The sequence below is a fragment of the Odontesthes bonariensis genome, chromosome 17, assembly GCF_027942865.1.
Source record: "Odontesthes bonariensis isolate fOdoBon6 chromosome 17, fOdoBon6.hap1, whole genome shotgun sequence".
Classification (NCBI taxonomy): Eukaryota; Metazoa; Chordata; class Actinopteri; order Atheriniformes; family Atherinopsidae; genus Odontesthes; species Odontesthes bonariensis.
The window spans coordinates 13,443,597-13,565,492 of NC_134522.1; the positions used below are offsets into that span (position 1 = coordinate 13,443,597).

The following is a 121,896-nucleotide window of genomic DNA, read 5'->3' on the forward strand; positions in this document are numbered from 1 at the left end:
AGACTCTATCCCACAGTCAGTATTTGCTGGAACTGTTTTCAATTAGTGCTTGCTGACTCTCAGTGACTCTCATTTCAACTAAAAGCAACTATAACTTATAAGCACAATGTTTGCTTTGGTGAGGGGAACTTCATCCTCATCTCCTGTCTCTCGTCTCTTGTCAGTTATAATCCTCAAACATTTGTGCTGTACTTAGCCTTCAGCAGTATCTTTTTGTAAGAAAATGTAGTTCCAAACTCACAAAAAAAAATAAACAGTACTGCATAAGAATATCACAGACCACACAAGTAGAAAAGTATACAAATAAAACTTAAACAAATAACAAAATACAATTAATTTTGCACACATCAGTGCTTTCATGGCAAACGGAAGTCAACTTCATTAGTTTATTAATATCAGAAATACATGTAATCGTAATGTAAGGTTTCTATACCAGAAAAGCCTACTCTTACATTCAGGGTTTATGAAAGGCTGTATCTTAAGCCAAACCATGATCTGTTTCTAACCCTAGCAGAGTCATTTTGCTGCCTAAACCTTACATACTTATAAGGGACTAATCTGCAGTGTCCAGGACCAAACTTAGAGGAAAAACATTTGTCTCTGACACAGGCCTCCAGGACAAAGGATATGTGACTTATACCACCATCACTTCTCCTACCTCCTTTTAGGATCTTTGTTACTGGTTTATACAGGAAACGCTGGAGGGTTAACTCTTTTCTGTCAATATATCGCTGCAGCTGGTGTGTTGCTTAACCAATACTAATGCCTTGTGTGCATTATACGTGGACTTTAGATGTCAAAATGATGTATCTCTGGTTTAAGGGAAACATGAAATAGTAGCTTTTCAGATGAAAACTTGGTTAGACATCAAAGTTTTAATCACTGGAAAAAAGCTTTAGTGAGATTTTAATTCAGCAAGTGCATTTAAGATGCATTAGGCAAATGGCACAAGTGCTTCCAAGCTCAAAGAGCCATTAATGTTCAGAATTTTTTCTCTCTATAAGCACAAATTATATTGTAATTATAATTATATTTTACATACCGTGAGTAAAAGAAATGACCTGCTGCAGCGTATGAGGTGGAGCGTTTTTCTGCGTGTGTGTGCTTAACAGTTATGTTCTGCAGTGAATGTACTGTTATGTAAATTAAGTTCCAATTTCAAAGATTTGATCAAAAAAGAGGAAATGCAAGAGACAAAAAAAAAAGTCTCCGATCAAAGTAAAGCATAATGATTATCTATTTTTTTCATAGCAACAAGTTCAATAAAGAACAGTTCATGTTCAGAGATTTGTCGCTTTCAGAATCAAACTAAATTGTTTTTAACTGTACATTATCAAAAAGGAAAAAAAAAAAATAATAAACCATTTGATTTAATGTTGTTCTAGTTGAATATCATACCTCCTAATGAGATGTATCTTTCAGCAGCACCCCCCCATAAATTGCAGCTTTATTTGGATGCTTGCACAGAGAGATCAGTTCAACCAAAGATGTTCACGTTATAATATGGACGCAATAATAGATTTGGTCCAGTATGATATCCATATCAATGCCAGGATTTTATTCAATTTCCATTTCAACCACGGAGTCGACCCAGAAGATGTTTACATTCGGTTATCCCAACACTCTGTCAATCTGGCTCACAATCCAAGACAGTTTGACCAAGAGCTTTGATCTCGAGATCAGAGTCTCCAAATTGTGCTTTATGCCAGAAATATTTGTATTTTTACTTAGGGTGTGTATATGGACGTGGCACAGAGACACACACGGTCTTAAACAGCTTTCAGGGTACACTGTAAACCAAGAGAAATAAGCAAGAATCTTTCGGGGGCCCAGATGTACAGTGTCCCTGAGGTGATCAGAGCCATGACCTGACACGCCAATGTCCCAGCATGCTCTGCAGATGTGGGTCAACTGACATCTGTTTCTCACTGCAGTGTGGGCTCAGCTCGGCCCAACCAGCTCGGCTGCCATATTCATCCTAATAACCACTCCCATAATCACCAGGGATTATTCTAATATTAGTGAGCGTGCGCGCACACACACACACACACACACACACACACACACACACACACACACACAAACACACAGATGAACACAGACACGGCGATTGCTCTGATTAAGGTATAGTGCTCCATATGGTTTTTTGGAGGGTTTTGGGGAGGATTTGTATGTTTTTAGCCTTTCAGTGAAAAGCCTTGAAAAAGCCAGCTTAGCGAAGACTAAAGAGAGTCCGTGCATAAATAATATTGGAAAATAGCCTGAACAAGGAGGGGTCAGGCCGGGTGAGAGGGGGACTGCCAGCAGAGGTGCTCTAACAATGAGAATGCATCATGAGGCTGCTGCATGGAGATCTGGCCTTGAAGCTATGAAGAGAGAAGGGAGACAGCGGTGTGCTATTCTGTCTCCATAAAGGAGGGATTATGAACCACTGACAGGATGCGTGAATCAAGATGGCACACTCAACACACAACAGGACTAGAAAGAGACCCTGCAGGGGGCTGTCAAGACAGAGCCCGAGTGAGCTGGGAGGATTACCATATAATGATGAAAGATGATGAAGACTGATGAATAGATGGTTGGCGGTTTAGATGATGGTGGGGCAATTTGCTTCTGTGAGGAGCTGGGTTCTTAAAGCCATGAGTTTCATTTTAATGAATAGATCTTATGTGTTTCTTTCATGTAAATAGGCTTTTTTTATTTTCCACATATCCATCACAAGTCTTGTTTTGTGTGAAATAATCTTTCTCCCACCCTTCTCTTGCGTTTTTTTAGTTCTCTAAGAGATCTATTTGTGGAAGTCATGGCCTGCTGGTGTTTATGACTCTCACCGGAGACGTAGTGTGGCTTTTTTTCACACATTCACACTGTTGGTCCATACTGCTGACGCTCAACTTCATTCTTTGCTGCATTTGCATCTGTAGTCTCTACGGAGACCTTGTTTATGACTTTATGACTTATGTCCCCCCTGCTAAAAAAAAACACACACACACAAGCACTATGATAGAGACTTAGAAAGGCTGCATCTCCCTCTTTGTTTGATTTGGTGTTATAGGACCCATCGGATCACAGCCCCCTGCAATCCCAAGCCTATATGCACAAACACACATGCACAGCAGTTGGCCTGGATGCTTGCAACAGCCTCGTACTAAAGACAGAGCCGTAAGCAGCACACCACCTAATCACCTCCAGGCTGGTCGGGATAATGACATTTGTTAAGGCTTTGACTCAACCCGTCTGAGTAAGAAGGCCAGTCTGGCCACCTTTCCTCTCACTCATCACTCGTATAAATTGAGAAACTAACAAACAGCAAACCAAATGATTCAAAGCAGTTGGAGGCTTTACATTAAATTAGCAAGTCTCTGGTGTTTATGTGCATGCACGTCTGTGTGCATAGAGAGGGCGTTAGTGAAAGGCCGTCCTGCTTAGCGGGTGGTGGCATGCAGGCAGGTTTTTCATGAGAGGGGGAATCTGTTATGCAACATGTGAGAGCCTGCTAATCTTGCCAAACAGCCTGCTCCTCCTGGCCACCTCTCGGCCCGCACACACACAAATATGCACCCACGTACACCTCCTGGCCATCATTCTAGCCATGCATGGCTACACACCCAGGTGGCCTTAATGGGTTTAAGAGCAGTCGGAGATCCTACTGCACTTCTGTCCAGACCTGAGCCCTCCTGTCTCTGCATGTGACTGCACAAGAGGACGCGTGAGGAGTCACGGCGCCAAGAAATCACCAAAACATACCAATGTCTCAGCTTGTTTAAAGTGGAAAGGAATGATGATTTAAAGGTATTTGTTCTTTGTTTTTAATTCACTGTTAGTCCAGATGAATTTAAAATGGCTAAAAAGTTGTCTTCTTTGGTTTCCAACCCTTAATGATTGTCCCAGCATCTGGCAGTTGACAATTCTTGATACAGTATGTGCGCTTCATCATTTAAAATCAACATCCGGTGACCTGTCAGGGTCAGGTGGATTCACTCACCAAACTACCTCCAGGCAGTATTACTCAACTTAATGACATATGCTAACAGGCTCCCAACTGAGTAGCTCAATCGGCAACACGTGCACTGAGACACACCTATATGATGCACAGACAGAGGTCCTGTCCAAGAACACCTGCAGGGGATAGACACCCTGCTGTAATTCCCTGATCTCACATGTGCTACTCCACAAGGCTCCCCGGATGAGCAGTGAAGTGCAGCAAGGCTTGAGTTGTTATTATTCCTAAAGTTGGAGAGCGCTATTCCAAGTTCAGCTTAATAATCACTTGCCTATCATTATTCTGCAATGCAACGTTTATTTTCAATTATTGCACCCTTTGAACATGTGAATTAAACTAAACTCGGTCGCTCTGTAAAGTCAGCAACGTGTTAGATGTCTGTGAATATTAACCAGTGGCCTAAACTTGCGGGGCACAATCAACCCTGAGAGAGTTTTTCGAAGTGGCTTATCAGTTACAGTTCTGGCTTATTTAATTTGTGCCCACAGCATTTCTTGCCATTTGTCCCCTGCTCCACATTATGACAGCTTTGATGTGTCACGAAGCTTTAGGCCCTCTCTGCATCCACAACTGCATCACAGAGGCACAATAAATACTTTGATAACAGCTCAATCTGTAACTCGGGCGAAAACAAATAACACAGCGGTCCTTACAAGACTTCTTTTGTCGTGGTTTGGTTCTGGATTCGTGAACCGAACAAAACAATTGGTTCCAGATTGAGTCAGACTTCTGTTCTCCCCAGGGGGATGGTTTAAATATATCAGAGTAGAGAGAAGCAGAAATAACAGTGAAAATGGTGAGAAAGCAATTGAGTGGGGAGGAATGAGTGAAATGGAAAAGAATTCGACCATGGGCAGTGTGGGAACTTTTGGGTTTAATGGGAAAATGGATGCAAGGGATGGACGGTAGATAAAATGTATAAAATAAACCGAATTTTTAAAATAGGAATGAGAAGTTATAGAAACAGCAATTCAAACATAAAGGAGAGTTTAATTTATTTCACACAAAGCAGTCATTAAAGAAGCTTGAACTGGGCACAACTTGAAAAGAACTGAGTTTCAAGTGAGTTGTAAGGTAAACACACAAATGAGTGCTCAACAAATCAACTGGTCAATGTACCAAACTAAACATATTTGTACCACAAAAAGAAAAGAATTTTCTGCAAAATAATTTCCTCCCAGTGCCGATTTTCAATCCTATCTAGACCTTATCATCCTTTTTTCACTTGAAAGTGTATACAGGTTTTTGGGGAAAGTCAGTAAAAAGAAGTGATGTTGATATCAGTGCTTAATCCCAGTGCCTATTAAAAAATGTTGCTACGCTATTACAATTCAAGTCTTTGCATCAACACCAATTTTAAATGAATGCAAAACTGACTGGGGAATCAACCTGCTGTGGCAAAAATTACATTTTGTATTTCTGCAGTAAAAAAATAGAAATAAATACAAAGTGGTAGAGCATTTATGAATTGCATACTCCTGGCTGCTGCATGCCAAGGCCATGTCACTATCTGGAGCCAAGAGCCAAACCTGCGATTAAGGAATGAGTGCAGTACCACATTAGTTGCAGGCGCCAAGATGTTAATCATGTCCTTGTTGGTAATCTTAGGCTTACAATAGGGACAAAACGACACGAAATGGCACACAAAAATCTTCAAATTGGATTTGTAATGTCCCTAAAAGGGACACGCTTTGTTTTGTGAGTTGCATTTTGTCATTTAGGATATGGAGGCTAAACTAAACGCCGCTAATGAAAAGATGCAAATTTATGCTGATGCAAAACTTTTTGTTTTATTGCATTTTATGTTAACATGAAAGACTGTCCCATACAAGATTAAAAGATTCAATTTAATCATGATAATGCAACCAGAGGTTGTATAATGAAAATATACAGTATATATGTCGAAGCATTTGTGCCGCTCACAAAAACAACACAAATTTATGGATTAAGGAATCCATTATCAAGGCAGAACACTATCATTTTTTTCATGGTGGAGTGAGGAAAGAAACTGCCTCAAAGTCTGATGGAAACAGTTTTATGAACTGCATAGAGATATGGTTGTAATAGAGAAAAGTCTGAACGAGCTCAAGTCCTGTGCATGCTACTTAAGGTCAAGTCAAGGCATATCATTTCAAAACAAAACCAATTCATGTCATATTTCTGTCTGCACTGTTTTAGGTATTCATAATCTTATATGGTAATAAGAGAGCTTGCTCTCAATTGACCTCCCTGCATACATAAAGGTTCCTAATGAAGGTTTGTTTGGTGGAACTGCTGAGTTTAGGAGAGTGACGGTTTACGTGTTTCTGAATCTGACAGCCATACAATCTCAGCTACACTTTAATGTTTTTCAACACCAAATTTTAACATCTGAAAAACGTGTTCATGTCATTTACGTATCTGTATGGAGGGGAGACCATCTACATGAGCGTCTGGCAGTGCCCTTCCCCATAATGAAAATAAGACTGTGTGTAGAAACAACAGTGGACCGCTAGCTACCTCATTGGGGTGTGAGTTGTGAATGTACGCTGAAGAAACTGAGATACAACTTTAGAATGTTTTCAAGGCTAACACCCAGATTCACATGACTGATCGCCATCTTGATGGTGTAGATCTTGAAAGGAGTGTAGCGCTCCAGAGGCAAGGATCAATACCTGTACTGAATCATTAACTTTTCAATTTCCCATATTGGAATACAAACAGCTTTACAAAAGATGACACAGCAATGAAACAAAAGTTTGTTGTACATCATTTGAACTTGTCACATTTGTGACAACACGGCTAACTTTAACGAACCTGATAGTTTGGTGAGTTTGGGGGATAGTTTGTGGCAGAGTTCAAGTGAATTATTGGGGTGAAGCAGAGTTCATTTTCAATCTCAGATATGGTTAAATTAAACTTGCTACAAACATTAATTTCTCATCAACAAGCTTCCCATTCCACTTTCAGCATCTAACAAAGCTTACCGTGGCCTCGTCTTGACAGTGCTGTTCAGCATCTTCAAAACTGATCAACACTGTTGCTTGTTTTGCAGCTTACAGGAAAAGAGGAGGTCACATTCAAAGGATTATAAGAATCAATGTTCCCTCTCTCACATGCGCAAACACTCGCAGACGTGCGTGCTTCATTCTTGAGAGGACGAAGCAAAAAGGACCTGGCATGGGTTTGGCTAAGGTCCAGCTGCCTTCACACATACATGCACTCACCAAAACACACACACTTAGTCCCCATCTTGGGTGATTACATAGCCTTTCAAACTCATTTACACACACAAGCAGTCAAGCTGAAAACTAATTTGTTACAACATCCACAAACAAGCACATACTCATGCTCTGACACTCACACCTACTGGCATGGACATAACATCAGTGGGGCATGGATAAGAGTGGTGGTATAATGTAGGATGAAAAAAAAAACAACACAAATTAGCACACATGAATGCTCACACACACAAACCATAACTATGTCCAATTTCAATTCCAAATGGTGATAAGTGACAGCAAATTGACACGACAACCATGAATTGTAACATCAGACAATATGAATCCTGTCACAGAAAGATTTCGGTTTCCACTGGATCTCTCCCTCCTACTTCTCAACCTCAGCGCTGCATCCTCCGTCATTAGGTGAGGCAGTGCCTCTTTGGTCAGCTAATTACTCATCATCAGAGTTTCCACAGGTGTGGTTGTGGACTTTTTCATGTGTGCCGATAAGAGGCAGGGACACACTCTGCAGGAAGGAGGCTGGTGTCAACTGAGCTTCCATGCGGGGCAGTGGGGGAATTTAGACAAACTGCTGCTGTGATGTAAAGATAAAAGTTTTTGGGTGTGCGTGTGGGTGCGTGCGTGCGTGTGTGTGTGGAGGACAAAGACAGTTCTTCAGTTGTTGTGTCCCAGAGATGCATCCCCAGGCCATCTGACACCTCTTCCTGTTTGGACATAAGGCCCCTTAGGACACACACAGCTGTGTGCAAAGCTAGCTGACTCTTCATGTGTCCTCATCCACTCACACGGTCACTCACTCTCATACACACACACACACATACACACATATACATCTCAGTGTTGCCTGTTAGCTTGCATACATCAGCCTTGTTGGTGACACATTCTCCTTTTCATGTGTGACCAGCAGCTCTCGGTCACATGAAGGATCTAACAGCAGCTGTGAGGAGCACACAGAGCAGCATCTGTGTAGAAACATGGGTGTGTGTGGATATGCATGAATGTATGTGTGCCGTTTAGTCTGAGCCAAACAATTTTTTTTCCTGACATCACCTTCTCATCTCTGTTGTATTCAGAAAGTGACTTTGACTTAAGAAAAGAATGCAGCAAATGAATTTAGGACCACAGCTGCATCTTTGTGTAGGATGAGTCAACTATCACAAAGTACAGAGACAAAAAGGATTATACAAGGTCTCATATCAGCTTAGTTTTTAAGTATTTTTTCTTTACCATCAGCATGTTAATATTATATGTGAAAATGACATTCACACAGACTATAAGCCACAATCCTGTCCACACGCTAGATGGTCGCATGGGATCAGGACTTCTAAACAGTACAGCACAAGTCATCTCACTGAAATGATCATGTAAGTCATTATAAGAGGCCACAGAGTTCTCAAAAGGAAGAAGGAGGGAGTTTGATGCAACAGCAAAATGCCCTCTCAACCATGAGCCTCTGTGTGATGTGATAAACATATCCTGAAATTTTACGGGAAGCCCTCTCATCAAGAGGCCACCAGAGCAGCATGTTAATGCTCATGGTTTTGGTGCGATATATCAAAAATGCACATAAGACTATATTGTATTGGAATCCACACAGTGGGCTCTGAACGACATTCATTCAGTCATGTGGGTTATTGACTAACTTGGGTTATATTTGTGGGCAGAATCACAGATTTTAACTAGCTACATTTTAGTGTCCCAGATTCTTATCTCTTTGGCTTATTATAAGTCCAAGATAAGTATTATAAAGTTTGGAACCCGAGTGAATGTCTCCTATCTTATTCATAGTGATAATCATCATTTTGATTATGCCCTCAAAATCATAATCTTAGGAAACAGCATGAGTCCGACACCTTGACTGAGGTAGTTTGGGGCTTTTCTAAATTACCCCTGGTGTGATGGGGGTTTTGTTACACACAAATAAGTAAATAAACAAAACTGATAAAAAAAATAAATAAATACAGTGCCCACTGCTGCTTTAAAAATATGGTATCTAACAGGAGTGATTACATCCCTGGGCATTGTGCAGGTTAATATGTCAGTAAATGACAGTTGATGACAGTAAACTGCATCTCCTACAATTTCAGGATATCCTCTCACAAAAAAACAAATTAAAAAAAATTTTCTTGCCAAAGACTTGTACATCCTGCAAAGTAGAAACTTGGTGTCACAAAAATGAGTACATCTGTGATCTCGAACAAACTGTGAGAAAGCTTGCGATCTTTCAAGCAATTTTGAGTAATCCTTTGACCTTCAGCCATCCACGCTCAATATAGATTGTTACAAAATGACCTGCGAATACCAGAACTTTCACAAGTTAGGACTTGGGCTGTTTGTCTTCGTATGCCATGCTCCACATGCTGAAGAATCACCGGAGGAAATTAAAAGACTGCTTGTGAGTCTTCACAAAGATAAAAGAATACTCGGAAGCTGCAGCAGTGAATTACAGTGGTACCGTGGCTTTCACAAAACTAGCCACAGGATTAATAATAAGAGCAGGAGTGATGCCACGGACAGTGTACTACTGTCATTATTTTGCTCTGAAAAGCAGATGGGTGAGTGATTCAGACCTTCTCGATCTGAACAATTTTTCGTAAGCTCACTCTTTCAACATAAAAGTAATGAACTTATTGAAAGGTGAAACCATTTCAACTCATTTAACATTTCAGCGGTATTAGACAGGTGCATACTCACTGCTTTTGTTAACTGTATTTGAATTAGTCTAAAATTGCCATAGCATTTCCACCTATGTTCTTGTGTCTGCAAGCTTTGCTGCTGTTCTAGCCTTGGGCACTCTCTACCATGGTTTAGCATTTATCCCATCCACACAAACATTGATAAGGGAGAAGACATGGTGCATTAGTGTAGCATCTTAGCCACCAAATGCAAGCACTTCCTGCTTTGATATGAGTGAACCTGAGAAAGACGAAGGGAATATCTTAGCCGGCGTCATCTTAGCTGACAGTGTCATGTCAGCTAGCCTTGATATGGAACTTGACACACAGTATGTGGGAGATAGAGGAAGAGCAGAGAGACCTTTCTCCTCATCTCTTGGAAGCAGGATTAGAATGTTTACTCACTAATGTCTTTAGCCACACTGGGGCAAGAGACACGTGCAAAAATGTACACACTCTGAGACACGTTATATGGATACTGTACATGCAAACACAGACCAAAGAACAGACATGTGGTGTGTATATGTATGATTTCAGTTATATGAATACACGCCTGTATCAATCCAGTACGTTCAGCTGGCCTGGCCTTGTTTTGTGTATTTGTTGGTGCTGAGGTCTGCACCCATCTGCTCCTATGTGTGTGTAATCTGCCTCAGACAGGCTACAGCGCTTAGAGGGGCCAGACTGCAAACACTGCACTGGGATGAGACACCTGCCACAGGGCTAAGACCACAACCCTGACGCACAAACACACACAGATGGAGGGGCCACGGTTACTAGGGACAAACGTGTCCACAGTCACTTAATTATTGCCCAAGAGACGCAACATTCAGGTGTTTTGTGCTGTTTAAAACCCCATTTTTGCGCTGAGAACTGTGCGTTTCCTGCAGTGTGTGGATTTTTCATCCCAACCAACAGTTCTAATTGGTTGGTATTAAACAGAGGTACATTTGACAGTTCTCTGACTACAGTGTTCGTAATGCTCCTGGTGAAGAAGAAGAAAAAAAATCTCCACTTATCCTCGTCTTGAAGTCTAGCTTTGAGCATCTGCTGTCAGGGTGTCACTTCTGAATTTAGCAAATGCCCAGGCACGAGGTGGCTGCGTTCTAAACGCCCAATGCTCAAAGGAGTGTCTGTCGTGCCGCGGCTCTGCGTGCCAAATCAGAGCTGGCTAGGAGCTCCCTATAGGCGAACAGATGGCCATTACTATCATTTATAACTTATTAGGGCCTATAATCCTACCTGCGTCAAACACGTCCCAACGCTTGGGGCTGGCTCTCGAATTTTTCTGTTTTCTGTTTTTTTTCGCCTCATTTAAAACTGTTCCATGTGCCAGAAAACTCCCTGTCACGATTTTCTCAGTTTCTTTTCTATCTCTATCTGTATTTATAATCTGCAAACTGCATGATTGACACATATGTGCAGAGATAATATAATATGGGGTTATCTTTTCGTTAAATCAACATTCAACAGATTGCCCCGTGATGGCGCAGAGCTGGAAACTGATAGTACTGGATGGTAATGCCAGCACAACATGTGGTAGATCATCATTATCACCAACTGTAAAGGAGAATCGTACAGTTTTACTAACATTGCAGTATTTTTCGCTATATACTGTAATCATTGCACTAATAAGCAGATATCTTAAAGTCATAGGTCATGAGCCTGGAATACTGACGGTGTTTATGAAAGTGCATGTCTCTTGACTGAGAATTTTTCCGATATTCATTTCTTATCACAGTGCTGATGGTGTGCCACATTGATATTCTTAATGCTGGCAGAAATCTGTGTCCTAACAAAGTCCTTCCTCCTACTTTGTCAGTCTCTCAGTCTGGCTCCACGAAGGCAATCGTCAGTGATGCCTCACATTCACCACCTAAGCAGGTGTGGGCATTGACGTTTCTACTGTGAACAGGCTGCATCTGTCATGTGGCAAAGAAGAAATAGCTCCAATCAATGTCCCCCTTGGACACACGCACACACTCATACACTAACCACACATGTTACACTTGTGCACAACCCAGGCGCCACTGCAGCAGACAAAGATCTGTGGAACAATCACTGTAAACCGACCCAGCCAACACTGAGGGCGATCGATGAGGCTGTCTTCTATAGAAAGGCAGCATCCTCTCTGAACTTCAACGTAATCACCACCAAGAAAGGCCTGAGACATCCAAACCTTTGACTTAATGTCACACCTCCCATCTGTCACCATGTTGCAGCAGCAGCCACTTTGTTGCAGCCATTTTGTGTTCCCGCCATTTAGCACTCCGTTGAGTTTCAGCTGGGGATGCCAAATGGCGCATGTGAACCTCCCCCTTACATACATACCCAGCCCCATCATTTGTGACCGTTTGGATGACAGACAAATAGATGGGCAGACAAGCAGGCAGACAGAGAGACAGAAGGAAGGCAGATGACTGGCTTTGATGAGCTTTATGGGGATGTGTGCGGAAAGACGGACGGACGAATGTGTGTCGGCAAACAGACAGACAGATAGACAGACAGACGGTATATATACATGTGTGCCTGTGCTTGCGCACGCATGTGTGTGTGAGCGGATGTCATACCAGGTTGTGTATTCCTGCAGTGGCAGAGATGAGAGGGAGAGAACAGGAAACTGCTCTCCTGGAGACAGATGGACTGCCATGCTGTGGACACACACACGCACGTAGTCGCACAAACTCACACACACTCAAAGTGACACACAACAGTGCAGCCAACGAGAGAACATATCAGAGCACGACTGTTGAAAACAGAAAAACACACCAACATGCTAGCCTAAACAGGCATCACGGACACAGATTACACACAACTGAGATAAAACAGATGAGAAACCGAAACTATACGAATTCCCTTCCTTTGAAATTCCCAGAGTCAGCTGCATGGAACTTCTTTGTACTTCTTGGTGTTTGGCAAACTCATTGCAACTTTTTTTTTTTTAAATCGAATGAATGCCTAAAATGCCAAATCCACAATGAATGCAGCGAGATGCTGGTTGACAAACATACATACACTCAAGCTTATAACAGGTGTTAATCCTGCCAGCTTCAGGTATGTGGTGACAACCTTCTCACACCCAACTTGAGAGCTCTGGCGGATCTAGGCTAGGCCAGGTTGTCACACAGGATGTGTCATGTGTACACACACACACACACACACATGCGCACGCGCACACATGTGTTCTGCTTTCTCTCTTCACTTTTTCTGCCTCTCTTTTGAAGAGCGACACATAGGAAAGGAAAGGAACAGGAGAGTGAGGGAGAGAAGATGAGAGAGTCTTCACAGACATCGACTCCAGCGGCGACAACAGCAGAGTCACACCGTGTGTTTGGGTGTTTCTGCGAGTGTGTGAGCGAGCATCTGTATGTGTGTGTGTGTGTGTACCCGAGTGTGTGTTAGGTGTGTTTCACAGGATTGCCAACACATCTCCACGCAGCAAGAGCCCTATAGGAACAGAGACATCTGTGGAGTGAAAGGACGCCAGCTTGCATGGCCGTCTCTGGAGATAGGATGGAGAGGAGAGGAGAGGAGAGGAGGGGAGGGGAGAAAAGAGGAGAGGAGAGAGGATCTCCAAACCATGTCTGTCAGCTGATAATTAGAGGGGAAATATTGTGTACTTTAGACAGAGATGAAATCGTTTAATCTGAAAAAGTTGTATTGAGTTGTGTATTGAGTTCAAGAATAAACCGACTAGTGCCTGTTAATTTGAAATTTGTACCCATTTTGCAGAATCTTTTAGGGAAAAGGACTGAAACAGGCAAACAAACATGAATGCCACACTTTAAATTTGAGAAAGAAAAATCAGGTTTGCTCCTCCCTGCTGATGAGTAAGAGCTGTTGGAGTTATTGTTTGGTAGCAACGTGTACCTTCAGTGACTATCAAATGTTCAAGCGTATAGATTTTGAAAATGTTGGCCTTCTTCAGCAATTCATCCATAACCCTGCAGTCGGGGACTTCCACCGCAAATGGAGCTGATGACAATACAAGCAAATGTTCTCTTTGTGTGTACAAGCAGGCGCACTCAAGCAGATGTGCACCACAGACCTTGGGAGCATGAGCCAGGGAACAGGACACAGGTGCACCTGCTCTGTGCTCTCGATGAAAGGTCAGCCAAACTCAGACAGATGCAACTTTCCAGTACTAGAGTCTGAACTATGATATAACAAGAACTGTTATTATAAATGCATAATCTCATTATGCACTATTAATATACACTAAGTTTTGTTGTGTGCACAACTAGTGCAAAAAGATTTTTTTTCTGCATCTAATCTCCCTCTTGTTCAAGAACCATTTTCCTCACTTTTTTTTTTTTTTTTCTAAATAGCCATCATTGCCACACGTGGCTCCAACTTGGTTGCCAAAGTGCATTTCCAACGATCTGAGCAGGTATACAGGAAAAAACATGTGCAGCCGGACTAGTGCCAGGAGAGACAGAAGGTCCGCAATGATGTTTCACTACATAGATTATGCAGATACCGCGGTCAGAACTAGGAACAGACAGCATGTGGGGAAACAGAGAGTTGGAGAAAGAGAAGACAAGAAGCAGACACAGAGACAGACAATTACAGACAGAAAGAAAAGACAGAGATGGGCGCAAACACAGAAAAAACTAGCAAGTGTACGCATGAGAGGGAGAACATGTGAGACAGGGAGAGGGGAATGAAGCAGAGCGCATGTGTGTGTGTGTGTGTGTGTGTGCAGGCTACAGCTGGCAGAGGGATTCCCAGAGCCAACTGCCAGTGTAGTGGAGCTCCTTAACAACTTCACAGGCCTCTCAGAAAGGAGCTTTAAAGTGGCCACATGGCCTGGCCAGCACAGCAGAGCAGAGCAGCAGGCTTTACTTGGGCTCTGCATACACACACACACACACACACACACACTCATTTGTGCAAAAGCATTCAAACACACACAAGCTCAAACAAGACTGAACCCGCCAGCTGCTGACAGGGACAAGAGTGTCCAGAGCGATAAATCTGTGAGCCTGTGTGCATGTGAGTGCAGAAGGAGGTTAAGCAAGAAATAGCAAAAGAGCAAAAAGCCTCATCTTACTTGAAATGCTACATGAATAATCAAACAGTTTCAAGTAAAATGTTTGAATTTTTTTTTAATAAGAATTTAGCCTGACGTATTCTACTCGAAGCAGCTTTGGTGACGTGTGCCTCACAGGTATCTGCTAACCTTTTCATCTCTTAGAGAGCCACCTCTGTGCACTAAACAGAAAACCCAATTCTGACGACTGCTGTCCTCTTCATCCTCCGAGCAGGAGTGAAAACATGTGGTACATGCTGTTAAGCAAAGCAGCTTTGCTCTTCGTCGTTTGATTCCTCTGATAACAGTAAGCAGTGGCTGATCATCAAATGTTCTCAACGAATTAAGCCTCCTAATTTCAGAATCTCTGCCTGATCCCTTAAATGCTTGGTGCAAAGTAGAAATTGGTTATTTTATCGCTCCATTCATATGCTAGATTATCATTATCCCTCTTTGGAGCTGGACTTTGAGGAAGAGGTTTGGAGACTGTGGAAGAGAGAGGAGGAGGAGGAGGAGGAGGAGGAGGAGGAGGAGGAGGAGGAGGAGGAGGAGGAGGAGGAGGAGGAGGAGGAGGAGGAGGCCGGTGCATGAGATGCCATCACACTGTGGTGAGACAAATATCTCCTTCTCTTGCTTTCTCTTTCTCAGACCTCTACTAGACGCTTGTCTGTCTGGATCAACAGAGTATATTTTCCAGGGGTTGTTCAGTGACAAAGGTTTTTCAGTCAGGATTGCGGTCTTCCCTTTTTTTTTCCCACCATCACTATGCCAGACCACCACTTTACTAATGGTGGGGCATTAGCATTTCAAGGAGCCTCCATTAAGGAGGGCAAGAAAAGCTGCTCTCTGCGGGGGGGAATCCATTTTGTCCCAGGCTCCAACATCTGCTGCAGCCGTCCCAGCCAGAAGGACGCTCGGATAAAGCCGAAGAGCCCTCTGATTTACTGTAATGACAGACAGACAGATAGACAGGCAGAATGGATGACCATATGCGGAAGAGAGGGAGAAAAAGGAAAAGACAAAAACAACTTCTGTCTCACTGTCTGTCATTTTCTGGTGCTTTCTGTGTGCATGTGTCGATAGTGGTGAGGAAGGGGGGGTCATGGGAAAGGCAGGCTGCCAGACTCTGACAGCAGAATCTGCTCGGCAGAATCGTTTATGCCACCAGGGTGGAAAATTATATTTTAAAAAAACACATACACGGATGATAAAATGACATTTTAAGAGAGGTGGGTAAGAGGACATCTGTAGTCATAATGAGAGGGCTCACAAGCTGGTCGTCATCTGGCCCCACATAATGGCTAAAAGACCTGAACCAGAAAGAGAAGACAAGTCAAAGAGAGTGACAGAGGGACACAGGGCCTTGATCCTCGCCCCATCTGTCCTCTTCGTGTAACTCCTTCTATCTCTTTCATCCCTCCCTCCCTCTACAGTGGTCTCCTGTTTGTTTTGGTCTAAACCTACTACAGCGTCACCGTACTAAAGCCGGAACAGCATGGAGGTGAGCCGAATCACACCCTGGCCAGCTGGGAGTTTTTAGAAGAAATACAGAGACAGACAGTGAGACATTTTCAAACTGAGAAACAGAGAAAAGCACCAGCTTCAATTTGTGGTCAAAGCCATAGAAGAATTCCTATTTTATCTTTACTACAGCTCATCTAATATAATGACACCGTATCCTTATAAAGATAAAGCGTATTGCAATTCTGTGACTTTTTCCTTAGCCAGATAGAGTACTTGTGATGTCATGGCGCCACAGTGCCGATATTTTTGTCCATCTGAATAATGCACGATTGATAATGGCACATTCTCAGAGATGAACACCGCATCATCAGGAGCAGACATTTAACAACCAACACGAACCCGCTATGATTGATACTGACTGTTGCCACGCAGCAAAACACGAAACTCACTCCAGAAGATAAACACTGTACTTTTTTTTGTCTATTTATTTATTCTTTATTTTCACAGCAGCATATCTGACTGCTTGGTTGGATAAGTCACGCACGCTCATGTGTCTCTGTTTTGTACCATCTTCAAGAAGTAAAGATACAGACACAAGGTGTCTGCTGGAGTTTAAACAGATGGAGGGCCTCTGCTGGGAAGGCTTTTAAAGGGATTTCTACCAAAAAAGAAAAAGAAATGGAGCGAAAAATGTCTCAGCAAGACTTTTATTCTTATATTCAGTTTTAAAATATTCATTGTTCTGCCTCTAAATGTTTGATTAGAGGATGAGTTGTTTTTCTTCAGAAGAGGTGACATGTCCAAGATATTGTGTTGCATCAGGAAAATCTTGAACCAGTTGGAAACAACTAAACGATCCGCAAATTAGCTTTTGAAAGATTGTTGTCATTTGTCCTGGGGAAAAATACCATTTTAATCTCTCAATATTTGATTTAGTGGCTTAATTAAGATATTTTTCACAGTGTGCACACATGCCCACAAGCTGCTCGGTCAGCCTCAATAAGTCTGTCGAGAGGAAGGAGAAGGGCGATGATGTCATCAAGTCGAGCCAGTGCATCGCATCATCGGCTGACCCCAGTGATGTCGCCTGTGGTGAGCACCTGGCTGCTTTCACCACAAGAGAGCCATTACATGTTAGAGGGGTGTTTAGAGCGCACAGTCATTACACACACAAGCACAACCACACACACGTAGAGCCAGCAGCTGGTATGCAACTCCAACTGGACAAAACAATAAAACTTGGAACACCACAGCTTGTTGGATAGTAGAGAAAAACCTGGCAAATTTGGAGAGATCTCTTTCTGTCGCTGTCTGCCTGCCTGTCTCTTTCTCTCACACACTTTGGTGCCACCCAGCCTTGACAGCACAGCTTTCATGCAGCACCACCCTGAGTAATGCCTTTTTACTCTGTGTGGTCCAGACGTAAGTCATCCAGGCCACTTGCTCTGCTCTGTTTACTGGTGGGTTACCTCTCACACACAGACACCCGTCATCTCTTGCACTGTCTCCGCAGGTCTGGTTCTCAGCTCCATCCCTCCTAACTATCATCTTTGGTGTTAGCTCACAGATCAGGCACCTCAAAGTCTGGAGCTGTTGCAGATGAAGCACATGCTGGCTCAGAGATGTGAGATGTGTTTACAAGAACTGTGTGTGTGTGGGGGGGGGGGGGGGGGGGGGGGTAATAAAGTGTGTGTGTGTGTGTGTGTGTGTGTGTGTGTGTGAGAGAGAAAGAAAATGTGTGAGAAGTAAGAGCAGAAGGCTAGCTTAAAGTGTGCTACAGTCAGCAACACTTTAAAAGGAAGGCTTGTGGCGCTCTTCATGCTACTGGATCACGTCCAGTGTCTATACACACGCGCGCAAACACGCACATACACAGAGCCAGATGGACAGCAGTGCTAAGGCTTAGTTTAATGACAAAAGGACCCTCAATCTGGACATGGATTTATCACTCACTTTAAAGTCCATCTGCGAGAAGTTTGGACTGAAAACACAACTGCCCAATCTCTCTGTTTTTCTTCCGCTTGCATTTCACTCAAACCACACTCGCACACTTTACAACACAATAAGTCCCGTGCCTTCCTCGCCCGCATCTGTAACAAATCTGAATGATACATTTTTGAAGCCAGAGGGGAGCTGCAGGACGCGGATTCTCAGGCTGGTGGCAATATCATAAAGGCATGTAGGCATAGGTCTTTATTTGCCTGGGTTTAGTGGCGTCCGGGGCCTGGCAGCATATGAGGTGGGGGGACGGGGGGTTGAGAGGCAGATAGACAAGTAGAGTGACAGCACGGAGATAGACTAGCTACCTATTTATAGCCCAGGCCATCTGCAGAGCTCCCTCTTGTCTTTGGTCATCCTGTTCACAAAGGCTTGGAGGCAGATTCCAGCAGCCCAGCGCCCAGCCGCTCCATTCACTATTCATTCCAGAGCCGGCAGCACCATATGGATCCGGCCCCACTGCTGGGCCCTGGCCGGCCTGTTTCTCCCTCTCTATCTCTCTCCTCAGATTGACATGGTAATGAAGCCTGGGTGGCTTGCAAAGCGTTCTCCTTTCTTTTTCCGCTCTTTCTCCTTGTGTCTTTCCCCTCTTCTCTCTCAAAGACGCTGTGCTTGAGCATGACCGGACACCCCCTCCTTCTCCTTCCCTCCTGCTCCCTTCCTATTACCCTGCCTCCTCCTCCTTTTGCAGTGCTCTCCTTCTGTCTTTCTTTATAAGCCGCCCAGACACTCTCCCCCCTGTGCCCACTCTCAGACATTCAAATGATCCCATTTGATTCCCTCACACCTGTGAAGAGCTAATGTGACCTTAAGTGGCTAAGATGCGCTCTTGCCAGTTTTACTAAACACAGGAACATCTCCATACCCATCAAGACAGTCGCATATTTAGATAGCAATGAGTCAAAATGTTGTGTTTTTTTAATCACCATTTTTCACATGTTGGGAGGAAGACTGGATACTCCCCAAAACCACATCCTCTTTTTCAGCTCACATCCCCTTTCCAGCTTGACTATCTCACTTCAGTGAGGCATAAGAGGCAATAAAGCGGAAATGGAGTCAGAAAAGGGGATTCCACACAAGGAAAACTGAATGATGCTACAAAGAGCAGCCCCTTGAGGGAAGTTGGATGACTGTGTAACTGAACCCAAACAGACCTTCTGTGAGCCTCACTCTGTCCTGCTTGGTCTTAGTTAACAAAAAAAGTCTTTGATACAAATGTGGCACTTTGATGATGAGTCAGTGTTTTTCTTTCTAAAGATTTTTTTGGATACATTTCCATCAAATCTGCCATCTCTTATGTAAGAAGAGAGCCTGAAGGTCAGCAGTAAAATTATCACACAAACTGTGCAAACTTCCCAATCCAGCTTCGAGCCAATGCATTTGTTGTACTTTTTTGTATTCTGATTTATTCACAGCGTCTTCCAGCGTAAAATGGGATTACCAACAATGGTGTGTTTGTGCTCTCTCGCGCGGTTTTATCTTCTAATAATGTGGCAGCCAATCTGAAAAAATTTCTCGGCTTGTTTACAGCTTCCGGCCACTCATGTCCCAAGTTGATGAGTGCGGTGTTACTACTACTGATACCGAGCAAGAAAAAAATATGTTAAAGCTCTCTCTAAAGAGAGTTTTCTGGGTTTTTGTCCTATCTTCGTGGCAGCAGGGGAAAAGTAACAAACTGAATCTTGTTCTTGGACATGAATGTTCCTTTCTTTCCCGTACACGAAAAACAACACCATAAAAGATATTCCTCCAGTCTGAAAGAGCTTCTTACTCAGGAGACTGCGATTTGTGATCCATGTGGGATCATTACTTTTTTTTAACATGTTTGTTTCAAGAACACGGTTGGGGTTATGATGGACCTCCTCATTACACCTAAGAAACCTCCATGCTGTAGGTTACTGGAGTAACAAGTCCCACCTAATCTAAAAACAACAGTGCAGGCACAAAAGATACTTCTAATTGAAATATGTTCTCTTTTTCCCTATTAATCACAGAGGGGCATGAAACACAACGGTGGCGTCGTGTAGTTGCTGTGGTAATATTTTTAGAGGTTAGATAACATTAAAAGTACATTAGTAGTCAAAGGTATCACTCTTGCTGTGGTGTGGCAGTCACCTTGGGATCCATGAAGCCTGAGGCCTAGGCCAGCCTAGTTAACCATGCATGCTGTGCTAAGCCTAACCTAATTAGGTGCCATCCCAATGTCAACACTGCTGTGTTCAGAGCCTGATAAAAGACAAGCCTTCTCTTCTGCTATTCATACTGTGACAGGGCTACGAAGAGTCGAGTTAGAGAGACCCTACCATCTGCAAGCGCCGTGTGTGTACGTGTAGGTGCGCACACGAGTGCGTGATGCACTCATGCTGTTATTTTGCTTTCAACTCTTAAAACACTTGCTGAGGCCTAAGATAACTATCTCTATGAAAAAAATTACTTTACATCTTACGTACAGCAGCTCCTGACATACTTTTTATATATATATATAGTAATATGAAAAGGAAGGAACACATTTCTATTAGAGTGTTTTAGGTATCCGGACAAGACAGAAAAAGGTTAAAATATATGCTCCTTACCAGGTCTTAAGGTAATGTAAATAAAACCTCAGATGATCAGCAAACAACACATGACACATGCAGAAGTGAGTGAAAAACTACACACATCCTCACTGCTTCCAGAGAGTTACAATAAGTAGCAGCCAAGGAGGAAAGACATCAGCAATTATCTTAAAAAAAAGCAATTGTTGCTGCCCATCAATCTGGAAAGGGTTTGGAGTTCATCAGTCTCCAATGAAAAAAAGATTATTCACAACTGGAAAACATGGAAGACAGCTATCTTGCCAAGAGTTTCCTTATGTAAAGCGTCTTTGAGCATTTGGAAAAGCGCTATATAAAACCTATGTATTATTATTATTATTATAAGAGACGCCCCACAAGTTTACCCCAAGGTCAGACTGCACAATGATCAGTGAAACTGCAAAAACTCAAGAGTTACACCTCAGACTCTACATGCCTCACTATGTCAAATGTTAAAGTTCATGGCAGTACAATTAGAGAATGACTGAACAAGTGTGACTTGTTTGGAAGGGCTGCAAGAGAAAGCATCTTTAGGTTTAGGTTGCATTTGAACAAAACAAAACTTCTGGGAAAATGTCCTTTGGACAGACAAGATCAAAATGGAAACATAAAGCACAGCAGCATTTTTGGAGAAAATCAGACACAGCATATTAGCACAAACACTTCATACCAGCTGTTAAGAACAAGTGGAGGTGGACGGTTGTTGATTTGGGCTCGTTTTGCAGCTACAGCTAAAGGCCAGACCTCAACCTCATTGAAATGCAGTGGTGGGACCTTAAAAGAGCGACGCACCAAAATAATGTTTCAAACCTCAATGAACTAAAGCAGCATTGTTAACAAGAATGGAACAAATGCTTCTGACAACAATGTGAGACACTGACAACATCCATCCAGTTTCTATACCTGCTTAATCTAATTCAGGGTCATGGGGAGGCTGGACCTATGCCAGCTGTCATCGGGCAGGAGGCAGGGTACACCCTGGATGGGTCACCAGTCCATCACAACACAGAGACAAACAACCATTGGCACACACACTCGCTCCTGCGTCAATGAATCACCAATCAACCTAACATGTGGTGTATACAAGAGGTGTGTTTAGTTTTTCACACGCTGCTTTGGTATTCTGTTTTAGTTTTTGTTACACAAATAATTATATGGTGTAATATGACATGTACGATTGTTCATCCGAGGTTGTATTTTCCTCATTTGAAGACCAAGGAGGGACCTGACGATCTTTTTTTTTCACTTTGTCCTGAGACATAAAACCTTAGAATTGACAGAGGGTGTACTTCTTTTTTACCATGACTCTACATACAGCTGTACCTCTCTCAGCTGTGATTTCATGCCATGTGTATTTTGTGATTCCTCTTCAGTCTGTGTGCACTCCGATTTAATTCCAATGCGTTCGTTTATCATTTCTCATTTAACCTCACATCCTGAGCACCATCAAAGCATGGAAACACTTTGCATAGAAATCCCAATTAGGGTCGATCAAATATGGCTCCTCGAACACACACACACACACACACACACACACACACTCAATGCTGCCTTTTTAATGTTTTCCACTAATTCCATTTATACGGATAAAACACTCACAAATAGATTACCTGCTACATACGATCCTCCCTTTCACTGTGAAATGGTGGCAGAGAGCCACATCCTCCCACTGCTTCTTCGTCCATTAAAATACAGATGAGAGCACTTTACAGCGCGGGCCAACAGCAACGCCTCCCAGCTAATCCACTGACAAACACAAACATCAGATGAATTATCTGTAATGGAGAGGGCTCTGTTCTGGCACCGCTGACGGAGAAATGAAACAAAACACGAGTTTATTTTGGTAAATATTTGGATTTAATTTTGATTCTGCTTTTCATGTACGTAATTAGCTGGCAAATATAGATCTGCATGGAAACACTTGCTTTTTCATCGAGGGTGTTGGTGTCTTTAGGTACCCTTCCAGCAGTTCTTTTCACTTCACGTGCTTCATTATTGTCATGGTGAAAGTTTCATTGCTGTCAGCATTTGAAGAGTTTGTCAACTTCAGCTTCTAAAAATGCACTTTCAGAGGGGAAATCCGCTCTCTGAATCCTCCATGCATCCATCTATCCGTGGCCAGCAGCATACTTGACAGTTTCATTGGCTCAGGAGCCAAGCAAACAATGCTGCTCTGACAAGCGAATCTCTCCCGTGTCGGAATCTCATCTACTTAAAGCACTATTTATTCAGCACACATCCTTTTAATGCCGAATCTTGGCAACGGTGCATGAAATTCAGCACCTTAATTCCATTAGCTTGTTACTCCAATAAGTCCCAATAATCTAAGCCTAACTGCAACACATACACTGACTCAGGAAATACACAAAACATAGCTGCTCCCTGAGGGGCATTTTAATAACACTAATAGCTTTTAAAGGTTGATTCATTCTGTTGATATCTAGGTAAATGGCCACATTAACCTGTTGGCTGAGACTAACTGCAGTGAGGTTTATCATATGGAGGACATTAAAAACCGTTGGCAATATGAGACACAGTAGGTTTCGGGGATGTTTGATATAATCGCACTGCTGAAGAAGAGCTGTGATACAAATGCTTTCACTCTCTTGTTTGCAGCTTAGATTCCCACCATCCTGAATGAGCCGCCTTGTGCTTGATCGTAGTCCACAAACAGGTCTGAGGCCATTGTTGATAAGAGACTGAAGCGTCTCTTCAAATGGGGCTTAGCGAGTGTCATTCAAAGGCTCTGCTCTTCATCTCAAAAGTGACTCAGCTTTTGTTAGTCAAGGGGAGAAGAGGGTCCTTTAAGACCCAGATGCCCTTGGTGGGAAAGAACAAATCAACTGGTAAAAGCAAAAGAGACACCTACGGCACAAGACAGATAATCTATGTGGAAAGTGAACAAGAAAGTAATAGGGATATTAGGAGCACGGCAGAGGAGAAAGGCATGAGAGAAAGTGTGTGCTGGTAGGTCTGATCCTATGTGAGCCGATGAGATGGGTGACGGGTAAGGAGGGGTGAGAGATAAGAGCCAAAAGAGGATTAAGGCCGTGAGAACCTTTGTTGTTGTGATCAGTTAAAAGCACTGGCTCTCAATGATCCACCTGACCACTTCAGCGTGCTTACAGCTGCAAATCTGCATGCGAGAGATGACAAGACACCTTCAGCAGCCCATACAAACGCTGCACACCAGGCCACTTCCACAGCAGTTTGGACAGAACTTTGAGAGCTTTGGCTGTTGTTTTGTTCAGGAGTCTGAATATAAAAAATGGCACATCGCAGAAATATTTACCATGTTTGTTGTGTATTCCAACTGTGTCTTGCTCTCCACTCACTCTCCTCTGTGTTAACTCAATGCCTTTACTAGAGGGTGAGAATAAAATAAATGTGGGTGAAAGTTATCACATGACTTGGTTGCTGGGAGGGACCCCTTCCACAAACATAATTTGATTCACTGTTAAGATTTTCAAAAAGTTAAAGATTGAAAACAACCCGAAATGATAAATGACAGATTGGGAGGATTTTCTCCAGCTTGAAAGGAGCTTTGAAACAGCCTTTAGACCTTTGTGTTGGGAAATAAAACCATAATGCCTTATTTCATAACTTCCTGGAAGAATCCTGGCGAGAACAGATTATAGATGTGATTTAGCACAGGGGGGAAATAAAATAGAAACCTCTTAGAGAATTGCTTGTGTTGCGTTCATAAGCAGTTGTTGACTTGTTTTAAAGGATTTCTCGAGTTACGACAATCAAAAGTGAAAACTCTAAATCATCAAAAGATGTGTCTCCTTGGCATTTTATGGGGAGGTCTCTGGGGCATTTTGACCTACGACCTCAGTTTGTTGTCGTCACTGAATTGTCTGTACACTGTGGTGTGTCCTGAGCCAGCGAGTAGGTTGTTAAGTAAATGATTTAGAGAATTTGGACTTGTGCTGCTGCAACACATAGTTTCCACATGCTCTGTAAACAATAAGTAACGCTTCAAAGACAGTCGAAAGCATCTTGGCAGGAGTGTTGTAAAGCTGAAGGCATGCAGGGGAACAGACTTTGTTGTTCTTGTATTGTTTCAGCATCAAGAACAGTGCTTGTAATATTAAAAGAATCAGGAGGGGTTCATTAGTAAAGACATTTGTCGGGTGGCCTGGAAGTGCACAACACACCAACAAAGCCAAACTTGAGTTTGTTTTTTGTTCTTTTAATGCAGTTCTGCTTTATATCTTTACAATGATACTGAGGTGTCATGTACTTTTGTGTGGGTTTCCTATTTTGGTATTGTGCCGTGTGATTTTGTTGTTTGCGCGTCAGAGCCACCATACATTTCTTTAGTGTGACCACATTTGCTAAAAAAGTAGCAAAAATCACTTTAACTTTTTCTGTCATTGCAACTCAATTCAAAAAGCTCCTGAGGAGTGAGCATTACGAACATATTCACACATTAGACTTAAATAAACGTGCCGCTCACAGCCTCCTGGTGCAGCCATAACTCCAAACACCAGACACATAATTTACCCCAGAAGATATAACACGAGTACGGGTGGTCAGAGATGGCACAGGACGCTGCAGTAAATCAGCCAAGACTGGCCTGTTCTCCATTTTCACAGAAACAAGAGTGTTTTCTACATTAACTCTCTCTTCCCTTTGTGCTGTATAAATAGATAAAGATTGAGTAAGAGCAAGAAGACTGTGGTTAGAGGGAAGTGGGCTCTGCTGCAACAAAGAGATACAGCTGAAGGGAAGAGAGCTCTCCTGAAGGTCGAACTCAGTCCGAAGAGTTTTTCCTCTTCCGCTCTGTCTGCACAGATGTACAGCATGAGCTTGAAGTGGTTGTATAAATAGAAAGTAGGAGTAAAAGTTAATGAAATATCACATCGAGTTTCCTCTCTTAATACCACAGTTTGTTAGTTTTGATGAAATATTTCATGATTAATCCGATTGGGTTTGAACGTGAGCAAAACACAAAACATGAGTTTGTTTAACATATATCAAAGACAAAGAGCAAATTTTCACTATCCATCCCAGTGCCTGGGGAGTTTTTGCTCTAGGAGAAGGCCAAAATCTCTTTCTTTTTCCCATTTAAAAGCCTCTTTTATTTTGCTAAAGAAAAGGAACTCCTGCAGCTTGTTTACTGAGCTATTTCAAATTAGAAGACCTCTGAAAGGCTCAGACTGGAAGTTTCTGTAACTGCTGGAGAACATATCCTCTCCTTCTTCTTCTTTTTTTCAATGAGCGTAGGAGTCCACACTGATCGTTGCTCTAAGATTCAAAGTAGACATGACATCCACAATGTAGTATTTCCTTGAACTGCTATGAACTATTTAAGGTTTGAGATGTTTTAGATGGAAAACAATCTTTAAGCTCCCTTCCGATTAGCTTTTGGCTTGGCTAGCCTGTCAGGATTCGTTAACTGACAGCACACATGCAAAAGGAAATATCCCTTTAAGTTTACCCTGTGGGTCAGATTAAGTTTCAGTTGCGCTCGCAAAAGAGTCGTCATTGTGTGTCACAAATGATGTGAAAAATTCCTTTTACTAACACAATGCAAGAAAGGTAGCAGACTTAACATTAAGCAAGTCTAAAATCATCCATGATCTGCTTCCATGTAGTGACCAAATGACTCACACCCCACAGTAGATGTTTCAGTCTTGAATGAAAAATTTTATTTAACTTGTAGCCTCAAAAACTACCGAGGTCAATGATTTATTTCTTGGGTGTTGAGACTTTGTAAGTTACTGTAAGTGGAGAGCTGTTTAGCCAAATGCTAACAACTGCAACAACGTGTATCCAAAGAGGGACAGACAGAAAAATCACAGTTTGTGGAAGATGTTGGCTGATGTTTCTAGGTGCTCACATTGACATTTCTCTGGGCAGCTTGAGGGCTTCTCGTCCACTTTGGTTGAAAAATTCATCATTTGATCCAATCAAAAGCTCTAAATGAAATGGGTCCTGTATTGAAACTGTTCCGTCTGCTATTTCATGGAGGGGAAACACACAACATGAGAAAGAACAACCGAAAGAAAAAAACAAACAATACGGTTTCCAGCGAGGTGTTATGACCATCCACAGAGGATTTTAGTAAAACTGGGCTAAACCTAGTGATGGACAGCATGGCCAGGAGAGAAATTCCCAGAAATTAAACTCAACAACCAACCAAAAGTGGTCTTTTGTCACACCCTTGCACACAACAGTGTTACCACATAATCCAAGAAGCCTGTGGGCTAGGTGGTATTAGAGCCTAGTTTCAGGTCTCATTTATAAATTCTCAATTCCCCTTGGAATAGAGGAACCTGATAAACTGTACCCTGGGATTGAAACAACCCCTGCACCGTCACAGTACTCACTGAAACGTCTGTTAGGGAAGACAAGCACAGACCCACCGACATGACGCTGTTACTGCCTGCACCTGCTGCATCCAAACAGTAACCGACTCGGTGGTCATTAACACAGCAGTGTTAATTTTGATAATTTTTCCCGACACAACTCTGACAGATAAGCCATCCCAGCTTCAAATATACACATAGTCACCGCCTCACATCCCGTCTCCCTGCCTCAGAGAAAACCTGATTTCCACAATCAGCCTCTAACAGTTTGTTCAACTAGTAACCACACTGCCACACACTCACTGTGAGAAAGTGGAGATATGCAGATATCTGATCACGGGGGCTCAGACTGCTCGCTGCAGTGGCAGCTGTGCCGCAGTGATAGGTGGGCTACGCAGCAATGTTAACCTGTGATTGTGTGCCAACGGGCAATATTGCCCAAAACGTTAGACTGCCGCCAACTTTTCCACAATGACAACTGTTTGGCAGTTGGCGTGCCTTCCACAGGATCGGATTTTAGTAACTTTGGATGACTGTTAGCTTGGATTTTTCACATTATGATTGCAGGTTACAACATCACACTGCATCTCTGTGGCTCAGCTGTCCACCTCCATCCTCTAGCCAGGGGTGTAATGCTGGGGGGGGGGGTTTCAGCCACCAGGGGGGTTTGGAGTGGCCACTCCACAGCCAGCCAGGAAGGCACTCCGGCAACCATGGTGCCTTTTGTCTCCCTGTCCAATCTGGCCACCTCCTCCCTTGCATCCACCCAGTGTTTTGTGCCTGCCTGCCTGCCTGCGCTCCTGCTGCTGCCACCTCTGGAGCTGCAGAGCCAGGCCTCAGTGGCTGTTGCTCAGAGAGCGGAGAGAGTCCCATCTGGACAGAAGGAGAAGGTGAAAAGAGGATGAAGGTTGATGGAGACAGAGATATACCAGGTGTGTTTTAGTCAAGGCCAAAAAAGCTGGTTAAAATCAGGACTGTTCTTTAGCTTGCTGTAGTAGCTTCTTTTTTTTTTTTTGAGGAAAAAAAAGGAACTCGCCAATTCATGTTTCATACCACTTTGGCACCTTGCAAATGAGCTTTTTTTTTTAGCACTATTTTGCACCAACTTCTTACACAATCAAGTGCCATCCAGTCAACTAAATAATACAAAGATCAACTGCTAAACTAATCTGATTATCTGGAGGTGGTTAAAGTAATCCGGTTTGTAGAATGCGCTGCAGTCACTCCAGTCCGTTGGTTTTGTTGTCTGCGGTGGTTTTGGACCGAACATGAACGCTGCTGTTTGGGGGTGTATGATAACAAACCCCGCCCCTCAGGGTCGACGCTGCTACAAGAGTCCCCGAGCCACTGTGATGTGTACACTCCTCCACGCGACAGGCGCGTGGCATCCAGATGAAGAGGAGTGGAACACGAGACTCTTCATTTCTCTGGGACCGTGGAAGCAAACTATTAGTTTGACTACTCGGTTGTTATCACGTAGAAGGACTGTAAAAGAAGCGGTATCCAGGGTGTGAGGTGGTTTTATTTTCTATTTCAAAAGCGCGATTTTTTTTCACAGATTTGTAATGTATGGATATATATAGATAGATCTATCTATCTATCTATCTATCTATATCCATCTATATATCCTTCAATTGCGCCGATGTTTCCGCCCTAACTTAATTATCATTTAAAGTTCGGCTACTTTTTTTTGTAATTGAAACTACGCACAAAAGCCTTACTAGTGTCACTTGAGGTCCATGGAGACGTTTTATCTTAACATCATTTTCTGTGTCGGGACTTTCATTTCAGGCGAGGTCACGGAAAAAAAACTTTTCTTTTCTTGCTCTTCCTTTTATTAGGCTCAAATTCGGAATTTTCCGTGACCAAATTAATATAATTTGGTCATGAGGAGAAAATGAGCGAATCAGCCTCATGTCTACCCTGAAATTTAAGTGCAGCTGCAGGGAGGAGAACCAACATGTAGACCGGAGCGCAGACAGTGTGACGCCGGGCTGCAGGGCGCACTGCAGCCGGCTGGCAGCTCCGCTTTGTTCTCCGCACCTTATCTCCTGAACCCAAACTAATAGGCTGGTGACCGAGAAAAGCAGGGGAGGGGGGGATAAAGAGGCTTTTATTTGTTTGCTGGGACTGAGGAATGTCTTTGAGTTTCGGAGGGACATAAGAAACGTTAGGGAGAGTTTGGGAGACTCGTAACTCTGCTTGAGCCTGGGAAAGTTCAGTTGTTTGCATACAAACTTTTCTCCTGGTTCTCGCCTTAGTAAAGCAAGCAGGCCATCATAATATGCATCTTAGTGAATATAAAACACGCATTAAAGACGATCTCCCACTAACAATAAGCTCGTTCAAACTTCAGAAACTTGTGAAATGTCAACCTCTCCTTCCTTGGATCATTTTCCGTCTTTTAAATTGTGCCCAAAGTTGAGTTACTGGCCCCCACAAAGCAGCTACTATGACTGCAGTGAAAGGGAAACAATGATGGATTTCAGTGGAGGAGGTGTTCAGTTCCATTACCCCCATTTACAGTCGCACTTGTGCAAAGTAAAACTTCTTAGATGAGGACATGAAATGTGTCCATACATGCGTTTCATTGCTAACCTATTTAGGCTACTTTTAGTTTTACATTCAAGCTTCTGTTTTTAGATGCAGGTAGAGATCGTTTGAGCCGTTTTACCTGGCCGGTTTAATATCTTAAAAAAACTGCCTTTCATAAATCTAGATCACATTTTGTAAAATCATCTCGTGCTCTTCGAGAGAGCAGAGAATGTGGTGTCAAAAGTAGACAAAGTCAAATATTTTCCCATGAACTCCGGTGGGGTTCAGCAGAATAAGGAGCAGGAAACTGAAATCACCCCACTCTACATTAGCCTATGTGACAAAACTTGGTTACATTCCATTACATTTGTTTGGAGGCTGCGCCGGCCCCCTGAAAGCACCAGCATAAAGACAGTCCCGCGGAGACCCGAAGCCGTCCCGAGTTCTCACTTCCCTGGTTCGGCCCCCGGGTTGATCAGCTGAGAACCACCTCGGACTGACATCCCCGAAACCCCGTATCCATGGAAACCGCCTCAGCGGCGCCGCGAGGGCTTGGCTCCAGGGCTGCTGTGAATGAGATGACGTCACGGCGCCGGCGCCAGAGAGTCTGCTCCAAAAGGCAGAGCGAGACGGAGAGGGGAGGGGAGAGAGAAGGAGGCAAGGAGAAACAGGGAAGAAGAGGAGGAGAGGTTGGGTGAGGCTGCCGCCGGTGGAGCGCTCGGCTTTGCACCGACGTGCTCTTGCGCCAATTCATCACCTGTCTGTGAGGCATCAGTCTGTCAGGGGCGTCGGGCGAAATAGGTACACAGCTGTGGGAGCGAAAGGAAGAAGGGAAGATAATGGAAAATACCTATCGCACCAGATGTGGACACGGACAGCAGGAGTTCCAGATTATGTTAGAAATGCATAAAGCAGCTGAAGGAGAAGCTGCGCGTGAACAGATCCGCGCGTAAAATACAATGGCACAGATGGTGTTTTGCTGGATTTCAAATTGAAAAAAAAACCCCAAAAAAACAAAGAATCCTACAGAACATCTCTGATATTTCCGAGCAGTGTGTCCGGACTCAAAATCACCATTACACTTAAATACAGGGCAAGGACGCGTCGGAGCGACTTCTCTGTCCATGTATGAGCAACCTGCCTCTAATCCTGCTTCTTCTGTTTTACACAATAGCTGCTGGATTATCTTTGACTTTTAGGATAGCTTTCATTCTACCTTTCAGCTCATAGCCTGTGTGAATTAACAGAAAACACGATAATTCAAATATTTCCTCCAAAAGTCTCGGAATTTAAGTGAAATGTATGCAAGTCCCTTCCACTAGAACAAAACAAAACAAAAAAAACATCGATTGATTTCGTCTGAATCAAACATAATCCTCAAAGCCAAAAATCGAGCACATCACAACAGCCTTCACCTGCCCCTAGGGGCAATTACTTAGCGGAGTATCAAACGGCTCCCTCTGTCAACTCCATCTGAAGAATGAAGCGTGAAATTCCTACAAACAAATGGCTCATTCAGAAAACATTAAAATGTCAGTTGTTGTTAATCACGTCTTCACGAACTCGGATATGAAAGCCACATTTTCAGAGTTTTCAGGTGACGACAAGGTGCGCGGGACACTCGCCTGATAACGTTTGCAAAAAAAAAAAAAACACAACTTTCACACACATTAGGCCTTCGATCGTCACGAAAGGGCTGCGTAAAAGCAATCCGCGTGAATGTTGCGCACCATCTCTTAGATTTTCAGAGACTATTGTATGTTTCCAACAATGAATAAAGAAACACGCATCACCTTCTGAGATCATACAGATCCCCTCTGTGTGTTGTGCTCATAGGGTCACGTTTATCCCCCCCCCCCCGTTTCCCCAAGTGGAAGCTGTTTCAATTTTGCCACTTAAACAATTTTCGGACGCAATCTTTCCCAGTTTGGTTATCAGCTTCAGAAAGTGGCCCTCACACCGGTTTGGGCTGTTGTGAATTAAGAGCCATCAAACGCGCCCGATACGTTCCCCTGCTCAACACCTCCAACACCACACGCCGACTGAATGTGTTGGTACATGTAAAAAAAAATGAGCACCAGCTGATTGAGAACATACTACTGTAGCTGTCAACGAGACAGACTTTTGGACTTACGCGCAGATGTTCCTTTTTCCTGACTGTTCCCTTTTGATTTTCAAAACCATCTTTCAAAACAAATCTGCTTGATCTTCATCGCAAAACTATAAGCTCCCATTTACAACGGGCACGCGCGTGCTCAGAGCCTCTCCTTGTCAACTGACATCCATGCGAATCATTAATTTTCTTGATCAGAAACAGGTAAGGGCTTAATTTTCCAAATTGCCCACCGGAGCTGCTGAGGCGCCCTCTGGGTTCCGCCTCCAACATGCGTTGCCACTGGAAACGCGATGGGGAAGAGGCGTGGTTTGAGTGAGAACAGCCAGTAGAAGGCCACTAAGTCGCTGAGTGACACCTTGGCCGCTCCCTATCAGCGCTTTTGACCCGCCCACGTCTCACGCACAAGCTGCTGCCTATATAAACCACACTGACAACAAGGTAATCCAGTCTGATCGCTGATCGTCTGACAAATACCGGACTAACAAGAAGCAAGATATCGACACAGGCAGACCCTCTCGCTAAACTTAACACTGACAAAATGAAAGCAATAAGCCCCGTGCGGTCTTTCCGGAAAACCAACGCGAATTTATCAGAGCACTCCTTGGGAATCTCTCGGAGCAAGACCCCGGTGGATGACCCGCTCAGCCTGCTGTACAACATGAACGACTGCTACTCCAAGCTGAAGGAGCTGGTGCCCAGCATCCCCCAGAACAAGAACGTCAGCAAGATGGAAATCCTGCAGCATGTCATCGACTACATCCTGGACCTGCAGATTGCGCTAGACTCCAGTGTCGCACTAACCAGCCTGCATCACCCCGCGCGGCCGGGGCAGACTCCATCCAGGACCCCTCTGACCACCCTCAACACAGATATCAGCATCTTGTCATTACAGGTAATTACACACGCACCCCGAACGGAAAGCCATATCCCAGTGTGTTGTGAAATAGGTTTAGAGGCTTTTCATTTGCGCGCATAAACAGCGCGCCTCTGTAGCCAATGCGTAACTCGCACAAAATGGCTTGTTGGAAGGGAAAACGGCATGTTTTTCCCCTCTTTTGTTCCGCTTCAGACGAGCAAGATGTTCGACTTGCATCGCGTTGTTGCAAAGCCAGACACCTCAATCGAAAGCTGCGTTAAGACCTAACATTTGGACTGTGTTTGTTTGTTTGTTTTCAGTCCCCGGAGTTGCCATCAGAGCTGATGACAGATGACAGCCGGACTATGCATCGTTAAAGCGGTAAGTAGGCTGTCCTCATGTCTGCTGCTGCATTCTGTCCAGGGCTTTTAGGCTCCGCTACAGCCTGTCTCCCAGTCTGCTGGAGCAGAATGGGCTAGAATTACCACTTACCGATCCATTTGTTCCCCTGCTAATGCCGTCTCACGTTGCTGTAATGGTCCCAGCATGTTTTTTTCTGTGTGTGTGTGTGTGTGTGAGAGAGAGAGAGAGAGAGATAGAGGGAGAGAATGCGCTGCAGCACCGGGGCGTCATTTCTGACACGGCATGGACAGTTGGCTGACTTCAAGCCAGTTTTTGGACACATTAGTCCCGAAACAGAACCATCACATTATTTCATTGGCAGCTTTGGGGCTTGCCTGTGTCAGAAAGGTGACCCAGATTAATCCAATAACTGCGTGACTCGTCAACTGAAGCCAAAAGACGTTTAGTTGGCAGATATTTCGCCTAGGAGTTGGGAGGAATTACATGGAGGATTTTCGCTCCAGGCTGCTTGTTTGACTGTATACAAGTAGCAGTCGTCAGGGTTGTATTATACCCTCTTGTGTCTATAATGAAGAGCATCTGTAACAGGAAAATAATGGCTGTTTGGATTACTGCTACTACGATGTCTGCACATAATTGGTACAAGAAGCGGGTAGGCGCCAGCTGAGCGGCAATTACGCTGATTCTTCCCCAGATTGTAGGCTGAAGTTGTGCGAAAAGTGTGTGCGTGCACGGCGCCCCTATTCCCCATCCCTGTGTGTGTGTACATCTGGAGCGCAGGGTTTGCTTAGTATTGGGAGTGTTTGGTTAAATGTTAAAAACTGCGGCTTCCTCCCTGGCGCCAGTCTGTCCGGATCTCTGCCCTGTTTGCGTTTTCTAAACACGCCTCTCTTTCTCAATCTTTTGCAGGTGTTTGGTCAAGACGCAAGAACACACACACACAGACACACACGGGACCTTGGGAGCAGGACTTTCCCCCCTCCAGCCTCTGTCCTCCAGGCCTGGACTTTTTTTTTTTCTCTCTCTCTCTCTCTTTTTTAAAACCATTTTTTTCTTTTTCTTCTGACGCTGAAATCCAGAGACTTTTGCTTATAATGGGACAATCTTATGTGATGTGTTTTCTGTTTGGACACTTCATTATTATTTAACTTAAGAATTTTTTTTTTTTTTTTTTTTTTTTTTAAGAAAAAAAAATGGAAGTGGAAGGCGCGTTATGTTCCCTGCTGTGGGAGGAAAAATGAGATTATTGTCACAAGGATTATTTCCCCTCCCTCACCCCCCTCACCCCCTCCCTCTCCTTGTTGAACTCTTCGCTTTTTTTGCGGAGGTGGGAACGTGTATAGAACAGACAACTCGGTTAGTTACTGTAAAAAAAAGAAAAAAAAGTTTAGTCTTGTCTTGTCAGAATTGTTGGCACACGAAGGACTGGACGATGTTTAAAGAAAAGAAAAGAAAAAAAATAGAAAACAAACAAAAGAAAAGACAAAAGTTCAAATGAAAGAATGAAATCTTGTGAACTCTCCTCCGGGAGTTTATCTTGTATAGTTGCAGGAATTTGAAACTTCTGCAAAAGTGTAATGTTGTACTTAATTATGCTGAAACTTTTTATAAAAGTAATGTAAATTGTACCGTTTTTATACAAAATAAATCAAAAACACAAGTTGAAAATGTTTCATTTGGGGACATTTCGGAGGTGGGGGAGGGGGACTGTGCGTAAAAAGCAGAAACTGTACGTGCAGCAGTTTTCTGTGTGGGTATGAGCGCCCTGATTGCGCATCTGAGGCACTTGAAAACAAATCACACAAAGTGTCCTTATCAGACCTGCAGTACGTGACCCGTAATGGTCCAAAACATAGCGTCAACACTTCCTCGGGGCAAACACGACCTGCAGGCTCGTGAGCTTGTTTGGAGATTATTTGGGGCGCCACAGACTGATTGACTGCACTTTTACTTTCTCACATGCTATGTAAAGTAAATAGGATTAAGCGGTTTAGCGTGGCAGACTGAGCCTTTTAAGCACTGGGCCGAGGCAATGCCGTTTTTAAAGGTAGACAATTATGGAAATTTAACTTTGGGGGGAAGAGAACGGAGTCTCTGATGCGTTACTGATCCCCATGAATGTTCAACCGATTACTTAGGGCAGTAACTGGTTTAGTTTTCAGAGGAACTTTAAATGGATCAGGCTGCCTTTCACCATATTTTCCAAATTAATCTCTATTAAAACTCCATTTGACGGATCACACGTCTAGAAATGAATAATATATGAGCTTGTCACTCGAGGGGAGGACTGCGGATCCAGTGAAAATGAACAGTCAAAAGATGATGGAATGCGCTGTCAGTCCCAGGTGATACGCTGGGGAACTCTACACCAAAAAAGTCTGATTAAAGTCTTAAATGACTTAATTAAAGGCAGAACACTTTAGAGCTGGTCTAAAAGGCAACTTTGTAGTGGATAGGTTGAAATGGGGGGTTAAGTGGCAGCATTGATCCTCTGGTTAAAAAACAAACAAAAAAACAACTCACCGATACTTTCATACCACCAACCAGCATGCTGACACACACGTGACCTTTACTCCATGGAGTATAAAATGGGATGCGTCTTGCTCAAGAGTAGGCATTTGTGAAATTAGAACCTATAAGATATCAGATTTGGATTAATAGAAACTACAAATTCGATTTATATGAAAGTACCAAAAAAAAAGAAAAAAAAAATCTCCCCTTACATGTCAACACTCAGGTTGAGTCGTGTTGGTCTGTGGTTTGACTTGTCTTCGCCCCAAGTCTGTTACAGGTTTGTAAGGAGAGCGCGCCATCTATCGGACAACAGCCGTCCTGCAAGTGACGAGCCCCCGTTGCCTATCACCCTCTCTGTCTCCTAAAACTGCCTTCCATTAAATATGAAACGGCAAAAAACCATAGTTTTAGATGACGCATTCCGGTTTATTTACGAATTAATCAAGCATACAGCAACTTGATCGTGCAAACGGCTGGATTTCCTGCAAAGAAATGCAGAAAAAGAGAGGACATCGATTCATTTCAAGTGTTTATTGATCTACAACACAACTTGTGCACAAACAAACACTAACTTTGGAGTCTAGCGCATGCATTTCTTCTATCACAGAAAACTGCCAACAATGAAGTTCACTTCTACGTATTTGAAATGTTTCAACTTTACAACACAGCACCGCACAATGCACTCTGGAAGCGAAGGGTTTCAGTAACACCCAAGCTTTTTCAGTCAGGACTACCTTTTCTTTGAACACCGCATTTTGAAAACAAACATTCCTTCACTTGACACAACAATTACCACAAAACAGCACCACATTCACATAGGAGAGAACTCTACACACACAGCAGTACGCTCTTGTAACATCAGAACACATTCAAGAGACCTGAAAGTTTTTTTTTTGGTAACATACAATCCCAAAAGTCATCTCATTGTTTTTTAAACTAAAGGGGATTTTTATTTTCCCACCAAATATTTAAAGCTTCTGGATGCACCACGCTTGATCTGCACCGCCAACACTTTCTCCTAACAACAGAACGGATATCTACTCTAATTCTTTGGAGCACATAACAACATCGAGACTATAATTCTGCTACCCGCAACATCAAGAACGAGCCCCTACACGACCCGTCTCAGAAACAAACACACGCCGCTTCTCAGAGGACACTCTCCCTCTCCTCTCCCAGATTGATGGTGCACAGGTTCTGGTTGTGGTGGATGGTGGCAGCCGTGGTGTTGGCCGTGCTGCTGCCAGGGGTGATGAGGACAGCTGGCGGGATGACCAGGCTGGCAGAGGAGGTGGTGGACTCTGTGCCTGTGATGTTAGTCTGCTGCTGATGGCTGTTGTTGGTGTTGGTGTTGGTGTCGATAGGGCCGCTTGTGTTGTTATTCAGGGTGGTGTTGCTGGCGGTGCGGTTGAGGTTGCTGACCCCGTTGGAAGGCCACCCCTCATCTGGGCTGCTGGCCATTAGGCTCGCTTCTGATGCAGCTTCCGAGCAGATGGACATTCGGGCCACGGCGGCATCCTGCAGGCCGCTGAGGCTGCTGGGGAGCAGGCCTCTCCTCTTCACCAACCCCTCCAGCTCCAGCTCAATTAGACTGGGCCTCAGGGTTTCTCCCTCTCCGTTAGTGTCTCCTTCAGGTTCCTCAATGGAGGGGTCTGAGGAGGGGTCTGAGGAGCTGTCACTGGAGCGCATCCCTGAATCAGAAGAATCTTTCTTATCCAGGAAGATCTCTGTGAGGAGGCCAGGCTTGGTCAGCAGCCCAGGAGTCTGTGAGGCTTTTGCCTCTCTGTGGAGGAGAGGCGTGGTGTTGTCAGATTCTTCTGGGCCTTCTTCTGAGTCCTCCTCATTGGGCAGCCTGTGATAGTATGACCCAGCTCCTTTCTTCTTGGAGCCTGAGGTCCTAGAGGACAAGCTGTTGTCCATCTTCTCGTCCTCTTCACTGATGGGGTCCAGAAGCTGAGCATCGGCACCCGAGGCAAAATCTGTGGCGTCGGTACTTTTGGAGCCTCTCTTGGTGAAGGGCTTGCGGCTGTCTTGGTCCGTTCCTTCCTTGGCCTGAGGGGAAGGAAGATGATTCAGTAAGGAGAACAAAGAAATATACAGTATTCTGTGCTGCTGGTCCCCAAGAGGCCTCAGAGGAGGGGATTCCTGTCTCTCCCTTTAGTGCCAAGAGAAACAGAGTATAAGCCAACAATTAAGAAATACAAGAAGCAGTGATGTCCATTTTCCCAGTCCACACTTGGACTCTTGCCGTTGTGTAGGCCAGAAAAATATAACAATTGAAAACAAAAAGTTTTAGAGCACATAAGCTGACCTCAGAGCTGCATGTGTACAAGTTAATCAAAGTTACCGGCAACATATTCTCTGTAATTGGGGAGTGAGAAGCTCCACTCTAATTTGACTGACATATTTCTACCACTGGTGATGCTAAGACAAAAACAGAGACAGTGTACTTGTGACTGTCCACCCACCCCTTTGTCCTCTGAGCTGGAACCCTGGAGGAACTGTCCGGGGTGGGGCTGCACAGGCCTCTCACCCCCGCTGCCGGACAGTTCTATCTGGGCCATCTGAGCGATGTACTCCCTGTAGGCATCGCGGTACTCAGCCTGCTGCTTGTCTGTCAGCTTGCAGATGTCATTAGAGGATTCCTGAGAGTTGAGGCTGGACATGCTTGAAGTGCGGTTATTTGCCACCTGACAAGACGAGAAAAAGTTGGGTTGGCATGCAGACTCAGTTTGCTGGGGTACATGTTTGTATTAAAGATTCCTGAGCTTCAGTGCTTTACAATTCTGGGCTTTAAACCAAGTCACAAAAATAAAAAAAACATACCATAAATGTGTCACTTACAGTACATGCATTTCTCCAGATTCTAGGCTCCAATTGGCTTTCAACCAATGAAAAATTCAGAATATGAGAATAAAGTGAAAAAGTTGCTGGCACAGAACACAGATGAAGTGGCAATGAAAGCCGTGCTGTGTTTTCAGTGCTGGGATTAAATTTGAAACAATTCACAAAGTGAGACCATTTAAAATAGCAGCAGAGCCAGCTGTCTACGTGTGAACGTTTGCTCGTGTCTCAGAGATTTTGCAAATTGGGAAATAGGGAGAGTGAAAATAACAAACAGGGGGCCCCTTGACACCTTCTTGTGTGCTGCAGTGTGTGTATGTATTTTTAATTCTGTCAAACTCAAGAGCAACACGAGCTCACTCTGCCATGCTCTTGTCTCACTCAAAACCATGATACTTCACAACTATTGAGGTCATCAACACATTGGCTCGGTGCAGCGAACACGTGGCCGTTCGACAGTTTGGGGACGTGACCTTTTCTAATAGCATCTGCAAGTGTTGTACATTCACACAAAAAAAATGATCCTTTTCATCTCTTATGCATGTGTATATCTGCAAATATAAAGCGTGTGCACACAGTGAATGTCTGTCTGATCGCATTCGCTGCTTCAACATGTTTACATAAAGCTCCTGATGGGAGGACTGACCGGCCAGTGGGAGTTGTGGCTGCGTCTCGGAGGCTCCTCCAGCCCCACTCCGCTGAGCTCCTCGAAGCTGAGGTTGAGGCTGAAGGCCGGTGCCTCATGCTGGGCTCCCCCCGAGCGTCTGCTGGGCTCCCCGTGGAGTACACTGCTGCCCTGCTCACTAGCAGCTCGGGACTCATCCTGAAGCGCCGCCTGGTTTTCAGCGTGACGTTGCTCCATCACCTTGAAAATATGCCATGGTTCAATATCTGTGATGAATAAGTCATTTAAATGTGGTTTCGGGATGCTGTTGAGTCGATTCCCGTTTTGGGTACCCTCGGTTTGCCAGTCCCTAAGATTACACAAAGACGACCGCAAATAAATTTTACAAAACTCGGTGGAGAGATGGAGCATGGATAAAAGAAGAGCCCATTAAATTTTAAAATAAACGACAGACTTAAGACACTGGCCCCAGCGGAGGATGTGCCCTCGTAGTTGTCAATGTGTTTTCCCAGAGCATGTGACATACAAAACAAGTATGTTAGACATCAACAACAATAAAAGCATGTGCTTGTGAGAGGAAAATAGTGAGCTGTTCCTTAAGTAGAGCTACTCAGCTGTGCTCTCCTCCCCAACAATAACCTCCCTTCATCTAGATATCAGCCGGCCATCTTGAACCAGATGGCTGTGGTTACAGCATCCTGGCAACACAACACTGTTTTTTTTTTTGTTTTTTTTTTACATGGAGCTGTAAGGCCACTGCACTTTCCAGCTGCTTCTATGTGAGCCCTGCATCCAATCTTCAGCAAAACACGACCAATCCCGGACTCGGCTTTGATATTAGGAGCACAGACTGACAGCTGAGGAAGTGGAGCTGGCTACACGTGTTAGTGATTTCAGCCCCGGCTCAGCCGACTGGACCTCTGGCCGACAGAAGACTGCGCTTCTCGTAACCAGGATTATAAAATCTCCATCCCAATATCTCAAAGCAGAAAAAGATGTCTCATTATGAGATAATGTCTTGCGTCGCTTTTGGAATAAACCAGAGATGACATGAATCAACAGGAGGGCGCTGGCGGGGCTGAGTGTCTGTAAAGTGTCCCAAAGTGAGGGGGACTGAAAATGACCTGTATTTAAAGCCTTCCCTCCAAGAAGCAAAGAGGTGGCTTAAGTTGCTTTTGGTGAAGTGACACTTTCTTTGTCAGTCTTCTCAACAACAAAGATCTTTACTTCAGATCCAAAAAGATGCTCACAACAACATTATCAAAGTAGACCGTGAGATCAACGAAGGAAGGAAATTTATCTCACCGTTCCTCTGAAGAGCTGCCAATCGCCAAAGTTCATCTCCATCTCTTTCTTCAACTCGTCAAGGTTGCAATGAGTAAGCACTCGACCATTTATGTTAGCCTGCAATGGACATATTCAAATTGAAATATTTCAACATGCAAAAACCAACACAATGGATTCTTTAGGAGAAGCACGACAAAAACTAAATAAAAAAAGGGGGGGGGGGCATTACAAAGAGTAATAAAACATAACCAGAGACTCAGAAATGCCAGAACAGAAGTTTTAATGTATACCTTTTTGATGGTAGCTGCGTAATGAGGCAACATGTTGGGGTCAATTCCATCTATCTGTTTGAGACGCTCACACACCGCGTCAGTGCTCAAAGAGCTGAGCAGGACTGCGGGACAGCTCTGCACAATAACACACGGCGACACAGAGTAAAGAACCTTTTCAGGGATTATCAGGGCAAAGTCACACTCTGTTAGAGCAGCTCATCATTCCTAAAACACTGATTAGTGCAAATCGAGCAATGGTTACTGGCAAAGAGACATGCAGGCCTGTAACTGTGAGGCACAGACAGATGCAAAACCACAACCCCACACAGTAATTCTCTCTATCAGTCACACAATTTAAGAGTGTAAAGTGTAAAAGTAAACAAAGCTGCCAGCCCATCCAAATACACCGTTACCTGCTCTTATCCCTTTTCTCAGTGTATATATAAGCGCAATAAGTGTGTGCACAACACTTAAGGGATGGAGTCTGGAAGTCTGTGAGCCACACCGAGCGGCCGCTGCTGTTGAGAGGCTACGAGGCTCGATGTGAGTCATACCAGTTGCCTGTTGATGCTGCCTAAGGCCTCACACACAGCCGGCATGCCAACCGCTGGCACAAAAACCAAACAAACTTCATCCATCCCTCAGCCCTCTCCCTCTGGCTCTGCTCGTCTCTGTGACAAGCAAACTCCTTGGTCCTTCCTTTTCTTTCTTTCTCCCTCCCTCCCTTCCTTCCTTCCTTCCTTCCTCTCACATTCCTTCCTTCTGCTGACCTCCTACTCTCTTTTCCAACACTCTTTCTCTCTCTCCCATCTTTCTCTCCTGCTCCACCCGGCTATTAACACCATTAAGACCCCCCGGCTTTGTCTTTGGTTTCAAGGGAAAGAAGAGCAGGGCTTAGCTGGATTTTGAGTGGTAGTTAAACCAAAAAAAAGAAAAGAAAAACAGCTCATACAACACAGAACACAAAAGTAGGTGCTAACTTTCTCTAATTGTGGGGACGAATGCTTGCACTCAGTACGTTTAACTACTGTTCATGTCCATAATGCATTGGTTTTCTTATTTTAAGAAACTACGTTAGTAAATCTAACAACTATGACAGGATCTTAAGGTGTCTTTAAGTCACTTTCTACGGCATGCTGACTAGTAATGGAACATGTTAAGTGTTAAAGATGAGGTAGAGATGATGTATGGACACGAGGCTGAAATGCAGAGATAACAGAGGCCATGAAACCAAAGGTGTACCTGCTTTAATTTGTAAGGCAGCGACTTTAAATGCTTGATAAGGAGACAAAAAGAAGCAAACAGACGCAGTCAAAACCACAGATAGAGATTCAGAACACTGAGAAACTGAGACTGTACCTGTGAACAAACAAGGCGGAGAGGCAGAAATCAAGACAGAGAAGACAGACAGAGAAACAGGGAGACAGTGGCACACATGTTGAACTCGTCACCAGGGGATATGAAAGCCACAGACAACAGTGTCGACATTTATCCGTCTCACAGCAGGGGACGAGACGGCTTCTTTACAGCAGCCACACAGCCAGCCAGAGCCGTCAGCCTGGAAATGTAGAGGCTATTAGAAGTAGAATTATAAGACAAGAGGATTTTGTTTTTGTTGGAGTCACAATCTTTGCAGACAGAGCAGACTGTGAAAAGGCGCAGAGACAGAAAGAAGCACCCAGCGAAAGGAGGAGGCACATACAAAAAAACAGAAGTTTCATTTCAGGGAAGGCTCCTTGATTTAGACAGCACGCGTGTCTTCTAGGAACACGAGTGAAAGCGTGAATGTCTGTGTGTGTGTGTGTGTGTGTGTGTGTGTGTGTGTGTGTGTGTGTGTGAATCCGCCCAGTGTGTGTGTGTGATAAGACTGTAATTACAGCTGGGCTGAGCTCAGGACTGGGCAGAAAGATGGGGAAGAGGAAACAGAGCTCTGTGAGGGAGGAAGCGTCTTGGTATGGAGATAAGCTCTACCAGCGCTGGGCTCATTGTCAGTGTACAGAATGTGTATGTGTGTGTGTGTGTGTGTGTGTGTGTGTGTGTGTGTGTGTGTTGCCAGCCCCAACAGTTGCTCTGATGATAATCCCAGCAGCCAGAGGAATCCATACTCGCACTTACATCAGCTAGGCAATTACACTCGGCTAGGCCTGCTTACATAGCCAAGGAGTCGCACACAAATACATACACACACATTTGCAGATTTGTAGAAGTATAGGCAGATGAGAACACTACACTACGAGATTAAGCATGAATCTAAGCGGGGATGAAAATATGACAATTTATACGAAGGAAAGAGGCGGAAGATATGAGGAGCAAAAAGTGGTATAAACTTTAAGATACTGATGAAGGTATAAAGGACAGGATTTAAACATTTTTAAAGACACAAAATCCAGACAGATAAGCGGCAGTGAAAAAGAACATTAGACAGTAATCTATATTTAAATCTTACACACAGCCTCTCTCAGTGCTTGCTGGCAGGGCCCTGATAAGTGGCTTTGTGGAGCAGATATCTCCTGAGAAGTGTTATCATTAAATTGTTCTAATAGTAGCTGCTCTCACTGAATATGTGTGAATATCTGGATGCAGAAGTTTGATTCTTTCTCTCCATGCAATATATGAAATAATCAGAAAGAAAGAAAAAAATAAAAAAATCCCACATTCTGTCCACTAATACTTTCTGATTTCAAGAACCCTTTTGAAGTCACGTCTATTTATAAGAGAATTAGAAATTCAACTGTGCCAACGTCAGGAATAACGTCATTCAGAATGTTATCGTTATTATAGTCGAAGCACTCCTTATTATAGCAAGCATGGACTTATAGTCACACCTCATGCGGTCTCGAAGCCAATTGGATATCATCTGTTGACTTAGTCACCAAGAATGTCAACGTTTTAGGGTCTCAGGTTCAGTCAGCAGATTTCTGGGTACTTTAAAAAAAAACACAGCAACAGCTACACTGTCATCAGAAAATAGCCAGTGGCTTTGAGATTCTATTTCAGCCAGCGTGTTCAACATCTTTAGCCTGTTAAATGACTGTTAGCATGCGAGCACACAGAGCCTGCTAAAAATGGGATTTGTCAAAGTAACACAGACTACGACAGAAACCAGAAAGCTTCCTGTCGCTAAATCTGCCAAATTGTGCACGTACATGTGAAGATTTATATACGTGTTGCAGCAAATGCAGCCTTAGTATTTCAACATCCAACCACCAGCGGATTTGATCACCTTTTGTTCTACAGGACTTTCTCAATCAAAGCAACAGAGTACACAGCCTTTCAAATATACAGGTATGCATTTTATGCATGCAACACATCAAATTAAACAGTTTAAAGGATCAGGTCAACAGGCAGATTACAATGGACTACTTCTGTTACACAACTGTGTGTGCATAGGTGCACTATATGTGCTAATGCAACTGCTGATGTTAGTCAGGTTACCATGGTGGGGTCAGAGGGGCTTGAGGGGAGGCCTTCCCTAGCATCCTCTGCAATAACATCCTGATATGGGTGCAGAATGGAAACAAAGTTGTATAAGATGGAAGGTGAGTAAAGGCTGAGTTCATGACCATGCAGTTTATGGTATAACCTTCAACTTTTTTTAATTTAGGGTTTGGCTTTCGAAACAGAAACATCCCCCCCATCAGGGTCACGAGCTTCACCGTAGGCGAGTGCAGGAGCAGTGGAAGCAGGGTGAAAATAAAACCAACAAGAGGCAAAGGAAAAAATGGAACGCTGAAACAAAACGTGATAAAAAGGGAGGAGGGCAGGTAGATGGGAGGAGACAAGTATGTGAGAGAAGAGGATGTGTTCAAAAGAGCAGTAGATCAGACTTCTGTGATTTGCTCATGCAAGTTGATTGACACAATGGACTTGACTGCAGGCTAAACACTTAGCGGTGAGGCTCCGTTTAATCATCTTGATCTATTAATGAGTGAACGATGAGAGCAATGACACCTGCTCAAACTTACAAAAAGAAAATCCTATTAAACATCGTTGATCATCATCAAATGTGAGATGAAAAGACACAAGGAAAAGATCTAGTGCTTCCTCTTTACTTACAAGTCCACTGGCATCTTGGGGTTGACCGGGTGGTTTAAAGGAGGGGCGTGAAGATGAGGGGACATGGTGGGAGTATTGTCTTGGCAGGTGATACACATGATGGGGGAAATAAGGCTACAAGGGGAAAAAGAATGGATATGAGGATGCAGATGGGGAGGGGAGAAGAGGTAAACAAAATAAAATCAGAAAAATCAAGAGGAACTTCAGACAAAAGGATGTGGGGAAAAATATAAATGCAAAATTTGATCTTTCTCATGGTCATATGGTACAATCAACACCCGTTAAGAGCAAAAACAAGATTAACAGCAGAGTGGGTTTGCACAATACTGCATACTGATATTGTGCAAAAGATGAAATGAAAATCGATTACATACAGTGCCGACATTGAACAATACATACAATATTTTGATAAGCAATTCAGGGACATTTTCCATTCCTGCCTCTGTATGGACAAATGACAGATTAGTGCGGAAGGTAGAGGACTGGTTATCGCGTCTCACCCGGTTGTAGAAGGGGTGCTGAGGGCCAGTTATCCCACTGAAGTAGGAGCTATGAGGCTGAGGAGGCAGTGACCCAGCAAAGGAGCCTGTTGGGGAGCAGGCAGCAGAATGCTGGCCGTATCCTGACTGGGGACGGGGCACTGCCTCTTGCAGGGGCAGCGTGGGATAGGTCACTCCTCCCAAGTGCATCTGCTCCCTGGCCGCACGCACATCTAAGAGAGAAGGGAAAAGAACAAAGAAGAAAGAAAAAACAGTTTGATAAAAAAGTGTTTTTCTGTGATGCTGACGATCATGTCTTGGCGATGACTATCAAGACCCTTTAGATCCACCCACACATCACTAGATTAGGTTTATTTTATCTTCTCAGGGGAGTTTTGACATTTGTGAATCCAAAGAAAGTAATACATATCAAACAGTTGATTCACACAAGAGGAACATTTCTGGATGCTCAGAGCACTGCAGGGGGATTACAACAAGAGAAGTGTCCTTGACGTGTTCTCTTTCTCCAAAATAGGAGAAAAATCAAACAACTAAAAGTTAAGAGAAAACGGGACCAGGTTAAAAGAATATTCAGCTGCGTATTCCATTCCCATTTTGATTCCTGTATTAGTCTGTCTGCATGCAAACAGAGGACATCCTGATATTGTGTTTTCCAAATGATATGCCAAGTGATGACTCTGGCGCATGAAGGTCCTTGCTGTCCCTGATCGGAAAAAAGAAATTACCCTAGTAAACCAAGCAGATCATGTGAACTTGAATGCTTTCCCATAAATCTATTTGAATTTGAGAGGACTTGAGTAGGATCTAAGTGGGGAACTTTGATAAAAACCATCCAAATTAAAGTGAAATAAGCCCGAAGACAGAACAGTGTTGCTCTGTGTCGCTGGCAAGAAAGTATGAACCAGAAACAGAAGCAGGCACCAGAATGTCTCCTGGTTATACAAGTGGCTGCTGAATGACACACTGAGTGAGACCCAATCCAGCCTGTGAACACAATGGGGGCCTTATGATGTGAGTCAAGCTCATGGACGGGTATCACTGACAGCACTGCCCACTGGCTGGCCACAGGACACTGGGCACCAAGTACCAACCGGTCATGGAGGAACTAAAGGGAGGCGGGATGACTGGGCAGGAGTATTGGTCACCTTCCGCTCCCCGTGGATGTGTGTGGAGTTGAAAACACCCACACATTCGGCACGCACACAGAAATAAACACATGTTTCATGGATACATACAGTGCACACACCTCAACACTTTTAGTCTGCACTTACAGACTGGACATCTGGTTGCGGAACTTGGTCAGCTGCGCCCTCCATGACTCAATGTTGGCTGAATGAAACAGACTTTCTGTGTGTGCGCGAGTATGTGTTTTCTGTGGTCTCGCAGCAATATGATGCAGCAGCTTCACACTAGACGTCATTGACACTCCTGTACAGCCTTAATGGCCGCTGACGCACGGTGGCACAATTACGGCGCTTTGTGATGCACTTTTATATCACAGAACAACAAGCTGAAATTTGGTGCAGCACTACGGGCAGAATGGTGACAGCGAGTGAGAACATTGTTCTGATTCTACAGCGCAGGAGTGATAACCTGCTCGACACTTGATTGGTTGGAAATGAGAAGCAAGCTGTTGGTTATTGAGAGTCCCTGCAGTGGGTGATTTTAGAGCAACCACTGCCACAATTCTGTGAGTAATGCCCCTGCCAATTGAGCTAGCACTGAACTCAATGCATCAGATAAAAGACAGTTCTCCATTTCTCCATGTTATGGTACAATATATGTTTTTAAAACAACTCAACTATACAACTCAGGAAGGCCACGGCCTGCAATTAAAAGCTGCAGAAGTAGCAGTAGAGTTGGACCGAATATGTTTGTCAAGCTGCCGTTCCAAAGTTCAAGTTTTAAAACTTACTGTGCTCCCTTCACACACAGCAGACAGCAACAACATTATGACATAGCAGATGGCACTTTCCCAAACCATCATCGAAGCACCAAATGTGGAAATTTCTTTAGGAGCAATATCGATCCCTGCTGTAGAGCCCAAAAGACGTGCAGAACCCATGTACAGACCTGCAATGATCTCCCTGAGTTTGGGGTCCAGGTTGACGGTGCAGGGCAGAAACATCTCCACATCTCTAGCTGTAAGGACAGGTGTTCTGGAAGAGAGGAATACCTCAAAGCTACGGATGTCGCCATCGATCTCCAGCAGCGGTTCGATATCCTTGGTGGTGGGGATATTTTTGGAGATTCTTCAGGGAAACATAAAAATAATTTTATTTGAGAGGGAGTTAGTGCACTGATCATTTTTGCTATACACTCATCAAGATATAAAAGAGACAGAATATGGTACTATAAACTGCACAAATAAGTCAACCTGTAAGTTTAAAAAAAAGAAAATCTGACTTGTGCATCCAAAGCGGAAAATGCAAAGTGTTACAAAGTGACAAAAAAGAAGAGGAAATAGCAAGCACTACTGTTAAGATTAAAAAGATATGCCAACGGTCATCATCATCATGAGAGCAGAGAGATAACTGGATTTAGAGAAGGCAAGATAGCAAAAGGGGGGATGTTCAATGACAGATAGAGTGAGGGATGTTATCTTTTCTAAGCAGAGGAGGAAACCTGAGAAGATGACAATCAGAGTCATTTAGCAAGCAGCAGACGGAAGCACGTCATGATGCACTGCTGTGGTTAATATGATGTTTGCTATCGCAGGCTCTAAGTAAACACCATGTTTGGAGATAGCTCCAATACAGCATGATATAGTTTTTTCCAGTCTACACTGCAAGAAAAAGCAAAAAAAAAAAAAAACTTTGTATGATACGTATAATGTCACACACTGTTTAAAATACAGAATATTATGATTTGAATTCATGCAACGTTGCACTGTACGGTGTAAACTGAAGCTTAAACTAGTGGTTCTAAATTGGCAACATTATGTTTGAAATAAAAGTATAAACTCAAGAATATTATGAGATGTAAAGCGGAAGATGGTATCAGTTGAATCAAGGACAGGGTCATAGGGGTCCAAGGATTTAAGGGATGCAATCACTAACAACTCAGATCACATCTCATTGATCCTATCAATCGGACATGAAAATATGAAACTGGGAGAGACTTATGACATTGGCCATTCATCACAAGAGTGAGCAGTTCTTATCAGATGAATGAGTAGACTCCACTCGGGAAGAGACATTTTTCTCATCTCTGCCTCCATTTGTCTTCCAAACCCTTCATCATTTTCTCAGTAACGCTTTTCTCCCTCTACATCCTGCTTAACCTTCCCTCCTTCCAGATCAACCCCAGCTTACCCTACTCTCCATGCATCACGCAGTCTGCCTACTGGAGCGCTCTGCTGAGATGAAAAGCTGGGTTTTTCCCCAAGTCTGATATGTTTTTGAGAGTGAACAGAGGCAGGCCTTTCTGTGCCTTGATTGGATGATTAGTAGCAGTGCTGCAGCACGCTAGCAAAGTCAGGATGAGGTCAGCAACTGGCTAGAGTTCAGCACAGCAGACTGTTAACTAAAGTTATCAGCTAACTTAATCCAGTTAGGCTGGTCAAAATGTTGCCTTGGCCCAGTCAAGTAAGGTTCTCATAACTCAGCAATGAGTGGTCAAAAACAAGACTGAACACACAGTTCCAAGTGACATAACTTCCATTGGCCTATGTTTTGGCTCTCCTGTCCAGACAGCTTCCAGTGAGTGAACAGGTAGGGGTCCAGTCTTCTGCTCAAGGACATTTTGACAGGACAGATGGTCGGTGGTGGATGCATCTGCTGCTGCAGAGCTTACACCTTTGACCTTGTGATCACAGGATGTCTCTGACCAAACGTACAGGTCTGGCAAGGAATACTGGGATAGGGGTGTCTTAATGAGATATTTTGTTAAATTTTTTTATTGGAAAAATGGCATTTTGCTCAACTCCCCCCAAACTGCCAGTAAATCTTTCGGTGGGGTGGTGCTAATTAGACAAATGAACTAAATCTAAAGTTTTGCATCTCTGGGTAATCCTGACCTATCTTTTTAAATCCATACGATTTTAGTAGCAGACATTTACCTCTTCGAACAGTCCAGGTGGGCCACACCAACCCACTGTCACTAGTTCACAGTCAGCACAGACTCACCTACGCTGACAGACAACAGAACAGGCTGCGAGCGAGCAGGACAAAAAGGCTCAGCGGGTTCAAATGCACAAAGCCCTCTCAGTGCTTTTTCAGGTAAAACCTTTAACAGGACCCAAAAGGTTGAGGAAGCTCCATGTTGGCACGCAGATGAACCCTGCTCGTGTAACCTCTGCTGCAGAGGATGAGTGGGCTGGTGATGGGGTAGATTATACAGGCGTGCGGACGCACACAAGAAGCACCAGTGATGGTGACATGACAGCACTACTGCTAATTAAAAGATCACTGACAAAAATAGCTGTAATGTCAACCGCAGACACCTGGGCAGGGTGGATGAGGAACATTAAGTGGTGTAGTGTGTGTGTGTGTGTGTGTGTGTGTGTGTGTGTGTTTGTGTGAGTGTTCCTTTTCTCATGAACTGCTTTAACCCATATACAGACTGAGAGAAGCCTGTGCTTTTCCCCCCCATTTCCTTACTGCTGTTTATTTGTGGGTCTGCAGACACAGACCAAAAGGAGCCAGTGACTCTCACGCTGACAAACACACACATGCACACAGGCCGCTTCCTTTTGCCATACAAAGATCACCCTCCAAAGACTTAAGGAATCTTATGTCTTTTTATAGAACCATCTATCATAACTCTATTATGTTAAATTAAGGAAGTAAAACAATAATGAAACTACACTTAAAATACTTTAAGCCTTTCCTTTCATACATCTGTTAGCGCCTTAAGAGTAATCTCGTTGATACTATAACAGCTAAGAATGTCAATCAATGTCAAGCTTTATGCATATCTAGCTTACCTATGTGTTTCCTCTCGCAAGCTCTATACTCACTGAAAATATACAGTAATACACACAGCTGCGTCTTCCAAAGTCAACCAGAAGAACAAGTCAAGGACATCTCTCACTGAGTTACCCCCGGACAGATGGAAAGAAACAAGAAGACACTGAGAGTCGGAAGTCCATTTCTGATGTTCCCAGCTGAGTTGTCGGACATATTTGCAGCCAGGAAGACACTGCGCAGAGCTCCTACTTAAACTATAGCTCATTAGGTAGTTGTTAAGAGAACAGAGAGCACCAATCAAGAGATTTTGTAAAAGAGAAATAACAAAAATAAGTGTCGGGCCAAATTCAATAGAATAAAAACTAATCAACATAACCCGTCAAATGGCAAAAGCCATTTGAAAATGAGGTTTAATTACTTCAAATGCAGTCGACTAATATTAAGTTGTTGGATTTGGCATTAAATAACTGACACAAATGATTTCAGATTTAGGCATTCTTATCAGCAATCAGTTGCTAAATGACACTATGGCTGTTCAGGTTGGAGCGCTCAGGAAGCCATTGTATTAGTTTCAAGCATGCGAAGGATGAACGTGATAAAGGCCAGCAGGCATCTCAGCAGCAGTTTTCTTACACAAAAAGCCCATTGATAGAGCCCAGCTTATAGCTTCAGCAGAACAGGCGCTTCGGTCCAACTACTCTGTGTGGCAAGGCCACTGAGAGCTTGTCCAAATGCTAATAGGTCCCAAAGCTGACTGGAGCATAGCCTTTCTTCTCCTCTCAACCTCCCACACACTGCAGCTGATGGGAATGAGCCGAATTCATCAATCTACTCCTTGCGTACACTCTTTGGGCACAGAAAGTATGAATGTGCCACTTGACTTTGCTTTACAGCTGCCCTCTGTGCTTACGGACAACATTCGCAAACACACCACAAAGAGGTGGTCTCTCTGCCAAACATTTCCATAAAGGGACCCAAAGACAGTGAGATGCCAGGAGAACAGACGACCGCCTGTGCACATTGTGTTTGAGAAGCTCAAGAGTTTCAATGTCAGACACTGTGTGACCAGTACAACAATGTGTGGGTGAAGAAGTTAACCAGGCCTGGGTCCGGCACATTCCTCTGCCGGTCAGAGTCATGTCAGAGCCGCTGGCAGTGTCTGCCAAGCGCGTGGATGAACACAGCAAGGTCCTCTCAGGGAAAACAGAGGACAGGCAAACTGGCGCGTGGTCTCGCAGCAACAATGCCGATGGAAGTTATTGTTACAGTGGAAGATGCCAAAGCCTCTACCACCCAAAAAGCAGAAAGAGAGAGCAAAAATGTGTTTTCACTTTAAATGACGCCATGTTCTTTGTCTCCTTCAAATTCAGATGCATTTCCTTGATCTGAATCAAATGCTTCAAGTCCTGTGGATCTCAGATTTTCTCTTTCTTCCTCATCTTGGCTGTGCCAACTGACAACTTGCGGCAATGTCTGTTTTCCACATGAATTTGTGGCAAAGTTTAGTTCAGGAATTGAAACTCTCGTGTATTAAATTTGACCTGTGCATCCCCAAGCAAACCACAGAGACAAGCAGGCTAATGGGAAACACACCACGCTGACAGAAACCAAGCAGCTTCGAAATAAGCGGCCTCTCTGCAAGACGGGTTAAGGACTCAGTGGTTCCCTGAAATGATGATTAAACTTAAGTGTAGCGCCAAAATGGAGCCTCCGTGTTTCAGGCCCCTACAACCTAAACTGAACCCTCCACTAAGAGGAACTACGGCCTCATTCTTGCAAGTAGTAAAGTTATAAACCTCAGATTGGTGATTTACGCAGATGAGGGGAGCTTGAAGCATCCTAGGACCACGGCAGGGTTTGCTCATTGTGACATTAATTGCACAATAAAGTTCAAGTCAGCACATGTGGTTGTTTGATAGCTGTAATGACCAGCTGATAGGCCACGTGAAGCTGAATTGTTGAGTGGACGGCTAAAGTGAAGACAGCTTCAGAATATGTTTGGGTTTTTTTGTCACTAAAATGCATACAGTGAGTGATGAATGGGACAAATACAGCTTGGGATGCATCCTTCCCTATGCACTTTTCATCTGACCTATACGATGCTTTCTACACGGTACCGACATAAACAAAACGACAGCTATCACGACCGACAGTCATTCTCAACACAAGCAAACATAACGTGACTTCGGCAGCATATTTTTTGCATCATAACCTTACTCCTGTGTGGTCTATCCAGGTGCCACCCTGAAGTACTTCTTGTTTTGAGAGTGCATCACCGGCAAAGAATCTCCCGCCGTGAAGTGCATTCGTCAACACAAATTGCTATCCAGGCAACATTCTCTGCGCCTTTTTTGGAAAGTGTTCGCTTTTCCACTTCAATATGTGCAAGTGAGAGCCACAGATGACAAGCCTCTCCTGATCATTGAGAATTTTCTTTGAAAGCAGATTACTAGAGGGACCCCAGTGGAAAAATCTGATTATCAACTCTGAGCATTACTGTGGCTGGCAGCGTGACCATACGCCAAATTAAAAGCTGCTTTTAAAGTAGGGTTAGTGGCATTTCATTGTGGTCTACACACACACACACACACACACACTAACTATGAGAGCCTGACCTCTATTGACTTTTGAAGGGCTAAGATTTTAACATCAGTTAAGGGTCAGACGGGTGTGCGTGTGTGTGTGTGTACATCAAGAGTGCCTATGGCTCCCGCTGTGGCTGAGTGGGGAATCTCACTGTCTGTTTAAAGGTCAGCGCAGACCCTCTTGCAACCCTGCACCGCTATTTATAATCAGTGCTCCACCTTCCAGCAGATCCAGCACAAAGAGACAGCAAAGCAGGAGGGAGATGAGTGCTAATGCTCAACACGGCAGAAATTCCAAAGCATCGGACAGATGCCTGCTCTTAAGCCCCTCAGTCTTTTTCTTTCGATCTCAGTATCGCAATCATGTTAATCCAACATTGTCATCACTGATGGATGACTGAGACTGAGCTGAGGTCAACCAGAGGTGTAGTGGAGGCTTTTACAGCATCTGAAATGATAATTTGTGCTTTGCACAAAAAAAAAAAAAAAAAAAAAGAGAGAGAGAGAACAGAGCAGTTCTCTTGTTTCAGACCAATTAGACTAATCTTTCAACCTCGGCTTACAGACAGAAATGAAAGGGGCTTTAGGATTTTCTAATGAAGAATGCTGCATGAAGTTCTTTCCGTCCTCACGTGGTGGCTTCCACATACACACATACACACACCTCCTGTGTCACCTGTACCAAGTGCCTGTGGCTGTTCTTTTTTTTTTTCCTTTTTAACATTTTAAGCAGCTCAGCAGGAGTTGAGTGGTGCTGGAGCTAGCTGAGGCTGATTCATGCATTAGTCACCGCCAGCAAACACCTGAGGGATTGAGGAACGGTAATGCAGGACAAACCAACAGGCATACACACACTAAAAATGAATTCAGCAGAGGACCAGTTTCACCAACACAAACAGTCCTGTGCGACCCAGGGGACATGTGCATGAATCTGTGTGTGTCCACCACCTGGACTATCTCACTTGGAGCAACAGCATCACTTGAGGCTTAAAATACTCCCAGAACGTTAACAACCAATGACAAACGTCTCACGAAAGCAATCCTGCTGGTATCTCGTTCGATCCTCTACGTTCACGCACGTTGATTCCTTTACCTTGTTTTACCTCCTGAGACTGAACTCTCTCCTCTCCCTTTCTCTTAATGCCATTTCTTATCTTTTTTCCACCCCTCTCCCTTTTCCATCTTTATCTCACACAAAGCATACTTTTTTTCTCCCTGTCCCTGTCTGTCTTTATCTGCCATGTGGTCGGTCAACACAGTGTGTAGGTTCAATGCCGCTGCTCTATCAGTGATTCAGCCAAAAGCCTATTGAGACATAGGTGACTTCACACCTGTCTTCACAACTTCACACACATTTTTAGGCCTTGTGGAACTGGGAGGCCAATCGCAATCAAATGACCAGTTTTACTCCAAATTTCAGTAAAACAGCTTATCTACTGGGGGGGATTCAGCAAGAGGAAAATGGTAGACAATAGGACAGAGAGGGGGAAGTATCTATTTAGCGCATTTGCCACACATCTAGAATCTACAACTGGACAAAAAAATGATATACACAAAAGGACCATGTAGCAAAGAACAAAGACTTTTCATTTTAGGGCAAGACAACTTAAGAAGTGTTCATTAAAAGAAAAGAATAGGATTGCACCATATTTGCCAGTTATGAAAGACATAATTAAAGGACACCACATAAAGGGACTCAGAAGCATGAGTTTTGGAATGGCACTTTTAACCCAGCACATAATTGCAAGTAAATTACAATAATTGTGCCAATTAAAGTAATCCAGAATGAAGAAAGTGTCATCTTAATGTTTCGGTACTTGGAATAAGAGTCTCTCTAATTAAGAGTGAATTGCTAGGCTACATATTCACTCAGATTTTGATTGGTAACAAAAAAAAAAAAAAGTGTCCAAGAAGTGCCTGGTTCCACTCTCGTCACGTCACTGAAAGGATGATTGTCTGGTGGATGAATGCAGGGCCAAGCCAGCAAAATGGAGCGCATGAGAGGATTAAGAGATCATAGATGGATGGAAGTGATAAAACTCATAAGCTGTGACCAAACAATTAAAAACTTAAAATGTATCGAGTCTGAGCCTTTTCCACAAACAAATAGAAAGCAAACACGGTGGCACTTAAGTACCAAACACAACAATTTTACCTGAGAACATTTTCCGTGCCGTGTTCTGCTTAATGCACCGTGTATGTGTGTGTGTGTGTGTGTGTGTGTGTTTCTGTGTGTGTGTGCGCGTGTGTGTGTGTGTATTTGTCGAACACAGCCTGCATCTCATGGTCTGATTAATTACACTGATTCTCGGAGGAGTTAGGGGTGACATATGTTCATGCACTGGTGTGAGAGCTAGTTATGTGTGAGTGCAAAAATGTGTGCGTGTTTGAGCAAGTGTTACACAAATCCAATGCATTAGATTTACATACAATTTGATATGTGTGCATGCGCTAGTTCAACTGCAAAGGCTCATAGGGAAAAATGCTGTATTAGTCAGATGCGTTACAACATCTCAGTGTGTATGTACACAGGGGTGTTTTTCGTTGGGTGTGTAGCATGTAAGAGTTTGTGTGTGCGAGTGTGTGGGTGTGTAATGAACAGAAGATTCAGGTGCAGCGCCAGAAACACACTCCTGAGTGCAGCAGGGGCATCCTGGCGCAGACAGGGCACCAGATGTCAGAGCAGCACAGGAACCTGCTCAGTGGACCAGTCACACTTTTTCTAGAGCTGAGAACTGGATCTGCGCATCCAGGAATAAACTCTATGATGGCCTGACTAAACCCGCCCTCGCAGATGATTAGGTCCAAATACTGTATGTGACCCTCATAACCAGAACTACTTCTCTCAACAAAAAAAAAAAAAAAAAAAAATGCACCGTTTTGATTTTGCTAACTTCCTGGCAAGTCAGATTTTCGCAGGACAAAGCCTAATTGTTTTCTTGTTTGTTCAGTTGCTAAGATAGTTTGTTAGTTAGTTTCATCATGCTTTTCTTTTAGGTGCTTTTTTTTTTTGCATTCTGTTAATTAGGGTGTCATTATGCTTGGTTTAACTCGCAGATCATCGAATGCAAGAAGATGTACGTGTAGCCATTGTTGTTAACACCAAACTAGCTAACAAATGGCCAATGATTTCACCATAATTTCACCAAATAATAATGGCCGTCATTCACAAAACACAAGTCCTCTGAGAAGTCTTCAATCCTTCACAATAACAGGAGAGTCCAACAGAAAATCAGCAACAGCCTGAACATGCTCTTGCTAAGTCCCTTAAAGTTCCTTCACAGAACACCCTCGATGAAATTACAGATATGATGAGAGCGACTCAAAATGCATAAAAGAAATACACACTCTAAGCCCATCTAAAAGTCTTTGGAAGGGCTGCTTTAAAGCAATAAAGCAACTACAAAGCAGTATAGAGCAAGGTGTAGTCATTAAATGTTTAATGGCAGCTAAAACAAAGTAAAACTGACCCATTATGATTCGAACTAATCTGAAAGGACAATGACAAAAATAAAGAGTAGTTGCAAAGGTTACAGCAGCTACAAATAGATTTAAGTGTGTTAATTTCATGTTAACAAATAAAAGGACTAACCCAAGGCGACTTGTGTTTTGTTTTTTCTTCACTTTTTTCCCCCCAGTTTACTGGGCAAGCTGTAACGCTGACTCATTGCTTGAAGTGTAATTTTTCTGGGCAGAAGAAGCAACACAAACATTTTAGCTACGCTCTGTCTGAGTGTGTTAAAGCTCGATTACTGTGAGCCACTGTCGTCTACAGTTAGAGCCATTTTTGTTACAGAGTTACCTTACATTAATTTGGGCCGCAACCCCAATGTCTTCCCGTTAATGATGGAAATTTCTGAGCTTATTAACCGATTACACATTCTCCATCAGATTAGAAAGGCTGTACTGACCTGCTGCTGCTCTGGGAATTAGCATTGCACTTGTCTTGCCTCGTCTTACAACGCCACTTCACATTCATTCATGGACACTTGTTATTGCCAAGCAAGTTGCTAAAAACTTGTTTTGAAAGCCCGTCTGCTTCTGAGTGTTTACATCTTTTCTTGAAATCAAGTAACAAGCCGTGGAGATTTGTGGTCACTTTTTTCACTTGATGGCACATTTGAAAGACCTCAAACAAGGATCAAACCATTTTAATTTTGTACAGAGGAAGATTTTATGTTTTATCCATCTAAAGATGTACAATCTTAAAATACAATAAAATGTCTGCTGATCTCTGTACTGCGGCGTATTAAGCTTTGCAAAGAAGAAACGAGAGGAAGAGCTTGTTGCCTCGTGACTGAGATGCAGGGCGACAGTTGACCTATAAGGGGCTGAGTCACCCCCGCGTTCACTTCACCACTAATATATTCACTTAGTTATGCTCAGGGGATGTGCTGTTCTGTTGTGTAAAAATGGCTGAGCACAACAAATTGTACAAATATATATCTAGACCACATAGCAGATGTGAACACTGTTGGTCTTGTGGTAATAAAATGAAACGATGCCAACTATAATAATGCCAACAAAGTGTAGTTGGGAATAGTTAAAGTTAAGCCCTGCAAAAATGTGTACAGTGAGCCAGTGTGCCATAGTGCATGTGTGCATTCATAAACCCTGTTGACAAGGATAGCCAGGAGGAGTAGCGATCCATTTCTAGAGCAGACAAACAGTCAGTAGCAACACCCTGAGGTTCTTTGAGGCCAGTCAAGTGGTTGCCCATCGCTAACGGAAAAAGACAGAACAACTCATCCGGAACAAAAAAAGGGACCTAAAGAGCCTGAGATCACAAGAAAGAGGAAGAGAAGAACAGAGACAGAAAAAGATACGCAGACAGAGGCCTGACTCTTATCAGAGGAAGATTGGTGCTAGAGATAAGGCCTCTAGACAAGGCGTCGTGTTTAGCCTGTTTGAGGCTTCCTGTCATCATCATTAAGGCAGCTTCTTCGATGGCCATTGCAGAACAGAGCAACCATTTGGAAAAAAAACAGCCAGCGAGGAAGAAGATAAAGTAAGACAGCACAGTTAGTTATGCTGGAGTCTTACGGCTGTCTTAGAGAACAAGCATATCATTTCAGTAATATAGGATGTTCCCACAATGATAATTGCAAAAACCCCAACATTACTTCTAGGGTTTTCAAAGAACCAGGACGAAGATATACCACAGAGAGATCCGTTTTCCCGAAAATGTAGAATGTTTAAAAAGGCGATGGTCAACTCCGAAACCCCATTTCCACACAGCGATCATTTGCATTTCACATATTCTGCAACACTTAGTTCAAATTTAATATTCAAGTGCCATAAAAAAGTGAAACACAATACCTTTTGTCCTTTAAGAGCCAAACAGCAAAAAGCAAGTCTAATGAGGCAGCGGTTTGTGTTGGAGATGGGGGATGGAGAGCTGTCTGCTGAATCTAGCTGGCTGAGTAGCTGACAGTAACAGTTTGTGACACTTCCCTGCCGCAGGAGTCGTGGGTGCTAGTGTATTGTGACAGAGTGCAACCTTTAAAGGCCAGCAATTGATGCACAACAGCATCCAGTCCCAGCGACTCAGACTCTGTCGGCCTCCTCCTCTTGTATGCGGTGAGCACGCCTAAAAGCATTCGTGATCTCACAGACACAGGCACGAGTTCTCATACTGTGCATGCACACAGACATGTAATTTTCCCTTTGTTGCTCCACATCTGATCTTAAGTTGTAACTTGTACAGTTTTAAGAGTTCCTTTGTGAATTTTAAGAAGTCCAGGCAGTATTTCAGTCACCAACCGCCTTGAATATTACGAGCAATTACAAAGTCTGTCTGTCAGTTGCCAATTAGTGTCGCACTCACAGCCATTGGCACTAAATGTGTACAGCTGATGTAGCCCCCAAAGAACAGGAAATCCTCTACTGCCACCTGCTGGTTATAGTTACTTCATTAATTTACAAGGAACAGAATTAATTATTATTTACCGACTCCAATTAGAAAATTTGTTCCGACGAGTTAATGTCCTCAGGGAGGTTTAGATGTGCGGCCTTCAGTTGAAAAAGGGGCATAAAAAGTATAAAAGACAGCGAAAGAAAGATGAAAGGAAATGTGAATCAGATAAGTGGTAACACAATGAAATGATGATGGCCTTTGTTTGGGAGTGTATACCTCTCATAAATGGTCTTGAGAGTGACCTGATCAGTCACCCCATCAGCCTCTTCCAGGAAAAGGATGATCCATGACGTCCTGTAGGGCCACTCTTCTGTCAGGTGGATCCACGACGCCAGACGATCCCAGTTGAAGATTATGTGATTGGCCCGCAACAGACGACCTGTCAAAAATGGTGCAGAAGATTAGGGGCCACTGGTCACCCTGTTATTCCCATCTGCATAACAGAACACATTTGTCATGATCACCAGGATGTGATTTGTTTGAGGTCTGATGGTTTTGATCTTGGGGCGTAATCAGAGGCTTCCATTCTAAACTTAGCCAAGAGCTGGTTTCCATCAAACTCTCAGCACTAATACTAACTGCTTCTGGAATGTATTTTCTGTCTTGTTATTGTATTTTTACATCAATTAAGCCATAAATCCCTAAAAAAACAAAACTCTTAAATAACTTTAAAGTTTAAGTAAAAAATTACAACAAATACTACAACATTCAGAGTCCTAAATCATACAGTGACTCTGTCTTTACCTGTGATAGAAACAATGTTGAGTAGCCTCCTCATAGTCTGAGGGCTGATGTCACAGAACCAGTCCTCGGTCACCAGTAAGTTGGTCAGGTCGAAGGACATTTGTCTGGTGATGGTCCTCTGCATCTGACGACGGCGGTATGTGTCCTTAACAGACAAATTAGCATAAAGTTGTTAATTCTTCATGTCTGGATTCAAAATGTTTCAAGGTGGTGAGGCAAGGTTAATGTATCTCCCCAACAACGAATGGTTTGTTTATTAGTTCTTACAGTTTTACTTGCATTATCCAAACAAGGCATCTCATATTAAGTGGCATGGAATGCTAAAAACAGAAATAATTCAGATTCTACTGTAAAAGATTGATATCAGGAATCAGATGCAAAGCCAACAGAGCCACAGGAAGCCCATTTACAGAGCAGAAGTATTAGGTCCTTTCAGTTGTCTGAAGACAAAGCACCAGTGAAACAGAAGCATTAACAGCTGAGCCTAGAATAAATTTGAGTGGGCAATCTCACTGCCCCACACTGTGCATCATAAGACATGTCAGGGTCACCATGGGATCTCAGGTCAAGTCTTCTCATGATTTATGTTTGAAATGACTTAGGAATAAATGCAGATAGGGAGTATGACCTCAAAATCTTATGCTCACAACCCCCTATGCACCCAGGTAACTTAAAGGCAATCCAATTATACATAATAAACTTTGGTAAATCAGTGAGAACGACAACAACAACAAAAACTGCCAACATACTCAAGAATAGATTTGTGCTAGAACCCTTTAAAGTTGTTAACAGAGTCTCTCTTTCTTTATCTCTGAATCTTCCCCATCTCCGAACGGGCAAAACATATGCAGAAGTTACCAAAGAGCCACTGTCCAAAGCTGAAAAGTCATGACACACAGGCGAGCTATTGACACAGATCTACAGGAAAACATCTGTGATGGTATCAGACAGCTGTCATGGTCATGAGCCAACGTGAGGCTTTTGGTTGACTTTGAAGTTGTAACACCAGTCTCATGACCTCTTTCTCAGAGAGAGAGTGAACATATGGCCAGCACTAAGTCAGAACGGAAAAGGTCTAATCATACAGACAACCCTGTGTAGCTAACCTTTCAATGTACACTGACTTGCATAGTAGTCTCAACATATCAATAGATCATTTAGATTTTTGTCTTGGGAGTTTAAAATGACTGAAAAGCTGATTTCAAGCAGAAATTCTTAGTTTCATTCAGTTCCAACAGATCTAATCAAGATGTTGAGGTAATTATGTTATCCGCAATTTAAAAAGCCATATGAAAATGGCATGGATGTAGTTCATTTCCCCCCCCCCGCCCTCATTTTAATCTCCTCTTGCCGAAAGAGGGTTCTCCTGCCAAAATCTAGCGAGCAACAAAAAAGAAAGGATTGTGCCCGATAATAAGAGGACTAACACCAATAATTGAGGGTACTAGATAAACTCGAGGTACAAACAAATGTCAAACAAACAAACAAACAAGCAGGAAGGCAGGAAGAAAGGGGGGGTAGTAGGAAGGTCTCGCAGGAGGGAGGAAGGCATCAGCGACAGCAGCAGAGTCACTTAGCCTCCTGCCAGCAGACCTGGTGCCAGTGTTTTGTCACAGGGACCCACTGCTGCTAGGCCTTGTCATTAGGCTGTGGCAACACAGCAGGAAGGATAAACAGCCATTACATCAATTACACCAGGAACCTTGGCCGCACACTGAGCACCTCTCTGTTTTCAACTATGTGTGTCGCCCTTATTTCCTATGGCCTCTCCAGTGCCTGCCAGTGCAACGCCTGTGCATTTCTTAAGCCAGAGTGAGGGTTTCTAAAACAGTACTTCTCCGCAAACTCAATATTTGCAGATTGTGAGCAGGTTATATTCAAGTTAAAGAAAAACAGAGTATGCTTGTTAGCGCTACACTACTTATATTTCTTATTCTGATAATGTTATTTATTAATGCCACACTTCCACAAAAAAAGTGGTTATCTTTACTCTGCTTAGATAGTTTTTTCCATTTTTAATGCTACAATTCTTTCCTGTCTACAAATTTTAAACTGGGTCAGGAATCACTGATGTGGGTCTGCAAACCCCAACAGAATATCACAGGTATGAGTGGCCTGTAGAAATATGGTTGTATTTGACAGAATTTACCCTTCGATTGAGGGTGTTCTTGCTGCCAAACTTGGCCTGGTCTTGGGCTAGGCTGTTCTGGGACAGCTTCCGGTCCATGTCCTCATGCCATCCTTAAAAAAGGCAGAGAGAAAAGTCAGAATACCACTCAGTTTGACTTTGTAACATTAGAGTTTAGAAACTAAACCATCTTATAGTACACCTGTGTTCATGAAAATGTTTAATCGTTTACCATCAGCAGGCAGACCGTCTCCGTTGGTGGGGGCTGCCATGCAAAGTTTTTTGGCTGTACTGAGTCCTCTGCTGTTAAGGAATACTGGCAGATGGACAATATTCCTCATGTAGTCATGTCCATTGATGTTCGAGTCTCTCAACACACTATTGAGGTTTTGGTTGATAGCTTTGATGATAATATGGGGGTCGCTGGCAAAGATGGATATAAAAGGACCCTTGGAGAAGAGGACCCTCACCTATAATGAGAAAGAAACCGTAAGTAAGTTGGTAAAGAACAGTTCTCACCATATTTTATGATGCAAATAGATGTTTTCTAAACTATGATATATGCCGGATGCACTAATGTTTTCACTATGTTTTTGAAAATGGACTGGAGTTGGTTGAGTCATATGAAACTGTATTCAGCACAGCAAATCTTTTATTGTTGCGTTAACAACTTCAATGTAAAAAAAAGGGTGCTTCACATTCTAATCAGTTCACGACTCAACAGCTTGGGGCAACAGTCAGCTGTAGTGCTTAAACTTAATGACTCCTGTGAGAGCTGACTGTCTGCAGCACATGGGGCTGGGGATTTCCTCTCTGCTAACTAAAGAACATTGTCCAAGTGTCACAGGACATTGATTTGTGCTAGATGTATTCATGGTTTGTAAACCTCGGGCCAACACCCTCAGGCTTATCCCACAGAACAATGAAGACCCGTACCTGCTATAAACACCATCAACTTAGGCGCCATCACATGATGTCTGCAACTTTAATGCATTGGGAGCAAAAGTGCACAGACTGCAGAAAATGTGATTCAATTTGGACAGTGGTAAATAAGTAAGCTACATGAAATGGATTTCTGAGTGGTGTATGAAACATTCCCAACAAAAGACGGTTTCAGAGTGACTGGGAGGTGCTTGCAGAGATTAGAAGATTGCATTAGCACACAGGAGGTTACCATCTTGTCTGGGATTACTTCACCAAATAATAACATTTAGCCAAAGGAAATTATATTACAGCAGCTGCGAGGAAGAATCTAAAGCTGGAGGCAAGCTAAGGCAACTGGGAACACCAAGGCGGCTGCACTGCAACATGGATGTGTAGGCTCTGTGAGGACAGGTCAAAGACCTGATGTAAGTTCGGGTCACATGACAGCTGCTCTACAACGGTTCGACACAAAGTGATCAATTTTCCTGAGTTGCAGGTGTCAAAAAATGCAATTATTCCATTAACTTGTTATCAGTCAAGAGGAAGCTGTTTTCATCTGTTAACTGGAAACAGCCAAGCCCATGTAAACACACACCGTGTCCAGCATCTGCAGCACTTTGTCCTGTTCACAAGCGTCAAGCCCATCGATGATCACAGCCATGCGCGTCTGGTTCTGGGTAAAGCCATCAATAGTTTTGGCCATTTTTGACATCATCTCAACTTCATGCTTCAGAACCTGGTAAGAGACATGGCAAAAACAATGGCTCAAAGCAATTTAATTCAATGTTTACCCACTTAGGAAAATTGATTGTATTGAGAAGTACAACTTCATAACTTCATAAGCAAATGGAATGTCCCATTAGCTGTGACAACAGGATGTCAAGGCTTTCCATTCACAGTTGATTAGGTGCAATTGCTTAAGTATATTATTCTACCTTCATAAATCCCTCACTCTTGAGCTTATGCAAGTTGTTGGCAGCACTGTGCAGACGTTTCCTCTGAGAGTTGAGAACAGAGTCAGCCACCTGCCACCAGGTCTTACAGTTGAGGAGTAAGGCCAGCCCCACCACGCTGGCCATGGCTATCAGTACTGCATTTACTGTCAGATTCTCAGGGTCCACCTAAAGAGAAGAGTAAATCAATTTTAAAAAAAAGCATAACATATTGGCAAAAAACATTAAATGGGCAAGTTTCTTCTTCTGCTGCTTTTTCAGCCCACATCACCCGTCACCCGTCTATAAGCTCTCTTGAAAAATACAAAAAGAAAAATAACAACTACGATTCCACATTGGACAACTCAACACAAACAACTTTGTAAATACAGTTAGTAGGGACAGGACAATGATTGATAGGATTTCTTCATTAAGGGCTAGGAATACCAAAGAAAAGACAAAAGACCACAAGGGCCATTCAATATAACTCTACATCTACAGAGATATGCAGAAACACTTGCTTTAACCCACCTTAAAGATAGCCAGCAGTGCCATGCCAGCGAGCAGGCAGCAAAGTGTCAAGGAAAACAGCACAAAAGAGGGAACGCAGCATGTTTTCTTCCATTTCTGTCCTGTTGGAGGAAGGTAAAACTATAAAACAGATATACAAATGGCACAATCAAATTAGAATTTCCCGTTTCCACTAACTTCATATATGAATACTATTTGAAGAATGATGTCATTAATGAGGAGAGCATTGGCTTGATTGTATATATGTGCATCAGTGCAGGAATAGCTTAAAATGACGATTGTTGTAGATCATTTATATTGGTCTTGTCGTCTCTGTTCACTGACATTTAAACAAGGCCTAAAAAGCTATGGTAATAAATATTCAGTATAAGAGTCAACACTCCTCTTCGTCGTGGATGACTTCTCCAATCCTCTGCACATTATTGCAGAAATTTAGAAGAGCACCTTAAGTAGGATGTATAGTTTAAAAATAAATCCTCTTTAGGAAAGGCCCTGACTCCCCTGATGGTCATTACATATTTGCTTATTGGTGTGGAGTAAGGCTCCCCTTCTGCTGTGGTGGTGTTTATGGCAGCTTTGTCATAACAAAGCATACCCAACAATGTCTTAATTATTAGTAATTCTGCATAGCGGAAAGGAACGGACGGATATGACATGATTATATACCTAATGGGTCCTGGTTTAGAGAGCTCTTCTTTATTTTACTTATTTCACAATCAGTTATTCAGGTCAGCATTTGCAGATTTTCCGTTCTTTATGTACTACCAAACTTTTCAGTGTGATGTCGTGTGCCAATTAAAGAATTATTACACGGCAGACACAAAAGCAAAGACTGCGGCGTTACCTTTGATTTCATCATTCATGAAAACCCTGAAAAGCCTGGTGGCTAGGAAGCCAAACTCCCTCTCACAGGCATCCGACAGTGTGGCAATCATTTCAGCCAAGGAGGTCTCCCCTCCAACACTGGACAGACGGTTATAATCCGTGAACAAGAACCTGTGTAGGATGTAAGAGATGATTTGCTCAGTTACACCACATGCCTGCAGACGAAACTTAAGTATTTACAAACTACGGTAGAAGGACTGTATATTAGTCAACGGGGAATGACTGTGTTCAATTTCAAAAGTCACATTTAGTGTTGCAATCAAAGTCCACTTTTTAATGAATTTTTTTTGGTTAGACATTTTCAAATGGACTGAAACGCTACTAATTTTGCAGACAACTTCATTGACTAAAGCAAGTGTTTCTTCTGCGTATATCACCTGACAGGGAGGGCACGGGTGGTCTGCTCAGGAAGTTCAAGAGGGTTGACAAACATCAGTCTGAGCAGCAGCTCCAAGTAACCGATCTGACGAGCCAGATGGGTGCTAATGACCCACGCCCAGTTCCAGCTTTCCCTCTCACGTCGGCTTCCAAAGTATACCAACACTGGATATGGGAAAACACATGCGTGCTCAAAACAGCCAGAAAAACATATATATAAAAAATAAAAATATATATATATATATATATATATATGTATATATACATACATTTTATCTTCATTTGAGTATTTGTTGTGAGAGTGTTTTTTTGATCCAGGCTCAACTCTTAAAACTCAACAAAAGTTGATAATAGCTGTGTTATGGCACCCTCTAGTGGGCACTGCAACTATAAACGCTTTTGTCTGAAATCTTACCAAAATGACACACAGAACTGCAGGACATTTTGTAAAAAATATGTGCACTTACATCTACTTAATATTCACCATTATGTCGCTTTAGAGAAATTGAAATAAAAGCAGAACCTTCCCAATTATTCAACATGCAATGTCTGGCTCGTTTGCCTGCTCACCAAAAAAGATGTAAAGCAGGGCGAGGAGGCTGAGGGAGACAGCGATCGCCAACTTAGGATCCACAGTAAAGCCTAAGACGACAGCCACTGAGCCGCAGAGCAGCAGGGTGAGGAAGACCACCAGCCAGGAGAATTGGAACAGCGGCTCTATTTGCTGGCCTGCAAACGTCTTCATCTCATCTGATGAAAACGAACAAAACACCATTTTCATTTTCTTACTTACTAAGAAAAAGTCAATTTTCTGTACTTTTTTATCTTCTTTAAAGAGGACCTTCTGATGCAGAAAGATTACTTACCCTCAAGTTTTTTGAGAAGGAAAGACTTGCCACTACCCCACTGAGCGTACAGGCCAACGCAGATAGGGGGCTGCATGGTGGGCTCGCTGAGGATGTCCGCTAGAGCACTGCTATACAGGTCGTAGCCCAACATGTCTCCATCTGACTCAGAGGGAGACAGGTGCTCTAAGAGAGAAAGACAAAGACGTTTGTGGAGGAAAAGTTCAAGTAAAGACATTTAAAATCGTATAGTTTTAAAACGAATCAAACAAATCCACATTCTTATTTTTCAAGAAGAAAACGTAAAGACAGGTCATACTAGCTCCAAATATCTGCGTCAGGATGCTTTTCTGGTGGGTGCAGTCAATGTTGTACGGTGTTTCTCCAGCTTTGTTGGGGCGGTACAACAGGCGGCCATCTTTAGGGTTCCTCAGCAGAAGCTCAGCCAACTTTCGGCTCCGTCCACGAATGGCAATATGGAGGGCCGTGTCTCCTTTCTGAATGAGCAAAAAACACATTGAGAAGAAATGTGAAAACACACTCTAAACAGCCAGGACACTAAAACCACTCAACATGAAAAAAGCATCATGATTAGGTTTTGTGTGTGTTAGACAGTACCCTGTCCACTGCAGACACTTTAGCTCCTTTATCCAGCAACAGTTCCACTATCTCTATGTTCCTCATTTTTGTGCCCTTGATAAGTGGGGTCTCTCCTTCCTAAAACACAAAGAAAACATTTCAATAAATTAGGGCATTACACTGATTTTAACTTAATTTTTGGCCTGTAAATTTCCCCCAAAAAGATATAAAAGTGTAAGAATATAAGGCCCATATAGCTGTTGCTAAAGGTTGTATATAATACAGTTAATAGAAATGTTTTAAGAGTAAAAGAAGAGAAGTCACAATGAAGACTTTCAAAGGATAAGACAGACAGCATTTTAAACATTTACAAATGACTGTGTGTACCTTGGTGCAGCTCTCAGTGTCGGGGTTGCACTGCAGGATGTCTCTCACCATGGTGGCGTTACCTTTCTCCACTGCCCAGTAGAGGGCAGTCTTTCCATCCTGGTGCCAAAAGGGAAAAACAAACACAAGCTTATTTTACTTTAAAAACAATGAGATGTGACAGAGGAATACAAAAAAAAGAACATGAACAAAGATGGATAGCTGGCAACGCAGTGTGCTATTCTGTATGTATAGCATTTTTCATGTATCTTTTTAATTGAATAATATTTGTGCAATTCTAAACCATGGATCAGAGTTCATTTTACCCATAAACAAGAAGGAAAAATAATCGTTATTGAGTGGCAGTGCGATATTTCACATCAGAAAGCCAAAACGGCCTCCTGCCTGCTGTCAAACATCAATAAGGCAGCAGAGACAGCAGCAGAGACAGCGGGAGAGAGGCGCCTACCTGGCCTCTGACGTCAACATCAGCGTATTTGTTCAACAGAGCTCGGACCACCTCCACATGACCTCCTCTCACTGCTCCTATCAGCATCGTTTCCCCACTCTGAAAGAGTTCAGGAATTAGAGAAACAAGAGAAAGTCAGTCACAGTGACATGGTATTTCATGTCATATATCAAATGTTTGTGTGACACAGCAGGCTTGTAATGATGCGACGGTGCACCTCACCCTGTCTGTAATATTCACGTAGGTGCCGGCATCAAGCAAGTCCTGCACAATCTCTGTGTGCCCCTCCTTGGCAGCAATGGCGAGAGCCGTGTTGCCATCCTTATCGGTCATGTTGACATTTGGGTTTCTCTTCAGCAGTTCCTTGACAACCTCAGTGTAGCCACCTTTCACAGCCACGATCAGAGCCGTCATTGAGTTCTGGAAAAGCCAAGAGAGAAATCTTTTTGAGGGTTGCTCAAACCACTTTCTTTCCTCTAAATGTTTGTAGATGTCTTTTTTTCTTCGAAAGTTCAAATAACAAATACTCACAGAACAATAACAATGATTCTGTTTTCTAACATGTTACCTTACCAGCTTTGGGAGACATTTATGTGATAATCTGTTATGGAGACTCAAGGTTCTTAATCACATACAAATGAATGTATCTGCAACATTAACTCCAATAAAACTGTCAGATTATTGATGCTACATGTGGAACAACCACATCATTTAGCTTGTGTCAGCACAGATGCAACACGACTCGAAGGAGCACAGATGCACTGCATCACAGTCGCAATCAATTATTCAATATTATGGCTCACTAATGTGTTTGTGACTCTTACTGGCACTACAATTACCAATTTTCAATATTTTCCTCAAACTTCATTTTTGCAAAAACAATTTTAAATTGCGGTTATTTCAAATGTTTAATCCACATTCTCACGATTACTGGTAAGAGTGACCCGGCTGAAGCTTTTAATAGCCGTCTCACAGTGTCTTGTGGCATGTTTGATAACATGGCAACTTGTGTCGAGCATTAAAGAAGAAGGAAAAAAAGAAGTCCACCCTTATATCCCAACAGGAACAGCAGAATTTCACTCAGATCTGTCACAGACACCAGTTAAGACACATATTCATTTTGAATAAGGTAATTGTGTCCAACATTTTGACTGCTATTCTATAAAATGCACAAACAAACTTAAGCATAGACAAGTCTTCTGATAAATAATAACTTAGACCCAGAAGTGCCTCACCTCAGTGCTCCGAGTAATATTCCACCACTTGTAGAGTTATATATAAACTTCAAAATCAGGTAAAAGTCACCTCAGCATGATAGAGTGCATTGAAAAGTAGTGAAATTGACTGACTGATTAGAGTCATGACAGACATAACGGGGTTCAATTTTCCTGTACTGTAAACTGGATTTCAACTCAATTCCAACTTGCAACTTGAAATAGTTTACTAGTCACACAGAGGCAAGGCAAGGCAAGTTTATTTGTATAGCACAATTCAACAACAAGGTGATTCAAAGTGCTTTACAGAGACATTAAAACAATAAAAATAAAAAGTGTGATTTAAATTTTAAACAAAAAAGAAAGATATAAGAACAATAGATAAAATCTGATAAAATCAGTAGTTGAAATATGATTAAGTTTTGAAACTCAAGCTTCAGATTTGAAGCTTTATTCAAATGCAGCTGAAAACCAGTGTGTCAAATAGGAAGTGTAAACTTTTTTGGTCATAGTGAGGACTCGAGCAGCAGAGTTCTGAATAAGCTGCAGTTGTCCAACTGACTTTTTAGGTAGACCTGTAAAGATGCTGTTACAGTAATCAAGCCTACTAAAAATGAATGCATGGACTAGTTTTTCCAGGTCCTGCTGAGACATCAGATCTTTTAATCTTAACATATTCTTAAGGTGATAGTAGGCCGACTTTGTTATTGCCTTAAAGACATGCTATGCAACTTTTTCATGGTCATAAAATTGCTTGGCAATCATTAGTTTGCTTGGCTGACCCGTTCAGATGAAAACGGTGACATTTCCATCTCCATCTGGTGGCCCTAGCCCGAAACAGCGCTTGCAACTTTGCCTGTGGCGCCGCGTGCTTTGTTTAGCTCTGGAAGTCTCGCGACAAACTAGAGCCGAGAACTACTGCTTCACGGCAGGTCGTAAAGGGCTCTGAGCCGAGCCAGGTAGCCTGAGAGACACACCCCCTCTCCATTAGCTGTCGACGGCTAAATTGAATGCGGTTAGCTTCTAGAGTTGTAATATAGTTTGTAATAGATATCGTGATGGCAGAACCACCGCTACTTGCCCGTCTGACCGCTGAGTCACCCAGAGCCAGCGATTCAGCGGTCAGACGGGCAAGTAGCGGATCCATGCCAACTCGGAGCTTTTTAAGTTTCAATTCTGTCTCGTGACTTGACGAGCGAGCGCCCAGTCGGCAGCTACAGTCGGCAGCTACAGGCTCGGTTAGCGTGGCTTCATGCATCTTGTACAGTCGTTGAAAAATAATCATTTAGTGATATAGGGAGGGCAAGATCATTCCATGTTGTTTACTTGTAGGTCTAAACTCAGCATTGCCTCACCTAATGCTACCACATTTGTCGCTGTGTACAACAATATTACTGGGCATGTATTGTTGTAATGTTTTAAATACTTGAACGCAGTTTTTCTAGAGAAGATAATTGTTTTGTATATGGGAGTATCGTCCATTGACTCTTTTGGGCTTTCACATGCGCGAGCGTACAACTAACCGGTGAGTTACATGCTGTTTATAAAGTTGTTTTGTAACGTCCCCATGCCAGTAATGTGAGAACCATGCATATGGTTTTGATGGTAAGGCTTGTGACTTTATTGTCGGATGGTTTATAAAGTGGTGTGACGTTTCTGCAGTGTGCAAGTTGTTGTTTTACGTGGAAGGGTTAGCGCTTGCCCCTAGCCACCACGTATTAGCCTCGCATGACAGGCTGAGCGAACAGCGCGATCTCCACACAGGGAGCGCAGATTTGCACCTGTCTGTGTCCTACTATCAGTATTTGACAACCTCTAGCAATGGAAATGCGCTTCAAATGCCCCGGAGTTCTCCTTTAAACAGAAGAGGTCCCAGGATGGAACCTTGGGGAACTCCACATGCGATTCTTGTCTGCTCAGATGTAAAGTTACCTATTGACAAATAGGTATTCCTATTCTCTAAGTATGTTTTGAACCAGTTTAGTACAGTTCCGGAAAGACCCGCCCAGTTCTCCAGTCGTTTGAGTAATATATTGTGGTCAACTGTATCAAATGCAGCACTGAGATCCAGTAAAACTAAGACTGACATTTTTCCACCGTCTGTATTCAGACATATGTCATTAAACACTTTGGTCAGTGCAGTCTCAGTGCTGTGGTGCTGTCTAAAACCTGACTGGAAGGTGTCATAGCAGTTATTTTGTGTTAAAATATAATTAAGCTGTTGAAAAACAATGATCTTACTTAAAAATGGGAGATTTGAGATGGGCCTGTAGTCGTTCCTTTGTGTCTTGTCAAGATTGTCCTTTTTCAGCAGAGGTTTGATTACAGCCGTTTTTAGTGACTCTGGAAACCCACCTGACATTAAGGACAAGTTCACGATCAGTAACAGGTCTGACTCCAAAATCTTTGAGACCCTTTTGAAGAAACCTTCTGGCAGGATGTCTAAACAGCAAGAGGAGGAGTTTAGCTGACATAAGATGTCCTCCAGGTCTTTGCTGTTAATGGGTTGGAACTGTGTCATGGTGTTTAAACGGGTTTACATATGCTGAACCTGCTGCTGATGTACCAACTGCTTGTCTAATATTTTGGATTTTGTCTATGAAGAATTTGGCAAAGTCATTGCAGGCCATGGTGGAATGAAGTTCAGTTGCCACTAACACAGGAGGGTTCGTTAGCCTGTCAACTGTAGAAAATAAGGCCCGAGCATTATGACTGTTTTTGGTGATGATGTCAGAGAAATAAGACTTCCTTGCATTCCTCAGTTGTAAATTATAAGAGTGAAGTTTCTCTTTATAGATGTTATAATGAACCTGGAGATTTGTTTTTCTCCATCTGCGCTCAGCTTTCTGACACTCTCTTTTCCCATTTTTTTAACACCTGCCCAGGTGTTAAAGAGAAGATCTGGTTAAAGATCTCACTACTGTTTTCAGTTATACACCGTTTTGAGATCACTGCCGTTGAGACATTTGTGTGCACTGAAATCGTACTCTCAAAGAAAACAAAGGAATGATCAGACAGGCCCACATCAGACACAGTAACCTTTGAAATGCTCAGACCCTTAGAGATCAGTAAGTCTAGAGTGTGCCCCCTATTGTGCGTGGCCTCTGTTACATGCTGAGTTACATGCTGAGTCAGCCCAAAATTGTCCAGAATGTTACTCAGGTCTTTAGTCCCTTTGTTCTGAGGGTTGTCCACATGGATGTTAAAATCACCAACAATAATTACACAGTCAAAATCAACACAGATCATAGACAACAGTTCACTGAGGTCATCAAAAAAGTCTGCCCAGTATTTGGGGGGGCCTGTAAACATTCAGAAACAGGACTCTGGATGAGGCCTTCAGCTGTACAGCCACACATTCAAAGGACTGAAAACTTCCAGGAGATAACTGCTTACATTCAAATTATTCATTAAATAAGACTGCGACCCCTCCTCCTCTCCTGCTCACTCTGGCCTCGCTGATAAAACTGTAGCCAGGAGGGGTCGACTCGATGAGAACAGCAGCACTGTTATTTTGGTCTAACCAAGTTTCAGTTAAAAACATAAAATCCCGGGAGAGCTCAGTGATAAAATCATTGATTAAAAATGTTTTCCCAGCAACCAGAGCATGTGAACGGAGCGGAGCGTGGAGCGGACGGTGGAGCGGAGCGGTGAAATATGGTGAGAGCGGAGAGCGGTTTTCAATTCAAAAGCCGGAGCGAGGATTTCGCTCCGCTCCAGTTCGCTCCGATGAGCTCACAACGTCAATTAAAAATGTTGGATTATAAAATTTGTAAAATAACATTTTTGATTTAATGTAGTCTAGTGTAATAAATTAATAATTAAATAGGAAACGCATGGCAACATGAATGGAGCGAGATGTTACGTTCACAGCTGGGGACAAGCAGCCACGCGGGCCTTGTCACCCGTAGTAAATGAGGAAGTGAGCACTTCAAGTCGAGGGCGCAACGGTGTGTTCTATGTGTGGCGGAGCTAGCATTAGTTGCAGAGAGTGCGGATAATAAACAGGGAAACGCCCGAACTGTAGGGCCTACAAACGCTATCGAGCGTGGATTGTGTATTTCGTCTGGAGTTTTGGGACACGGGAACGCTCGGAACAGGTCAGGTACCGTGAAGACATATTCCCCTTTCTGATTGTCTGAATTAAGCTGACTGCTCAGGTGCTAGTTCTAACCGTGACCCCCGTTTCCTCTGCTTTGCTTCCGTTTCTGTTGATGCTCTCGCGGCCACACACGCACACACACGCACACACACGCATGCCTCTCCCTCCTCTTGCCTAGCCCAGCCTGGGCTCTCTCTTTGCTGTGTCTTGTGATGCATATTTAAGCTGAGTAATCTGGTGGGCTTCGTCCTGACGTGGTAGTTTTCTACCTGGCGCCCAACATTTTCTAAACATTATTTTTTGTATGTCAGAGTGGCGATAATTTAACAGCCAGTTAAATAAGACAATACACCGGTCACATCATTAAATCAAACGCCGTGTGTCCCAGGGCCCTGTCATAATTACATGAAGTAAAATGTCAGAAAATTCCTTCTCCTGAAAATTTGAGCGAGCGTGGAGCGATTTCACCTGAGCAGCAGGAAAATTAAGGTGAGCGCGGAGCGTCCTGGCTCAACTTTGAGCAGGGAGCGAATGAGCGAACATCCTCCTGAGCGGGGAGCGGGAATTGCGCTGCGCTGCGCTGTGCTGCGCTCCGCTCCGTTCACATGCTCTGCCTGCAACAGACCTAACATTTAATAAAGCCAACTTAAGTGTTTTAGAGGTATTATTTGCCCCCTCGTGTTTGGGAGCAGTATGTGGCACACAAGGTATTTTTACTTTATTTAAAGATCTTTTAGAGTGTTTTGACTGGGCCACATTTCTCCTTCTGTCACCTAAAAGTACAGATATTTTAAAACCTTCTAATAAACAGGGTCCCAGCTTGTCCTGGGAAAAGTCACAACTGCCATAATCCTTTCAGTCCGGACCCTCCAGGGTAGAAGTGTTTTTATTTTAAGAACACGTGACAGTGTTAGATATGCTGAATGCTACCGAGAGACTACTTACTGCTCCTTCCTGGTCCACATCAGCTCCATTGGCCAGGAGGTGCATTACACTCTCATAGTGGCCTTTCCTGGCTGCCCAGATCAAAGGAGTGGTGCCATACTGCAAAGGAAAGAGGAAAATATAATAAAAGTGTACGAGACATGGGTGGAAAGAGGTGTTTCAGTTAACATCCCACAAAGTTCTAAATAATTACGAAGGCAGGATAACATATAAAGAAAGAGAGGAGTCAGACTGGGGGAAGCTGGAGGATGGATATGGGCTCCACCCCAACCACTCCCGAGATTATCTATGCGATTTAAGAGAAGTACATGATAAACATCTGTCAGTAGGTAGTTACCTTGTCTGAACAGTTGACCTTGGCTCCATGCAGCAGCAGAAGATGGACAATCTCTGCATGGCCTCGCCCCGCCCCCCAGATAATGGGGTAGACGCTGTACTGTTGGGCCAGAGGACAGCGGTGAAGTCATGCTGACAGTAACTAATGATCAGTGTTAGGCATGCGGTCATACAAATACTTTAAGTCACCTTAAACAGCAGGCTATTTGTGTGTGTGTGGGGGGGGACACTATGTGCTGGTGAAAAGCAGGGTTGTGTGCATGCTTACATTTTTGTATCTTATATTTAAAGCTTATTTAAAACCAGTAAAAACCTTTTTAAAAATACAAACCACAATACAATACACATACATTCTTCATTGCAATGAGCAGGACATAGAAATATGAATGAGACAGATGTTAGTGATGTGATAATGGGGGTTCAGTCTCAACACCTGTCCAGTGGTGTTAGGGTTAGCTCCTTTTTCTAAAAGCAGCTGGGCCACATCTGTCCGACCTTTGTAGGCTGACCACATGAGAGCAGTCCATCCTCCCTGAATAGGAAACAGAAGAGAGATGTTTGTGTGGGGAGTTTAATGGTTGATAAAATTATGTGATTCCACCACATCAAGGAAATGCTCTATACCCAACATACCTAACATTCATAATGCAAGTTTCATTTGATAATGATAAGATCCAAGGGAAAACATCAGTATTAAACCTGAGGCTGACAGAACAGATCAAATCTATGCAGATTTTGTGGTTGGAAAATCTGCTATTTATGGGTGGTATGACACATTTTGCAGTGAGGGAGAAATATTACACAATGTGGTTCGTTATAATCCAATTGCAATGGATGACTGTGACCTCTCCTGAGCAGCTCAGACACACCCTGAACTGCAGTGAGTCACTTCACTTCCTAAATCACTTCGGAACTTTTAGAAACAGTTAGAAAATAACACAGAAATCTTAATCACTACACTCAACGCATTGCTGATTTTTGCTCATTCTAATGATTATCATTTACATTATTATCATTGCATTTGTATCCTATGAGCTATTTAGTCCCAGGAAATTAATACATGTATTCCATCTCATGTGCTTCAATATAATGAATGTGCAGAGAAGCTGGTATAGTTTGGTAATGGATTGGCTCCGAACAGACCTGAACCAAATGACTACATCACATCTCTGCCCAATGCCAAGACAACCAGAGCTCGGTAAATGGGTTCTCTATTAGAGAGGAGCTCTCATACAGAGAGTAATCTAATTTTCTGTCCATTTACAAGTTAATGGATTATCCCGTTCAAGCAGCACTGGAACTGCTGCATAAGACATAGAAAATAAGACATCGCAGTTAAAACTTCTGGGATTTCAGCCTGTCAGGATTCAAGAGAAGACGCCACCTCTGTTCTCTAATCAATGTTAATTGATAAGTCAAATTGGTTCAGATTAGTCATTTTAAGAGCTTGTACTTGATCCAACTTATACAAAACTAATCGTATATTTTGGTTGGAATATTACAGTTATCTGGTAGCAGGTAGTACAGACTGGTAAAAAGTAAGTAGAGAGAGTGAAGTGAATAACACAAAACACAAACTGGTGGCCCGTAAACTAAGGGTGTTCACAAACTATCATTCAACAACGATACAGTTTTTCATACACACACACACACACATATATATATATATATATATATATATATATATATATATATATATATATATATATATATATATATATATGTGTGTGTGTGTGTATAAATGTAAGTGAGAGATTGGCAGATTTTAGACTAAGAAAAACATTCCAGTAATGGTCTTTATTCTCACCATGTCTCTGTGCTCCAAGTTGGCATTATTCTCCAGCAGTTCCCTCACCACCTCGATGTGTCCCTCCTTAGCTGCTGAGATCAATGCTGTCCAGCAGTCCTGCACACAGTGACGGCCTGTTACTCAGCGGACTTCCATTAGACTTTAAATCCAGTTGACAAACCATCAGTCAGAGGAAATACATGGGGTGCCCAGTAATGGGCCAACCACCGTACCTACCAGCTGGTCGTACCAGATGCTCATGGGAACACGGTGTCGCATTGAAAGAAAATGGAGTCAGAGCGTATGAGAGGAAAGACTGACTTGAATAATTTTCCCCTCTTCTTGTGTGAGAGTAAGCACAAGTTTGAGAGCACCATGTGTAATAGTAGGTTAGAAGAACATGAGATGTTAATAAGAGGTGTGTGAACTAAGAGGTGTGCGTGTGCTCAAGTGGGAGGGTGCATATATGTATCAGTGTGTGTGTGTGAGGGCTGGCCTATGAGGATACAAGGTGTTGCCTAGTGAGTAGGTCCCTTCATTTAGTTAAAAGAGTGACAGCAGAGGTGTGTAATAAGGCATCATTATGGCTTATACTGTAATAACTGAGGGCTAAGCCAGAGTGGTGAGTTCAGCAAGACTAAACATCAAGGCCTTTAGTTGCGTCTTCTTTGTTAAGTCGAGGATGCGGTTACAATGGCCACATTGTTTTTCACCTGTGCTTCGACTCAGCGTGACTTCGTGTGTTGGGGTGTGCTCGTATTAGGTAGTTTGAGAGGTTGTGTGTGCATTTGTGAGCTTACAACATCATCCAAGTTGACATTGGCTCCTCTCCTAATGAGCTCTTGCACTATCTCCAGATTGCCCTGCTCTCCTGCCACCATCAGGGGAGTCTGTCCATTCTGAAACAAGGACACAAGGAACCAAGTGAAACGGCAACTTCTAAGATATCAACAAGCCAATTAATTGTACTTCTTTCTGTTTAAGAGCTCAGAGATAAGAAATTACCAATATAAAAAACAATAAATGACCTCAGAGGGCCACATAGACTATAGTCAGCTTCTCTACTGGTCAGATTAAGGGATACGTTGGGTATTATTCTCCATTTTACATTGTGCCAGTAAAATAAGTGTTTGTGTTTCATAGCTATATAACACTGACTTAAATGGGGTTCTATATGTTTTGTTTTATCTTTTTAAACAATAATGATCTCAAAAGATCAACCTAAAAGATATCTGAGGTAATTAAGATAATTATACTTGAAAGCCCAGTCAAAGTCAGTACTTTTTATGAATACTCAACCTACCGCTATATCTAAAATCCCTTTTCCCACAGAACACTTGTTACACAATCCTAAAGAGCCTTTCATTCCTGCATAATCCTCCCCGACCGTCCTGAGCCAGCAGCGAGCTTGTTGTGATATGGCCGACTTACATCGCTCCTGCTGTCCACTTCTCTGAACTTGTCCAAATGAGCCTTGACGGCAGCCAGGTTCTCCTCCTCCACATAGCTGAACAGGCTCTGGACGGCCAGAGAGGTCATCTTCAGGGAGGTGGTGGTGTCCATGGCTGACTGCTAACCACCCGTACACACCTGTGAAGCAAGAGGAAAGAAGATCAGTATTCACAGAAAGCAAAGGGCAGCAACGACGTCTGTTTGGCACACGCAGCTACATGTTGGGCACTGTGAAAAAGACAAACAGAGGAGGTAAATGCGTGGTTAGGACGAAGGTGTGGTGTGTCTTTGAAATAAAATAGCACGGTCAGAACCTGGTTAACACACACACACACAAACCTAGAGAAAGAACGCGTTAAAGCTCAAAAAGTTGTTTCATCTTAATGTAGTAACAGGTGTATATAGACTGAACCACTGTAAGCTTTCCTGTGTTTGTGTGTGTCAATGTGCATCGTTTCCATGCAACAATTTGCCAGTCGTTTACTTGTACCCAGACTCAGCAGCTAGCGTTCCACGGCTGTTTTCTGACCATATTTACGAAACGTAAACAGCAGGATGAGAATGGACATGGTGAAAATTGAGAAAAAGATTAGAGTAATTCCTTAACAAAAGCTTTCTCTCCATAACACACAACATAGCCTCTACCAACCCCCTCTGGTGAAACTACGCAGCCTATATTATTTGCTTTGATCCAGTTATTGGAAAAGTGTCTGGTTTATACTTATATTACATTTTCTTTTTGTGCTTAACAAAATCAAATGGAAATTAAAAATATCCGGCTGAACCAGGGGTCTCTCAAACGTGGGACAACAAACTTCCAAAGAATAAAAAGAAGGAGCTCATTGACTCCATTCGCAGCTTTTAATGATGCAAACAGAATAACACTTTAACAAGAACAAAGTATTACCATCAATCAAGGACGGCATTTATGGTCGGCCTTAAAACAGGCGTGCGTGAGCCACCGGGCACTTTAACCTAGTTACAAGCCCAGTGAGCTCCAGCCCTCCTTAATTCTTTGTAAATAATTCCTGTCAGTTTCACAGAAAGGAGATCGATGCAACACAACCAGGACAAACCCGACAAATATAGCCAATGCCGGTTTGGCAATGGTATTATCCGGGACCTATCCCGGCCCAAACCATCGACCTGGGCTGCTTGGCCCATGAGGAAAATAGTTGTAACTAATTTTTGTCACTTATCTTATTCTTGCATTAATATCAATTCAACTGTAGTCTGCATAAATTCACCATTGCAGCGCAGCCGCCTGCTGCATCACAGCAGATTAAATAGGTTCTACAATGTAAGGGAATTCTCTCCTCCCAAATGTTTCAGATGGTTTGGCCCATGGCTCGTCTTTTAAATAACAATGGCGCGAAACAGAGCGCGTCAGTGATGGAGGGTAGAAAGAGGCCAGGTGGAACAGAGAGGGCTAAGCTCAAAAAAAGACAGGAGGTGGCAGCCAAATGTGCCAAATTGACAGATATCTTCTCAAGACAAGCTGGTAGGTTACTGAGAGATATGGATAATAGGCCTGGTTGTGAATTTGATCAAATAGGCTATAACGTGGCGAACGTTTGCAATGTCAACTCAACTGTCATCTGACAGCTTTTGTTGTTAAATATGTAAAATCTCACAATTTATATGATTTAGAAGTGTATTCCTATATTCAAAGAAGAACCGAACACTTTCTTTACATTCCAGTTCTGATGAATAATTGCTTAACGCTTTGTCACGCTTTATCTCCTCATCAACTGTAGCCTGCATTCCCACAGGCGCGCACATGTGGTTACTAACGCAATATTAAATAGGGGCGATCACATTTGTTGTTTGATATTTGTTATTAAATGCATGTCAAACATGCAATTAAAATAAATATAATTATTTAGAAGGGCTGTATGCAAATATTGTACATGGTTTGCATGCGCAGGGACAGGGGCAGCGCGAGCACGTTCGGGTGTTTAGTTGCCTTTTTTATTTACTGGAGAGTCTGCACGCGCGTTCTATCCGCGGGAATCAGCATCATGTTTCATGTTCAAGCCTTCCCCTCCCATTTATTATAATGTGAGCTGAGCCCGCTCACGCCCGTGCAGGGAATAGACTGTTCTATTTTCAAGTTGCAATGAGCACTTATCCGGACACCGCGCGGGCACGACGCTTTGATGTGAAAGGAAGAATCTGTTTTCTTGTTGATTTCTATCCATTTCGGACTGAACACGAATGCAGATGCAGACCCGTGCTTGCTGTGTGTAAACGAACTGAACACTTGCTTTACATTCCAGTTTTCCATTTTTTGACAAACAGTTTCAAATGTGCTGTCACGCTTATCTCCTCTGCAACTGTAACCTATTTCGTCTCGCCGTCATATCGTGCATTTCCACAGAGGCGCGCACACTGTGGTTATCAACTCACTATTAAATATATTTTTTTTATTGTTATCGATTGTTTTTTGTTTGTTTTATCTTTTTTCATGGACTCAAATTCCTCCTCCATATCAGAGTGGCCTGAATTTGAATTAAATTCCCGGACTGAGAAAATGGCCCACCCCGGCCCTGAATATAGCCACTGCTTAATGTTACCCTTTTTGTCAATAGGCTAACTGCAGTCAACAACCTGAATACATGAATACAGATGTTAGGTCGACCGTGATGTCACAAAAACAGCTCATAAATGACAACTAACAAATACTCAAACGTTAGAACAATTCTTTGTGTGTGTATTTCAGAAAGCTAGGATGTATTTTTCAAACAGCCTGTTAAAGTACGGTTACTGCACTGAGCATGCTTATTAGACGGAAGCTAACAGGGGGCTCCTTGCCCCTTTTTATTCGGTCTGTCTGCTCATGCTGAAATCGTGAACTGAAATTTGTCTTCTAGGTATAATGACGGCAGAGCAATCGCAATGCTCTATTGGAGACATTTAACCAAGTCATCAAATACTAATGAAGTCAAACAACAGCCATTAAACTTTACATTGATGTAACGACGACTCTCAAAATACGTGCACTTGACTGTGTGTTCCAACTCTTTCAAGGCCAATCGGTGCTCCTCCACCTCCACTGAAAGTACACTGGCTATAAAACTGTTCACAATTATTTCTTGTATGGACATCTAATAAGTCTATGCACATATCTCCATTCCAGGATATTCTCTATAATAAGGCTGCACCATTTGAAAGAATTATTAGGAACTTAGACAAAGTCATTTTCTTCTCTTTTCCTCACCACTCTTGTAACTTTTTTTGCAGTGACTTCATCCAGTATCAACAGTTTCCCCAGACCCCAGATTAATCCTACCACCAGACAAGAGAGCCGATCAAACACGATTGCTTTAGCCATATTAGGGAATCAACCAGTCGATAGAAAGAAAAAAAAAAGTCATTAATAATTCATCATATTGGGCTCCTCCATCATGGTCAGACTTACTTCCTGCCAGAGTAACGACATTAATGAGCTGCATTGACTAGGCAATGGGTTTCACATAATAAGTACCAAACATGCTGCTTAATATTTCATCGTAATCCTTGAGGCAAGCTGCTCAGGCTCGGGTCGATAAACACTTAAATGTCACATGCCTGTTGGGCTGTCAGTACAAAGGCCCAACAGCTCAGTCAAATCCAGAGAGGCCAATCAATGCTTATCTACAGTACACAATCTTTTTTTTTTTTTTCCTAAAGTCTGATCCTCTTTCTTCAGTCAAGGATCACCCGTCAACTGCTCCTCCAAATCTCTCCGAGTCAACTATGAATGGAGACAAAAAAAGATTCTTTTGTTTACAGTGACACCAACAGGAGCCTGTTGACACACCCTCCTCGGCTCCCTGTCTCTCAGCACAATGGGTGGATGATTACGCCGTACAAGAGCCAATAAGTAAACATTTGCGTCTCTCTCTAACAACAGTTACGCACACCTATAAAGCACATTTCCAGTAAAAGCCTAATAGATGCAAATCCACTAGCACAATAAAACCTTTGGAAACAAACTACTGACGAGACAAAACTCTGCCGTACAGCCCCCTTGAAACACTAAAGAGGGTAAAGTGAGGAGAGCCTTACCTCGGTGTAGGATTTAAGTCACTGCAAAGTCACCAGTTGAACACGGATACTGATTCCTTACTCAGTCCACAGAGTATCAACAAGCACTGCCAGCTAAAGCTCAGCATCCCCCCCCTTTTACTGAAAGCTGAATATCTGATGAGGGGGCAGGCCTACGCCCATCTCTCCCCCACACAATAGACACACACCACCACATTTCCATTCATTACATGATACGGTTCAGCTCCCACAGATGCAGACAAAAGGATTTTGAGGGCAATTAGGAGGTGACAAATTTGTACAATATTTCCTTTTTTTTAATGCAATGCAACAGATGAACGTTACAGCTGTTATTCTGTTATTGATAATAATGAATTAACCATGACCAGCGTTTAAATGACCGAACTGCTGCTCAATTAGCATCAAAATGTAAGACCGTGTATGAAGTTGCATAAGACACTTATCAACCGTCTGATAATTTATTTTCAACACTGTCTTATTGACATCAATCAAAAATAAACTGAATTTAGGAAAACATCAAAAAGAGTTAGTCGGTGGACATAGTTTTTATTCTAATTAACACCTTTCAAGATTATTAAGTTTTTTATTTAGCAAAGATAGTGAATGCACCCTGTGATGTGAGGATTGGCTGCCGAAGTCCGATTTTCGGTTAAATATCTATAAAGTGCGTTTTGAGCTCTTGGCCACACAAAACAAAAGATTAAGAAGCCGGCTTGGGCTTTTGGAAAACTTTGTGCGTGTTTTTCACAACGATTCTGACATTCAACTGGTCACAGTGACTAAATATTCACAAAAAGTCATCCTGACTGCAGCCTCATTCCACTTTCCCCCCCAATATAGATTAGAAAACAGACATGAAGTTCGTAACAGACCAAGGATCTTTTCTAAAGTTCAATATGGTCCAGCATTTGTGTACAGTAAAAACACAGCCCATTGAACACCATAAAAAAAAGACAGATAAAGTCCTAGTCAGCTGTGCTGTTTGCTGAACAAATTTAAGTGGAGGTGGTGACCTGAGCAGGCAACACTGGATAGGATCTCTAAATTTAACCAGTCAGCTCTTTATGACTAGTCATGTGGGTATGAAACTGCTGAGGATTCAGTTCCCCGGGACATACCAGGGTCAGCTCCAGAAAAACAGGTTAGCTCGACCGTCTGGAAAACTTTAAGAAGTTCGTCTGAAACGACTTTGTTGAGTCTGTGGAAACTCTGCCTCTGCTGAACACTATGTGCACGTCTGAAAAACAGCCAATACACCGTGTCAACTTACAGACAGTGAACATGCTGTGCCCTTTACGCTGTTTCCTGCCTGCATTTGCAACATTAAATTCTGAGGCGAAACACAGCGAGTTATAGCTTATCTGAGGACGCGTCATCAAGATGTCAGAAAGGTAAACATCTGTATGATAAACACACGCACATGCGAAACACACGTATCACGTGGCTGTAAATACATCCAAGCAGAGAAAAGTAAAGAAATAATGTGTTTTTTTTATTTTGTTTTTTACAAAAAAAAAAGGGAAAATGCTACAAGCACAGACTTCCCCTTGTTTTGTTGGAGGAAGCGACAACCAAACGCGAGCTAGCCAAACTCCTAACGGCTAACCTTAGCTCTCCGTCGGCTAACTCCAACAGGTTCGCATACTTTTAACACCTGTAAAAGCGTAAAAAAAGTACAGTTCAAAACTTTACTTCGTCCTACCTAGGTGGGGCTGCACTGTACTCGTCTGGAAAAGGGATTCCGACCCGGAATATCCAGGGGGAAATGTTGTCTTTTCACGCCATAATGTATTGAACACAAGGCGACTGTAACCTGCCCTCACCCTGCTACAGAAATATAATTATAGCTCCGCCCACTGTCGCTGGTTACAGCGGCGGAACATGTGGCAAGAAACAGAAGAGGTCAAAAACCCTCCCACAGTAAAACAATACAGAACCCTGAGAAGAAAAGGTGAAGCAGACAGACAGCATTTAGCTTTGAAACAAATATTTAAAAAACAAACTATTTAAAAGTATTTGCTTTTCTACTGTATTCAACTATATCAATAGAAAATAAACAGCGGCAGACATGAGCGCCAGGCATCAGTGATGATGATAATAAGCCAAAGCCTTTTCTAGGAGTTGTTTTTCTTTTCTTTTCCTTTGCAATATTGCCACATTTCTTCATTGTAAGTTTGTCCGACAACAAATAATAATTTTAAAGGTTTAAAGAGGCTTCTAGGGTGCAAAAACAGTGTCTAGAGGCTGTGACTATAGGCAACAGGTGCTTTTTTTTATAACATCATTATCATAACCATTCATTTTAGTGACTTAAATGCCCCTTTTCCAGCAATTCTTTTTGACTGATTTGAGTAAGCTCACATGTACATTGCAAGGCGGTGGCAGCTACATTTAGCCATCCATAATTTTATCATTTACACGTGATGTTCCTGTTGAGACATGTTAAATGTCCCGTTAAAGGAATCATTTCGGTGCAAGCATGATCGTGTTGACGGATTTGTGTTTTGAAGTAGCTTCTTCCAAAGATAACTGTGAAACAAAGAAAAGAAAGAAAAAAATAAAATAAATGTCCATCAACCTGTAACTGGACCGAAAGCAAGACATTTATAAAACATGTCTGTAGTGTTTAAAAATAATTTCTCTTTATTTTTGCCACGTAAATCAGAATTTTAATGTACTGTTATACAAATCTTTCAATAAATTTCCATCTGACACAAAAATAACCATTATGTTACACAGGCGCACACGCACACGCACACACACGCACAAACCCACGCACACACAGGCACACTTACACACAAAAAACCAACATGCGCCATTTGTGATTTGGCACTTTGGACACATGGAGCAGTTTGCATTGATCTGCTGGTTTGGGTGGCCATGCAGTGCAATAAACGCTATGTTTATAGAATGAGATTCATTTCCCTCCCTCCCCTCCTCTACACACATCCCAGGCTACAAATATGGTTTACTCAAACTGACACTAACATGTACAGATCACATGAATACTGGTGAACACACACAGTTATGGCAGGATTATGCATGTTAGAAAGTCTTGCAGAGAAATAAAAAGGAGGTCCCTACTTCGGCGCTCACCTCTGCTGCTTTGTTATTACTTCACGTAACACAAATGCAACTCAAGTTACGGCCCGATTTTAGAGAAAGGAAGAAAAAAAAAAAAAAACAACTTCGAAGAGTAACCATCATTTGAGCTTAAAATACCAAGATCGTATCTGCTCTAACAGATACTTCAACATTTGTCGTTTTTAATCATTCAAACAACTGTGAGATGCCTTCTCTGCTCCACATTTTCCATCTGATACCAGAAAAAAATAATTAAAAAATGTCACCTTTTGGCAACATTTTGAACTCCTGTGTGTTGTAAAGCGTAAACGGCATGATTTAAAAGGCTTGAGGTGAGCCGTGGACAAAAAAAAACAACATGAGGAACCAGTGTCTCTTACACCATACAGTAAATGCACCCCGAAACATCCCATAATCTAACATTAAGTGCACACAATATGAAATAAGATCATTTACCACAACAGCTGGTCTAGGTCTTTGAATTTTGTACAGTATTATGTCACATACATGGAATATCTGAATCAGATTTCCTCGCAGACAAATGACACAAATCGGTGCCCAAATGTGTGAATCGGTTCACCTGGCTTGTAGCCGTTATGGCTACGAAATCTTTTGAATCTTTCTGTTGCATTTGTAGGATCTAAGACTTTAGTGAGGGTGTAAATAGTTCCGCCTTTCACCGCACCGTTATAGGAACCCTTTGACTTAAATAATCAAAAGGAGCAATTCATTTGAACATGGGGGAAACCTGTGGTGTGACAAATATGAGAAAAAACATAAAACCCAGGTCAAAAATCCTTTAAAAGAAAAAAATCCCTTTGAAACACACATTTATACGATGAGTCATGTTTGCCACGGAAAAGCAGAGGATATGAAAAATATATATATAAAAAAAAAAAAAAAAAGCAGGAATCACTTTACTGACTCAAGTTCCTCCTTTAGACTTCACTCTGCAGGAGATGGCCGACGTCTGAATCCCACTTCCTGGTTCTCTTTGTCTGGTTTTAGTCGATTAATCCCAGAACCAAAACAAAAGCATTAAGAACGCATTTCAAATAGTGTCACAAACATCTAAATACAAAACACGTACAACTTGAATTCTTCTCGAAGAAAGTTTTAAAAAAGACATAGAAATTAGACAATAATTTGAGGATCCTAAGGCCTGTTTGAAATTGGCAGCTGATGATAAAGGTTATGTCTCTTTTACATGTACACATTATTCTCCTCCCACCTAACAGAGGCTTGTATCCAGACAATGACAAAAACCCTCCACATACTGCACGTCTGTCCTGATTGAATAACAATGCCACTATGTTGTGGCTGCATTTATGTTCTTGCAGCCCGCCATCCAATTTCTTTTCACCTGCAGAGTACATAGAGGGTTTAAGGCAGCTTGGAAGTCTTTATTTTTCACTAATGTAAAATAAAGTAACCACTATCGCTTGTTAGTTTACACTGTAGCCATTTGCTTCATCTTGGTCTGTTATCCACGTCAGAAGTGTGATTGCCGTCATCCTTGCTACTGGAAATTTTTGACAGGACTCGTGTTTTCTGTCTGGTAGGATTCTCAGAGGTTTTTGGTTTATTGTCAGGTAAACACACTTCACACACTCCAGCTCTCCGCGTTGTTGCCCTCTGCCGGCGACGGGACTGTGCTTTGCCGTCCCCAGGCCTCATGTGGCCTTGTCTTTCTGGTTGCAGTTGTTGTCTGTGCAGTTGTGATCTGCCTGGTTGTCCTTCTGCGGGTTGTCCTGCAGCTCTTTGGCCTGCCGGCGTCTCTTGACAGGTAGGGCCAGTACCACCAGCAAACAAAGGAGATGTAAGCAGAAGTACCAGGAGCTGCAAAGACATTTGAAAGTGAAAGGATTAGAATGGGAAGTACTGGGAAATTTAAGCAAAATAAACCAAATAAAGAGGGTTCAAATTCCACCGGCGCTGATGACCCGATTACTTCTATTTAGCCACAAATAATTTGACACGTTTTGTGACATTAATAGAAACTCTGATGATTGTTTCATGCCTCATAACGTGCAGTCATCGGGCCAAAAGTTTAATCTGTCCGACTGCTTTATGCTGCCTGTCTGGCAGTCACTTGTTGATTACTGGAAATTACTGGAAATCTTTATGTAATGGCAGCGACTGGGCAGCGTTCGGGCCACACATTTTATTTCCTCACCATCAAATCTCCACATCCTCTTCCCATTAAACTGTCTTGTTAACTGTAAAAGCCTCACAGCGGAGACACGAGCTACTAAAAGTGTTCATTCTTCACAGTGTGAGCAGAGACCTCGTTTGCATTCCTTGTATTACGCAGTGTAAAATGTAGCTAAAGAAAAAAAAGAAAAGAATGTTTCTGATTTGTAGAATGTTGAATGTGAGACATCTTACCGTTTCATGAAAACTATTTGCTCATCTTGAATTTGATGGCAGCAACACGTGTGAGAAGAGTTGGGACAAGGCCGGGTTTAACTCTGTGTCGTATCCCTTCTCTTCGAACAACATGCAAATGTCTGGGAACTGAGTGGAACATTTAATGGACATTTGGGAGAGGAATGTCGTCCAATTCTTGTCCAATATTGAATTCTAGCTGCTCAACAGTTCCGCGTCTTCTTTGTTGCATTTTGCGTTTCATAATGCGTCAAATAATTGCAACTGGTAAAAGGTCTGAACTTCAGGCAGGACGGTTTAGCACTTGAAATACGAGTATAGTTTTCCCACTTTGCCCGAATCCATTTTAAAATCAGCTTTGGTTCTGTAGAAGCAAGCAGGGCTTCTGGATCATGTTTCCATGTGGCTCCTCCTTTGCATGACAGAGCTTTAATCTCCATTTGTGGATGGCACGGCGAACTGTGTTCAGAGACAATGATTTCTGGAAGCGTTCTTGAGCCCATGCAGGGATTTCTCTGTCACAATTTTTAGATGCAGTTGTTTGCAGATTGTTTAACCTCTGTTCATCTTTACTTCTTGCAAGACTCTGCCTCTCTAAGGTGCTCTTTTTATGCCCAGTAATGTTATTGGCCTGTTGCCAATTAATGTAATTACTTGAAACATGTTCCTCCAGCTGTCTCTCTTTACAGCTTCTGACTTTTCCAGCATTTTCTTTCTTCCGTCCCAACTTTCTTGAGATATGTTGCTACCAGCAAAGATCAATCAAGATGAGCTAATATTTTTCATTAAATATCAAAATAAATCACTCAACATTTCCTATGTTTCATATTTTCTACTGTGTACTCTGTAAATCATATTTTTGTTTAATTTTACAGCATCACTACTTTGTTTAAGTTGTGGACGTACAATCATTTTATACAACAGCACTGGCCACAGTTCAATGTACTGCATCAATATGACCACACATACCTGTAAAATTTGAGCGAGGGTCCTACAGTGAGTAGAACAAATGGCACCACTGTGTAACTAATGGCAACCTGTGTGCATACCCACGTGATGACATCATAGATGCACCTGTACGAGTCCGAGACCAAGAAGTATGGTCTGATGTTGTGCCTCACCTGAAAGAAAAACACGTGATAAAACTTTGCATTCCACTCAGTCTACTGTGAAGTCAAGTACACTGGAGCTAAGCAAAATGACCTAGTTTCACAGCGGGCATTACCGCCTGCTTTTGCTTCTTATCTGCCCAGCTCTTTTTCGTGCTGTCACTTTGTGTCTTTTTCCATCTAAGAACTCTTCAGAGAAATCTGCCTGAGCATCTCTGAGTGGCTGTGGCCATTAGTTTTATGCCATAACTGGGTCAGGATCCTCCATGTCCAAAAAAAAAAAAGTATAAAAGAGCCTGCAGGAACTCACCTGTACAACGAACTCCACATTTAAACGGCTCTTTCCTAGTTTATTATCCAACGCTGTACTGCGTTTCTACTCCACTATCTCCACATTAATATCCTCTCGTCTTTCAGTTACTGGAGTGAGAAAGACTGACTTCGTAGAGATTAGTGCTAATGGTACCACATCTTAAACTGGGGTTAAAGTTCTGTACTACCTCATTATCTGTTTAATCTCCATGATGTGATTTAGCTGTGTTATTTTGTAAGTAGTATTCTGTAAGTAGCTGGGGTGAATCTAAATCTGAATCTAAAGAGCTCTTTTACTCCTTTTAGGACATTGGTAAACTTTCTTTATAAATGTATCCATTACATTTCATAGGCTAAAAGAGTTAAATAGACACATTTAGTATTAAGAGTGTCCACATTTGGGCTGTATTTTGCTGGGAAAATCTACTTTGGGAAATGGCCTTAAATGGGAAGTTTTTTTTGTTTTGTTTTTTTAAAACCTGGATCTTATTTCTGGCATAAATTACATTCATCTACTCACCGAAAACAGTTTGGTGAAAGTCTGGGTCCTTCGAAAGATATTTAGATTACTCGAGATCCGCGTATATCCATAACGGGAGAGATCAGGGCGGAGACAATACTGTCTCTAAATAAGGCATTTTCTGTCTTTATTTCACCAATACTTTAAGACGAATGAATGAACGCATACTATTGCACTGTTAGCTCATAGCTTCCGTGTTGTTGTTATTGGGGGCTATCGGGGGGCTTTCTACACACGCATCTACTGGGATGACTTCATCGACTTCTCGAGTGATCTAAATTTGACTTTCACCAAACTGTTTTCAGTGAGTAGATGAACGTATTTTATGCCAGAAATTTTACCAGGTTTTTAAAATAAAAAAATAAAAAAGAACTTCCCCTTTAAACTGTGTGTGTACTCACTGCACGTGCGGCCATGGTCATGCCGATGCCCGTGAAGAAGGTCAGGTAGTAGCCGGGGTAGACCCCGTGCCACATGGCTGACAGCAGGAAGGTAGCAGCTGTGGGGTTAATGGGACAGCGCTCATAGCACACCCTGAGGAAAACGGACGTGGCACACGTTTAGCGCTCAGTCAAAACACGTGCAAACAAATTAAATGAATGAACGGATTTTTATCACTGATTAAACAAAATGGTACATCGGAAAATACTCAGATCTATGTTTTCATGTCGACAATCCTTCGCAGTACGCATACAGAGAGCGTATACGGTATTCAATTCTTCAATACTATCTCAGGTCAGGAGAACGAGACTCCGTGTCTTCATTGAGATTACCTCTATGAGTAAAGTTTATATTAAAAAACAAACAAAGAAAAGAAAAAAGCTTTTACCTTTTGAGCCAGAGAGCTGTTTGAATGTTCCAGTTGTCTAGAAACAGTTTGAAACTGGTGGCAAACTGAAATGAGATCCAGAATGAAATTTTCAAGCTGCAGCTGAAACAGGGCCTTTATCAGAGTAGAAGAAAGCTCATAAAAAGGATTCAAACCTCAATGTCCAGGATTCTGAGATTTGAAATCAGGTCCCACCGCGGGGAGCCATCTTTGTTGTATCCGTTGAAGCCGAATCCTGCAGCGTTGTTGATGGCATCGGCTGCAAGAGAGAGGAGTCTAAGTTTCTGAGAACAACAGAAACAGCAGTAAAAAGTGGCCCCAGATCTGCACCCTTGGAGTACATGTGTCTGTGAAGCAGTCACCAACATCATCATCATGTGGATTCTTTTTAAAACTCAACACTAGATGGCACTGTTATATCAAAAAATGCAGTTAAATAAAAGGACCATGGGAACCACTTACAATAGGGAGCTACATATAAAGGCTGAAACTAGTTTAACCAGAAGAATCCATTTTCTATCCGCAAACATTCAAATGTAAACACACACACACACACAGAATAGACGGAGTAACAACTTTGAAGCGTGTACACCACCGATGGAGTCACACGTCACTCACCGAGAGTCCAGATGAAGTAGTACTTTGGCCTCAGTGCCAGCATTGCCAGGTAAAGATAGATGACCTGGAGATACAAAGGTGTGGACTTGACAAAGTCATCGTCTATGGAGTGGTCCACTGGCAGCAGCTTGTACAGCGACAGATAGATGCCCAGCGAGATGGCGCATGTGCACAGCTTGGAGATGACATCGTTCTGGGCAGATGAGGGTGGAATGCAAAGAAATAATCCAATTACAACCCCGTTCAAATGTATTGTGTGATAAAGAGCGTGAGACATGACGCTTCTTCTTCACAAATTCAGGTCAGCTGAACCGGAGTTAAATTCAAGTCAGCAACACCATTGTTCCTTTGTTTCACTCCGTTTCTGGCTACTATGAGATAAATACAGGTATACACACACACACTTTCATACTGGAGAGTAATTACACTATCAAAGAAATTTGGAATCAAAACGCATAAATGCCATCAAAGTTTAAAATTTTACTGTATCAGATTTACAATAATGTTTCTGAAAAGAGAACCAAATGAATTGTTACCCTTAACACCATAAAACTGTTCTCCTCTCGACCAGCAAACTGTACCCAAACATGCATTAACCAAAAAGGACTAGTTTGAAGTCCAGTTTTATATCAAAACCCCTCAACACAACTCCAAATGTAGCTTAATTTTACCAGTGCTAACCAAACATCACGTTTGGACTTCTATTCATGTGATAACAGCGTGTTTTTTTTTTTTGTTTTTTTAAACTTTCTGATTACTAAGTACATGTTTTGCTAAATGACAGCTACACTACGCCTCCCCCGGGGTGCGTTGTACCTTGGGTGAGGGTTCACTCTGCTTGAACTTTCCGTTCTCCTTGCCGTTGGCGTTCTCCTGGTGGCGCGGCTGATAGCACGTGCCTTCAATGAAGGCCATGTAGTCGTTGTAGGAGCATGTGGGCCCTGCCAGAATGCCCATGAAGTTACAGTTGTAGCTCAGGTACTCCAGTAAGCTGGGCATACGACTTTAGGGTAATTGGGAAGGAAGGGAAGACAAATTGATAATAAAACAAACAGGAGGGGGGGGTCAACTTCAGAAAATATATTCACTCATTAATAGAATTAATAGCACGGTACACATTCACTGAGAAATCTGAAAGGGCTATTCTGTTGAACTGTCCAGGAAACAACAGCGGGTCTGTTAATTCCTCACCCTCCTAGAAGCCATCTTAGAGTTAGCAGATGACTCACAGTGGCCTAGCAAATATTTGTAAAACACATGCTCATATATGGAGCCTTAAAGGTACACTCACTTGTTCAGTCGACCATAATTCTATTTCTAGTCTCTTTCTTTTAATTCCTAACCTCCTTTTGTTTGGGTAAAATTGTCTCACAGACTAAATAAAAAGAAGATGGGTATTACATCTTTTTAAAGAATGAATGTTGTGCTTGAAGTCTGCATTATATTTACTGGCCAGCAGGGGGCGACTTGTAGTTACAAAAAGGAAAAAAAGATGAAGTCTGTGGGAAAATTACTCTGCTTCTCACGTGATCTGACCTCGGTAACCATTTTCCCGATGGGTTCATAGTGTTAGTTACTAGTTTTAATGACTTTTTCAGCAGAGACGACACTCACTATGATGCCCATTTGGTGAATTATGGTCCCATTTAGAGTAAAAGAGACTAAAGGGTATGTTTTAGGGTGGGGCTATATAGTGATTGACAAGCCACTACCATATGGGGTGGGCAAAAATTCAGTATCTCCCCATGCAACAGGCAAAAAGCTCTCAACTCATTATCCCACTTTGGATATGGCTATTATTTTTTTAAACAGGCTATAACTTGTCTGCTTGTGTGTGTTTGTGTGCATATTTATGTTGGTTTAAGTGTAAAATCAGCATTTTTTTTTTACTTTTCTGGCCATTTTTATTAACATTTTTTTTTTCTTTTCTTTTTTCCAGTGTCCATGGGATCCAAAGATATCAAAATCATGGCTAAACCAAGAAGTGACATAATGGTGACGACACCAGTCTTTTATGTTATTTTTCACGTAAGCACTCAAATGAGTTATTCGGTTTATTTTCAGTAATCTGGAGATGCTCTCTTTTCTTTTTTTTAACCCCCGCACCAATCCAGACCTGACAATTCCTGAAAATAAATTACACGCCTTTCAAGACGATGCAAAGACCTTTTAAAATGAAGACGTACCACATCTGATTTCCGTCTTTGTGCGTTTTGCCTTTAAAAAGCACCACCCCTGGGGCGGTCGGTGGCGTAGTGGGTTAAGCAGCCACCCCATGTGCAGAGGCTATAGTCCTCGCCGCAGCTGGCCCCAGGTCGAGTCCCGCACCGAGCGGCCCTTTGCTGCATGTCTCTCTCCAACTGTCCTATCTTTAAAGGCATAAAAAGCCCCCAAAAAATATAAAAAAAAATATATAAAAAAAAAAAAAAAGCACCACCCCAAGCGTTTTCTGCCACATAAATGGAAAAAAAATATCTTGCCATGTCTGCGCTACTTCCAGCTCACTCTCTCCATCTGCACTGTTGCTAAATATTAACTCCCTTTTAAATAAAAATACACTCCCTGCACAAGTCCTACTTATGCATTTTTTGATACAACTTGGCTGCATTACAATTTAAAATAGGGGGGGATTGGAGGATTAAAAAAAAAAAAAAAAAAGGGAAAAAAACAGTTGTAGAGCAGGATGGATAGAGGATTATGGGCATTCCCAAAATATGATTCAATTTTAAAGCCAGTCATTGTGTGGTTTCCTAGATACAGAGTGCCTAACAACAGCTGGACAGCACCAAGAGAGAGACTGAAAGGGACGGAGGGGTGTGATGATTTCCCAGTGCAGAAAGCTATAATGCTTTACGAAAATAAAGACCAGCACGCCTCTCAGGCAGAGCTCATGAATGCAAGATTAAAAGCCTTTCAACTAAGGGGACTCATCAACTGAAGCATTAAAACATACCTGAGTCACATACCTGATAGCTAGGTATTTCTGACTGGGAGTCAGCTGCGCTTCTCGCTTGGTCAAACCTACAGACAGATGCAGAGACACACTTCTGCTGGAACATGGGTTGTTATGCACACATACAGCAGACACATCATGGGTATTCTAACAAATCTCTCAAGTAAAGGTTTACTGGCTTTGTAACTAAACCTACGTCGGATCAGTGGCATTGCAACGTGCAAGCTCAGGGACCGGTAAGGATGTGTGAATGGCCCTGCAATGTAAACAATACTATGAGTGCGAATAATAAAAAATTTAAAAAATTTAAAAAAAAAAAGGGAGGGAGGATACAAAAGAGTAAGCAGGTGGCTGTGTGCATAACCTCATAAGAGGTCACCACCCACCACAGGTTGTTCCGCTGTTCAGCCTGCTCTTTTGTCATGTAGACCTGTGGCTATGCAACTCATTACACCTGATAAGCAAAGAGCTTGACAAACAGAGCTGTGCCTAGTTCAATTTTGTTGCTCCTCTAGCCACTGCTGAAGCCCTGGTTTCTAGAAAAAAAAAAAAAAAGAAAAAAAAGACTCACTGTGTCATTAATGCATGTAGCTGGAATTTGTTGGGTCTGTTCTCTACAACTAAAGAGGGAAGAACTGTGAAGAGAGTGTGTGAAATTTCTCTAGGGTGTGACAGTTCTCCTAAAATGGGGATTACAGCCTTCTCATTAGATGCACAGCTGCAATAAAAAGCAGCGACCTGAGGAGAATTCAAACAACACTGAGCACACAGCCACGCACCAAAGCACTCACACCAACATGTTAACTGTCATTCGACTCCTGATATTTCCCCGTGAAATATCCTGAAGGGATTTAGGATGCCAAGTGGACTCCAAGCTGCTCTGCCTTTAAAGTCAGAGGCTCTGCAGTGTTTCCGTGGCACAGAGCCGACTCGCAACATGTCTTACCTTGATTTAGACATCTTCTAATAAGTGGTCGAGATGTTGCCATCGCAGCTTAACAGTATGCAGCCTGGTTAGATTTAGTTTGGGCTTTATTTCAGGCATGGAAGTTTTATTAAGAGAGACATGGGGATGGAAGGAGTGCACACTTGATCATCGCTCCATTACATAACTATGATCATGCTCTCGTTCTGGTTCACTAGTCCACCGTCAGAGCTGACAACTCGCTCAGAAACGTGGCCATGTGATCTGTTTTTAAACTCCTAAGAGAATTGAAGTGGCATTTTCACTTCTCTCACGTCTGGTACTTTTGTTTCCGGAGAATGCAAACACACACACACACACACAAACACACACACACACACACACAGACGGAAAACACACTCGTCTTACCGTCATGTATTTCGAATACCATGCTGGTAATCTTCTGCGTTATAACCATCATGGGCCTAACAAAGAAGAAAGAGATGAAAACGTACAGCGCACCGAACTCACGTGCCATATTTATTGCAACACCCGACACACTTCAGTTAAAACTTTTTACAACCTCGCCTCTAAAGTAAAGCAGACATGCAGTGTAAAACAGCGGCATGCAAATATTCCCAAAACACTGGATTCTGTTCTTGCAGGGCTGTTAATCTTTATTTGCATGGTTCGTTATTTACCGCTTTGGCTTATTCAACAGGATAGTTTTGCTAACTGCCATCCCGAAATGATTAGACGAATATTGTTTTTTATTGGCGTCATTCGACTAATGGGCTTAGATGCCAATTTATCCAGTAATAACAGTAACAGTAGCGGCTGCAGCTGTGTATTCACAATGACAAGTTTCCTCCTGGATAATTACAGGCTTTTGTTTTTTTAAATATCTTGTAGCTGCTCTTTCTATACTTCCTCTCCAGACTATAGACCTCAGTCTACACCTATGCTGGTAAGGCCTCTTCACCCTGAAATGTGAAAGCAGGATAAGAGTAATATTGCTCAGTCTGTCTGCTTACTTGTTATCTAGCCTGAATTTGGATATGGTAAGCGTCTCTCTTTTTCTATTCCTTTTTATTCACGAGAAGCGCAACAAGTCGAAGCTGCTTGTCATTTGCCTGAGAAGTCAGAAATCTGTGCTGGAAATGTCGTTGCACCCAAGCTGAAAGCGGTTTTCGGTTTCAAGCTCGTAAATTTGCTCACCGCTCAGGCTGGTGACATATTAACAATCCAAGTTGATAACAACCCATTAAGCTGTATTTTACAAACACCAGGGCGTTCACTGATAAAGGTTGGACAGTACAATATATGTACACCTTATTTTATAAAACACTGAATCACAGAAGTGTTAACAGAGCTGGACCTCTTCACCCCAATAAGATTTTTTTCTTCCTGGCAGCTTAGAAATTTATGACCTCTGAGCTCAAATGAAACACATCATAAGTTGCAGAATGAAAATAAGCAACCAGCCAGAGATGATCTGCTCTTTGAATCAATGAAAATGACAGATTTGAGCTCCTTTGAAAAATAAGAGGCACAGCTGAAATCACAGGAAGCAAGTGCATTTGACACTCTCAGGCAAAACAGAAGGACAGCCAATATAGCTAAAGCAAGGAAAGCCTGTGGCCTCTCAGAGGCAGTTAAGAGTTTGCATTCGGCTGCTTAGCAACTAGCCACCCCCACCCAGCTGGGAGTGCAGGCTGTCTGAATTGTCAGACAGTCTGGAGGAGTGGGAACCCACCACCAGGAACTGTGGTCCCCGTCACCCTCCTCCTTCGGACACAGCTGACCAGTGTGACACGCTCTTGTTTCTGTTTTGCTTAAGAGTGCCTGAGCCACATCCGACACCCTCCCGATTCGTAATGACAGTGTATAATTTCTTACATCATTCTTAGCTTGTTACATAATGATTCACGTGGGATTCAAATTAAATTCTTCATCAAAACAAGGATCAAAAGCATCAAAGGGCTCTGTGGTGTTAAACAGTAGCTTACCCTGTAAAATCTGCAGAATACATGCCGTAGTCGAAAACGTAGACTCGTGTGATCTGACACAATATCAGATAGCCAAGTGTCACGATGAAACAGTACCTGGGCAGAAAGAGAGAGAGGGAGAGAGAAAAGGACAGGGGAAATTACTACAGTGGGTCACAAACAAGAACTTACGCTCCCAACCAGCTCTGATATTTTGATACTTAATTATTAACCGACGCAGCAAGGCCTTACAAACAGGGCACCTTGATACACATAACCTAAAGCTCCCTTTATTTTCAGCTCCGAGGCTGAGCAAGGAATTTTCTTTTCTTTTCCAACACAACACAAAGAGAGGGAAGAGGGGGTGAAAAGTGGAGAACTGGGGAGATAATGAAACCCTGTCAGTGGAAGAAGACTTAGGACAACACGACCTTTCAAGAGAAAGCAGGGGACAGCCCAGTGCTAAAGCCTGTGGTACAAAGCTGTTGCAGAGTCAGCCCAAGTCAAAAAGCTAGCTAGATAGCACCCCTCTGCTGGCAACAATGCGAGGATTGTGCTGCTCCAAGAAGGAACACAGCACACCAGCAAGAGCAAGGCTGGAATGGAGAAAAGACACAACGGGACCTCTTGGTTCTGGGAGCCTACTGTATCTGACATCTCCTGATCTGCTGCCAAGCAATTAGAAAACTGAATCGAACGAGGAACTCGCAATCATCCGCCATGATGTCATTTCAGAGAGTTTAGGAGCTTTGTAGCAAAACTCAAGACGAAGACTACACACCGCTACTAATCACCAAACCCTCAGAAGGCAAAGTACGCACTGCAAACATATAATCGTTATGCGGTTCTTTTATGTGCTCTGAGATTTCTGCGTTTCTATCCAGCCCACACTTGGCATCTTAGCGGAGGGCATGACAGTTTACGCAATATTCCTCAGCATGCTACACTAACGGCTCTCAGCAAAGGCAATCCATGTGCTGCACAGATACATTCGCGGTGCCAGTTAAAAATGTATGTTTTATGGATCAATATTTCCAAACTGCAAACACTAAGGGGTATTTAGCGAGTGCCAGTGACTGCGGCCTTTAGCCCTGCCAAAGAAATAATTGGTTTCAGAAACAATGGAAGACATTTAAACCTTTGATCTGCTTTTGATCTAAGTCACTGTGCTCATTAACAGAAAAATATGGAAAAGAGATTTGCTAGACGGATTAAGTTGAAATCAGGGGGAAAATTATGAATTAGAAAAAAAATAAAATTCCTCTACCAGACGTCTACTCGCTTTGAGGCGGACGGAGCCATACTGCAAACAAAAAAAACACCGAAAAATCGCCACGCAAGAGCTGCAAACGTTTTCCCCCTCGGGTCAGTCAACCCAACCCCGTTCACGGTAGCTCACAAACTGTAGTTATCAGAGAGGCTGTGAGCTCTATGCCTGCAGTGACCCCCAGCAGGGACTCCATTCTTTATCATCATCTGATTTGTGTTTGTGCAATTCACAGCTTGGAGGGAGCGTTTAATTTCCACTTGATAAATTGGACGGAGCAGGGAAACCTCAGCAGGCTGGTTCCTCCTGTTGTGAGACAATTGTGGAAAATTTGGACGCGGGTCGGAATAGGAGGAAATGTCCTCCTATTCTTACACGCAGCTGTTGAGCAGTAATTCACACACACGACACCGTCGGCCTCGCAGTCATGCTCCCTCACTATAACTAACGAGAGTTCCAATCAAACAGTACATTCAGGTTGGAGAGTCTGGCGCTAAGGTGGCTGGAAACCTCCACATGGCAGCCTGCACGTTTCCCTCATGAAAGCAGATTATTCCCCCTAAAGGAAAATAAAGTAAATGGCGCACAATGACAGCACAAGAAGAATATGCTTTCAAGCTTCATGCAAGATCTATTTACATAAAATCTGACAGCAGTTCTTGCTTGTTTTCTTCAGCAGTTTGACTCATTGTTATTGTGTTGTGACTCTTCCATGGCATCCATCCGTATGATTTTAAGAGGGGCAACTCCACAACTGTCACAGTTTATCTTATTGGTTCCTCCTTATCCAACAATTTCACAGTTGCCATCAACCAGCAGGCAGTGCCGTTCACACTTGAAGCGAGTAGGAAAGCATCTAGAATATTCCCCCTCTGCTCGCTACGTCCAACAGGTGAGCTGTCAAAGGGAGCAAAAGGCCATTAGAAGAGGAGTGAATGATATGAAATGTGATGCCCGTTACTTAAAGCGCTTCTTGTCAGTCTACAGCCAGACTTAAGCACCAGGTCCCACAGTAATTCCCACAGTGTAGAAAAAAAAAATTTTGCAGCTCCATAAAGCTGGAATACCTTGCTGAACACATTCCCCCTCAGGGCTGGGTGTCTGAGCAGAGGAACAAAAATAGAGAAGTCGTGCCACAGTGTGCTGGACTGAAGAGTGGTGCAATGAACAGAGTTTGCTCCAAAAGTTTGAAGGAGCCCAACGGGGAATTCACAATAGAAGTGAGATGTGAGAAAGTGTAATTAAAGCCTTTGATTAATTCATTCCCAACGGCCTTTGGCTTCTGCTCTGCACCCCTACTTTTAATAGTCTGCTGTCTGTCTGCAGGCACAGAGGAGCACACGAGCTGCTTTTACAGGAAATCAACTTTAAATTGATTACACGAAGGCTGGATAGGAAGAAATTAGCTTGGTCTTTTCCTGTGTGGATGCACAAGGTTGACTTATACATGCTACAGAACAGCTGCTTTAGTTTATGTGTAAATCATTTTATAGGACCAATTTATAGGAGTCAACACTTTACTGATTTATTTCATACCTTATATAAGACAAATGAAAATGAAGTGACACCTCAATCTGATGCCAGATTCAGATTTTTATGTGTCACGTGCATACTTATACAAACAATAGTTATACAACACGCAGTAAGACTGCACTCTGATCAGGCACCTTAGCTCGACTGTGCCAAGGTAAAGATTTAAAAATCAAAAAATGTAAAGGTCAAAAGTTAAAAAAAAAAATCACAGCAGAAGATAAAACAAAAGTTTAAAGTTTAAATAAATTTAAAAAATGCATGCAAATGTGAGGGTCAAAAATTAAACGTATATATGTTCAAATAAGGCCAATGTAGTAAGTAGTTCAACAGAATAAGCCTTGGCTTTCCATGCAGTTCAAAGAGCAAAGACCATAGGCTAAACACTGGGTGGATTTTTACACCCAAAGGGACAGAGTCGCGGTTAAATCTCAACCCGTTTCTGTGATAGCAACTCATGTTATGCACAGATCTGAGGCGGTGGGTTCAACAGCCTCCGGAACACCAGCATGTCAGTGTGTCCCGGCTCCATGGTTCTCCTCCTCTGCCCCCTAGCTTCGCCTCCATGTGGAAGAGGGGTAAAACTTTACCATTCAAAGCAGTGATGCCGTCTCGTGTTGGCTTGGGTGACGGCTGCCTTTTTCAATTTTTAAAGAGTCACAGTGAGAGGGAGCAGACTCTGCTTTGCTTTCATATCCTCTTACACAAAAAACCAGAACACCAGGCTTAAAGACAGTATCGCAGTTTGTTCAGAATGATAATGTAATTTTCTTCCCGTCATTGGGTTTTAGTTTCTAAGAGCAGCTGCTGTTGTGATTAATATGTTGTCTCAGTGTCTATTTAGAGAACTCTCCCCTGGGGGGGAAACTGGCACACCTGCAGTCATGACCCTAAAAATCTGGTAAAACCAACATCTACAGCAGTGTGTGAGTGTGTGTGTGTGTGTGTGTGTGTGTGTGTGTGTGTGTGTGTGTGTGTGTGTGTGTGTGTGTGTGTGTGTGTGTGTGTGTGTGTGTGTGTGTGTGTGTGTGTCTCTCGATGAGCCATGGTCACAGATATAGGCCTGAGGACAGAATCAGTGTCCTTGTGACCCAGACACACAAACCTCACAGACACAGTTAAGCTATTTAAGCCACAGATGAAGAAATAGTTAACTGATGGGAAGCTTTTACACAATGCAACAACTTACATAACTTAGCCAAAAAAGATTTTATAGATGACTGGGCTTGTGAAGAGTCAGTCATGTGTCCAGGTAGTTTCCCTGGTGGGAAACCACGCGGTCAAACAAAAAAAAAAAAAAAAAAAGAAAAGAAATGGCTAATGTTTTGGAATAAGCTTACTTGTGCATGTGCTCCAGGCTGGCGAAGATCATCACACTGTAGGAAAGCCCACTCTGCACCAGGAAATGGAGGGAATACCTGTGGAGACACAGACACCATAAATTATTAGGAACTCCGCTGAATAACTACATTTCTGTTGACAAATGCCCATGGCTTCATGATAAGAAAATGTGTTTTTTTTTTCTTTTGGACTTCTTTTTATAAGTCTTAGCATCCCCCAACTAAACCACGGGAGGCTGTAACCAACAATGTGTCACCTCCTGTCAGTAACAGTCATCATGACACTAGGTTCTTAATATATTCCCACATCTTCCAGCTGCGAGATGTGTAACATCGCACCGTTACGTTAAATCAATGTGTGCTCCTTAATCAAACTCTGCCTTATTTATCCACTTCTCACCCTTCTTGTAAACCACGCACACACAGTGCACAAAACACACAGTTTAGCAGCAGCAGCAGCAGCAGCAGATGGGTCTTTGAAGGGCACAGTGTGTGATCCTACCGACGTCAAGCCCTCCAGGAGAGGCGAGATGCCACACTGTGTTAGCAGTGAGTCAACAAAGAGGACAAGGGCATCGGGGGCTCGCAGAGAATATGGGGGCCTAGGGTGGTAAGGGCACAGTGAAGAATTGGGGAAGATGACAATGAGCAACAAAGAGAGCAAAGATGGACTCTTACACAAGACATTGTGAAACTTCTGGCACGTGTGCCTGGAGTGAATTAAAAACAAACCAGAGAATGTGTTCTCACGTTCAAGCAAAATGAAGCCATTCCCTTTCAATGCTTCAGTTGTTCAGCCGTCTCAGATTATTTTGGTTTTTTTTGTCCCCGGTGCCATTCAGAGACGAGCTTTTGTATCTGTGCGGAGTGTCAATGCATCCTAAAATAAAACAACACTCTGCACCATCTGCAGGGAAACTCCTCGAGGACCTGCAGTCAGGTGCCCTCTGAGAAAGAACAGTGTTAGCGTGTGTGTAGTACAGTGAAAGTTTAGATAACGCGTGTGTGCGGGTGCATTAAAGTGTGCACTTCAGCAAAAAAAAAAAAAAAAAAAAAAAAAAAAGGCCTGCAGAGACGCATGCGTTTTTACCCCTTTAATGAGCAGGGACTGTTACGGAAAACCGGTACCAAGACCGCTACAGAGTGTTCTGTAAGCTCCAGGACAAATGGTGCCACTGTCAGTGTTTATGCAACGCAAACTCATGCTGTTCACTAATGATGATGATCCTGCCGCCATCAGGCGATTACAATTAACTCATGAGTGCGAGGTCCTCTCTGGCCGTGGCCCGACTTTCAGAGGTGGAAGTCCACAAAATGTCACCCAAGTGCAGCAAAATGCATCAAATGTTGTCTCGTGGCCGGAGGGTAACCTCACAAAACACGAAGAGAACGTGTTAGAAATCTGCTGGGTATTGCTGCTGGGTTTACAGTGCACGCTCCCCCCCGGCTTCGGTGCCGGTGGGATTTGTCAAAGATAAAATGCGACCTGTTACTTTGCTAAAATAAGTCTGCAGTTAGGAGCCGTCAACGAGTTTATTCCTAAGCCATTCACTACAGTGGAGTCAAACTGGTTGGGCTAAGTTTGAAGGGATTGGGAGAATTGCCCTGACGACCGCAGATAACACAGATTTTGTGCCGCCTGAATAATATCTCCAGCTGCCTGTGAATTATGCACTGCGTTAGTGCATTCTACGGTGGAGCACTGAAACCTGGTCTGGTTTGGCTGCGAGGATATATCAGAGCAAAGTCTGCACTCGTCTACTCTTAACACAGTATTGGCAGAAGCTTCAGCACGAGACGCCAAGCTGAAAAATGGGAGGTTTTCAAATAGTGGGAGAGGCTCAACTAATATCCGTTTATACAGACAAGGTGCGACATATTGTGAGCAACACGGCAGTCTGTGCAGATGTGAGGTCAGTGCAATAAAAACATCAGCAGCCGCAGGGATTAAATAAGGAGTAGCAAGTGTGACTGAAGTTATATGCATGCATCCATCTTTTTTCTATACCTGCTTAAGCTTCTTAAGAATATCTCAGCTGCCATCGGGCAAGAGGCGCCGCACACCCTGAACGGGTTCCCGGTCCAAAGGGCCAACACAGAGACAAATGAGACCATCATGCATGCTCATGCCCACTCGTAGGGTCAATTTAGAATCATCAATAATCCGGAAACTTTTTTTTTCCCCGAGGCGACAGGACGCTAACCACCATCACCATGCAGCCCTATTTCATTACAAATATTTGGAGACATGCTCTTCAGAAATTACACTTTCCATTACCAGATGTATCTAAATTTTACCCACAGGCTCTCCTTTGCACTTTTTTTGCACAATTGGAGACATGTGAAACTATATTATTATAAAAGAACAGGGGAAACATGTACTTAAACGCCACAAAAAGGTGGCAACGTAAGAGATAACTTTTGCTTTTGTGGATTATCTTAATGGGATAAAACAGAAAACAGCGACATCGTCTCAAAAGATATATACATTTGTTTCATTGAACGGACAATGCTGTGGTAGGTGACACCGACAAGAAGGTGAAGTTGTTTACACAACAAATAATATCCAGCTGGTTGAACTGTGCAACATGAACTGTCCCCACGCTGACCAAGTAACACTTCTTGGCAGTCAGGTAGACGTCTGGCCACTCCTCCTTATGTCTGGCCACTCCTACTTATGTTTGGCCACTTCTCCTTATGTCTGGCCACTCCTCCTTATGTTTGGCCACTCCTCCTTATGTTTGGCCACTCCTCCTTATGTTTGGCCACTTCTCCTTATGTCTGGCCACTCCTCCTTATGTCTGCCCTCGTATATACACTGACAGCAGCAGCACTTTGGGAGGAACCGTGTCAGAGATACAGGGGATTGTTTATTACGGAGCAAGAGCTCTGTAATTGGATATCAGTTACTACCAGACTGACTGATTTACTTCGGTCAGGATAAACGGGAAGGAAGCGGGGGTGAGGGAGAACGAGGAAGGAAATGGATGCGACATGATGGGTCAGCAAGAGGCCCAAATGCCTGATCACTTATCTGTGAGCTGAGTGTTGATTCTTTGATAATTTACAGTATCCGAAAAAAGGGCTCTTTTTTTTTTTTTTCTTAAAACAAAAACCAACCTGTTGGAACCCTGAATAAAAGCAAACCACAACATGAGATGGTGAAAAAGAATTCTGAGATGAATAGCATGCTAAAGGAGAAGTAGATAGTTTATTACATGATATGTCATTATATAACATTATATCAGATATCAACTGTTGAACCAGGAGAAAAGCTATAAGCCTTCCAACAACCTAGAAAGGTCTAGAAAGATATTCATGATAGCAAGTGATTAACACAAGGAAGTCACAAGAAGGAAGAAGGGAGGAAGGGAGGAAGAAGGGAGGGAGAGAGGGAGTAGGGTATAAAAGGACGGACGAGATGGCAAGTACTGAGCTGCAGGACACACAGAGTGGTGACTCACCAGCCAAAGCAGAAGAGAGCCAAGTAGAAGCCCAGCAGAGTCGCCACCACATGTCTGATAAAGGGACTGGTCTTGCTGGGGTGGAGGTAGATCCGAAACCACACAGCCATCAGCAGGGCAAACAGCTGACATGCCACAAAGTTCACCTGAGCAGAGACACAAAAATTATTCTAAAAATAAAAATAAAAATAAAAATGAAAATAATAAAATACCACCCTCAATCAAAGAAGCAAAGGTTTCACTCAAATGTTAAAGAGATAAGGAAGAAATGCTTGTTTCTCACAGTAAGACGAAGGAGGATAAAGTTTCTGAAGTTATATTTCAGGTAACACCTTCTGCCTGACAGGTCAGATAAATGCTGGGTTACAGCTGATGTTTGAGACCTTGCTTCATCTCATAATGTCTCTAAATGTCACAGCAAAGCAGCTTTACTCCAATCAGCCGTGAGATTGACCAAAACCCTCAGGGCACATCAATAGAAAACGCTCTGTCCGATTACAAATACTGACAACATGGTGTTAGATAGAGAAGACATGCACACTACATCCTATCGATGTGTTGGGATACCCACAGTGACACCATCGTGACCACAAGCCACCAAAACCTTTTACAGTCTCGTTTGATTGACATTTTCTGACATTAAAACCGCGATGCACAGTGACGTTTGTGTTTATGCCTACATGTGTTCTCACAGCATGAACAGGGAGAACTGTGGGATATGTTAGAATAAATATCAAGCCCCATCTCGCCTGGATATTCATCACTCTTACGGCACATTTACGCAAGCCTGAGAAGTGCAAAGTAAAAGACTGTCGGTACTCTCTACCTTCTAATCTTTACAAAAGGCAAATGGGAAATACACAACAGACACAGAAATCACTGAGGACATCGTATATGTAACAGTTTAAAAAGGTCAAACGGACACTTAGGCTGTTTTGCACCAAGCCAATGTTTGTTTAATGTCCCGTTAAGCGATGCGAGTCTGAACACATAACTGCTCGCCAATGTATATGGGTCATGTTAACGGATCAGTCTGGCCATAAGCGATGAAAGGCTACAGACACCATGAGTACCATCCATTATCTATGGATCCTGCATGATTAATGAGAGGGATAGATATAGCCCAAAAGTACGTAGGTCCTCTCGTCTGCATGAGATGTAGCCGCAAATCATCTGAGGCATCCGATGTCATATCAGGAGGTTTAAGGCAGCAGCAGCAAAAAAAATTTAAGGGGTTTTTAATTTTTTTTAATATATATATACACATGAATGTAGAGACACGCAAGCAAAGTACAGAAACTTCTGTTGTTATAGGTACTATTGTTCAAGGGAGGGACCCAACCCCGAGCGAAACTGGGATAACTGACAAATAATCAAGCTAAAATGGCTGTGAGTGGTTCCTGATGCTAAAGTCTGAGCCCAACCAAGAACCAATGTGAAGGGGGGAAAAAAGCTGTTATCTGCTGGCTATTTGTTTTCTATCAGAGTGTGTCATTTTAGCTTCAGATTGTGTTTGCATTGCAAAAAAAAAAAGCTAATTAAGTGTGCTTCATCCGCCTGTTATTGATCATATGCAAACAACCCAACCCGGTTACGTGTCAATAAAGATTAGATTGTATTGATACTGGTTGCAATCCTTCAACTATGAACAATACAGTAAGCAAGCCTAGTTTCAGTCTGTCATACCCTCACTGATTGGAACAGGTCTTGTTTTCATGCATCCTGGGAAAATTATAGTATAACAAATCAAACAAAAATTACTCCCAAATAAAAAAAAATCCTTTAAATTTAAATTACTGGTACGAATAAAATATTTCTGCCACCAATAAGAATAATAACACTGATGAAATAAAGCCCAGGCAGGAAATGACAACGAATCCCATCTCCTCTGACTCTACAGCTTTGGAAATTATTTCAGGCTTTGATTACTTCAAGCTGCAATTTTGTAGAGGGAGAAAAAAAGAAAAAGCCTTGCCGGGTAATTTAATGAAAAAGCTGACTCGTGCACCTGCCCACAGGATGACAGACTGGCTCTCTTTCAAACAGCCCACACTTACTATAGCCATTGATTTATTCAAGAAACCAACAGAGGCAAAAAATAGCCAATAATGCCAGATAATGAGATGGCTTCAGAAGCATCTCAGCATTATCATATGCATCCCTAACCGCAATAAGGGGGCTTACAGAGGAGGGGAATTATTTCATACCGACAGCAAACATCTACAACATTCGTCTTTGTAATAGCCTGAGTCACACAGTGTGAAATCAGCCCCTCCCTGGAAATCAGTATGTTGCTTTGAAAGGAAGGAATTTCATGTGGGAGAGTGGGAAGGACACAGCAGAGGAACTGTATTGTTCAAGGCAACAGTAAACCGGAGCTGTGAGGGACTGTATGTGACAACACTGTGGGAGTTCATCTCCCCTTTCTATACATGAAACCACCCAAAAAGTTATTTCTGCTCATCAAAACTTTGCATTTCTAAGAATGAAAATACTTCCTTCGTGCCTTAGAAGTGCCTTGGGATGCCCTCGTGCACTTTTACCACGGCCCCATTAATGCTCCAGTTGGCCCCGCGTCTACTTCTGCTCACCCAGTCGCTCACTCTGCTTTGCTGAAACATTCTCGGCTCTTTAGCTTGATTGTGTAAGACAAAAAGCCAATAATGCATCGCTAATTTTAAATATTGATGTCATATTGTGATCTATTTGATCAATACAGAAGATGTAAAATCGCAAATGTACTTTTAGAGGATGAGCCTTCCGTTTCCTTGTGGGGAACTAGAGTGTGACGTAGTTGTTTTGGGTAATGAGTGAGTGAGTGAGTGAGTAAGTGATGAACAGGGGTATGTGGCAGAGCAGAAACCTGGCAGCAGCTGGGCAAAGTATGCCCACAGAGGGGATTCAATTACTCCACGATCAGCCACCTACTGTCTAGATAGGCTCAGGTTCCACAACAACTGTTAACAATTACGCTCTGTGTGTAAAAAACTAAAATAAGAACCCCGTCGATGCCAAGTTACCACGCTGTGTCTCCGTCCCCTTTTCTTATAGCGGTTGGGTTAAACAGTAGCGTGGTTTTAGCAATGTGCCGAGTTACATTTCGAGTTGCAGAGTTTCCGACTGAGAAGACGTACAAGTGGACCTGTTGATTAAAGTCTGGTTCATCAGACATCGCAGTTGAGCTAATTAAGGATACACACTCAATTCACTGATTAACAAGCTGAGAACCTCTTCAAAAGCAGTACTTGAAAGAGTCGTTTGTTCCAGAAGCTCAGACTCATTAATCTGACATTTGGTACAATATGAATTATGAACACTGAACAGCAACATTAATTATAGCCCATCAGGTGGGATAGATATGATCAAAATGCTCCCCGGTTGACAGACTATAGAGGAAATGTGAGAAATGATATTCTTTCCTGAGCTAAGCTCTCACGACAGCGCATGCCAGTTGAACTGCTTAATTTCACTCACGCATGTGATTTTACACCATGGTGATTTTGGTCCTCGAGCAAAGAATATATATATATATAAAATCCAAAGAATTGTGGGATATGAAGCAACTATCAGTTCATTCCTGATGCAACACGTTTCAGCAAAGTTATAACATCCCCAAAATGGTTTCTCTTCTCTTTATTTTTGTGACGCAAAGAAGCGTCTCAACCAGAGTACGTTGTTTTTTCATTTACAATAAATGGATCCCTTCTTCCATTATTGATTCCCTCTGAAGTCAATCTCACCCCGGGGTAAAGTGCTCTCCTTGTTTCAGAATGTATAACAGAATAACAGAAGAGTTTGAGATTGAAAAAGAAAAAGAAAAAGAAAAAAAGGAGAACCACACTTTTTTGGACTAAAATGCTGCCGTAAGCCCACTAAAACATGCATGGGGTTAAGCCTGGACTCCGAGGTGGCCAGTCTACGTGTGAAAATGATGTCTCGTGCTCCCTGACCCTTTGACAACTTCGGCCCACTGAATCCTGGCCTGAATTGTCATGTGAATGGATGCAATCAATTTCCAATCTTACCAATCTTCATGCTACTGAGAAAATTTAGGCTCAACTTTCTTTCTTTTTCCAAGATTTTCGTGACCACATTTCTTTCTTGAAGATGATGGCTCCACTCTCCTTCCAGGTTTAAAATAACTGCATTGGACAGATCCCTTTAGTTGCTTCTCTTCTTTTTAAATTCAGACATATTATCGGACCTTTCTTAAACACGACCACGGGACATGTCTTCTGATGTTGTTTAAAAAATGAGAAGCTGTTCACTGCATCAGTTAATAACTTACTGCCGGCTGAAAAATATTAATCACTGCAGTACTTTTCCCCTCGGGGGGCTCACTTAGTTAAATCCAGATGGTGACTTTTTATTTGGCCGAGTATGTGTTACAGAGGGAATAGACAATCACTCCTGTCCTTGGGGGGTCCATACTGTGTCTTTAGCATCCTCTCACTTCATCTGAGGACCCAAAAATAACATTTCCATGTATCAGTTTCATATCGTTACTGTGGATATGGATCAGTGAGGAGCAGGAAGAGAGACAGACAGTATGCAGATGTTTTGATGGCTGGCAGGCGCCAGTGAGTGCTTAGCGCTCGGAGGCAATAAGCTATCAAGCAGCTCCTCCTGTCAGCTGTGGCAAAGGGCACTGCTCAGCTTTGGGAAGATACATTATGGACCGACTCACAGGACAGGCAGAGGGGAGAAAAAAGCTGAGCGGGAGGTCGGAAGTCATCGTGAATGCAGTGGAAAAGGAAGAAAAGCCCGCTTCCTGAAGCTCATCACTGAGTGGAATACAGTGAACATGCCCATGTGTCTGCATACGTGTGAGGGATAGGAACATAAAGGTGGTGCTAGAGCGGTCCACCACAGTTAATCTCACCCTCTCATCACCCTCTCATACCAAAATAACGATTTCAATGCAAAGAGCAAGGGGCACTTCGCGTGCAACTTCCCCCTTTCTGCTGCACATTTCATGTCAGAGAGGAGCCGCAGACAAACAGCGAGGCTGTGGAGCAGTGGTCTCACTGAACTGGTTAAGACTTTCAGTGCAGACAGCTCAGTTGATTGAATGAAACAAGTCAGCTGTGCTGCTGCAGGGTTGGAACAAAAACCTGCAGCCACACCGGCCCTTTCACGGATCAGTTTGAGACCCCTGCTGTCGAGTAAGAGGAGGGATAGCACAGAGACGAACAGATGGAGAGCAAGTCTTTTTTAAAAATTTTTCCTCTGGACAATTCTTTACATCTTCCCTTTTCTATGAAAACAAAAAAAAAAAAGCACCACAAGTAGCTTGTGCAGGCTAAATGCTGACATCGGCATGATAGCAAGCTAACAATGCAGATATTTAGACGGTGTAATATTTTTTTACCTTCATGCTAACACCTGAAGCTCAAAGTCAAGCTCAGGCTTGCGGGAATGATATTGATTGCAGAACAAGTAGGAACCATAAACTGCTGAAGGAAATGTTGTGCCAGTCTATCTGGCAGTAGTTTCACTAAAAACCAGACTTCCTGTTGGTACAAGATGAGCAGAGAGATTGACGGCAAGGAAGTGGTGCCTGTGTGACGGCGGATCAGCAGAATGGTTTCAGCAGAGTTTCTGTGCCCCAGCACTAAGATTCTACAAGTTCTTCAACTAATGACGACTGAAAACAGAACTCCATGAACTCTGGATCACAGAGGGAAGCGGCCTATTGCATCATATTGGTATACAAGCATAACGCATTTTGCATAATTGCATTAGGACCACAAGCAGCGGATTCAACGACAGCCCGTTACTTTTTCACTTGTTTGTTTTACAAGGAAGCAATATTTCTGATGCAACATGCAGCGCTAAGATGGCATAGCAGGCGGATGAATTACTTAGACCTCTGGGAACGTGAATATCACGCTATGGCAGGTGGCATAAATAGAAGCAAATACATATGCAATATCAGCAAATATAAACATGCAGCATATCAGGTCAGTGGAGAGAGAAAAAAAAAAAGGTGAGTCAATCATTTCAAAAATAGTGAAATGATTGCCTGTGTCAAATGATTTTAGATGAGAAAGCTGGAGAAAACACATTGCATGAGGTTCCCATGGAGCAAAAAGACAGATAATCATCTTAATAAAACTGGTCAGTTGAGACTGACCTGCTCTGCGGGTGCAGGACACCTTTCCCACGGGAGAGCTCCTTTACTTGGGTAATAACTTTTACTGCTACAGTAAATACAAGTGCTATCACACACAGAGTCCTGGCTTGATATCACTTTTCTTAAATAGAATCCCACCCTCCCCTCTCCTCCCTGTGCACAGTCCGTGTTTAGCACCAAGAGACTAAAATAGTTCCTTTCTGCATAGAGCAGTGCATGCATCCTTATCCAAGCACAACCCGCTGCGACTAAGTGTGTGAGTGTCTGTGCATCGGTGTGTGAGTGTCCACACAAAGCAGGAGATAAATTTAGACTTCCATTAGCATAACCCCCCCCCCCTCCTATGTCATTAAGTTAAACCCTTCCAACACTCATCTACTCGTACAGCTTTTGTGATTCATGGCAGAATGGAGGGACGTTATCAAAGGCTCGAAGTTAAACCTAACTAGCATCACAATTTCGTATTTTCTTCAATTCAAACAAGAAACTATGGAGCCCATATACTGTCCTGATCCTTTTTTGGCAAGCACTATCTCACAAACAGCAGCTGGCATCAGTTTCAATGATAGGTGAGAGCTCGTGTAGCATTTTTGTTTCATTCCCACAAAGGATGAAAACCAGCCGATGATGATGATGATGGTTTTTTGTTTGTTTTCTGCGTGTAAACGTTATAAAGCACGGGGAAGACGGGCCCAGATCTTTGTGGAAATGCAGGAAAAGCGCAAGATATCAGACATGGACAAACTTTCATTTGTGTCAGCAGTGATGACGCAGGTTTCAAACAGATGCACAAAGAGAACAATTTAATGAGAGAAGGCTACAGCAGAATGTGCTGTCGTTTCATCCTCTGCCTTTCGGCCCCATCCTTGCCAGGAGGAGCAAAATGACAGTGATAAAAAGTGTGCCAGTGCTCTCTCCCACATGCAAACACACGCTTGCGCGTGCACGCGCTCCCTCTGCAGCTAGAGACACTTCCAATGTCTTGGCTACTTAAGTCTCAGCCAATGAATGTGGTGCAATTGGTCACAGCTCCTAGAGACAAATAACTTGTGTATGTGTGCTAGCTTCGTGCAACTAGAGGATGCTGACAGCATGGGAACAACTGTGTTCTTGTTCTTTCTTTCAATACAACAAAGCCTCGATTTGTTGTGTGCCACTGGCAGTGCGCCCTTTGCCCACTCGCATACATGCATATGGCCATCAAAAGAAAGAGAAGTTTAACAATTTCTATAGCTGAAGTCGAGTCTCAAGGATGTCAGCTGAATAAAACAGGCCTCAGCGTACAAAACCAAGTCCACTCTATAAAACAAAGCCATCGAATGACTGTGCCACCTGAGGCCGAATTAGTGCTTGTGCTAATGTTGTAAATAATGAGTAAAGTGTCATGTGGACAAGAAGAGCCCCAAGTAGGCTTGTACTGATGCACAAAGTCACACTGGAGTTCTAAATCCCGCAGTGTGCCGCTCTCTTCTCGAAGCTGATCCACGGATCCCGGTCAGGCTCAACGGTCAGGCTGGCTATTAATAGCCAAACAATCAGCCATGCCTCACAAGGCAACCAGCAGTGCTGAGCCAGAGCCATGCTCACAACGTGTGTGCTGCTCATTTTGTGAAAGGCGACCCCCTTCAAGCAAAAACTACCTTTGGTTAGCTATGTCATGCGTTTCCATCCTGATGAAAGGCTGTACTGGTGAGGTCACGTTACCACGGCAAAACATTTGTTTTAAGACTGGTGTGCATATTTGTACGCAACTGTGTCAACGCAAAAGTGACTGTAGCAACAGAAGAACACAAAAGCAGACAAATTCCTGTGTACATAAGGAAACATTTGTTCTCTGCAAAAAAGCCAGTCAGAATTTAGCTTCCCAAGTGCAGGCTTAAAACTCCCAGATAATGCAGTTGGGGATCAAATCACTCCCGCATGTATACACTCAACCAGACTCAAATGAGCCTCGGTGCCCTATACATGCTCCAAAGTTTAATCTTTTTGCAAAAACAGAGTGTAAGAGTACATCAATGGAGCCAAAATCCCAATAAAGCTGCTCTGATTGACACATTTTTCTGTTTCCTTTGTCAGACAGCTAAAAGCATCAGAAAATGTGATTAAAAGTCAGCCCATTAAACTAAGTGTCGACTCGCAGTCACTTAAAGCATTTCCAGACCATCACTCTAATCTAATAAAATCCTGTTTTTATAACCAAAGAATAATCTGACCAAAGCCCCATTCGAGTTACTTAAAGTCAACATCTGTGCGGTGCATTCGGCTACAGTTTGATATCCGGAGATCTCCCACACAAAGTTAGAAGCAGCAGAATATCTTGCACGTTTTCTCGCGCAGGCCAACGCGCCGCAGTGTCAGACATGCTTTGGTCAGTAACTATTCCACCCCTGTGCATTCACACTGGGACTGTTGAATGGTCCATTCAAGCTGGAACTGTAGCTGGACTCGTGTAACAGTGCTGGCCGAGTGCTCCTGAGTGAAGAGGGAGGCAGAAAGAGGCATATTATTAAAGAAGAACCCGCAGAATGAGCAGCATGCCCGGCAGTGACAAACTACTATCCAGCATTAACAAGATGACTGTAGATCATTTATGAAATCAATCAAATTAGTTCCTTTTGCCTGTAGATGATCACTCTATAAAATCAATTCCACAGTTACAGACTTTAAAGTTCTCTTAATGTGAAATCTGGATCATCTTGAACCAATCCAGATTTCCCAGTGGTGACTACAATTTCTTTCTATAGTTAAAATAGTTTACCGTTTCACTGCAACAGATGGGGCACAAGAGTCAGAGTCCAGGTTCATCTAACATTAAAACAACATACCAGAGCACGCTGAATCAGGGTGATTTAAAAAGAGAACACAGAAACTGTGCCTGCTGCATAATCTGAGGCAGTCAAGAGGCTGATGTTTTACAGCTGCTGGTTCACTTGTGTATTCTGATCCTTAAATGCAAGGTTGGCAGCTCCTTTTAAGCAGTAATTAAACAAATACATTCAAAGCTTCATGGATGTGACGTAAGAGCACGTTCCAATGCTGGTAGAGGGCACTAGGTGTTGGCTCAACTTCTTAACTGAGCAGAAATAGGGGGCCAATGCCTTCTTGGCTCACGCCGCCTTTCACACGCTGCTGCTCAGTGAGTAACTCATAAAGAACAGCCAGTATTCTCCAGCTTTTAACCAATCTTTAATCAGCGCACTTGTGCTGTTTGGACAGGGGCACAGCTGCACGCCTGTAATGTTTAAAGACAAAACACCGAAGGGGAGGTAGTGTTGCCATACATGATCAGTCTTGCTTCAGTAATGCTCGTTGCGACTGTTCACCCTCAAATGCTAGCGTTGCACAACTTGATGGGATCGTATCATCGCTTCCTCGAGATCTCCTCTTGCACCGTGGCGAGTCACTTTTAAGCCTACTCAGCACCCGCGTGGAATAACACACTTTCGAACACCACGATGTAAAGGAAAAACACCCGAGGCACATACATCAAGGATGAAGAATTCATAAAGTCTAAATCTACTCATCCCTCCAAGTTTGGCAAAGAAAGTCTGGTGGTCTTTTTTTGGCCCAGTGAAACAGCTCTGCGAAGCCCTTCAATGACTTTCACCTTTACATAAAACTACAGATGCACAGCATTAGATATTTGATAGATATTTTTCTCCCCTCATTTTGCCTGATTGCACACGTCAACACCGATGAAAGCCTCTTTAGGATCATGAAGGCAAAAAGAGAAACAAAAGCCTTGCAAGAGACAAGAAGAATAGGAGAAACAGTCAAAAGTTTTTTGTCTCCTAGCTAACACAGAATAACCCAGTAAGGATCGGGCTATGAGACTTATCATGAGAATCTGCGGTACAACGTTCACAGCAAAGCATGCCGCTTCGAACAACATGCCACACAGTCAAAGCATCGTCGCAGGATAAATGCAGCACAACTCTGTAAAGTTACAAAAGACTGTAAATGGTAAGCTAATGTTGCATAACCATGTTAAGTAACTGGCATTTGCTGACTGGGTTAATGTGTGGTTCTACCACAGGTCAATGCTCAGATATTCCACTACCGGAATCATCTTCATCAGTAGCCACTCGCGAACTAGGTCCCATTTTATGACCGTAAAACCACAGCATGTTAGAAGTGCTGTTTGTGTGGAAATGTGGCGCCCCATGTACAGAGGCTACAGTCCTTCAGAGTCCCGCATCGGATGGCCCTTTGCTGCATGTCTTCCCCCCTCTCTCTCTGCCCCCTGCTTCCTGTCTCTCTTGAACTGTCCTGTCCATTAAAAGGCATAAAAAAAAGCCCAAAATAAAATAGCACCAACGAACGCAGTGGGAACACACAGGAGTCGGAGGCTGCTGAAATTTCAGAGAATAGAGCCATACAAATGACCTGTGACTGATATATAAAACTTATGCCGTGACATGTGATGGACAGACAGGCTCCTCTTGAATTCTGACAAAATTCTGGGGGGGCTTTCTGACAAAGATAAGAATCAACCTTCAGGGAGGTCACAAGCTCCTGACACAAAAAAAAAAAAAACCACAAGACAAGATGGGCGAGTCCTCGTTTTAATTAAGAATACAATCGTGTCTTCACACAAATCTCTAAAATATCCAGCTGTGGAGCCAGTTGGGCAATAAGAGCCACCATTTTAGACAGTGATCACACCTAAAAATCCAAGCAGATCTGCCAGTCGGGTTGATCTTTTCTGTTTTGACAATAAACTGATGACTCAGAGCCCATAAAGATCGAATGGTTGAATTCCAGTTGACTTTAACATGAGTGGTATACTCCTTTAAGCAGATCCCAGATCAAGTGTGCCTCACTGCATCCTGCAGAACTATGTTGAATGTTTGATTCCGTCCACCGTTTTAATTGGTTGACATGTTGAATTTATTGGTTTGCACAGCATTTTGTTGAAGGAGCAGAGCAGCTCCACGAAACAGGAAAAGCTAGCATCCAATCACGAATGTCCTTCAATGCTCCATTCTGCAGCGAGGCACTCCTCAATCATGCAGCAGTCTGTGGCACAGGTGACTAGACCCAAGGGAACTGGAAGGCAGAAGGTCTTCAAGAGTGACCACGGTGAATCGATTCTGCATCCATCTTCAGAACTTTTCAGATGACAGCGCAACTTGTGCTTCAAGAGAGATCGATACTCGCATTGGCAATCTATTGGAGCGTAGAGCCACTTAGAGGTAAAGTGACTGAGTCTGTCCGCTCCAGTGAAGGTGAATCAGCTGAATTACCTCGCAGACTTACTTCAATGGACGTACAAGCGACCGTGCAAAGTCACGCCGATTAATATTCATGTCCCCTCTTTTCTATTGGACGCATTTCCTTTATCCCATTGGATTCCTGGCCAAGCGCCGCGAATGAACAGCTGCTCCACGTAGCTGTCGAGCAATTATACGCCTCTGTGGCATGCTCACACGGTTACTGTCGGCCTGTCATAACCCTCAAAACAAAAGGCTAAAATATTCTTAAACCATACCATGCATTAAAAACAGATCAACACCTTTTAAAGCAAGACACAGATCCCAAACATAAGTGGAGGGCTTGCTTGTTAGTCGATTTACAGTTCAGAACATTAAATACATCTAGCTCAGCCGATAATTTGAAGCTGGTTAAGTGACTCCCTGAAAATATGTTCTCCGCGTTGACTGCATGCAAATGCTAAACTGGTACTCCAAGCCAGAGAGTGTGGGCTTTTTTAGCGCAGCAAACCCATCAGACCTCACAGCACTACATCATCACCAATGGAACAAATGACTTAGCAACGCTGAATCATCTCGACATCCACGCTCGTGATCACTGTGAACACTTAGGGCAGCCGCACAGATTCCCCTGCCGTTCTGTATCTGCCCACCTTGGTGCTTTTTGCGTTACCATGCACACAAGGAAAAAAAACAGAAGCAGGAAAAAAAAAAAAAAAAAAAAAAACATCAGGGGAAAAGTTTTAGATTTGAATTTCTTTGCATCAATAAACCACATGTTTTGTATGACATTTGATGCGTCTACCGTGGGCGCTTTGAAAATTTGTTAGTGGGGAAACGTCCACGCTAGAAGCGACTTTCAGTACCTCACCCCCAAACTGCCATGGCATGGCAGAATGAGAAAATGCTCCGAGTTGCAAGAGTCTTTTTTTTGGAACAGAGGACAGACCAGATGTGACGTGAGGGCTTTGGCTCTCTTTAAAGTAGCAGACTCCGTGATGAAAAAGATTAGGACCCATTACAAACTTTGGCAAGAACCAAAACAGAAGCGCTACGGACTCGCTTGAGGTCAACACATCCGTCCAAACTGGAGCAAATTAATCTGTACTGATAATGTGTGATGAGAGTTTATCGCATCAATGCAGACGACTCATCTTCATCCAAATTAAAGCATCGCACAAGGCAATTCCAGCTCAGTAAAAACCTGTGGATTGACCCTGCTGAGGCCGTTTTTAGCACGTCTTGAGTAATATTTCACACATTCAACAGACAATTAAATGCATAATCATAAAGTCTGAAACCTTTTATCAACAACAAACAGTTTGTGACCAAAAACTACACCGGTTCTCATCAGCTACTCTGTAATGTTAACAACGAGGCAACGCTCTCCCTTATTCCCCAGGAGAAATCACACATGCTTGTATTGTTGATTGTGTGCCATAATAAAGGAAGCAGCCAGTAGCGCTGCACTACACAGAGCTGGTGGAGGGAAATCAATTGGAGGAATAAAACTCCCCAGAGGGCTGCAAATTAAACCAAAGGGGAGAAACTGACAAGACCTGAGGACTTTAAAGGCCAAACAACAGTCCCCAGCAACAGGCTTTGGGGACTCTGGAAAGACACCTCAGAGGAAAGCCAGCATACGAGTCCCAAGGGAAAACTCCCCCAAAAACCTGCCGTAACTTCAAATACAAAAAAAATAAATAAAAATAAATCAATGTCAACAGTTTTCATGTGATCAAAATGGGGAGTGCTTAACAAGGAAACCCCAAACCTCAGTGAAACCCATTTTGACCCATCTCTTTGTTACATGAAGGTGACTTCTGTCACTGATAGCAGGGAATTGTCAGCGGATGAAAAGAGAGCTGGGAGTCAAACCCTTTGCACTCGGCAGGCTTTAAAGGCCTAAAAAGCAACACCCGGATAGAAAATTTAGCGGCGACAACAAAAGAGGGCTTGTTCTCGAGATAACAGATGTGGCCGTGCACTGTGACAAACTACAATCCAATATGTCAAATAAACAGAAGACTGATTGTACAGCTGGGCCTTTTGTTACCACAGGACGCACAGCAGAAGCCCGCCTGCACATTGTGAGTCGGTACCTAAAAGGCCGTCTCGTCACTTCAGGCACTGCTTGCACATCGAAGAGACTGATGAGCGACAAAGTCGGCATATTGACTGCATATCCATCAACAGAAACATGAGTGTTTTAATAGATAAAATGGCAAAGGTGAGAAATTTCTATTTTCTTTAGCGGGTTCCATTAAGTCACTGGATACAAACTGTATGCATGCGCCAGACATCATTTTCCTGCATCAAGAGGAAGGCGTGTAGTTGTATAAGACAGCTGGTACGCTCTCCTGACAGGCTGCTGTCAACAATCGGCTGAACGGACGGCCCAAACCATATGTGAAAAGGTCACTGCTGACACTAAAAACATTACATCGTTCAAGATCTCCCCATTCAGAATTCAGAAAAATGTCAAACAAATAACCATAGCAAAGCATAACCTTACACTGTCACGTCATCCATGTCTTACATGTAGACTGACTAAACACAACAAAGTGCAAGCGGAAATTTCCATATCGTCGTGCTCCTCCGAGACATCTTGCAGATCTGTGGAAACAGAAGTGCTGTCAGCCTCCTGAATCCAAGCATGAGTAACCTGTATCAAGTCATCCCAGGCATCTAAAAGAGTCAATATGAAAAACAAATACAGCAAAACCTAGTATATTCAAATGCAAGATGATGAAACTGAGCAGAAAAGTATTTGTTTCTTGAAGTGAAAATATACCATCAGTTTTTTGTTTTTTTTATGTTAATACAGACACATGCAACCTGCCCTACACTACATAAACTGATACAGCTCATGCCCCCAGAGGTCGAGGCGGGATGAAAATCTGTTCCAATGGGAGAGAGGACCAGGTTCATGGGGCTGATAAAAACTGAACCTGCAAATGGTTCCACCGAAGAGATGGAATCGCATTCATTTAAATGGCTATGCCTGTAAATATTTAGCTCTGCTCCGCAGTCCTACAGGGAAGGAGAAAGGGGAGAAGTCAACACCTGCATTTTAAAACAGCAGAACTGCAAGTCATGTGCGACGGGGTGACGCAAAACAGGACAAAACCTCCTCCTTAATGTCGCTTCTTTTAAGCTGGAAATAGAAAAGGCCCTCCTGGCAGAAACGGTAGCTTGGCATAAAAGTATGAAACGCAGCCAAAGAACTTTATACTCGAGGCGGAGATGAGGGGGAGTCAGACTAGATGGACGAAAAAGGGGTTTTCTAGATCACATCAGGATGTTGTCTTCTCAAAGCAGAACAACTAAATGGAGACAGAGCGGGATGAGGATGTATTGTGAGCATGGAAAAATAATTAAATAAATAACATCTTCGATATCAGAGCGGGTGAGTGGTGTTTGTGTGGGCAGATAAAATTGCAGGAGGAAGTTTTATTCAAAGTAGTGTCAGCGTGTTACTGACGGGGGACGAGCTGTGCGAGATGGAAGCAAAAGAAGAGAGGAACGAGAGGGCGGAAAAAAATAGCCAAAACGCTTTGTGACAGTTCAGATTTCACACAGCTCCCGTTATAGCTCAAACACAGGCCTTCCACCCATGGGACAGGAGCACTTACTATACTTTACTATAAGCTACACTATAACAGAGCATAAAAATGACCATAACTGTCCACACCGATTATACTGCATCCAAGTGGATGTATTGATTTATGTGGCGCTGACCGAGGCGCTGGCATAGAGGAGCAACCAGTTGGCAGGAAGCTGAAAAATAACACAGTGACACCTGTCCAACAATGGAAGATGAGCCATGATAGGCCTTGATTGTCTGTCCTACTTGGACTATCTCCCTCTTTCCTCCTCCGACAGTTTCCTGTCCGATACAGGTAAACAAGCACGTACAACAAGAAACTTTCTACGTCTTATCGAGCCAACGTGAACAACAGAGAGGGCGCGCCGGGGTGACGATAACATGCATATGGCTTCACTTGTGTGATTTCTGACAATGCAACATTCCGAGCAGAGGCTGCACTCCTGCCGGGCGCAGAAATATGCCAAACAAATTCCAGCTGCACATGCGGGCTGGATGGAGTTTGAGCAACTACAGGACGTGGATTTAAACGCAAGTTCCAACTGGTCCTAGAAAATAGGACCACTGGAAAATACTACTTTAATGGACTTTTAAGGAATCAGTGATCAACCCTATGACCTCAACACTTTACAAGATCCCAGCTAAGGAAACAAACTTCCTCCCAGTCACACCCATATAATGTCAGCTGTGTACTACTGAGGTGTGGGGAAAGCTTGCAGGAGAGACCACTTTAGGGTTGTGGAAGGAACGGGCTCATCCGTGTGGCAAAAAGAGGAGATAAGCCTCGATGTCTCCGCAACAAAAAAACTAAACACTACCCACCTATGAGATTGAAGCAGGAAAGGTAGCACGGTGTAGCAAGCTGTTGGGGATGGCGCCACACGTCAAAAAGTTGAAATCAAAGTGTAGCTGGAGTCGGCCCACTCTGGTTAAAACAGGATACATCCAGCTCATCTCAGACAAGCCACGGTCATACTTCAACAAGTCAGAGTACGGTCAACCGGCAGAGAGGAGAAGAAATGTGCATTTCCTGATGGAGCCGATTCCACATACCTTGAGCATCTGATCCAGTCTGACATGACTGGACAGAGTTATGCACACACACCCACAGGCTACTTCTTTTGTTCCTGCTCCTTCTTCTCCTTGAAATGTGCTTTGTATGAATGCAAGACTGCTGGTGGGGTGTGATGCTTGTTCAACCAACTGCTCCTCAGAAAACGGTCTAATATAAACCAACATTTCATTTGAGAACTCCAGACACGCCACACCCACGTCAGCTACGTGCCAGCTGCTTCAATGATCCCCATCACGACTGCACGTTTCTAAAGTTGACCAAGTTTTGCTTTACAAGATTGTGAACTCCATAAAAACGGGACTCCTGTCAGTAACTCGGGTGAAACTAAAGCCTTACCTCATCACAACAAGAATGTACCCCAACCCCCACCACACCACACACACACACTTACTTTAAAAAGGGTACAAATCGAGGTACATACCAGATCGACCCTCATCCAAAGTCTGATTTGAGGAAAAACCAAACTCAGATTCTCAACAATTTCGCAGCTCAGTTTTTGGACCATCTTGCACTGCATATTTCTATGGTTTCGCAGTGAAAGTGAATCATCCCGAGCTGCCCAAACACACTCCTCTGTAGCTTACTTGTAATGTTAATCTAAGAAATATTTCATTGCTCTGCCCCAACTGCATGGTTGACCCAGCGGACAGCAGATCCAGGGATCTGTGGGTCCTCAGACCCCAGTTTTAAAACTACTGGATCAGGTTCTGTGCATTAAAAGGACGAGACAAAGGGCATTAGCTCCGGAGTAGCTTGACAAGCGACCAAATGATGTGAACCACCGTCAGAAATGTTGTGCACTCAGTGAGCCCGCAATGTACATGAAGCAAAGCTAACCCCAGCGGTGCGCATCTGCCCGTGCTAACGTCATGGTGGCTAACTGGGATTTTTTTTAAATGTATATTTATATACATCGTTTAAAATATGATCACAACTCAGTCGCCTCATGGGTCGTTATTTTCTCCCATCCTCCAGACACCTACCTGGTCGACGGGGAGATTGATAATTTCGCTGATCGGCTGCAACAGAGTGGATCCGGTGCATGATGCTGTCGTTTGGGTAGCCATGCTTGGATGGTGTCCGTAAATCCCTTCCTTTCTCCTTCCTCCCGGTTCACTTCTCTCCCCTCGGCTGCTGCGGTGGTAAAACACTGCTGCCGCTGCTGCTGCTGTTTTTTTGCGACGAGCTGGGCGCTTGTCATCCACGGCACACAACTAACAAAGAGCACAAACACAAGGCGAGAGGGATCGCCTGACCTGCCGCTGTGTGTTCAGCCCGCGCGCGATATTGCATCGTATTTCATACATTTTTTTGGCTAAGAGTTGCAACTAAAAAAAAAAAAAAAAAAGAGCAGAACTTTTGACGGATAAATTTTGCCACAGAGGATTTACACGTGTTTGAACTCTGTTGTGCTTTAGTGGTATATTTAGTGGTCCATAAACAGAAATATTGGCCTTTTTCACGTAGCACCCGGCGTTTATCCTGGTGAGCATGCGCAGCGGCGTCAAAAACTTTCACAAAGAGCTGCATAATGAAATAACCTCGTTGATTATTTTTTTTGTTTGTTTGTTTTACCCCGAAAGAAGACGCTGACACGTCATTTTAGCAAAAAATATCTCCGTGTGGTTTATTCGTGTTTTCGTTAGTTTCACACTTGAAAAAGAGAGGGCACGGTTGCTATGGTAGGAGAGATGGACGTGAACTATCTTGATCGCAAACTACCTTTGGCCACAGTAGAAAAAATGGTGTTGGCGTGAGGAGATGGGGGGGTGGTGAGAGATGGCGGCCCAGCCCTCTGTCTCAACCATCTATTTTAACCTAATGTTCGCATAAACATGAACTCGGATCGACTAATCCCACGACTGCGAAATAAATGCTGTTTTGAATGTACGTCGAGGTTTCTTGAATATAAACTGAACAATACTTCACGCGCCCCCACCCCTCCTCTCATTTATAGCATTCCACATGTGAAGGGTAAAAGAATGACGTAAGGTGGGCGTTAGATACGACTCATTTGCGAAAACTGCAACACAGAGATGCCTTTAAAGTGAGCAGCAAAGCCCATATCTGCACATCTGTCCCGGGCCTGGAAATAAAGGTGGAAATCCCCCCCCCCCCCCAAAAAAAAAAAAAAAAGTTGGCACACGTGGCAACTTTTAAACAAAAATGATGGGTCGCGTCCCTCTTACAACTACGTGGAAGGACACCAGTCTGTACTCTGTGT

The 121,896-nt window shown here is 43.0% G+C and overlaps 3 protein-coding genes across 10 annotated transcripts; 1 reads left to right on the forward strand and 2 right to left on the reverse strand.

Moving 5' to 3' along the window:
- Positions 1-32,368: 32,368 nt before the first annotated feature.
- id2a (inhibitor of DNA binding 2a) lies at positions 32,369-34,816 on the forward strand. Its single transcript, XM_075448894.1, has 3 exons — positions 32,369-32,829; positions 33,114-33,174; positions 34,066-34,816. The coding sequence occupies exons 1-2, from the start codon at positions 32,476-32,478 to the stop codon at positions 33,168-33,170; spliced, it is 411 nt and encodes a 136-aa protein (XP_075305009.1). The 5' UTR covers positions 32,369-32,475; the 3' UTR covers positions 33,171-33,174; positions 34,066-34,816.
- Positions 34,817-36,186: 1,370 nt separating this feature from the next.
- kidins220a (kinase D-interacting substrate 220a) lies at positions 36,187-83,193 on the reverse strand. 7 transcript variants are annotated; one of them, XM_075448891.1, is made up of 33 exons: positions 83,038-83,193; positions 77,265-77,423; positions 76,634-76,732; positions 75,852-75,950; positions 74,478-74,576; positions 74,046-74,144; positions 73,709-73,807; positions 67,670-67,867; positions 67,448-67,546; positions 67,000-67,098; positions 66,652-66,750; positions 66,353-66,530; positions 66,055-66,219; positions 65,759-65,938; positions 65,188-65,353; positions 64,770-64,921; positions 63,926-64,026; positions 63,398-63,583; positions 63,058-63,198; positions 61,771-62,008; positions 61,560-61,651; positions 59,411-59,555; positions 58,883-59,045; positions 47,328-47,506; positions 45,255-45,466; positions 44,755-44,868; positions 44,134-44,193; positions 41,941-41,973; positions 40,717-40,833; positions 40,445-40,543; positions 39,161-39,379; positions 38,139-38,360; positions 36,187-37,722 (listed from the first exon to the last, which is right to left on the reverse strand). In XM_075448891.1, the coding sequence occupies exons 2-33, from the start codon at positions 77,394-77,396 to the stop codon at positions 36,820-36,822; spliced, it is 5,187 nt and encodes a 1,728-aa protein (XP_075305006.1). In that variant the 5' UTR covers positions 77,397-77,423; positions 83,038-83,193; the 3' UTR covers positions 36,187-36,819. The 7 variants fall into 7 exon arrangements, with proteins under 7 accessions (XP_075305006.1, XP_075305002.1, XP_075305000.1 ...); XM_075448887.1 differs by lacking the exon at positions 44,134-44,193 and having other exon boundaries at positions 83,038-83,192; XM_075448885.1 differs by lacking the exon at positions 41,941-41,973 and having other exon boundaries at positions 83,038-83,192.
- A 762-nt stretch (positions 83,194-83,955) lies between these two features.
- On the reverse strand, positions 83,956-120,895 carry mboat2a (membrane bound O-acyltransferase domain containing 2a). Of its 2 annotated transcripts, XM_075448892.1 has the most exons (13): positions 120,656-120,836; positions 103,642-103,787; positions 100,178-100,255; positions 96,062-96,157; positions 94,482-94,537; positions 93,162-93,216; positions 91,012-91,198; positions 90,196-90,388; positions 89,733-89,836; positions 89,578-89,642; positions 89,150-89,282; positions 87,777-87,928; positions 83,956-86,258 (listed from the first exon to the last, which is right to left on the reverse strand). In XM_075448892.1, the coding sequence occupies exons 1-13, from the start codon at positions 120,737-120,739 to the stop codon at positions 86,093-86,095; spliced, it is 1,515 nt and encodes a 504-aa protein (XP_075305007.1). In that variant the 5' UTR covers positions 120,740-120,836; the 3' UTR covers positions 83,956-86,092. The 2 variants fall into 2 exon arrangements, with proteins under 2 accessions (XP_075305007.1, XP_075305008.1); XM_075448893.1 differs by lacking the exon at positions 103,642-103,787 and having other exon boundaries at positions 120,656-120,895.
- Between the last annotated feature and the right edge of the window lie 1,001 nt (positions 120,896-121,896).

Coding starts and splice junctions, on each gene's coding strand:
- id2a (XM_075448894.1), top strand. CDS start 32,476: ATGAAAGCAATAAGCCCCGTGCGGTCTTTCCGGAAAACCAACGCGAAT. Junction 32,830..33,113: donor TCAGCATCTTGTCATTACAG/GTAATTACACAC, acceptor GTTTGTTTTCAG/TCCCCGGAGTTGCCATCAGA.
- kidins220a (XM_075448891.1), bottom strand. CDS start 77,396: ATGGACACCACCACCTCCCTGAAGATGACCTCTCTGGCCGTCCAGAGC. Junction 74,145..74,477: donor ACCCTAACACCACTGGACAG/GTGTTGAGACTG, acceptor CTGGCCCAACAG/TACAGCGTCTACCCCATTAT. Junction 37,723..38,138: donor CCAGCTCAGAGGACAAAGGG/GTGGGTGGACAG, acceptor CCTTCCCCTCAG/GCCAAGGAAGGAACGGACCA.
- mboat2a (XM_075448892.1), bottom strand. CDS start 120,739: ATGGCTACCCAAACGACAGCATCATGCACCGGATCCACTCTGTTGCAG. Junction 89,837..90,195: donor CTACTTCATCTGGACTCTCG/GTGAGTGACGTG, acceptor TCTCTCTTGCAG/CCGATGCCATCAACAACGCT. Junction 89,283..89,577: donor ACAGCTCTCTGGCTCAAAAG/GTAAAAGCTTTT, acceptor CGTTTTCCTCAG/GGTGTGCTATGAGCGCTGTC.